The sequence below is a fragment of the Sebastes fasciatus genome, chromosome 13 (genome assembly GCF_043250625.1).
Source record: "Sebastes fasciatus isolate fSebFas1 chromosome 13, fSebFas1.pri, whole genome shotgun sequence".
Lineage (NCBI taxonomy): Eukaryota > Metazoa > Chordata > Actinopteri > Perciformes > Sebastidae > Sebastes > Sebastes fasciatus.
This window is the reverse complement of record NC_133807.1, coordinates 26,187,174-26,303,262: the sequence shown is the minus strand read 5'-3', so window position 1 is coordinate 26,303,262 and position 116,089 is coordinate 26,187,174. Positions and strand designations below refer to the sequence as shown.

General features: G+C 43.8%; 1 protein-coding gene across 5 annotated transcripts; it reads left to right on the top strand.

Moving 5' to 3' along the window:
* Nucleotides 1–3,566: 3,566 nt before the first annotated feature.
* sdk2a (sidekick cell adhesion molecule 2a) lies at nt 3,567–115,402 on the top strand. Of its 5 annotated transcripts, none has more exons than XM_074656509.1 (45): nt 3,567–4,222; nt 61,061–61,223; nt 63,787–63,893; nt 64,137–64,284; nt 67,680–67,813; nt 72,814–72,925; nt 73,363–73,553; nt 74,901–74,984; nt 75,125–75,319; nt 75,786–75,902; nt 76,167–76,334; nt 77,700–77,802; nt 79,397–79,573; nt 79,858–79,994; nt 80,643–80,790; nt 82,591–82,731; nt 83,077–83,258; nt 87,204–87,319; nt 88,392–88,587; nt 88,688–88,786; nt 88,892–89,083; nt 89,259–89,380; nt 90,314–90,423; nt 91,255–91,405; nt 93,328–93,565; nt 94,182–94,297; nt 94,655–94,844; nt 96,111–96,209; nt 96,386–96,580; nt 96,669–96,870; nt 96,947–97,050; nt 97,325–97,395; nt 98,755–98,890; nt 99,102–99,158; nt 99,585–99,686; nt 99,799–99,914; nt 100,030–100,216; nt 103,574–103,711; nt 104,343–104,525; nt 104,642–104,767; nt 105,476–105,640; nt 105,730–105,870; nt 107,363–107,531; nt 111,900–112,029; nt 113,525–115,402. In XM_074656509.1, the coding sequence occupies exons 1-45, from the start codon at nt 4,063–4,065 to the stop codon at nt 113,933–113,935; spliced, it is 6,729 nt and encodes a 2,242-aa protein (XP_074512610.1). In that variant the 5' UTR covers nt 3,567–4,062; the 3' UTR covers nt 113,936–115,402. The 5 variants fall into 5 exon arrangements, with proteins under 5 accessions (XP_074512610.1, XP_074512611.1, XP_074512613.1 ...); XM_074656510.1 differs by having other exon boundaries at nt 3,661–4,222; nt 61,064–61,223; XM_074656512.1 differs by having other exon boundaries at nt 3,662–4,222; nt 107,387–107,531.
* Nucleotides 115,403–116,089: the final 687 nt, after the last annotated feature.

Here is a 116,089-nt window from a genome sequence, read left to right as displayed (position 1 = left end):
GCACTTGTTAGGGAACACATTTTTTTTTCTTCTGAGGAAAGCAAATCAACAACAGCAACATGTGTGACAAATAGCAGCAGCATCTGCAGAGAATGAGGAACAAAGCTGGAGCGAATGGCTGGACTGTTTTTTTTCTGTTTAAAACCGACAGACCATATACTGTTTGTAGCCACAGATGTGATAGGCAGAGAGACTGGCATTTCATGGCCACTTTGTTTGCCTTCGCCTGCATGCATAAGTGAGGCAGCAGCACAGGGCCAATCTCAAATGAAGCTCATTTCAATCAGGCCATTTCAAATCAGGCAAGCTGATGGGAAAGAGAGCAGCTTTCCAAAAGGGCCATGGTGCATTCCCCCATCTCCCAAACCAACACGGGTATTTATTTAGCCGCGATGCTACATGAGAGTGCATTATCGCCACAGTCCCGCTGCCACTGTCAGTGACCCTGACAAACATAAACGTGTTGGAACATTCTGATGTTAAAATTATATATAATTACTGATGTTATAAAATTATTTGGGTATTTGCTGACCCAAATAATGCAACACAGTCTCACGGCAGTTTGTGAAATAGTCAGAAAATTTAATCCATTTGATTCGTGTACATAGACACAAATTTCCCCTTTTTTTCGTGATGCTCAGCAAGACTTTCAACAACGTATTTTTCATGCGTTTTCCTACAAATGTCCAGCAACACATGAGGCATGTCTCAATTTCCGCTCCAGTCTTTTCAAAATAAAACTACTTAGTTAGGTTTAGGAATAGATTGACTTGGTTAGGTTTAGGCAACAAACTATTTAGCTAGATTTAGGAAAAGATCGTCTTGATATGGTTTCGGCAACAAACTACTTAGTTAGGTTTAGGAAAAGATCAACTTGGTTAAGTTTAGGCAACAAACTACTTAGTTTGGTTTAGGAAAAGATCAACTTGGTTAGGTTTAGGCAACACACTACTTAGCTAGGTTTAGGAAAAGATCGACTTGGTTTGGGTTCGGCAACAAAACTACTTAGTTAGGTTTAGGAAAAGATCGACTTGGTTTGGTTTAGGCAACAAACTACTTAGTTAGGTTTTGGAACATAATGACTTGGTTAGGTTTAGGAAAAGATTGACTTGGTTAGATTTAGGAAACAAACTACTTAGCTAGGTTTAGGAAAAGCTCGACTTGGTTTGGTTTAGGCAACAAAATTACTTAGTTAGGTTTAGGAAAGGATCAACTTGGTTTGGTTTAGGCAACAAAACTACTTATTTAGGTTTAGGAAAAGATCATAGTTTGGGTTAGAATAACTCCGAAAGTGCTGTAACTTAAGAACGGAAGTTATGTGATAAGTAAATCAACGTTGACTTGTGGTTTCACATGGGACACGGACACCGGTCTCCTGGGTGAAAGTTCTGTGTTTTTTGACCCACCCATCCACCCTGACCTCTTCCCTACGCAACGTTCACTGTTCTCTTAATTTACCATTTCACAATTACATGGATTACATAGGCTACGGATTGACTTCGTGCTGACCATCACAGAAAAAATGGTAAATTTGTGTCTATGTACACGAATCAAAACATTAAATGTCGTGACCATTTTACAAACTGCTGTGCGACTGGGCTGAATAATTACATGAGTGATGCCTCTAAGCTAAGATTGACAAGTTCTATTAGTGCCATTTAAGTAAGTGTCACATTGCAAAGTGCGTCTGTCTTAACAAGTCATCTGATCTCAGATTCAGCCTTCGAGGCCGTCAAGAAAAATACACTCAACTGGAGAAAATCTCTTAAAACATGTCGACTTCTTTTGTGCTTTTCATACAATGAGAAAAAGTGACCCTTTAAGAGGGAGACTTGTCTGGTGCAGAACATTTGTTCAAGGTTTTCCAAGGTTTCAATATGAAACATTTCTATTTGAAACATCCTTTTTTGTTTGTTCGTCAATGTCGCCAAAGCAATGCGGTCTGTGAATGTCTAATCATTTAGTCCATCAAGGACTGCTGCAATACCTTTTGAAAAACGCCATTACTTGATATCATTTTTTTCTCTCTCAACACTTATATGAAGAAGAAGCACTTTGATTAAACACATTATAACACATCTCTGGGTATGAAAGACGCCTGACGTTAGAAGACGAGTAAATGAGTTTTGTTTTTTTATATTCTTTACTCTGCAAGTAAAAGTAGCTATTCAAGTGTATGCGTAGCTGTCAGCTACACAATACCATATTGTTTGACAGCAGCCTGCGTGGTTTGTAGCATCAGCCAGCCTCTGTTTCCTCTGCTGCAGAACGGTTATATAGAGACGGAGACAGAGCACCTGCCCCGGTGCCTGAGCTCTGTTCCCAGCAGCTTGCTAATGTCAACCTGCCTGATACGCACAGCGGGGTGGGGGGGCTCCAAGGCAGCAGCAATTTTCCACTGCATGCGAATGAGACTGGAGAGCAATCTGCCGGCCTAAGAGCCTCATAATCAGCACATCATTATCAGGGGGCGGTGGTGGTGGGGGTGGGGGGAGGAAATAAAAGGGAGGGAGGAATGGATGACACCAAATGAGCTCCTGGTAGCGATGAGACTTTGTGAGACGTGGGGACAAAGGGGAGTTGGTTATTTGTGGAGCAAAGGACGGATTCACTGTGGGGACTATATAAAGCCAATGCAGAGAGAACCACCTCTGTTTACACTTTGCTCTTTGAAAAGCAGCGGCTTTACCTATAGATACAATAGCCTGGAGGTTCCCTTTTAGTCGATAGAACTCACCAAATCTAATGGCACACGTAGGGGGATGTCTTTTTAAGGCGGACGGCTCATACCTTGCATTTTTCAGCCAAGGACAACAAAGCTGATATCACAGGCCCATATGTACCCTCCTCTGTTCTCACTGTGTGCCTCAAACTCTCATTTTTATCCTCTGTGTGTGGTGATAGGAAAGCATTCACATAACAGGTTATTTCCAATATATATGCTATTTGTCTGTCTAATGGTTTCCGCTTTTAACCACACCAACAGAGCCAGGGTGAACCGAGGCCAGTGCGGAACAAATAGATCCAAACAGGACGGAAGTCTGTGACCCAGTTAATGCTTTATCCTCTGCAGTAGAAACATCCCAGAACAGCCATTTGGGAAGATTTACTTGTCATCAAGTAGCTTTTGAAAAGGCATTTCGGTTTGAATGTGTCAACAATCAATCACAGCTTGTCCAAATGGATGTTTTCCTACCACTTCCTGCCGCGTGGTGGCAGTAGCGTACAGAGCACTTTGTGCTGCCATTGTTTGGCTCAGGTTGTGCGCACTGATCTGGTTTATAATGGGATGGTCAATTCATAAAAAAAAATATGTATATATATATGTATAGACAGTAGCCACATAGAATGGCACAGTGGAGGTCGTTTTTACGCACAAGGAAAGCTTTTTTAAACCTCTGTGGGAAGTCTGTTTGCACTTTCAAACACACACACACACCTGGGAGCTCCAGTGCAGCCTCCTGCTGGGTGATGAAATGGAGCAGCTGGTTTTTGCTGAAGTGCCTTGCTCAAGGACAGCTGCAATAGGACAGTATTTAGAGAGCAAACACGCACATTTTTATTTATTTTAGAGGAGCCAAAAGCTCGAAAAGAATTTGGACATCACATGAACTTTTCCTTTTTTTATTCCTTTTTTTTTTTTTTATATTATAATTATTTCTCTCTGTGATCCATCCAGGGTTTTTATTCGGAGCAGTATAAGAAGATGATGTCAATATTCCGTCTCGCACACTTGACAGCCGAGCAAATTCAATTGGACTGACTCCGCCTCGCTCATGCGGGACTTTGTCCACAGGCTCCTCATCCTCACACTACCGCGTGCCCGTCTGCATGCCGGAGCGAGCTCTCCTCTCTCTCCACAATCCCCCCCACCTCCTCCACCAGCACCACCACCAACCTCCAGTCACTCACCCTCATCACCAGTGAGGAGCAGCAGTCTGACGCACAGGACGGACCAGCAGCAGACTGCGTTCAGCTTACAGCGGACAAGCCAGGACTCTTTTCTCCTGGAGAGTGTGTGAGTGAGTGAGTGTGTGTGTGTGTGGTGGACAACCGAGCAACATGTCCCCAGCGTGGAGACGGAGAAGAGGAGGAGGAGGAGGAGGAGGAAGGCGCACTGGAGACTCGACGAGGACCATGGTTACTGGACAGGTCGGACAGGTGTGGGTCTCCTGTTGGATTCTGCTGTCGGCGACTTGTTTCCTCAGCGCTCGAGCTCAAGGTAAGATTTACCTCCTCATAGTGCTGCTGTACTGTTGTTGTTGTTGTTGCTGGAAGAAGCGCACAAGAAAGTCTGTGTTGGCAAATTAGGTTATGGCACAACATAAAAAAACTGTTCCAAAAAATGTTTGCTTTTTACAAATCTGGTCACATTGCCAAATTTAGAATAGTTATTGCACAGTGTCTGACACACACTAAATGGGATTAAATGTGTTAAATGTGTGTGTAAACTGTCACCTTCACCACATCCCCCCCATTGGAACCACAAGGCCAGCTCCAAAAAGCTCAAGGAGCTCAGCTTGCCTCTGCAAAACTGAACACTTAATGTTTAATGTTGTGGTTTGGTTTGAATGAGCCTGCATGTGTGATTTTGTCATTGTGAGCTATTTAAAATGCATTACAATACAGTCCCAAAAAATGTTCTGTGTGTGTGACTTTAAATCTTCTAGATGTCATATTTGCATATTATTAGTTTTGCAACATTTAAAAAAAAAATCTCCAGTGAAATCTGTTTAGAAATGACCAGTATGAGGAGCCTCAAAGCAACTAGTTTGACTGCTCACAGCCCCTCCTGCCTGCCCGCCTATAGGCCACCTTTTAACAGCGGAGCATTAACTTGTATGAATATGACTACGGAACAATGAAGCAAGGCCATTATTTGGAGGCTGTCTGATGTCCAATTTTTGCTCTCTCACTCCGTGTGAATGTAATAGAGCAGAATGAATAAATCCCAACCTGATAGGCTTCTTTCTTTCACATTCAGCACAGTCAGTCGGAGATATGTGGCTTAAAGGCACGAACACGATCTACACTAATCATACAATTACTGTGAAATCGGTATGACTTGTCACTCGCCATCTGTCAGCGGGTGACATGTGCTTCTTGACCAGCGAGAAGGTAATGAGACAGTAGATGGTAGAGTGAGAGAGAAAAAAAAAAATCCTCCCTGCCTCCATATTTCAGAATTGGAAAAGCACAACTGCCACCAGAACTGAAGGTAAGTTGATGAAGGACAAAGTGTGGGCTCGCTGGGCTATGAATTTCACCGGCCGTCTTGACGTACATTCACATTAAATGGCGTTTAACCTTACGCTTCAGGTTCCAACCACAGGGTCGTGGTTTTTATTACAGAGGGTCACGCGGAACTGCAAAAGAAAGAGTCATGTTTGACATACAGATCCTTGAGGCGTTTACTTCAATAGGTCCCGAAGGAGGAGAAAAAAAAATTGTTGACTCATATGAGAAGTGGCTTCTCTTTGCACTCCCCATCTTATAATCACAATGCTCAGTGCACCAAAGTGCTAAAAGCAGCATAATCCCTTTGCTTGTTTGTCTTTGAACAGGTCGCATTGCTCTAAAGTGCTCCCAGCCTTATCTGAAAGGAGTCTCAGGCGTCTCTTATTATGCAGGGCACAGTTCCTCTAGCTGTTATTACCATCCTTTTTCTCCAGCTAACATGCCTGGAGTCTGTGAGGATCTGTTGAGCGCTTCAAGGCTACTTCACAGGGTTTTACCTTTCCTCCCAAAACAGACCTCTTTCTCATCTTGCAGTTGGTATTCAGGCCCCCTTGAATGTTCCCCGGCTGCGCATTAGCATTGGTGAGAGATTCACTCCTCTCTGTCTGCCTCCTCTTTCAATTGAGAAGGACCTCCTCTATGGCGCACCATCGCTGCTTTAGGTTGTTTCACTGAAGACGCAGTTGCAGTCTTTGCAGGGGGGGTCCTCTCACACGCCAGAGAGCTCTTGTTCCTCTGAAGCAGGGAGCCGGTCTCATCCTCGTGGGGCGTCCGTGTTTGCGAGTGACTGGCAGTGCGGCTGTGCCTGTGCATAAAGTTAGAGATGCTGAGAAGGGAGGACCTCTGAGGATGTCATAAATTAGGCGACATACAGGCCCCGGGGAACCGGAGATGGCGTGTTCTTGTTTTTCAACAGGTTCCTACTGAGGCTCCTGCTGCGTTTAATACTGCTGGCTGCTCCAGAGCACAAGAGGATACCTGATAGAGTCCACGGGGGGACCGCTCTCTTGCCACAGGCTGCTCTCAGCATGCCATTTTAAGACTCATTTAGACACCCTCATCGAAATAGCAAGTAAATAGACGTGAGGTTTTGTCTCTCTTCGCCTCTTAGCGGTATCTCCTCACCCCTCCTCAAAAGCCTCCACTGCTGAAATCTACCCGTGTGTCTTGTGCCGTGTGTTGGAGCTCACTGTATGCTCCTGTCTATTGAGCTTTAATCTAGATAGCCGCGTTGACATCCTGCCAACCGGCAGCTGCTATAATTTTCTGGACGTACGTTATTATGCAGCTTGACAGCTGTCAGGCATTTTCCAAATCTTTAAATCTTATGATAATCCGCCATGCTTACAAAAAAAAGCATTTGTTTAAAACACTCTGAATCCTTGTGTGATTAAAACTCCCCGCTCTAATGCGGGCACCAGATCATAATTCATCTACATCAGTGACACACCAATACACACACACACATACACGTGTGCATGCAAACACATCCACTGAAAGATAGAAAAATCAATGTGTATAAGATTACACGACTCCGTCAAGAGGAATAGAATACAGTTTTAATAGAATCAAAGGCATCTCCTCGTTCCAACAAAGACTGATGATCATCTGCGCCCACACGTACACCACTCCATCACAAATAACAGGAAGCTTAATCTGTTTTGCATGCGGCCCCACAAAAGTAGACCTACATACTGACATTGATGCACACTGGCCTCAGGCATCTGATTTCAGACATGATAATCCTGAGCCATGTGTGATGAAATCATTGCGCTTCTCCTCAACTTAAAGGGCAGGTCCAATATTTTTGAGTTTCTTGAGGTTTTATATCATTCTCTAGCTTCCCAGTGGTGTCCTTATACATCAAATCAAAGTTCATATGTTTTAGCATCAAAATGCTATTTTCCCAAGCCCTTCTAAAAACGTTTTCCCATGTGACCGGACGTACGTTTCTGTATGATGACGCTGCTACATGTACAGTATATACACATCCTTATAGTCAGTGTATTAATGTTACATACAGTAACTTAGATGGCGGTCGGCATGCTCTTAGTTTGGAGAAGCAGACAGGAGTACCGGCACAGAAGCTAAGCAATGTACTGCTGTGTGGACGCCACGTTAGTTCTGATCCGAAAGTCACACAATAACACAAACTAACCGATCGACGCAGCGGTAGACCAGCAACTCCTGTGTTCCTTGAGGTAAAATGTTTTTGTGAATGTAGTCTGGTCTGGTCTTGAAGACCACGAGGTCACAGCTTCAGTCCCCCGTCGGAAAGGGCTGTCTGATGGCAAAGTAAAGCGGTGAAAATGTTCTAAATATAGCATACACTTAAACTGATATTGATTTTTCTGAGGTGACTAAAACATGTTTTTCTGCTGCTCCCGTCCACAGACGCTTTACCTCGCCGTCAGACAGCCCTTTCCGACAGTAACTGAAGCCGTTATATCGCTCCCTAGACCAGACTCAACTCACAAAACAGTAATTTTACCTCGCAGAATGCGGTAGTATACATAACCCCACTTAAAAAAATCCAAACCAACCCTTTCACTTATTTCCAAACTTAGCACAGCTAACGTTACGTCAGCTAGTGCTAGCGTTCACATTAATCATAACCTTATTGATTAGCGTACTTTGGAAACCTACGTCACTGCTTTTTGCAACGGCTGAGTGGGCGTTTCCATTTGAAAAGAAAACGCAACAGAACACAGATGGACCCGCCCTTTAATTGATCACGTCGCAAGTCCCATATGGGGCACAGTGACGTGGGAGCGCTGTGACTTCTCAGCCGCTATACCATAATTACACACAGTGCATATTTATGACATGTTTGGTGAAATGTAGTTAATTAAACATGTTTACTTCTCCAGGGAGCTAACAGATGTCTGCTGAAATTTGGACTAAACGCTTGTTTTCTTTCGCGCCGTGGCTCGTGCCCAGAAAGACCAGCTAGTGGCTTTGTACAGCCTCAGGTGAAACGTGGTGGCAGCCTGGCTTCCAAATCGGGCTCCTTGTGTGTCTTCAGCGCCTGCCTTGCCTCCCATGTCTGGCCGGTTGGCTGCTTTTTCTTCGGCTGCCAAATGCTGTCTACACATGTTTATTCATGTTGTCACGGGATGCTTTATTCACCAAGATGGAACATATCACAGCTGAATTAGAAAAAGGAGAAGAAAAAAAATCTGTGCTCACTGGCAGCAACATTTGAAATAAATGAATAAAAAAGCCTTTTTTTAAAAATAATAATAATAATAATAATAATAATGCAAATGTTTCAGAAAAGAAAGAAAATGCAAGTGCCTCAAACCCATTTAAGGGTGACAAATGATCACGATCTACTGTATTGTTGAAGAACAATAGGGCCGCTGCGCTGTCAACGTCTTTTAGCTTCAGGAGGCCTTTAATTGGCTCAGTCGAGCAGCAAAACTGTGTTTATAGTTCATAATGGAAATGTAATCAAATTAACTTGTACCGCAGGGTTTTGGCATTCACCCCTTGCCCAGTAATTGCCATTTGCCCAAAAGGGTTATGGTAATGGCTATGTGCATGGGGCAAAGAGTCGTATCTCCCACCATGAGTCTGTCATACTGCCATATGAGAGTAGCTGGCTGAAATGATTACTTTATACAGGAGTTTAGTTATGCTGTGCTACCGTTAAGAACTTATCGCCATGATGTGGGTTTGTGTTGTGAATTTTATTGGCTAAAGAAGGCACGCAGTCAACCAAATCTGGGTCTTTTAAAGTGGCAGTAGGCAGAATATTTTTGGCATCATTGGGCAGACATTCCATAATAACCTTTCAGCATATTGTAATTCAAGTGTTCTGAGATAACTAGACTTCTGCACCTCCTCATGGCTCTGTTTTTAGGCTTTAAAAGATCTAGCCCGTGACGGGAGACTTTGGTCAATCACAGGTCATTTCAGAGAGAGAGCGATCCTATTGGCTGTTCAATCAATGGAGGCAGCTGTCAATCCCTTTCAAACTCTGATCAAACGGTCAAACTAGGCAGCGCTGCAAGTTTATTAACCGGTGGGAAAATGTCCTCATCGTCACATCCCTGCTGCTTTCATTGGAAAAGAGACGGCAATACTGGGCTCGGTTTTCGGTTGGATAGTTTTTTAAATCTCGTGTACTTGATAGTTTCTCAAAATTACCAACCCTAGATTTAATGATGAGAATAAAAGGTATGATGCAACCTGTGAGCTTCACCCCACACAATCATGTTATGCAGACTGATTTTCTTTACCCACAGACAGCCTTTCTTTACCCTACTGGGTGACAAATACAGTTTTGGAAAGGTATAGGCTTCTCAAATTAGATTTTCAGCAGCTTTGACTGAGGAGGCAAGTCCTTCTTTTGGGGCCAATTTTAATCACATAGCTGAGAGTGGTTTTGTTTCCATGTCTCCTTGTTTACTGATGAGACTGAGGGGAGAAGCGCTGCAAGGGGGGGGGGGAGACAAATTCTCCACGTATTAATTCTCCTGGCTAAAAGTCTAATCAATCTGACACAGGACCAGGAGGCAACTCTTCAACCATCAAGAACAAAAAGAAATGTCTCAGAACAGGCCCTGAGCTGGGACAGGAATTGAAAGGAAATGACCTTGGATGGGGAGAGGGATTCAAAGCGGCAATGTTCGTTTAATTTGTCTAATATCATTTTGACAGGGGAGCAGAGATGTTGTGCATGCCGCTTCATCAAAGCGTCATTCTGAGGAGCGATTTGAAAAGCCCTCAAAATGGTGTCATTACTTTCATCCAGGGAAAAGAGGGATTTTACTGAGGCACTTTTCTTGGACCATGCATCTGTCTTGAAGCCCCCAAGCTGTTCCATGTAAACATTTAAACAACACAAAGGCAACTCAAGGAAAACTGTGGTGAGAAACAATGCTTTTTACAGCATAATGTGCACACTGAATCTCTGCTCTCATTCAGCTTGCCCCTCCTGGGGACTGGTGAGTGTATTCTTGTGTTGTGAATAAAATGGCAAAAGAGGCAAAGAAATAGAGGAATGGAGGAGAAACTGTGGTGGGGGGGAGATGTTTTGTCTCCCTCGCCGAGTGAAAACAACTGGTGGTACCGATCCATTCTTCTTTGTACATTCACATGAATGAATTCACATCTTGATATTCTGCTCCGTTCTACTGCTGACCTCAAACCAAACCTTGGTTATGTTGCCCGACCACCAGCAGCAGGTTTCCCTGCAGTAACTGTGATGACGTGGATGGATATTGCTGTTTCACTCAATACAGAAGCATGGAAAAGGAAATACAAGTTAGTCAGATGAACAACGAGCCCCACAACATATGGAACTGGAGAATATAGGGAGAGAATATTTAGTTTCTTCTTTGCGACCTGCTTGTTTGACTATTAGACTTTATATAAGAAGTGGACGTACTCACTGTGACGTCACCCATTGGTTTGTGGACTGCCGTTTTGAAGCCTTCAGTCCGGCATTTTGGCCGACACCATCTTCGTTTTTTGGAACCAGAAGTGACACGAGAGGGTGGAGCTGTAAGTACAGCTGAATGCTAATGTTATAATTCACTTCCATGAACTGAAAACACACTATGAAAGGGTTAAAGTTGTAAGATGAAAACACGGACAACTTCCAGATCTGAGAACGCCGTGGTAGCGACTTGTCAATCACGAGGTAGCCACGCTCTAAAGCATCTCCTGCTTTATGGTCTATTTGACTCTAAATGGGACCATAATTTAATAAATGAACATCATGCTGTATTGAAGAATCTAGCGATTGAGACCATAAAGTCATGTTTACAATGTTTACTGAGGTAATAAATCAAGTGAGAAGTAGGCACCAGAGGAGTCGCCCCCTGCTGGCTATTAGAAAGCAAGCAAGTTTAAGGCAAGTTCAAAGCTGCATCTTCCTGCTGACACTGCCAACTTTTATGTGCACAGAGGTGGGGTCAGGGGTCAGCGGGTTGGCAGATGCTTGGCGAGCGGAGAAACTATTTCAGTTCATGGCGTGCTTCTTGTCCACGGGCAGGGTCTCGTCTGGAATCAGGGAGCCTCCATGCCCTCCATCTGCGGGGCTGCGTTTGCTGCTCAGGCTGCGCTTGGCAGCAGTCCTACCAGTCCCACTAGGGGGCCTGGCGAAATGCCTCAAGCTGCATCTCAATGCCGTGTGCTCAGTATTGATTAGGACCAGAGCTGACTCTCATCCCCCATTGTCCTGGTCTTGGCCACATGGGATTCCATATCATGTTTGATATCACTTTTGTTATCCAACACCTGCCTCCTTCCTCTTTCCAGAGATAGGCAGAGCTAAACACCAGACCCCTTCCCACTCCTGTCACGTTTTTACTCCACCCTCGCTGCAAACAAACGGCTCGCAACGGAGAGATACCAGCGAATGTCAGTGTGGATGTTAAAGCCCTGAACATGCAGAGGCATCCAGTAATATAAATCTTAAAAAATTCCTACCTACAATCTCATCCGGCGGTGCTTTTGTGTTAGCTGATAAGGAATTCCCCGCCTGGTATGCGTGGCATAGAGCAGAGCTGGTTGTCATTGTAGCATGGCAGCACTTTAATGTACACATATCTTTGATCACTGTCCTTGCCTCTAACATCAATAGTGTCAGTTGAGAAGTGTGATGGAGATGGGAGCTGACAGAGGTACCGGGGGCTTCTTGCTCTATGGCTCATGTCACATCTGGATCCCCTTTCCTTGGCCTCTCAGCAGTGAAAGCCATGAAAGTGCTTCAGGTGCAAGACTGGAACCATATGGTGGGATTCAAGTCAAAGCCCAGACAGTCAAAGCCCAGACAAAGCCTTTGTCCAACTCTATATGGAAGCCTGCTGTCTTGTAGAGATATATTTACAGGCCTGAAAAACAAACTGATGATTTCTGTGGTAAATGTTTTGTTTTTTTTTTACCTCGTAACAGGTTATACAACTACATTTCTTGAGAACACAATGAGTGATGACATTCTCGACTCCAATTTTCTTCTCTACCGACCGTTTTCATTTATGTGCTAAGGAAAAAATTGACTGGTAAGATTTAATCGAAATGTACGAAATGGCTCCAGAAAAAAAAGGGACGGTCTGAGAGCGTGACTGCTTGAATGATACAAATTATGTAGGTGTGCAGTACATACGTAAATCAATACGGCACAGCGGCTCCTATTGAAATCAGCAAATTGAGAAACTTGTTGTATTCACTCTTCCTCTACATGCTTGCAGGATTAATTGATGCAGGAGAGCCAGTGTTTGACAATGAGGCATGAATCTGCCAATACGCAAATCGAGTCCGTCATGTGTTTCTGCTTGGAATGATTTAGGATCAGTTTGGGAGGGCTCCTCTGAGGTTAAACGGGAAGTCTGTGCACCTCTGAAAGCAAGCAATACCGACAAGGACGCAAAAGACCCTGTGCAGATACAGCTGCATATTTATTTTAATTTCAAAGGCAGCTTGAAAGAGGGATCCAATAAAAGTGCCTTCATTGCTGTAATGCATGTTAGCAGATGCACAAACATGCGCATGGCAAAAGAGTGCATGCACGCTAATACGCCAACACGTTCTCCAACATCTGCGCACACGCGTGAGGATTGTTTCATTATCGCTAAATGGAGCCTTCTCAAAAGACCAAACCAGCATTTGAATGCTGTGTTTTTTTCCGGCGCAACTAATGAAAGTGGGGCACAGCCACGGTGTCTCGTGTGAATAGACAAAATCAGAATCAGCTTTTTCGCTGTGAAGCGTCATGCTCCGATGGCCCTCTGTGCAAAAAATACTTTCCAATTTAACCTGTCTCCATGCCATGTCGCAGTCGCTGCCAACTGCATGGAATGGATGGAGAAAAAAGGGGGAACAGAGAGAGAAATGAATATTGCTGTGGACGTTGTGAGGAGGCAATAGGTGGTGGTGGGGGGGGTCGGGTTGGGTATTGATGGAGGAAAGAAAGGAGAGCGCTGCATCAGTGGGGTAGAGATTGCTGTGGTATACAGTAGCACAAATCCCAAATTCTGTGCAGATCCGACGGTAGCTAGGAAACAGCTGACAGTAAAATGGGGGGATCAAAGGGATTAGTGTGCCCAGTTTGAGCCCAAACAGTAACCCTTCCACTTCTCCCCACTGCCAGCCTTTTTATACATTCACCCCTGCATTTCACTGATGTGTGCTCGGCCTGTTAGACACAACACATCTCTGGTTATCCTCCCCTGAGTCTACAGTAATTGTTTAATTTGGATTCAGCCTTTTTTTTTACTCACTCTTACATACTCTCACAGACAGGCAATATGTAGAAAAAGGTCACAGTTTCAATTTTTCAAAGAGAAGAGCAGAAATACACCCCCGCTGTAGCACACACACACACATATGGAAAGACAAAAAATACAAATGCCTACACACGAGTAATCCAGACGAAACAAAGACATTGCATCTGAGGGAAGAGGACGCACATGTCAGACGCGATCAGTGTTGCCGTCTGTGATCTGAGTGAGGTTTCCTGTCACCGGGGCTCGAGACGCAGCCTGTTTAATTCTGCAGGGGACTGCCATGTCCCAAATGCCTCGGTCACTGTCTCCTCTTGTCTCAGAGGAGCCAGAGAGACGTACCTAAAGGAACGTGCCCGAGCGTCCCCTGTTGGGGGCATATACTGTACAGACTTCTGACAATGTTCCCCCCCCACCCCACTGCCTCCACACTGGGAGATGCGGCAGACATGTGAACACACTCTAAGGCTGACACAGAGCTTCACCCGAGAGAGTAAAGCCAAATCAGATCTACATCACATGTGACGTACACATATGACGGCTCAAAACTGATTTGTGATGCCTGACTTATAAGCAAAAGCATAAGGACAAAAACAAAGACAGATTCTATATGATGGCAGCAGCTGCTGTCTGACTTGTGTTGCTGTTGCCGAGGCCTCGGGGCTAAATTTCCGTGTCACTGTCCTCAAAGCTTTCACAAATTGCTGGTCAAGCTATTTTCATTTGCAAGTGGGGGGCTTTGGAAAAGAGTAATTTCCTTGTTCTGTGAAGGGAGCTGTTTGAGCACATATCTTATTGTAGCGACGCTGGACATGTTCTGTTCTCCGCCTGTGGGGACGGCAGAAAGGAAAGGGAGAGTCAGTGGGATTATATCAGTTTAATGAAGTTTCTCCGGCCGATGTTTAATTTCACGAAATTCAATTAAAAAGCTTTATTTCCATTTTCTGTAATCACTCAAGGGGTCGCCGTCATGAGAAGAAATCCAAAAATGTGTTCTTCGAGCCCATGTTATGCTGATCCGCATGCTTCACAGTGAATATTGTGAGTCTATAAGAAGAACAAAAAAACATAACGGTGAAGGAACAGAGAGGAATAAGTGGGTAAATCAGGTTTGTACGTAATGCAAAGATAGGAAGAAGTACAGCTGTTAGGCCCGGACAATAGACGCAATCACTGTAGCACAGCAGCTTCCTTTCCACTTTTATCTTCCTCTGTGGACCTCCACTCCGATTTTATTGTCGAAGCTCCTGTTGTTGCTTTATATGTTAAAGTGGACTAAGCACTTTTCTTGCCCCCATTGCATTAGTGAGGAATAGCAAAGAGGAGAAAAAGAGACAGGGTAAACGGCAGAGACGGCGTGTACCACCACCAGCCTCGTTGCGAACACAGGCTGCAGAGCTGACATATGCAAACTCAAAGGGTGGCGGTGTTTTAAAAGCTTTAATCACGCCGCCGCTCGGAGCCCAATGTGGCGTTGCACTCTGCATCATTGAAAGCTTGTTTTATTAATGTTGTCCAGAGTGAAGTACGGTGGGGTAGCGGGGCTGGGGAGGGGACGCATTGTGCTCTTGATTTAAAGTGGGGTGGAGCAGAAACAATGGCCATGAAAAAAACATGGCAAGGAAGGCTGTGAGAAGAGGCGGCCCACTTCCATTACTTCAGAAGGCGCGGTGCCTAAAATGGTGCATGAGAAAGTGGATGCACAGTATAGAGAGAGGACCAGTCACACGTGACGGGTCTTAAAGATTCTATAAAAACTATATTTTAGGGCTGTCAATCGATTAAAGTAGTTAAGCACGATTAATCGCATGATTGTCAATAGTTAATCGCAAATTAATTACACATTTGTTTAAAATTAACCTTAAAGGGAGATTTTCAAGTATTTAATACTCTTACCCTACCCTATTTATGACTGGAAATCAATTAACAACACAAAAAAATTACAAATATTGTCCAGAAACCCTCACAGGTACTGCATTTAGCATAAAAATATGCTCAAATCAAACTCAAACTCAACAGGCGAAAACAGCTGTCAGTGTGCTGTCTTGACCATGAGTTGCCCAAAACTGCATGTGATTATCATAAAGTGGGCATATCTGTGAAGGGGAGACTCGTGGGTACCCATAGAACCCATTTTCATTCACATATCTTGAGGTCAGAGGTCAAGGGACCCATTTGAAAATGGCCATGACAGTTTTTCCTCGCCAATAACTTCGTAACGCTATTTAACCTCCTTCGCGACACCCTTGTATGAGTTGGTACCAATGGATTCCTGAGGTTTTCCAGTTTCATATGAATCCAGTATCTTCAACAACGTAAAAATCGCAAAATGCGTTAAAGAAATTGGTGGCGTTAAAACAAATTTGCATTAACGCGTTATTATCGTGTTAACTTTTGCAGCCCTTCTATATTTATATGTCAAAATAAGCAGTCTTAGCAGAGGAGTGGATTCTTCCCGGATATCAGTCAGAGAGTCTTGACTCTTGCTCTGGTTGACTGTGTGGAATAAGTTCATCATGCGCTTTATGTGACACATACGAGCCAATCAAGGCAAAGTGTGCTGCCTTTGAGTGAAATCTCGTGCGAGTGTGATGCCTAATTGCTCTCATTAGCCGCCGCCGTTCACACCAGTTATTCTGCACAATTAACCGGCTGCCACCAAGATGTTATGAGGCAGAATACGGCGGTGGGTCAAGGGAGAAAAAAAAAAGCCTTGTAATTAATTCTCACTTAAATTAATGATTTCATATTTCAAAGGCTGGCACAATGGCATTTTTTCTTTTTTTTTGAGATTCCCCTAGGGGAGACCACTGATGAGTGTTTTTTTTTGTGTGTCATGTGGAAAACGACGAGGTGCGCGGCGCATTTGATGGAAATCAGGAGCCATTGTTGTTTGACAGTAGGCACCTTTGCAGTGATTGCCTGTGTTATTAATTTGCGAGATGAGAGGAGGCAGGCTCCTCCAGCCTCTGATGGTTACGCGCCGCATTAAAGAACTCGCTGCTATGAATGACACTCAGGGCTAATGAATATGAATACATTTATAAAAATAGGCACGGGCTCCCCTCTCAGTGCAGATTGGGAGTGACAGTCACATTGGCTGAGCATGGTTGATGAGAGAGGGAACCGCTGGCCCTGGAGATGGAGGGATCAGACAAACAACACACACACACAGTCACACTCACATAAACGAATGCCCCAGCATGATGACATTCAAAAAGGCTCCAGCATTTAAGAGTGACAATCTTGTCATCTCGTGATACTATTTACCTCGCTGGACGCAAATGATCTGATGTTTCACAGCTTGCGTCTCCCTTCCCTGAAATAATAGTTACCCCAGTATCCAACATAACTAATTGCTTCATTTGTGCATGATGTCACAGCGAATACATCATTTAATATTATGCTTGAAATATCAAGCGGTGGGTGGGTGGCTTCCAAAGAGGATTTCTCTTACTTTTGAAAATCCACAGGTGTCATATTGTTAGCTGGTGATTCATGCCGCACAAACAACACATTTACATCGCCTGTCAACCAATTTATAGACTGCTTCCTGTGGAAACAAAGCGCGGTAATGTATTGTCATTATGCACAATTCATTACGTTCAGACTCACTTGGGAGGAAATGGAGATATGTCAATTTATCTCTCTGCGATTGTAGCGTGGCATTTAAACAATGTCATTACCTTACATGGACATCAATAACCAACCGATGTTAACTGAAAGGCATTTGTTCAAATTGTATAATATACGAGGAGGTACGCTTTTAGTTCTGCAGTTGTTGTTTTAGCAGAAATGCAAACTTTTCTCCTTCTTGACAAAAAAAAAGATCAGTGAGTAATCAATCACATTGTGCAGTTCATGCATAGACTGTATAAAAGAAGTGGATATAGTCACAGTGACGTCACCCATTGGTTTGTGGACGTTTTGAAGCTTTGAGTTCGGCATTTTGGCTGTCGCAATCTTGTTTTTTGAAGTGTTAAAGTTGAAAGCTGTGGACAACTCTGGGGTCTGAAAAGTGAAGCCACTGCTGAAGTGCCTTAAACTTGCATTCTCTCTAATAGCCAGCAGGGGGCGACTCCTCTGGTTGCAAAAAGAAGTCTGATTGTATAGAAGCCTATGGGAAAATGAGCCTACTTCTCACTTGATTTATTACCTCAGTAAACATTGTAAACATGAGTTTATGGTCTTAATCGCTAGTTTCAAGTCTTCTTTAATACAGCATGATGTTCATTTAGTAAATTATGGTCCCATTTAGAGTCAAATAGACCATAAAGCAGGGGATGCTTTAGGGCGGGGCTACCTTGTGATTGACATGTCGCTACCACGGCGTTGTCCAGTCTGGGAGTTGTCCGTGTTTTCGTCTTACAACTTTAACCCTTTCACAGTGTGTTTTCAGTTCATGAAAGTTAATTATAACCTTTTTGGTCGCCGAAAAATTTCTTATTCAGCGTTTAGTTGTACTTAGATCCACCCTCTTGTGTCACCTCTGGTTGCAAAAACCCAACATGGCGACGTCTAAAATGCAGAACTCGAGGCTTCAAAACGGTAGTCCACAAAACAATGGGTGACGTCGCGGTGACTACGTCCCCTTCTTATACACAGTCTATGATTGTAAGACGAAAACACCGACAACTCCCAGACCGGACAACGCCGTGGTAGCGACCTGTAAATTACAAGGTAGCCACGCCCTAAAGCATACCCTGCTTTATGGTCTATTTGACTCTAAATGGGACCATAATTTACTAAATGTAAATCATGCTGTATAAAAGAAGACTTTAAACTAGTGATTGAGACCATAAACTCATGTTTACAATGTTTACTGAGGTAATAAATCAAGTGAGAAGTAGGCTCATTTTCTCATAGACTTCTATACAATCAGACTTCTTTTTGCAACCAGAGGAGTCGCCCCCTGCTGGCAATTAGAAAGAATGCAAGCTTAAGGCACTCTCGCATTGGCTCCACTTCAGACATGGAGGTTTCCCACTGAGTCCATCGCACACAGGCTTGTTTCTCTAAAGACATGTTTCATTTTTCTATCAATCAACATCAAAAGCCCTGACCTAAAAAAAAAAAATACCCCAAATCATCCCCCTCCACGGCCATCAGAGAAATTTAGTATCAGTGTGTTCTTTCTTTAATAGAGACGAGAGTTATGACAAACAAGAATATGCAAATGTGTTCATCTGTTTCCCTCGGTAGGCGACGATTTTAATTGATTAATTGAGGATGTTTATTTGATTGGTTGCGGCTTAATAATCCAAGATGTTATTTGTCAAGCTGTTGAGTTTAGGTGCAACAGCCAGCGAGACTGTTTCCCTTCCATTTTCTTCCCCCCGAAAGTTAATGTCCTTATTTTTCCTCGAGTTTGAAGCACAGGCAGGACCAAATCCCTCAAAGATTTGTGAAGGACTTTGATTGAGATAAGTGGGATGCTCATTGGCGCCGACAGACGTAACCTTGGTGAGTGTTCTCTGGCAGCCACTTGAGGAGGATGGCAGACTGTGAGCGCCGGACATCGGGCATGACTGACACCATGGCGCTAACCTTGAGCCAGGTTCCCGTAGAGCAGCGGCGCAGTATTTAAGGCCCAGAGAAAACTCATTGAGCATCTGACTTAACTGGGTTAGACTGCACCCATGGATGCAAGCCATCAAACTAAACTAATTAACAGCTGAAACAACCTTGAAAGCTGCAGACAACAGTGTGTTAGCAGCGTTTGCCCCCCACCACCCACCACCACCACTCTCTTTCCCCACTACTTTCTGCTGTCTGTTTGCGCTATGTGCTATGCTACTCAATTCATTTATTTTGCACTTGAACAACTGTTACTTTATAATCTTTTCTCTCCAGCTGAAATTAGGTTAGAAGTACCTACCCATCAAACCGTTCTGTGGAAAATTGGAGAGGCATAAAAGACAGATAAAAGCACTACATGTTGCCCCTGAAAAACGTGTCGGTTTGTGGGGTTGGAGAAACAGAGAGAGAGAGAGAGAGAGAGAGAGAGAGAGAGAGAGAGAGAGAGAGAGAGAGAAAGAGCAGATGCAAGAGCTCAGAAAAAATGCGCATCACTTTCTAGGATGCTCATAAAGATTCTGCTTAATGGGATGACTCATTTATTTACTTGTTATTTCTATGTTGGCATGTCTGTTCACGGCGGTGCCCTAGAAAGTGAACGTCTGTGCTTTTTTGACTTATGTTCGCATGAATCAAAAACAGCAAAAAGGATTTACTCAAAGGGGAGACTCATCAAATTCTGTCAGATTCTGAGCTCTCATACCAGTGAGCCCCGGGGATTCTGTTTGATTTCCTCCTGATTCAGCACGGCTGCCATTTTTCTTCCGTGGGCAGTTTGGCCCGAGTTGCCGCGGGGGGTCAGGGGCCAATTCGACGTTATTGAATAATAAATAAATAGAAATGTGTTCCAACTGTCGCTGATCCTTGTTGTTTCTTCTCCCCTCACTTCCCCGGGCAGACTGACAGCAGCTGGGGCCTTGTATTCGCTGTAATGGCCTGTATATATGCAGGGTTTCATATTTCAATCACCGCTGCGGCGGCAGAAATTGGCGGTTTAAGATGAAGTTGAAATTGGAAAGTGGCTATCGTGTCTGCATGAGGAAACACATTTGAATCCCGGCGGAGAAGGTGCTTGGCAGCTGCATCTGGAACGCAGACTGACGAGTCCTTAGGAGTGGAGTTGAAGTTAGCGCCACAAGTGCTCCGGCGCCTTTCAAGCCTTAGCCAAATGATTTTTCCAGCAGAGGTCGCATCAGGGACACGAGATTTGAGGAAGTATTTCATAATAGCCCTATAATCAATGATTCATCACTGGCAATATTAATGAGCCATAAATGATGTATTGGACTCTGATGAGGTAAATCTACATTCACATCGTTAAATGTCACAGCCCGTTCGCGGTAATAAGATATTTGTAATAAGTAATGTTTTGTGTTATATCGCCTATATGGGAAATTATATATTAGCGCACATTGATTTGATTTTTGGACATAAGGCCCGCTGGAAAATCTGAGTTTCACCTTTCATTTCTCGCTGTCACTTATTTCTGTGACTCACACAATCTCTCCTCTCTGCTACATTAACTGAATATTCATTATGTGTCTAATAGTGGTGCCTTTGAAGGGGAATGATCATATTTAATTTTCTCGCCTGAGAAGGAACAAGTTAGTGAGGACTGGAGGGTGGAGGAGAGGAGCGTAGGGGGAAGATAAAGGGGAGGGGAGGGAAGGAATTAGATCAAGCGATGAATGGAGCGGCATGGAGTTTATGGACCGGCAGGCTTGGGAGTGGGGGAGGGAGGGGAAGGAGGTTTGTGGGAGGAGGTGAGTGTCCAGATTACATTATGATTATATCAGTCTATCTGCCTGATAGCATTGATTGACCTGCACCTGTGTCTCCACCACTCCTCCACCTCTCAGTGCCAGCACTCTCCCCCACGTTGTGCCTCTCCTGCTTGGGAGAATAAAGTCTTTCTACATTTTACTCTTGGCAAGAGAGAGGTGGTGGTTGTTGGGGGGGGATCAGATTATGATTATGATTATGAGAACTCAACCAGTGGCCACACAGCGGTATTTCTTCGCTCCAGCAGCTGCAGTCCCTGGCTGCGTTTATCGCTTTATCGATTACCATCACAAGGCAGTAATTTGCCGGGACTTGCAGGGACATGATTAAAGATCCGCAAGCAACGCACGTTGGCTCGAGTTGGTGTACGGGCGGGGGGGGGAGTGTCATGTTGATGAACACGCGCTGACACACGTACACAGACTCTTAACACTCCGGTAAGCAAGGGAGTGCTTCAAGGGAGGGGGTGCATTCCTGTCATAGACATCAATGGCTCTAAATCTCCTGAGCTAACCTTTTAATGCTCTCAGATCCTTATGGCTGGCTGGATAATTGATTGTGTTTGGTCTAATGGGATTAAGAGGCAGTAGTGGCCTTCGGCTGGACACAGTGGCTGTGATGGCGGCAGTAGTGGTGGATTGGAAGATGGAGAGGTAGATAGAAGAGTATGGATTGAATCGAGACATAGGTGTGTGAGAAAGAGTGACAGAGAAAAGCAGCAAAAAAGAAAGAGTGAGAGGAAAAGGAAAAACAGGGCGGATAGATAGCTGCAGGTCTGCTTCTCAGTCCATCCCTAATTAGCTGTATGAGAAAACCAGGGAGCTGCTGGTATCCCCAAGTGAAAAGCTTGTTAGCGTAAGAGATGCTATCCGCCGGCTATTGGTTTTGGTTGTGTTTTGCTCGCTGGGTGAGTCACTGGGTCTGCGGCGAGATGAAAGCGGCGGGAAAATGAGAGCCAAGGTGGCGAGGCCCACCCCTCCCTCCCCCCTTCTCATCACCCGGGATAAAGCCTGTCCCATCCGAACTTATCAACAGCCTCTGTGCTTCAGCTGCATCCCTCACACCAGAGCTTGTTTGAATGTGTCAGTCTGCTAGCCCCCCCTTTCTTCTCTGAATTATTTTTAACTCCCCTCCACACTTGGGAGGAGATAAAAGCAGAAGTTTGTGTGTGGGAGAGTAGCGGGAGAGGAGAGAGAGAGAGACGAGGCTGCGGTTAGTAATTCTTTGCCGGAGTTTTCAATGACTGCTTGTCGCCCTGTATATTGCAGCCGTAGTGTGTCTGGAATCCCCCGTCTCTTTGTGCGGCGCATGGCTCTATCATGAGCGCGTACACGCAGCGCAGAGCTGTCATCATCAGTGCCAGTTTTTTAGTTTTTATGTCTACCACCTCTCCAGTACTACCTCCCTCTCCATCTATGTTGTATACAGCGAGGCAAAGCCGCATAGTATAACGGCTAACAGGCTGTGTCGGTGCTGGATTGCTGGCTCTATTCATAAGTCCAGCCAGGCGAGATCATGCCACAGATCCAGGTTTTGTCTCTAGTGAATAGAGAGGCTGCCGCAGCCCACCGGCCCTTTATACTGGGCCACGTTTTCACTTGGGCTCACAATATGCCAGGTCAGGATAACTGTTGCCATTTTGGTGGGCGGCGGACGGCATTTCGCCAGCTTCCTGTGGCCAGTAGTGAAGCTGAAATGTGCATCTGTGACTGGTGAATGAGAGTAGAATAGAGGGGAGGGTGTGAGGAGATGATAAATCCTATGTGTGGTGTGGGAATATGAGACGGAGGGTGGGGGGGAGGGTGGGGCTGTGCGGCACATGTGTGTTTGCGAGTTAGAGAAAATGTGTCACTCTGACCTGGCTGGCTGCCTGTTCTTGTCGAGGAGACGACAGGTGAGGGGGTTGCCATGGTTACCCGGAGTTGGGGTTGGGTTGGAATGTTTTTGTGTGGCGGCCTCGCAATTTTGCAGTTATAACTTCTTTTTTTTACGCCTCGCATGTTCTAGTTTTGTTTAGGTGATGGGTGATATTGTAGTGCCATATGGGTGCAGCAGGTGTTACTAGTAGCCGAGCGCCAGTCTGTGCACATAGTGGGTGTTAGGAAAGAGCTATCAGTCAGCCCCTTTCTCGCTCCGTAGAGACTTTCCCGGAGAGCTGTGTTGTCCCTACAAGGGCCAGATGCTGCCTCGGTTTGCTCTGCTGCCCTCTTTCCTCTCTTCCCTCGTTCCCAGGCCCACATCAAACATGCGCAGCCCATTTCCCCCCACAGCTCTAAATCTCTTTAATTCCATCATCTGTTGCCCATTGAGGGCAGCAATTTAGTCTTTACGCAGCATTTTAGTGTGCCATTAAAAATTCTGTGAGGTTGGTGGCCAGGCCCCTGTAGCGGAGAGGTGGCCAGGCTTCAATCTGTGTCTCTGTGTCTAACCTCTGCAGCGCCGTGTCTCCCGGGACACATCCGACCATAAAGATGGTGTTTGAACAGCTCGGCCCGGACACATAGAGAATACATCACATATTCCCCACACGCCGGGCTCAGCCACTCCATCATCATGATTGTCTCTACATCATTCATATATTGTGATAACCACTGAGGCCACGCTACGGTGTAAGGGGCTGGCTGAGTAGTTATCAAGTAGTCATTTCTTTCTTTTTTTCTCTGCCGTTAACTTCACTCCAGGCAGAGGTAAAGTGCGGCTCACTGCAATGATTACATTTTTCTGATTTAAAGGAAAAATTCACATTAAAAACACCTTAACATGTGAGATTTTCGGTCCCATTTCGTCTTTTGTTGCCTTTTATTGTTATTCCTATGTACTAGAGCTGTCACAGTTAATGCGATAATAACGCAAATTGGTTTTAACGCCACTAATTTCTTTAACTCATTAATGCAATCAATCTTCGGAGGTTGTAGTGGGCTCAGTCCAGTCCATTGGTACCAATCATTTCATACTAGTTTATCACGAAGGAGGCTGAATAATGCTCCGAACTTCCGCTAAATTTTGACAAGGAAAAACTGGCATTGCCATTTTCAAAGGGATCCCTTGACCTCTGACCTCAAGATGTGTGAATGAAAATGGGTTCTATGAGTACCCACGAGTCTCCCCTTTACAGACATGCCCACTTTATGATAATCACATGCAGTTTGGGGCAAATCATAGTCAAGTCAGCACACTGACACACTGACAGCTGTTGTTGCCTGTTGAGCTGCAGTTTGCCATGTTATGATTTGGGCATATGCTTTATGCTAAATGCAGTACCTGTGAGGGTTTCTGCACAGTATTTGTAATTGTTTTGTGTTGTTAATTGATTTCCAATAATAAATATATACATACATTTGCATAAAGCAGCATATTTGCACACTCCCATGTTGATAAGAGTATTAAATACTTGACAAATTTAAGATACATTTTGAACATAAAAAATATGCAATTAATCACCATTAATCATGGACAATCATCAGAGGCCCCACGATACAATCTTATTGCAATTTTAAACATAAACATTTTGCCATATGCTATATATGAGTGGGATTGTTAAGAGGTTAGCAGCTCATATGATAAAAGAGCGATACTTGACGTCGCAAACTATCTCCATACTATGCTGTATTGATTTTTTTCCCCCACTTCTATTATACATGTAGAAGTTAGTTCAATATCTGGCAACCGTATGAGCTCTGTCCTTAACCAACATCTGGAGAGGAAGTGCTGCTGCACGGATTTTATAGACACCGGTTTTATGTAATTTCCAGCAATTTCACCATTACTATTTTACAGTGATTGGAAACTGGCTGGCTGCTCAGTTAATGACTTCCCTATATTCCAGATGGAGAGCAACACCCACACTCAAAACAATGACAGAACAATGACTTGCAAAATAATTCTGTCTCGCAGAATTCTACCGGTATGAATTGTTTACATCATTATGGCAACAACAGCACTCGAGACGAACCTGAAGCAGCTCGAGCTTACTGTAATAAGCAGTCGGTATTTGCCCCTGTAGTGAGTCAGGGGTCTGCCGAGGTTGGGTTTCACTGGTTCACTCCTGCTAATAGGGGGCTGGTTGAACCGGCGCTGGCCCTCTGCCACTCTGACCAGATACTCTCCTCCTCTACGCTGAGAGAGGAGCTACACACTGTATGTCCTTACTAGACCTGACATTGACTCTAAGAGTGATTGGCGAGTCTTAATAAGTGGAGTGCCTTGCAGCAGCAGCAGGGAGTCACTATGCTTGCTGCAGACCTGACCTCTCCTACCGCCCAGCTCTCCTTCTGACTCCCATCGAGTTGCAGGAAGATGTTTTTCTCACCAAGGTCTTTTCAATAAACTTTTATAGGGATAGTTTGGGTCTTTTGAAGTGGGGTTGTATGAGGTACTTATCCATAGCCAGTGTATGACCTAACAGTAGATGACGGTCAGCACGTCCCCAGCTTGGAGAAGCAGACAGGAGTTACCACAAGGAAGCAAAGCAATGTACTGCTGTGGACGGGGCCGGCAACAAAATGTATTTTAGACACCTAAAATAATCAATATCAGTTTAAGTGTACGCTATATTTATAATAGTTTTGCTGGTTGACCTTGCCGTCAGACAGCTCTACAGTCTGTGTTTCCAACTGGGAACTGAAACCGTTATCGATGCATTATCTAAGCCACCAGACTCCATTGAAAAAAACAGTAATTTCACCTAGTAGAACACGGAGTTGCTGGTCTACCGCTGCCTCGATCGATTAGTTTGTTTGTGTTGTTGTGTGACTTTTGTTAGTTCTGATTCACCAAAGTCACACAATAGCAGAAACTAACTAACCACTCGAGGCAGCGGTAGACCAGCAACTCCTCTGTTCTGTGAGGTAAAATTACTATTATTTTCAATGGAGTCTGGCGGCTTTGGCAAGAGCATAGATGGATACAATGGCTTCAGTTCCCCGTCGGAAAGGACTGTCTGATGGCAAGGTAAAGTGGTGAAAATATTCTAAATACAGTGTCGCTTAAACTGATATTGATTTTTTTAGGTGAGTCTTTCTTTTAGGTGGCTAAAATACATTTTGCTGCCGGTCCCGTCCACAGCAGTACATTGCTTTGCGTCTGTGTCAGTAACTCCTGTTTCTCCAAACTGGGGGCGTGCCGACCGTCATCTACTGTAGGTAATACACCTACTATTGAGAAGTACCTCAAACAACCCCACTTCAAAACACCCGAACTATCCCTTTAACTACAAGAAACACCTAAACAGACTAATCTACTAAAACATAATACATGTTTTGTCTTAAAGACTTGATACAGCTAGAACATTTTATTCCCCCAAACTAATTCTCCTCTATTTGCTGATGTCCGTTTAGAAAAGCCCTCTGGAAATCTGAAACAAAAAACATCTTCTTATCAGGACTTTCTTCTCTCAGTGGGGTCACAATGACCAAATGAGAGATCAGTGTCGAGTGTCCCTGAAAGGAGCAGCACAACCCATGCACACTCAGCGAGTGAGTCATAGCACACAAACCGGCACCACCATCAAATATATACTGAATCATTGTTACATCTGTAGCACCATGTGAATCATTCTCTCCTGCTTTATGTGTACATTTAAACAACAAATTTGTTTTATGCATGTTTATAGCGCCGCATTTACCAGGATAGATGCAGAAAATGTTATATATCACATCCTACAGGTCTGGCACAAGAGAGAAGATGTTTATTGTCGAGAAAAGAGAACCTCCATTCATCTGTTTGATGAGATTATTATCAGTAAATATTTCCTGTCTACCTATTTGCTCTGGTATCTCATTGGCAGCGGCCTGCTCCCATCTGGGAGTGTTTTTCATACGGTATCTCGCAGACAAAGATAAACAGCGGTGTTGTTTGCTGGTGAGCCGATGTCAACACCAGTGATGTCACGGATACCCGTTGCAACAGACAAAACCATGAAACAATGATACGGGATTAACCGCCCCGCCGATCAGGGACGGCCCAAGGGTAGCGGAGAGATACGGGGCCTGCACGGCGCTTTGGTTTAGCACATCTTGCTGACAGCTGTCTGTCCACATGTCAGCCAGTGGTACACACATAATCCAAGACTGCATGATTGCGCCCTCCGACATACAGCGACAGTAAGGAGAGCAACAACAACCTCTCACCGTGGAAATGCTAGGTGCTGGATTATTCGTGGTGTGGCGGATCATCCGCAGCCCTCTCACCCACCCAGGCAGCCTCAGAGGTGGATTAGAGGCCTGGTAATCTGACTGTGTGCTGTGACACATGTCAACCACGGGATGTCTAGAGCGAGAGGAGATGGGGCGAATTAGAAATGGCGAGGTAATCCAGGCTATACGGTCTTTCACTTCATTCCCACACCAACCCCCCCAAGTCACACAGAAACCCACACATGTACGAGGCGCTTATTGCACACAGGCGTCCCCGTACACGGGCCTGTGGGCTTCCTTGACATTACCTCCCTGACATTACCTCCTCAGCACAAGCCCGGCCTGGGATTGCTGTCACATCCTTCCATGGGCAAGATTCACATTTTCATTACGGTGGTGCCAGTGGCGCCGCACAACCTTTTTCCCTCCTCCCTTCCTCTCCTCTTCTCCTCTTCATCACCGTGTCAATCATCACAATGCTGTCACTCCGGATCTGTCTCTGAACTAAGCTGTCTCAGAGCTAAGATCCAGACGCACTTGAGAGACCGCGGCAGACTACTCACCCAGACGCTCCTCTCTCTTGAAGTTGTACCAGCGTTTCTCTCCTTTCTGCCTCTCGACACTTCCCTACGTTTTTTTTTTTTTCTTTCTTTTTTTTTTTTTTACTGATCTAATTTGCAATATTTCCACACATTAGATGAAGCCTGTACATGCGGAACAGAGTACACATGGCCAGGGAATTGAGAACCTCAAATAATTCCCTCATGTGGAAAGGCTGCAATTAACTGGGGATGTCAGCCTTTGTAAAATATAATTGAGTTCAGGACGAAATGAACGTCTCTAATCCGGCCGACAGAGCACTGTCAATCAGCGTTCCTCGCATCCCCCAAAAAACCAACTGTCATGCTTGTTTATGTCTGTCTCTCAGCTGAGTTTTTGGACACTAATGCTCTGGCAGCTGCCTCCCTTTAATGCGTGGGTGACTGGGTGACTTTGTGCGCCGCCTCGGTGGGAGCGGGATGCCGCACTAAAGGCTGGACATCTGTTTTTTTGTTTTTTTTCTGGTTGCGCTGGAGATAGCATTGTGCGCTCAGCCATGGTGTCAAACACCTGTGCGACTGAAGAAACATTTTCTCCGTTACTGAGCATAAATCGCCTCTTGTGACGTGCGGAATGATATCAACTGGGAGTGCGGCTATTAGCATAGCGAGGCTTCACCTCAATTCAAAGGGTCAAATAACAGTGCTGGCTCTCTAGTGAATAGGCTCCTCCCGTAGACACTGTATGTGAATTACCTTTCCCATCATCGCTGAGCTGTGCAAGGCATCTTCCAAGACAGCCTCCCTGGAAATGTCAACCATTCACAACGCTCAAATATTGCCTGTCATGGCAAAAAAGAAAGACAAATGTTGACCTTAAAGAGGATGGATAAATGAGTGCACTTAGAGAACAATCTTTTTTTGTCCTCTTTATTTCCTCTCCACCTGTCTCTCCCACGGTGGCGGCTCTGATCTATGGCCTTTCTCTAATCAACCCTCTCACTGAGAGGTAAAAGGGCCGGGAACACATCAGATACCTCGGTGTCACTCAAAACAGGCCTCCTCTTGTGTCTTGTGCGTGTCACACAGTTCAGTTTTTGTGTGCGTAATGATTGCCTTTCAAGGGCCTCCTCAGTGACTCCCAACAGGCTCCCATGGAAATGGATTAATTACAGGGCGCCTGACAAATGGCTGCCCACAGTTGCGGCAGCTTTGTAAACTCTCTTGACTAATCAGCTGAAGACAGAGCCCCGGTCACTCAGCGCGACCTCATCACCAGCCTGACACTGTAGCCGTGGCTGAGGGGGCCTCTAGTCAGAGATTAATTGTGTTGAACTCTCAGTGCTGTTGCTAACTGACGCTGTCATCTCAGTCCCGTCAACGAATGTTGTTCCTCACCTCAGACACCCGTTGACCCGGCGTGATTGAGAAAAATCTCTCCGCTCCTCTTCAAACCCTTTATCTCTGAGAGTTTTTGATCTCTCGGGGAAATAGATTTGGGATTGATTGTCTGCACCCTGTGCTTGGTTGACTATGAATTTCTCTGTTTGTTGTGTGCACTGTGTCTCAGTGCTCTCTGTTTTCTCTGGGATCGCTGAGCAGGTGAATGCACTGTTTGTTTTGCCTTCTCTGACTGATTAAGATGGAATTTAAGTCGATGTTGCTCCTAGTTGCAGACCCGTGAAGTAGGGCTTTCATTGTCGATCTGTTGATTATTTTCTCGACTAATCGATTAGTTGTTTGGTCTATAAAATGGTGAAAAATGGCGATCAGTGTTTCCCAAAGCCCAAGATGACATCCTCAAATGTCTTGTTTTGTCCACAATTCAAACATATTCAGTTTACTGTCATAGAGGAGTAAAGAAACCAGAAAATATTCACATTTAAGAAACCTTATTTTTTAGGGGTTTCAATTATTCAAATATTTAATCGCGATTAATCACAAATTAATCACACAAAATGTACCTTAAAGGGAGATTTGTCAACTATTTAATACTCTTATCAACACGAGAGTGGACAAATATGCTGCTTTATGCAAATGTATGTATATATTTATTATTGGAAATCAATTAACAACACAAAACAATAACAAAATATTGTCCAGAAACCCTCACAGGTACTGCATTTAGCATAACAAATATGCTCAAATCATAACATGGCAAACTCAAACCCAACAGACAACAACAGCTGTCAGTGTGTCGGTGTGCTGACTTGACTATAACTTGCCCCAAAACTGCATGTGATTATCATAAAGTGGGCATGTCTGTAAAGGTGAGACTCGTGGGTACCCAAAGAACCCATTTTCATTCACATATCTTAAGGTCAGAGGTCAAGGGACCCTTATGAAAATGACAGCCCTACCTTTTTTTTCTTAAAATATGACTCAAACGGATTAATCAATTGTCAGAAAAGTTGACGAATATTGTAATAGTTGACAATTAATCTTTTAATTGTTGCAGCTCTATTCTGAAGCCTTGTGCCAAATGCCCAATCTGTAAAATAGATACTGAAATGAGTCTCATTACAAACAAGTGATGTGCAAATATCCAACATGATTCCACTAAAATCCTTAATAACCAGAGTTAAAGCTACTCTTAAGCACCTCTCAGTCTGTAACCTGTTTTCTCAGCTGCTTACCAACCATGTGTTGCTTTTCAAGCTATAGTTTCTTATCCAATGCTTCAAAATTAGAAGCTCAAGTCGAAATATTAATTTAATATATTCAGTCGGCTTTTTCTGAAATACAGAGAAGTGCCTGCAGCGTTGTTTATGAATTTGAATAACCCCCTAAAATCATAGAATACAGCAGGAATACAGAGTAATGCCCCGGTGTACCTCTAAGAACACCTTTGTAAGTGACTAAATGTGTGTTTGTGTGTGTGTGTGTGTATGTGTGTGGAGGGGAGGTGGATGCGAAAAGGTTGGTGAGGGTGTTGGGCATGCGTGATCCCCCTGACTGGGATCCAGATCCACAGGCGAAGAGCGCTGAGCCCTCCGTCGGCACATCACATAAAAGCACCCGGCTTTGCAGGATTGCAAACCGAGAGTTTATTTTCCCCTCATTTGTTTTCCTTCCTCTCGGTGAGGACAGGTTTCTCTGCTATTGTGAGGAGCGCACAAGAGAGTCTACCATTATCACAGCCGTAATCGACCATTACAGTTTCCCCTCTCATCAGAGTGCTCGTTAACTGCAGGACAAAAAAGCCTCCAAAACAGACAGAGTGTCCTGGTGCAAACAACACGGTGGTTCGCCGTGCCAGCTTAAACCAACAGCTTGTAAATTGAATCCTGTGGCATACAGTCAAATTTACAGTGTTCAGTGGAGCTTCGCCACCATCAACCAGCCAGCAGAGCCCCGAACTGACCCGGAGGCTCAACAACACCTGGCTCTTCCTTTGTTAATCACGGGCGAGAATCCAATCTAAACAACAGTGTCTGTGTAGCTATTGCGTTTCATGTCAGATGTGAACTGGGCTCATACATCACGGTATTTTTAGACTTCAAAAACAATGCTTTTGTTTCATGTCTGTTCGTGTCAGCCGTGCTGCATTGCGCCTGTTTCGGGGTTAGAGTAATTCACTGTGCCTCTCGCCGTGTCTGCATCCATTTGCAAGTTTTTGTTCCCTTTGTCAAAGCGTATTATTGATGCTAATGGGCTTAGATGTCATTCGTGATTGGATCTGTCAGCATAAAAAAATAATAATAATAAAGGTCGGTTGAAGATGGAGTATGTGTATCCGTGTGTGTATTTGGGGGGACAAACTGTTACCTGTGTGTGCATGCAACTTTACCTACGCTTCGGGTGGTTCGTTCAGGAGGCGCGCTCGCCACAAATATCCAGTCGCTTCAGAGAAATTATGTGCGACAGCAATCACTTTACATTCCCATAACTGAGCAGATGGAGCGTGTTGTACAGTGAAATAAACACACTGGTGAGCGTAGCACTGGTAGATAGGAGGCAGCTCTGGAAGGGGTGGAGAATGAAAAAAAAACATGGAGAAAACAACATTTGGCAGGGGGCTTTGTTCAAGCTGCGTTGATGGACTTAAGGTGGAGGATTAATCTGTTGATCGAAGTAACATTTGTCCTTAACACAGCATCATCCGTTTATTTCAAACACGTCTTTCAATCCCTCAATCTGGCCTTCACTCATCAGATGTCTTCCACTTTAGGTGTGGTCAAATGGGATTATGAGGGACAGGACCACATATGGCCTGTGCTGGTCACCATCCCTGTTGGGGGATGTAATCCCACCCCCACCACCCTTCTGCCATGCCTCATTATCAGATACCAGCATGTGTAGCAGCCACATACCAGCACTATCTCTCACAGACAACTTAGTACTTCCTAAAGTTTCTTCCTTTGTCTCCCCCCCAAATTGTGGCTGACCGAGATGTGTGATATGCTATATTTGGTGGACTGGTGGGGGGGGGACAGAATGGACTTGCAAGGAGATTACAGTGAGGGAAGTAGAACAACAACAATGTACGGATTACAGGCAGGATTTGTGTGAGGAACACATGATATCCTCTCTCATCCCTTTATCAGATTGGCCGTGATGGAGAGGCAGTAGTGGCTGGGACCGGAGAGAGAGAGAGAGAGTGGGTTTGGATTCATTAGGACGGAGCCAGATCAGGACAGAGAGTGATGATAGCGGCTCATAATTCAATAGAAAAATCATCTCGCAGTCAGATGACGTGGCTGCCCGCAAAGTCCATTTTCACAAGTAATGTAGGAATCAGCTATTTCCTAAAGCGAGAGAATACATTTGCCAGTTGGATTGGATAATTGCAGCAATCCACAATTCGACTTGTTTTGATTCATTAATTTCTATAATTAAGTCATGTCACTGTATTTCAGACCAAGTGCAGTTATTGCACGGAAATGACACTTGTTCCTGCCTGAACCAAAGAAAACAGCATACAAACAATATGTTCATATGTTCTAGAAACCAAGACTTTAAAGGACAACAAACTGTGTTTTTTTTGCCAGATTTGGGCCACATTTCCAGACTGTCCACTATAGTAATTGAGACTTACCCCTCGGTAGCAGAGGAGGAAGTCAGGTGAACTGTTGAAGGAAAACAATAACGTGGGACTTAGCCACGGGAGACTGCTGTTCTTTTCCTGTTCCCTAGCAGTAGTTATTATTGTAATCATGACTACAACGGTCCCCTGACCTCAAAGGTGATCTATATGATATCCAGAGCATTAATATAGAAGCAAACAACTATTCGCTATAAGGCCGTGTGTGCACAAAAAGGCATATGAATGACACGACAATGCCCAATGCAAAATCATGCAATAAGAACACAGTTCTTGCTTTTGGTGTGTCATTTGTACGCCATGTAGTCTGTACTGACTGCAATGTCAATGCACCCACGTAAATCTGCTACACTCAGAGCTACTGTTCTGACGTAGAATGAAAAAGTGAGAGACTGCTTATGGCAGGCGGGAGGAGAGGTAGATGAAACAAAGAATTTTCAACCAGATGATCTGAGTTTGGTATTTTGTTTTTTAGTAACTTTCGTGACGTGTTTTCCGTACTTATGTTACGTTGTTTCCATGCGTATTGTACTTAGTTTACGTACTTATTTTAAGCCCAACCACGACGTTTTTCCTAAACCTAAGTGTTTAGTTTTGTTGCCTAAACCTAAGTGACCAGACTACCATATGACCAGACATTACCATATTCTTGTTGCATGGCGTATTCATACGCCTTCCCGTGAGATCGGCTTGGTTTGTTTGATCTACTCCGACCTCCTCCTTGAACAGATTTTTCGCTCTTTGTACTACGTCTCCTGACTTTGCTCCTTTGCTCCTGTCATATTTACTGCAGCCACTAGAAGTCGCCGCCTAACAATAACTGTAAATATGGGTTGTAATAAGCTGCTTGCACAGACAGTCTATTTTGGAGGAGAGGGCAGTCTCACTGAAAATGTCCTGCATCGAAAACTGTCGGCTGCTGAAAGCCATTTAAAAACGCTAGTAATGTGAAGCTCAGTTTACTAAAAGTGCACAAAACAACCAGGATGGGCTTTTAAGAGAACACAAGACGGGCATTTTTCTGCAGTGATGTCGGCCATAGTTAATGGGAGCCTCTCGAATCTCGGCAGTGAGGGAATTGTAATTTAACCTATACAGACAGAAAATCTATTCTTTTCCTCCCATGAAGCTGTACGCAAACACAGAGCAATCAACAACATGCCCTTTACCTATAGTTATCTGTACTGACCAAGGGGGGAAATGAATGCACAGCTCCCACATGGTCTGTGTTCTCCAGAACCCGACTCTGACAGCATCAAACAGACAAGGCTGGATCCATCACTAGTCAAGCTGACACACCTTCTCACAGCGCTGTCCTCCCACACCTTTCTCCACTTGTCTCCTCTAAATAGCCACAGTACAGGCTCGCTCTGCATGCAATCACTGAGAAACGACAAAACTGGCCGCGGTTGACTTTCTGCTAGCGTAGTTCCACCGTTATGCCAGACAGTCGGGGGAAAGTGATAGAATAATGAAAGAGCAAAGAAATGAAATAGCTAGAGAAAGAGAGAAAGTAAAGAAAGGCAAAGAGCCGAAGGAATAATAGACTGAGAGGCACAGGGAAGGAAACTGATCGAACAAGAGGATGCCATGACAATTATAGGCAACAGAGCCCCCAACGTCAAAGTGGAACCCTATTTCTGGGAGCTGTCTATTCTTCCGCATGTGAGACAGTAAATACCTTGTTTCTATCTTCCCCAGACGTCATTGTGACCACCAGGGTGACAATGGAAACCCTGATGAGGAGCACATGCAATTGCTCTCTCTTAATAAAATCTCACAGTTCCCATTACACCCCGGCACAATGGGCCTCTCGCCTGGCCGCTGATTGAGTTCCTACTCTCCTTGGAGCTATAATAGCAGCCAAGCCACTCCTTCCCACCACCTCCACCACCACCCTCACCCATTTCACCCCGCTCCCCTCCTCTAGCCTCCCGCCTTCACCAGCCCTCGTCCGACTCCCTCCCTTGGAATTTTTGTCACAAGTGAGATCTTTTCACCCAATATTCACATCCCCTCCTCCTCCTCCTCTTCTCTCTCGAAAGGGCGTGAGATACCCAATATCGACCTGATCGATGAGTGGATGCTTTTTAGAGTGTTACCCCATCTTACTCATGTGAGGCACACCTTTATCAGGACGGCCTTAGTAGCCCCGCAGACAGGCTGTCAAGGAGCAGTGCTGATTATGAGGGATTTCGAGGAGGTTTGCTGCAAGAGTCACGAGGTGGCTTGGATTCCTTTGCCGGGGAAAAGGGCAAGTTAGTTCTCAGAAGTGTGTTAGCTGGTGGGAAAGGGGATTTTTTTTGTGTGTGTAATTGCACTTTCTTCTCCAGCAGTACTTTGGCCTCAAGCGTAAATTCACCTTGAAGGAGAATTCACTCCAAAGTGGAACTCACAGTGAATGTAGAAACAGTAAATATTTATCAGTTTAACTTGGTCAAAAACAGGCAGAAACTTCTGGTTTTGAAAAGTGAAGCTAATGTAGAAGTGCCTTAAACTTACATTCTTTCTAATAGCCAGCACTACTCTGGTTGCAAAAAGAAGTCTAATTGTATAGAAGTCTATGAGAAAATGAGCCTACTTGTCATTTGATTTATTACCTCAGTAAACACTGTAAACATGAGTTTATGGTCTCAATCACTAGTTTCAAGTCTTCTTCAATACAGCATGATGATCATTTAGTAAATTATGGTCCTGTTTAGAGTCAAAACGGCAGTTCACAAACCAATGGGGGACGTCACGATGACCACGTCCACTTCCTATGTACAGTCTATGATTAAAAGCAGTAAAACTTCTGCTAAATATTCAAGCTCATTCAAATTCTTGCAGACAGTTTAATGCCAATACTCCATAAATATTAAATTCCCATAATGAAAGAATAGCATGAATAGCATTGGCCTTGAGATGCATTTTTAATCCAACAGAGGAATTTAGTCAGCGGTGGCCAGACCATGACCTCATTTAACTTTCGTAACTTTTTTAAGGTGTGGTTTTGGCATTGAAAGGCAGCGGAGGTTGGAACGGCCGTGCGGTTGCTCCAAATTAAAGGATGAGCATGAAACTCGGATTTGATTTATTAAATTCATCTGACTTTCTTCCCACTTTGAGGGCCTTCACAGCACAGCCCGCATCCACTTTGTAGTGGGTCAAAGAAGCAATTTTCTTTTCCTTGTTGACTTGTAACGATATGATCAAAACATTATATGAGCATATGTACACAAACATCCTGACCCAGTGCAAAGATACACACATCAGTAAACAGACAAACACACACACACACACACAGCTCCTCACAGGTGGTAAGCCATTAGAGACCTTTTGATTAGCTGTTTTCAAGATGTGAGTCAGGTAAACCGGGGCACTCCCTGCTGCTGTGTGATGCCAGTAAAGGTCAGCAGCTGGTGGCTTCGCTCCCGTCTGCACCGCACTTACTCCCAGAGTACAGCTCAGACACCCTGGGAGTGATGGGGGGGAAAAAATGCTTGTATTCACTAGCTGGCTTCATGTGGAGGCCACACATGTATGCTCCAGAGAAGACATACACAACTGTAAGCAGAAAAAAAAAAAAAACATAAAAGGGATGTGCAATTTTGTGCTTTACACCACCTTTTTTTAGATAAGAGTATGGCTTCCAGATATCACTTTTTCTCTGGCAGGGATGATTTCAGATTTCTAAACTTGGCAGTGTGCGTGAAAGCGAGCAGGAGAGATGTAGAAAAAAATTCTGGCACTGTCCAGTCTACTGTTTAACGTCAGTGAAGCTGTTTGTTGGAGGTCGGAGCTCTTGATGCAGGCGTTCTCTCACTCTGATACTCCCTGGGCTTGGCATCGGATGCTTATGTCATATTAATTTCATATGGACTAGTAGATGGGCAGCCTCTGATGTGCTTTGTATTGATTTTTGTTGTGCGTTACTTACATTTGATCCAGTTGGCTGACTTGCGGATGTGTGAGGGGACTGATACCATGAAGATAAGGGCGTCAGATCAGTCGGGGTGCCATGCTTTATTTCCCCCTCGACAAATCCGCCGAAGTTTTCTCATCTCATCCCCGCGCCACGGTGACAGCCCGACAGGAGGGGTCCGGCCCGACACACTGCAACGATAGACAGCTCACGCTGACAATAACGCCACCGTTGCTCATGCTGACAAGAGCCCATCCCTTCTCATTTCATTGAGAACGGGAGCAGAGAGAAAGAGAGAGAGAGAGATGGAGGAAGAGAGAGAGAGAGAGATGGAGGAAGGGGGAGTGGAGGGGTTGGGAAAAAAAGAGGGAGGTTGACTGGCATCCAGTCAAGGAAAAAACACAGATTTTTGAGCTGCAGACAGACTGCCACTGCGATGGTAATCCTTCAGTGACACCCTTCTTCTGCAGTGTAGGTAGACTGTCAAACTGATAAACACATGCACACGCACAAACATGGATTATATAAACCTGGCCTGTATATTTGTAAGCAACTTGTATGCCTGGTAACTTTGAGGTAGAAATCACTGTCACACTTCCAGCATTGGAAATGATTACCAATACCAAGTAATCACTACACTTGTCTAAAAAATAAATTTAGTTGAATCTAAAGTCTATGTCACCTCACATGAAAACAAGACCAAAACGTCTATTTGTGCCATAAAGTGTATATAAAGATGGAGCTCCCCAAAAGGGAAGCCAAAACATCTGGATCGCCCCCTGGTGGCTGGCTGCAGTATAGATCATAAGTCCCGCCTCCTCCATGTTAGCAGAGGAGACATGGGTCAAACTAAAAAGTCAAACTTCAAGTCAAACTAATTTTTCCCAAAAATGGTTTCTGTCATTTTAGGTAGTTCTCATCACGCTGATGTATGTTTAAGTGTTAATTTTTCTGATATGTTTGGTTTTAATTAGTTATTTGGTGCTATAAAAAGGGGATGACACATCATGATTGACAGCTGTGATTGACAGCTGCTCTGAGTGAAGTAGTCGCGCAGCTGGAAGCTCTGGAATTGTACAAGAGAGGAGATGTAACTTTAACTTTCCATAACGTCACGAGTCTGTATAATAGTGTCAAGTGATTATAAATATTAGTAGTTATAGAGATACTATGGTTAGCTGTTGTGTCTTTCTAGCCAAACGGCTACCGTGGTACTAACATAGCAGCTAGGTTTCTCACGCTAATGAGCTGCGGCTGGGCTCGGTTTGTGATTGGCTCGGGCGGATGTGTGGGCGGGACCTCGATACCGCGGCTCCAGCCCCCCCGATCACTACTGTGCAGACTCTGGCTCCAAATTACGTCAAAATCTCAAGATGGCAGCTTCCGTATTCAGGATATTTTGGCTTCACTTTTGTATGATGGGAGGAATTGGAGACGCGTCGTCCACCTATATATACAGTGTATGATTAGTACATGTTAACACTGATCAACTGAGGAGCTAAAAGTTGACTTTATTTACTGAAATATTGCAGTATTAATATGTATTCAAACCCTTCTGCAATGTTTCCTTTTGCTCTTTAACTATCAGAAACAATTTACATCAGCATATGCTAGTAGGAAATTTTTGTTTTGTATTGAACCCTGACTCTGACCTCCTGTTTAAAATGAGCCTGCACATCTCATTTGCACTTGTGTATATGCACAGTAATGAAGCCACAGTTCGGCAACACAACCTTAGCCGTCTTCAAAAGTCTTAACATTGGTCAGTGTTGAGCGTCTCGGCGCAGCTGCTTGTTTTCACCGACGTTCTAAAATCATATGTGCTTTCATGCCCGGCATGATGTGTGCAGAAAATATGTCAAACTCCCTCCGGTGAGAAGCTGCCAAAATCATGAGTGATTTCATTCTACGCTGAAAAGCAATCAGTCATTAGCTGTTTTAAAATGTGGGTGTGTGGCTCTTTGAGACTAATGTGATTAAGCGCTGCACAAATAAGTTCGACTTGACTTGTCTTATTAGGGGTTGGACCTGCTAATCCAATTTTAAATGTGAGCTTACATCTGTGATTTAAGTATGATTACTTTCAGCCTGAATACAAGACAATTTTTCAAATTAAAATGCCAAAGAGAGTTTTGAAAATTCTCTTTACTTTGCTTGACTTGGACGTCAGAACTGTGAATATAAAAAAACAACTTGTCCAGCCTGCCTCACACTGCTGGGATGTTAAAAGAAGAAGCACTCATGCATGCAGTAATTTTGTGGCTGTACAAAAAGAAGACTATTCATATAGTAAATGAGGAATGACATTCAAAATATGTAGTAGCTCGTAATGACTTTTACTTTGTGAGGAATTCCAACAGTGTTAAACAGTGATTCAATCACACACTTGTTACTTGCAATTTGACACTTGTTACGTAACGTTGTTTTAGGTAACGTTGTTTTAGGTAACGTTGTTTTTGTTTTAGGTTACGTTGTTTTAGGTAACGTTGTTTTTCGTAATGTTGTTTTAGGTAACGTTGTTTTTGTAAAGTTTTTTTGTAAAGTTTTTTTGTAACATTGTTTTTGTAACGTTTTTTTGTAACATTTTACTTAATGCCGTTTTACGTAACATTGTTTTGGTAACGTTTTGGTAACGTCGTTTTTGTTACGTTGTTTTTGTAACGTCGCTTTACGTAACATCGCTTTACATATTGTCACTTTACGTAACGTCGCTTTACGTAACGTCTTTTTTATGTTGTTTTTTGTAACATTTTTTGTTGGTTTGCGGAAATGTACAATGCCAACATTTTTTTCTGACAACTGGGTTGGAATAGTTCATAGATTACGCTCTAATCTAACAAATCTATAACTCTTAAAATCTGCAAATATGTTTAACTCTAATATCTTTCTAATACATTTCTCTTGTGTTGTTCTTTCACATAATTAAGACTATAGAAGGGTAAAAAAAAATAGGCTACGTCAAATTATTCCAAGGGACATACATGCGGGGGTCCCCGGTATATTCTCTATCTTGTAAGATGTCCTCGGCTGAAAAAAGATTGAGAACCTCTGGTGTTAAACACACATAGGACAGCACAGCAGAACCCAAGTACTCAATATATAAACATGGCATTCTCTGGCTGATATGCGTTGGATTAGATCAGAAAGGATTAGAGGAATGTGGAGGCAGGTTGGTGAGAACAGATCACCTAGATTGAAGAGGGATTTCTAACACTTCTAAATGAGATATGGGCACGCATTCAGAGATAAGAAGCTGCATATGAAAATGGGTCAATTGTTCTGCAGGTTTAGCTCGTGATTAAGAAGATTACGTTCCACCAGTGAACAACAATGGTAGAGTCAGACAGCAGCCCAGTTGTACTTAGCCACTCCGTCAGCCTGGCTGATCCCTATTCTGTCCTTTCACCAGCGTTCAGACTTTCATGTTTTGAGCGATGGGACTTAAGTACTGAGGCGGTGCTTGTCAGGCAGCAGATTTTTTGCTGGAACACAACATAACAAAGCGCAGTATAATTTGACTCATTCCCAGACCAAAGACTTGTTTTGATGAAAGTTTGTGCGGGAGTGTGTTTTTGGGTCCCACCACATCATCCTCCATTTTTCAGAGGAGAGTGATTACAGCAGGAGCACTTAGGCCAGAGCTAGTAGACCGCTATTGATTGATCAAACCTGGCCGCTCAGTCTTGAAGAACACGGAGGGTTTCCATGCCGTCTTCTATCCCTCCCTAATGAAAGGGAGGCAAAGCTGGCTGCCTCCTTTGATCCAGAAGGGATTAAAACAGTGTTGCTTATGGAAGTAGAAAGATCGGGGCTGCCTGTTTCTCTGTCTGTCTGATGTACTGCTGGGAAAGAGTCTGAGCCTGGGTCAGTTCATGATGGGGCCAGGAGGTCCGATTCACAATGTGGTCAACTAGCAAGACCACCTGCCGCTACCGTGCTTTGATCATCGGCATCATCACCATCACCAGCGTTGCCAGATGGGAAATGTTAAACTATCGTACCGGCGGCTTGAAATGATCGTATTTTGAGTAAAATTATCTGTGCCGACCCTGACCAATTTGGTGCCCTAGGAAAGATTTTAGCTGGTGCACCTCCTCTTCTTTTTTTTTTATGCACTCGCAAAGCGCGCCCTGCCGGGAGGTCCTCGAACAGAGTTATTTTTATGCATATATAGCCTCTTAACCTGCTTATATAGCTATCATATCGATCTTGATTATGAGACAAAAAAAAGAATTAAATCTGACCAGAATGCACCAGTAACATATGAAAAAAAACAAGCTGGTATATATTTTTTAAATGGGCCCCAGAGGGCTTTAATTAGACTCTGCCCATCTCATTGATCACCATGATTTTAAAATAGGAATAACTCTCCTCCTCAGTTCTTGGTTTACTACTAACCTTCTGAAAGTGATGGTGGGTTATCTGACTGGCTTTAACATTACTTCCTTTTGAAGGCCGTTGCAGGTTTTTAAGATAGTGGACAAACAGTGATATCATATGAATCTTGAGATTGCGATGAATCCGTTGATACCAAACATGTCATGCTATCTTACCAGGAAAGGGGCTAAATGTGGCTCCAAAGTTGATCTGTCTTTACCGCGAGGTCCATGACTCCTCAGTGGCAAACTGCAGTGTTATGACCAGACTGTGTGTGCCCCCTCCGGCACTCGGTGCCCTATACGCACAGCGTACGAGCCTAGCGGTGGCGCTGAAAATGATCGTCCACGAGTCATAACCATAAGAATAAATAGCCGCAAATGTGTCATTTTTCAAAACACATATTTAAACAACTTTTTGACAGTAGTTACCTTCCACCATTGCTCATCTTTATTTGTTTTCAACCCCTGATTTTACAAGATATGAGCCGTGCCTCTTGTTTCTGTTTGTTTCTCATTTCCTTCCAGACTGATATCTGTGTTTTCTGCTATTACATGTTTCCTCTCGTGTCTGCAAACAGTCGTCTTTGTGATGCATCAAACTGACGGCTACAGATCTGAGGTTTTTGACAGTCTCTATTTGCAACAAGGAAAAGCAAGGTTAGAATCAATAAGATCAGTTTTTTTGATATGCACAGCGGCGCCTTGGACAGCTATTTGATGGAAGTCCTAAAAAACACTAATAAACTTGAAGCCACGCTCTCAATAATTAAAGCTGATTTCTTTTTTTTCCTTTTTTTCTCTGGGAGAAAATATTTTTTTCGAGGGGAGAGCTGGTGATGAGGTTGAAGGCTTTGATACAGCCCAGAAGCCTTCATAAAAGTTTTAGATGTGGAGAGAGTAATTGACATTTTTCGAGTGTTGGCAGTCAGAACCACATATGCTTTGCCAAGTGGGCCCTCAAGTTTGTGCGGTCAGTCTCGCTCGCTCCCTCCATTTCTTTTCTCTCTCTCTTATACACACACACACTTTCTGTCTGGTGCATTTTCAGTTTGATCTGTTTTATGGATTTCTCTCACAACTCAGTTGAGGAATTCAATTAATTGAGCAGCCGCGCTGTGAAATATCTATCAGATCAGGATACAGTCGTTTTTCAGAGTGTGGACACATGCAGTATTCATATCTGCATGATGCATAGAGTGCAAAACAGTTGATTTATACACATATCTGCCTGATTTATCTGTAGCGTTACAGACACACACACACACATTGATGCAAGCACTTTAGGTGATGAAGCCGTCGACCAGGTACTTAGGACTTGGAGCCCTGGGGCAGTTGGATGCACTGTGATATGTGCGGTGACATGTGGCTCCACTATTATCCGTACACTTGTTGTACGCCCTTGTTTGTGTAGCCTTCAAGCTGTTTCCAATGGTCTGTTTATGCTAAAGCTGCCCACCAGAGGGTTTTTGTGTGGCTATTTAACACACACACACAGTTCTTTTTCCCCCACATGCATGTTCCCACAGAGGGAAGGTGGAGTTGTTAAAGAGACACTGATAGCCGCTGGCAGAAGCTGTAGCTCCGTCTGATCGTTCTCTCTAGGATCGCTGTGCATGAGAGAGCGAAAACACAGCGAGTGGCATCAGAGTGCGAAAGAGAGAGAGAGAAGCCCGTTCATCCTCTCCCGACTACCTGCTCATTAGGCTGGAGACCGGGGAGCTGCGTGAGGCCTGCTAACTGCGTGCCTGCCGAAGAAAAAGCCCGACATTACCGCCTATTTATCAGAAGTTGCTGAACTCGTCGATGCACTAGCAGGCATCAATGCATCAATAAATCAGCGATCACTCTGGGCGGTCTTGACTTCTATCGCTTCCTGCCACCCTGACACACTTTTATATACTCTGTTTTATTCACTTTTTATGTGCTGGGTTGATGTATTTTATCGAGCTAGTTACAACAGAACATAAACTAGGGATTACAACCTTGTGCATAAAAAAAAAAAAATCTGCCCCCAGAGAGACGTGGAAGCAATCTGTTTTTAATACACTCCACTTCTTATTCTCTGCACCGCTTCCACGCTTCGCTTTCCGTCACTCATAGCCTGCCGTCCTTGTTGCCTCTCGAATGCATGCAGGAGCCGAGCGGCATTGTTTTTAGATCCTATTATCCTGAGAATTCGCCTGGCCCTTCTCACCCCGCCGTTTCCCCCCTCTACTTTACCTTTCTACCTGTTAAGACTTCCAGAAGCAGATGCTGTTATCTCCCAGGCTTTCAACAGCCTGTCACATCCACTAGCTTCTGCCTTCTTCAAAAGCTGTCTCCCACTACCTTCGCTGGATGCACTCCCTGCGGTTGCCGATACCTGCTGGGAGGCGCAGTCGGAGATGTCAAACTTGGACGAATGCGGGGGGAAAAATAGGAGGAACCAAAGCAAGGGTCAGGATGATAGAAGGAAGGAGAGTGTATGAGTGAAGAGACTGAGGGTTGCCACTGCAATATGGTTGTTACTTATGTTTTTTTTCCTTCTCTTTTCAAAGCTGACGTTATTGATTTCTCTAACCTGAAACACAGCCACAGTAGAACCTTCCATCGTCCTATGGATTGGAATTGATTGCCGCGAGGCTCTCTTGTCCTGTAAATATTTGCAAGGCATTATTGATTCCATTAGCGGCTGGCTGCTATTTGTGACAATGGTATGGATGGTTGCTGTTGGTAAGAGTAAGCCAGTGCTGGAAGGCCAGTCTTTTTTTTCACCGCACATTAAGGTCTTGTTTCACACGTGTACAGTTGTATACGACCTGTCCTTGCTGCCATTACGAGGGGAATGGTCACCCACTTGATTTGTGTGGCACCTTTTAAAAGCGAGCTATTCAGGTGGATGATATACTATCTCACAGCCATTCTCATTAGTCTGTTTATTCATCTTCAAAGAAGGCATCAGTACTCGCTTGCTGCCAGATGTTTTCTTGTATGAAGCCACAGAGGATGACAGTAACGGTACGTGTCCACATGGGCGTTTTTTGGATGCAAGGGATCGCCTCGCTTCCCAGCATTGGACGCTTGATGGGCTGCCACTAAACTCTAGGGTTGTGTATTGGAAAGAATCTGGCGATGCGATATATATCATGATACAGATGTAACGATTCATTATATTGCGATATATTGCGATTTTTTCAAATCTGATTTGAGGAAAACTGTCATAGTATAAAGACACACCACCAGTATATGATCTGAGTAACCATGTGAAACTGCTACTGTGGGGACTAACATCATTACACATGAATATAATTGGACTAATTGGATCCACAAGAGTCTCAGCCTTCCAGTGATACCCAATTTATGCAATTCTAAGACTGATTAGGGACCCCAGTATGCAGAAATATTCAACTACACCATTTCAGAATAGGTGAAAATAACACATTTGTACTGCATGCAAAAAACTGCCTGGTTTTTACCCACGACTGCATGGGATTATCATAACATGTGCATGTCTGTAAAGGGGAGACTCGTGGGTACCCATAGAACCCGTTTTCAAAGGACCCCTTTGAAAATGGCCGTGCTAGTTTTTCATCACCAAAATTTTTAGCGTTATTTAACCTCCTTCTCGACAAGCTGGCATGACAATGTACCAATGGATTCCTTACCTTTTCTAGTTTTATATTATACCAGTATCTTCACTCTATCTCTCAATCTGAGCCCGCTACAAACAGCCGAAAACAGAATAGCGTCCGTGTCCACTGTTGGATTTTTAAGAGGTTAATTAAAAATCTGCATTTTGGAGAATCAATACAGTATCGCAAAACATAATATCGTGATACTCCTGTTTGTATCGATATTTTCTTACACCCCTACTAAGCACTAGTCACCTGATTGGAGGAAGGCTTTCAATCGTGGGCTGCTGCTCCCAGCTTTCAAACCGGGACCAACACAGCGACTCGTTTGGAAACTTTCTTCTCTTATATTACGAATTTATTTCACCGAAATTAAAATTAGGCGAGGAAAAAGCCATGCAGTTGCTGAATCTGTCTTCATTTTAAATCGACAACAGTTAGTTTAAAAGTTTTCAGGAGTTTCCCGAGGCAGAGAGTCACGCTGGATGCCCCCTGATTTGAATAAAATAGCTTAGTCTTAGCTTAGTCTACTAGAATGCATTGTACGGCTGCTTACATGGACAATGCATGGGAAGCAAGGAAAGGATGGATCCTGTGGACACGTACCATAAAGTGTTTTTTCTGTAAGGTGTAAAGAGCATGGCCTTGGATGTGACCCTCGCTAGCCCAAGCTGATTTCGGCATGATGGAAAGGAAGGGAGGCAGACTTTAAAAAGAGCTGCTCGTAAAGCCTGGACACAATGCTCATATAGGGGCCAATGATGTACAGTCCGTGTGTATAGACTGTGGGTGTTTCATCTAATCTGAGGAAGCGAGGGGCCGGGAGAGTGCTGCTTAAGAGCACAGGGGAGAGCGAGGTGGCCCACGCACTGCTGCTCTGTTAACCCGCATCTCTTCACACATACCCCCCCTCCTCCTGCATATTCTACTGTTGTCTCAGGAACACAAAGACTATTTTCAGGCAGCCAATCCACAGAGGAGTGGGAAACTGCAGCCCTGCATGCCCCTAAAAGCCTTCATGACTTTTTAATCGGTGGCTCAGGGCTGTGTGCGTCCGGCGGTTAGAGAGTGGACCCCACTGCCATAGCTCCACTCCACGGAGGGATCAAATCCCCCCTCGCTTGAATCTCGGGCCTGTCAAAGCAGTCAGGCATGGAGGCGGTGGATGGGTGGCATCTGAAGGTGAGGGAGGGAGGGAGAGAGACAGAGAGTTGGCAGTGGAAAAGAGCAGTTTGCGGTTGAGAAGGGTGGATGGTAGAAGGCAGCCAGGAGGGGAATGTTTGTAAAGGGTGAAAGAATTTATGTGAAACTGCTGAGAGAAGGAATAGCCCTGCACCAAAATAGCAATTTCTAAGGTGAGAAAGAGTTTGTTCAGTGGAGTTGTAAGAGAAAAGTGATGTGTGTGTGTGTGTGTGTGTGTGTGTGTGTGCATGTGTGTGTTTGTGTGTGCATGGTACGTTCGGTAGGGGCAACACAGCATTTGGAGGTGATGGATTGTTACAGCATACCAAACAGAGTGGAAAAGGTGGGTGGTGGATTTTATTGGAGAGCTGGAAAGGTTTTGTGATGAATAATAGTCATGAGTGAATTGGTCATTGTCAGAACCCTCCAGAGCCTATTGAATCAGCAAGGCTAGGGTTTTACAATGAGCTCCAGCCCATGAAGATCGGCCTGTTGGGTCGTAATAGATGGAAAGTGAGTTGATGGAGGCAGGAGGTACAATAGATGAGGCCAGCTCTCACCGCTGGAGCGGCGTTTGTCGGTGGGGAAATGGGCCACAGGAGAGACCTGTGTTCCTCCCACACACTGTGCAGAGATCAGAGAGCAACGCGGATGCATTTGATGATCACGTACAGGCAAGAGTGCACCCACACACACACACGCGCAGGTGCGCGCACGCACACAATGAGGCTCTGAGAAGAGTAAACATGCTGCAGGGGTAGCATGCTGGCTAATGATGCCCCGTTGACCCATCGCTAATGATCCCCCCTCAACGCAGCCAGGAACATGATGGGCTTTGATCTGTCTGTCATTAAGGGACTGTGGAGTACATGCACGTCTCTTTAATCTGATGAAGAATTCAAATATACATGGATCGACTGGAGAGACGCACACACATTTACAGTACAAGCATGTATCCTCATGAATAGTTACATATGCCTACTTACACGTGAAGACAGTCTCTGTACACCCACAAACATCTGCGTTTACTGTATGTTAGCGGTGTAAGAACATTCTCAATAACACTGTATGGAATGTTAAATAAAAGTACAAGTGCAGTGCCTGCTCAAAGCGTATGTCCGTATGGAACGGGCCGATTGCTTGGCCCCCAGAAGTTCTGCTTGCAGCGTTGTCAAGAACCACGGTATGGCTGCTTGCATCCGCCAAGCGTGGCGTTGATTGGATGAATGGTTCACGAGAAATACGAAGGACAGTCATACGTACATACACAGACAAACATACAGAGAATACTTCCATCATAGTTGATGGTTATGATGCTGCTGCAGCGCCATCTATTGGCCAAATGATACCAAATTTGTCATGGTCACTCAAACGTCATATGTACATATGTCCACCAAATGTGGTTGCAATAGCACAAAGCCTTCAGGAGATATGACATTTTTTGTAATATAAGCCCTCCCCACAGCATTTGAGATAACTTTTAGGGTCAGCTATAGCAAAACTGTACTTTTTCCGGCTTGGTCCAGAGATGTTTTGTACCAAATTTGGTGATGTTTGTTCAAAATTTGTAGGATGAGTAGCAAAAAAATCTGATTTGGACAAAATTCAAAATGGTGGGAAATTGGTCAGTGGATAGTTTTGTCTTGCGGTTCAAAAGTTACAGGCCAAAATGTAAAGTTTGTTGTTATAGCACCACCATCTGGCCAAATTGCACCACATCCGACACTGCACTCCCTTGGGTCCTGAGCAATACACCAGCCAAGTGTGAAGTCGATCAGATGAGCGAATCTCAAGATATGTTGAGGACAAACAGAGGGACAGACCGACAGAGATTCTTTGCTTTATACTGTAGTTAGACAGATACAAAGATTCGTGGCTCAGATTGCACAAAAAGTAGTGCTATGATGTTGGATGGTACGGGGACTGTGATAAATGCAAAAGCAGATCCCACTGTTCTGATTGCATTAAGAAAAGCAAACTTTTTTTTACTCTCTTTTTTTATACTACGACAGTTTTTCTATTAGATTTTTAAAAAATCATAATATATCGCCTCGCTTACAGTATCGCAATATATCACAATATATTGAATCGTAACCCTGTATCATGATACGTATCGTATCGCCAGACTCTTGCCAATACACAGCCCTAATGTATATAAAGGTCAGGTATGAAGACGCTTGCATTTTACACACAAACACATACAAACACACATATGCAGGAAAACACAAAAAGCCCTTGAATCCATGACAGAGATTAAACATGTCATTTACTCTCCATGGTAAAAGAGAAGTAATAAATAAAACAGATAATTTATTAATATACCAAGTTGTAATCCACTGCATTATATGTGTATTAAAGCACATTACTTACCATGGCATGGTGAGCGTTAAAGTGCTTCTAATAAAATTCCTAAGTGCCTACAGGCGTTTCAAAGCAGCGGCGGATCTCTGAGCAGTATCTCCTCAGTGTCTCGCTAATGGGACTGATGTAAATATGTTCATTTGTGAATCTTCCCTCCAATTTAGAGCTGCTCACATTGTAGATGAAGATTATCCAGGGATTATGAGGCTTGGAAAAAAAAAAAAAAACTCTATTTGATGTGTATTTATGCACGGCTTATAGATGTAGTAATATGGAATTAGGTCCCATCATGGTTGGAAAATACAAACATGAAAAAAAAGTGTCACTCCTACCTTCCCCCCCCCATCTGGCTCCCCGTCAGGTTGTCATTTAGTGATATTCGCTTGCAAAAGTGGAAATTTAGCAGACGTTTATGATGCAAATCACCGGCTATAACTCTACGTGGCGTGGAGGGCCGCATTAAGCCTTCAAATCACTCATCCCGTTGCTTGGGCGCCAGTTACATTATGCCATATCCGCTTGATCGTTCGCATATTGCAGCTAACAACAGTCGATGCCTCCGCTTTGTAGGTCCTTAGAGGCGGAGAAAGTTCAGTTCAACATGATTTTTTATTTTTTTTTTTTTCACAATGGTGCGTTAAGAGCAGTGATGGGAACATTTCAAGAACACAGCGGCGAGAAAAAACTGCTCTCTGAATACATTAACCTGATGGAAGATGGTGTTTCTATTTAAATTTATGTAATTTCTAACGATAACCTCCAGGATATATGTGACATTGTGTGAAGACTAAAATTGCTGTGGTTGTAATTCCTTTTTTTTTTAACATAAAGAGCTCTTGCATATGTATAAGACCGTCAAAAAAATAGAGCTAACCTTGGTTTTTACTTTCACAAATTCACTCTATACTTCTTGCATATCTAGTGGACACGTTGGGGTGCAGAGAGTTGAAAGTTTGAATCCAGGATGGGCCAGGGCTGGATTTTCCCTTCAGCAAGTTTCTTAATCTTTACCCGTAACCCAAATGTAAGAAAACAACCCTTGCAAACATTGCTGCAGCAACACTGGAAGGAATGTAAGCTTGAGTGCAAGCTCACGAATATAATTATAAAAACATCATAAAGCTCATATATTAGATAGCCTTGTTGGCACAGGGCTCCAAGCTGTACTCTGAGCCAATGTTGTGGTAACTACCAAGGGGTATGATTTGGTTTCTCTTGTAAGACAGCTTGCAATTTTAAGATGGAAAAGTGGGCTTGTGACATTTATCATTAGGTGGACAGATGACGGGTGATTACTGAGAGTTGGATTCTACGTATATAACAACTAGTTGGCCACTTTGTTCTCCTGAGTTGCGGACTTAATCAAGAGAAACATACACATCTTTAATGTTCTGGTGTCAGGATTAGCGTCTAATCATTATTCATTATTTCCACTCTCATGCATAATTCCAAAGTATTCACATAGGATGTTATTAAGCGCACCCGATTTTAACAAGTCGTGTTCCTCTCGCGCTAAACCATCCTAAAGGATCGTGTGGAGAGAGTACAACAATTAGTATCTCTGACTGTGAATTTCTCCCTGCTTTGTTCGAGTTGCATGCTTCTCACTCGGCGCCCGTTACTGTATCTGATAATTGAGATGAGCAATGTGGTGTGAAGTCATGTAAGAACCAGCCAAACGCTTCCATTAGCATAATGTCAGGGCGTTCAGATCTGCTGTCTGCCTGCTGGCGTATACTGCTGGCTGCCTGTCTTCCGCACAATGCCACGGAGCCGTGTTCGTCCTCTTTCTTTCCTCCTGCTTGGAGCCACTTCAGAGACAAGAACCGGCAAAAGAGGATTCCGACGCCTCAGAGGTCAGAGATGTGGCCTGGTGGGATGTCGCATAGGAGGCCGGCAGCTTTGAGGTTCCATCTGAAGGAAGTGATTTTTAGGGGGCGATGGGGGAGCTCTCACGCCATCACAGAGCTCGACTTGGTGCTCTAGCATGGGTGATGGGAGAGAATAGTGGTCAGAGGGTTTCTGTAATGCGGTGGAGAGAGAAGCAGTGATGTGACAAGCTCCACTCTGTCGGCTCTCACACTCCAGAGGTCTCAATTAGGAGCAGGGACTCTGTCCTCCCTCAGGCTGCCCTGCTCACAAAGGTGATAATCCTGCTACACATCATCCAAAATTAGATAAAATGAAATACACATCCATACACTCTTTAAATCTACTCATCTCCAGGCGATTACACTGCCATCAGGCCATTAAATAGGCGTTATCTGTGGTTGTAAGCCCCATAGATGTGGGTCAGTAGGGCCCTGCTATACCCAATTTTAGGTTTTATCATCCGTTCACATGGTCGAGCACTGAAAGATTAGGGGTTAGAATCACCAGATCACGATAGATCAGATTGTCACAATACTTAAGTCACGATACGATCTTATTGCGATTTTAAACATTTTATGATATGCTGAGTTTTGCGATAAGATATATTGCGATTTATTACCTTTTTTCAACTGCAAATTATGCAGCTTGTCAACATCTGTTTTATCTAATAAGATACAGTTTTCATTCATCAAGATATAAAAGACAGGAGCAGAGGCAGATCATGGAGTGATGTATAGACAGCCTGAAACTCCATATGAGGTGGAGGTTTGGGGGGCGATTGATGGGACACAAAACACAGGGTTTTCACCCAGGAAGTTCACATCCCATATGAAACAAACAACGTGTAGTGGTCTTTGGGTTCACAAGCTTTAAATTTCACTTTCACTTTTGAAATGTAGTTATTTTAAGTCGAAATACAATGTTTTTCCCTAAACCCTAAACAAAGTTTTGTTGCCGAAACCTAAAAAAGTTGTAGTTTTGTTGCATAAACCCAAAGACGCCTTTTTGTTTGTGTTCAAAATGTAACATTTCATGCAGTTTTACGTGTTAGAACGTGTTTCACTTTCACTTTTACGACGTAGTAGGCGTAGTAGGCCCCTATTGACCCACATCTACGCCGCTAATAGCGACAGATAACGCCTATTTAATGGCCTGATAACCGTCAAATCAGACCCGATGTTGCTGACATGTAATCTGTGTGACATATTGTAAATATGAGAAACTCCTCACATCCCAATCCCATTGTAGATGATGCATTGACACAAAAAGAAGGTGTCTGTCTCCTGCAAAACATGTAAATATAGCATTGCCAACACTGATTGCTGTTCACGTCTGGGCTCAGAGGAAGGAAGTGAGACAGACAGGCAGGTTGTGTAAATGTAATGAAGGGAGGGAGATAATAATTCTTCTCTCCGTCAGCTGCTCTCTGCCATTAGCATTTACTGCCAGCCCCTGCCACTCACGGCTTGGCGCCCGTGCACTCTGCCACACTGATAAGAATCACAATCACCCGCCATTCCACGCGCATATATTACAATGGCAAGCGCCCCCGATACGTCGCACCTAAGCAAAACACTATTAGCATGCCGGTCGGTATCTCTCCAATTCAGAGATTCAAAGGGTTCGGCTGGGGAGAAAAGCGCGGATGGGACATGGCAGTTTGAGTCCATGCATTTTGCCTGATAATATTCTGGTGTCTGTATCTTAAAGACACACAGTCACACAAGGATTCGCGTACGTTTTCGCACACACACATATAGTATGAGGGATAAAGGGGAACAAGGAGCAGACAGGTTGTCATAATGTCAAGAGCAAAGATGACTCTCTCCTCCAAAAAAAAGTACAACTCTATCTATATGTTAATGGTGGGAAGGGAGAGATCCAGATTCTGTCTGGTGCATCAGGCAATTAAATCAAGACCTGTCTGATATCTGACGATACCCACAGCGGTCCCAGGATGGACAGGCAGCGCCGTGTTGCAGGTGCATCTGATCATCTCCACCTCAATGCGTGTGAAGTAATGTTTCCCCCACCATACCATCCACTAATTAGGATCTAATTATCCAGGCTAGTGTAAACAATCGCGGCAGATGGCACAGCGTGCCGTATTAACTCTAATGACCCGGGGCCCTGTGGAATTCACATTTCAGCGCGTTTGTTTATTTTCCTCCATTAGTCTTTGCCCTACTTTCTAAATTCACTTAGGCCTATTTCCAACCTTCTCATGCCTTGAGAAAAGCTGCCCGCCTCCTATTCCCGATGCAGCTCTCCTTGTTGTTTTTTTCTGTTATTATTGCTATTTCTTCCACTTACTGTCGTTTATGTGTTTTGTGTTGCTTTCTCTTGTTTTTTTTTTAAACAATGTCAATTAGCTCTCACGAAGATCAAGTGAGAATTTGTACCTATTTTTCTCTCTCCCACCCGCTACCGTCTCCCCTTCTCCCTGGTGAAAAGAGGAAGAGTCGGAGAGAGGCGCGTATGTGATCTGGCGCACAAAAAACCTTTACTTCCTCTTCCAAATCGTAGAAGCCGTCAGTCTCACCTGGGAAATAATACTGTGATGTCAGTCACAAACGCACTACGAGCATGGATTATTTGTGTTTCTACCCCGTAAGAGCTCTCCAAACCTCACTTCCTTAAGGAAAAACAATTTCATATATCTTGTCCTTCGCAAGAAAGAAATTGCCATATAGTGTATGGCTAAGTTGATACATCCGTTGGATCCAAGAATGTGTTCACAGCTCGCTGCTACGACACATAAATCTTCTCTGAGTGCCACAAAGTCAGACAAGAACCCCTGCTTTGTCTTTTACAAAGCTAGGACTATCCCTTGATGATTACAGACACAACTTTCCTACATCAAGCTACAGTTGTTCATTTGTGGTTTTCCCCCACTGTTCGCCGGACAAGGCTGAGCTGACTAGAGACTGGATGCTGCAGAGGGCGTGTAATGGCGGCTGTGGGTGTGCGAGGTCTCATTAATTGACGCCGGGCCTTGTGCCTGTGCTCCTCTGCGTGCCGTGTTCCCTGCCAGGAGCTGGACTTGCTAATTAGGCTCCTGGATATCACAGACACGTCCCTCGCTGTACGCCGCACAATATAGTGACTCAGAAAAAAGTGCTAAAGAAGAAGAGAGCCGGGGCGAGAGGATGGAGGGAGATAGAGAGTGCGGAATGACATCTCGACAGAGAGCTCAGGAGGAAGGGACGTGGGGAGAGAGCGAGGGAGATGACAACTGATGAGAGGGCAAGGAGAGAGAGTACGAAAACGACTGTATTGGGAGAGATCAAGGCCACCAAGAAAGAGAAGCTGCCACAACACATAGGGAGGAAACTGATATTGTGGCAGGGAAAAGAGAAGAGAAAAAAAGAAGAGGGAATCAAAAAGAAAAAGCTAGTTGGAGACAGGCAGAGCATAGCAGAGAGGTAGAGGGAGACACTCAGCGGAGCAGCGAGGCAAACAGGGAAGAATTCCAAACAGAAAGTGTGTGCGTGTGTGTGAGTATGTGTGTGTGACTGTGAATTTGTCTGCGCTGCCCGCCGGAGTGTGTGTCCAGATAATTCAATCTGCTGCCCATTGACTGGCCTCCCGCTCCGTCTTCGCTCCTAATTAAATCTCCATTTGTTGGCTGGATGCTGGTGCTTCTAATTGTGATGCTGCAGCATCAGATAGACACACTTAGACACACCTAGAGACACACACACACACACACACACACATAGGCCCGGACACGTCACCACCGCGCTACATTACACCTCAATTAATCACATCAATTACGCATCAATTAACCCGTGGCGATCCACTTAACGCGGCCGGGGATGCGGGGCGGTTTTTTTTCGGCGGCGACCTGAGGACTTTTTCTGCAACATCAAAGCAGACGCATCATCAGAAAGAAGAAAACAGCTTAACATGAAAATCCATATTCTTACTTTCCTCCGAGCGGTGAGCATGACTGGATGAGCTTTTAAAAGCTGTCACTTGGGCCATGAAACCTTTTATCTTTACAACATAGATACCAAAGAGATCTTAGTCCGACTGAATGGTGCACAAACTTGTTCTAGGGTGCTATAATTTAGAGGTGGGACAAAAAATCGATTCACCTATTTAACGTGATTTTTTTTACGATTTTGAAATCAATTTTTTAATGCCAGAATCGATATATTTGCTTCATTTGAGTCTATGCGGAGGAAGAAGGAAGTTACCGCTTTTATTGTTGTAGTCTGAGCAATGTGACGTCATATCCGTTCCGTATCCGTCAACCGAAACAAACCGCAACGAGCCGAAAAGACAAAGTAGAAAACGGCAGAGGGTCTGCGTGGATACGACCCGTACCCTCACATTTTACATCCAAAGTGGTAGACACTACACATGCAGTAACATATGGAAACACTTTGAGGTTCACACATTGCCATAGCCGTCACTCGCATCTCCGTGGTCAAATCCGCCGACACTACAACTGTAGAGCACCCTTATACTGACATTTATGTTAAATGCATTCAAACTGCCCCTATGGAGCTGACCATGGATGTATAAAGAGAACAAAGCTAACGGTAAAGGAAGTATACACAAAGTATACACGTGTGACTACGTCCAGTTCTCAGAATAAGTTGTTAACAAAGGGAACTGTAAAATACATATATGGAAATAAGATTGATTGGATCATATTCATTATTCACATTATTCATATTCATAAAACATTACATGTCTCTAAAATACCACTTATTTGTGAAGGAAATGTCTTTGATTTTTGGGTTGCTGGAAAAAAAAATCAATAATATATTTCTGACAGTATATTTGACTTCAGGACATCTCTGACAACATACTTGCTGAAAATCAAACATTGTTACTCTATCAATTCAGATATTTAACTTTTTCCCATAGTCTAGTGTTAAAAAAAGTTAACAAAAATTGCAATAAATCGTAATATCGAATCGCAATATTTGAAATATGGTTATAATATTGAATTGGGAGATAGGTGTATCATCCCGGCCCTACTATAAACCCAAAGGGGGTTGGGAGACATGGAGCTGTGATGGACTGGCACTCACATGCAGATGCTGATCCGTAAGCCATTTCTCTAAATGAGTGTAGGGTTAGATGGAGGCTCTCCATCTCCCCTCCCCGTCTTCCAGGCCTGGTCTGCTTGTTTGGCTTCGGCTGTAATGGGTCGCTTCACCTTGCAGCCTAGCGTTGGAGGACACACTCTTTTCATTTCTCCACCCCTTCTCAATCCCTCACCTCATCCCGCCTCTACATCACCTCCCGATATCTCTCTTTTATCATTAAGCCCCGCGTTTCTCTCGCCATCTGTTTTCACCGTCGCCCTCTCTGTCTTTTCTCGTTCGCTGTCTTTCTTAATCCCTCCCTGCGTGTCCGCCTGTTTTCTGACTCACCTAAGTGATGGAGTGTAAATCGGTGGGGTGCCTGTTGTCACGGTGACAGCGGCTGGTGACGGAGTGACAGTTCGGGCTGACCTTCAGGATGGATGGTGTTTTCGCGGGGGAGGAGGTGTGGATAGTTGTGTATTTATGTGTTTGTTAAAAGAGCCCAAACATGCACATCTCAACTTGTAAAGCAAATCGTGTGTGTGTGTGTGTGTTTGTGTGTGTGTTTGTGTTTGTGTGTGTGTGTGTGTGTGTGTGTGTGTGTGTGTGTGTGTGTGTGTGTGTGTATGTGTGTGTGTGTGTGCTTGATGCACATGTGTATATCTATATGGGAGGTGTTTCATCAGCTTTTAAGATGCTTTTAACCCCCCGCCACCAACCCCACAACCCACACCCTTTCACCAAGCCATTACTAGGCCAAGGTTGCTGCCATGACTGTTGCATAACCCCCATCAGAGAGGCTAACCATGACCCATCTCACATGTTAAAGTCCAATTGGAGAGGCTAAATGACGGCTCTAAATTTTCCTGGATGACATGATGCACCATGAGGTGGACTGGGGGTGCTCGAAGGAGCGGGGAAGTTATGTGCATATATGTATGTGTGCGTGTCTGGGAAGAGAAAGAGAGGTGGAGAGAGTGAGATAGCGAGGTGGAGAAAGAGTGAGCAGATAACAAGACCTCCAAATGTTTCAGCAGGCGGGGGCTCCACTTTATTGCTGCATCTCAGTGATACAGTTGTGCCGAGAGCCAGCGAGGATGTGGTTACATAGGCTCAAACACAGGTGCAGAGGGCAGAAAGAGCTCCCTGCTGCTGCTGGAGTGGAGCGGGGGTAAGGAGGTGAGGCACAAAAATAAGCAAGAGAAAGAATACAAGACAAAAGCCGAATGTGAACACCGTCTGTGTGATTGCATGCCAGCCGCGGCGCGATGGGGAGCACAATGGGCCTTGGTTTATAAAGCTGCCCCGGTGCCTGTGGTCTTTGTCTCACGGCCATTAAAATTCTGTGTCTGCAGCAGGGGACCCGGCTGGAGACATGCCACCATTCAACCTCAGCTGTCAGGTTAGAATAAGGTGTTTTCATATCTTTGGTGAATGGGCTGGTGGTGCAGCGTGACTGTCGGGGGCAGCTGCTCTGCACAGCAGCCACATTAAAGCCCTCCTGGTCCCGCCATGCCAGGTTTTGGTCTTCCCTGGATCTGTCGACCCGTTTCGACTGGCTTTTATCTGTGCTCATAGTGCTGCAGGAATTCATAGTCCAGAAGGACTGCCCTCTAGCTTTCCATCTGGAAAGCCTGCAGCAGGCACTGCCTCGCACCTGCCAAGCCCACCGCTGTCCCTTCGTTCATCATTGGAAAGGCAAAGGCCACAGTTCTTCCTTTTCTTCCTCGCGTCTCTTCCAGAAAAGATGTCAGCTTTACTACTTGACACAGTGAAGCCAGTCAGCCGCAGTCAGGTGAACTAATGTCCTCCAGTCAAATAAAGGGATAGTTCGGGTGTTTTGAAGTGGGGTTGTATGAGGTACTTATCCATAGCCAGTGTATTACCTACAGTAGATGACGGTCGGCACGCCTCCAGTTTGGAGAAACAGACAGGAGTATCAACACAGAAGCACAGCAATGTACTGCTGTGGATGGGGTTGGCAGCAAAATGTATTTTAGCCTCTATATTTAGATTATTTTCGCCACTATACCTTGCCGTGAGACAGCTATACAGTCAATGTGTCCGATGTGGAACTGAAGCCGTTTTCGATGCTCTTGCCAAAGCCACCAGACTCCATTGAAAAAAACTGTAATTTTACATCGCAGAACACGGAAGTTGCTGGTCTACTGCAGTCAACAAAACATGATCAGATTAGGTGTGTGTATTAGTTCATTATTTAGAATATTTTCACTGCTTCACCTTGCCGTCAGACAGCCCTTTCCAACTGGGACCTGAAGCTTTTGTATCCATCTTTACTCTTGCCAAAGCCACCAGACTCCATTGAAAAAAACTGTAATTTAATCTGCCGCGATCGGTCGTGTTCTGGGATGTAAAATCACATGTTTTTTCAATGGAGTCTGGTGGCTTTGGCGAGAGCATCAAAAGCGGCTTCAGTTCCATGTCGGAAACGTAGACTGTATAGCTGTCTCATGGCAAGGTAAAGTGGCGAAAATATTCTAAATATAGCGTATACTTAATACCAATTTTTTTCGGTGGACCTCTCTTTTAGGTGTCTAAAATAAATTTTGCTGCCGGCCTCGTCCACAGCAGTACATTGCCTTGCTTCCGTGCTGGTACTCCTGTCTGTTTCCCCAAACCGGGGGCGTGCCGACCGTCATCTACTGTAGGTAATACACTGACTATGGATAAATACCTCATACAACCCCAGTTGATTCTCTAGTCCCCTATTTGTGCATTCATGTGTGCTCGTGTCCACAGACATGTTTCTGTAAAAATGAGACATGCATATTTATATTATATCACACTTCTGTTCCATGAAGTCACAGTGGTTTTAAACAAGATGACACCTGAGACGATTTATAGATCAGCTCAGCGGCGATGACACCCCAGCGTAGGCAAAAACATCCACCTGACACATTAGTGACAGCAGCATCAACAGCGAGCCGTCTCTAGTTTACTGTATATTAACAGAGCTTTGTGCTACTGCATGTGCACACATGTGAAAGTTCACATCTGCGTGAGCATAAATAGACACATCTGTTTCCATGTTGACACGCACATGTTCAAACAGACGCATTGCATATTTACAGTGTTTATCTGCAAACATAAAACAGAAGAAACAGATACGCTTTAAAACACATGCGGTGTCCACCACAGGCGCTTTTTGACCTCAGCGGTTCACTGCGAAGATCAAAAGCACAGTGATGAAGAGGAAGAGGAGAATGAGGGTCAGACGAGAGGTTCTCTGTCGGAAACTCATTAGATCCCAGAGCCCAGCGTGCAGAGGAATTGGTTCTATCTCCCTTCAGCAGCGAGAAACTGTTAGCGGTCAGCGGCCATTTAAGTTCTCCCCGAGTCTCGAGGAGAAGATCACTTAACATGGCGAGCAATCTTTTCTTGGATGTCGGTTCTGCGCTGTATCTTAAACAGTGACTTTTCCTCTCTCGCTTTGTTCCTGAAAATACACTCTTTACTCTAAATGAGAAATTGCCGCAGATAGCCGGTGATTAGAAATTCATAAAAAGGGGCTCAAGTGATCCGGTAATTTGAGGTAGAAACGGATGTGATCACAGGAATGGCACTAAAACAGGAAACCACAGTGGTGATTACCGTGCACTCAATTCTGCAATTTCACATCAGTAACTTGGTATTACGCATATTCCTTGCCTCAATGTGTGCCCAAACGGGTTTGCCGCGTGCAGGTCTCTAATGGTGGCTTGTTGATGGAGCCGCATTGCTAAGTGCATGTAGCCACCGAGCCCCTGAACCAGCTGGAAATGGTTGGGTGTTGCCTGTGTGCGTTTGTTCAGGCATAAGTGAATGTTTTGGGTTGTGTGTGTGTGTGTGTGTGTGTGTCAAGTACAAATGCATTTACTGGTGGGTAGAATTACAGCACAGCCGCCACTCCACCGGCTATACTGCCTGGGGAAAATAAGGATGGTTCTTTAGTTTGGGCTCAGACGGGGATCAGTTTCAAGGGTCTGTTGGTTTTGTTTTAGAGACGTTCATGAAGGTGGTAGAAAGAACAGATTAGCCAGGTAGTAGTGGAGTATTGTTGTAACCAAACGGGAGAAATGTAAGGACTGGTTTATGAAACAGAAAGGTGGTTTTGTTTGCCTCCTTTTTATGAGTGCTGTTTTTTTGTTGTTGAGGGTAATAGAAAGGGGAGTAAGCTGCAGCTTCCAGAGGGGTATTGTGCTGGTGTGTGTGTGTCCGGTTATCTGCGTACCTACAGTGTGAGACACAGAGGTGCACAGTCATTCCTTTTATTTACAGTTTCAATCAGGTTCAATTTTCTGTATCCCCCTTCCCTGCTCGGCGAGGCTGCCCTCACATTCACCCGCTTCCGCCACGCCATCCACTGCATTCGCCGCCATAAATCTTGGGCGTGAACCTGCTGGTGGATGTGGAGAGGGAGAGAGAGAGAGAGGGAGAGAGAGAGAGAGGGAGAGAGAAAGAGGCTCCAGCGATGTGCCATTAGAATGAGTCAGCCAGTGTGTGGTAGACCCAGAACCAGGCGTGCTCCGGGCTCATGGCGGCTTACTGCAACTATTAATACAGACTTTAATTAGCCCGCCACAAACACTGGCACAATCGGCTCAGTGTCGCCCGTGGCTGGCGAGGCAGACAGATCAATAGGTCTGATCATGCCTTTTTCATCAGCTCAAATGAAAGCACTTTGTCTCCGAGCTCAGCCCCGGACCCTTAGCGTATCACCTTAAAGGCTTTCCGCGGCTGCGCTGGCTGTGTGCAGCGTTGCGGATGGGGCCTGTATAATCTGGCTGCATTAGGGAACTATAAAGATAAATGAAGGGAGGCACAGAGCATAACTCATCCTGTCAGAGAAGGGGGTTTAAGGCTGGGAAACTTTGTGTTTTCTAAAGCAGCCCCTGCCACCCTCCACCCATGGCTTCCTAGTTTCGCACTCTCTCTTCCTCCTACTAGCTTTCTTTTTTTTTGTGCACAATCTCTGCCGTATTTTTCTCCATCTGCTTTCTGTCTACTCCCCCTTCCCTCCTCTCTCCATCTCCATCTCCTTCTCCCTCCCGCATCCTCTTTTACTGATCTGGAGTTATGGAAGAGTTCATTTACAATTCCTCTGCTGCACAAATTGCTCCTCTACCTCTTTGCCAACGCATTTCGGTTTGAAATAAAAGAGTAAGCTGCTTTTTGCGGTAACAACTTTATTTCATGTGCTTTTTTTGGCAGGCTTTTCCGTTGACCTTCAAGTTCCCAATCAGTACAGAAGAAAAATGTAAATAGCTTGTTCCGAGTCCTCGTTTCCTGTGAAATTGCTGAAATTGTGTTGTGTGTCTGCACACAGGGGTCACTGAATCACCAAATCAATGCATTTTTTTACCAGCTACCCCCTCTGACGGCTTCACTTCCTTTGTCTAATATGTCATTTTCAGGTCTGTCAATGGAGTCAAATATTTAATTGCGATTAATCGCACATTTTTTATCTGTTCAAAATGTACCTTAAAGGGAGATTTGTCTTAATACTCTCATCAACATGGGAGTGGGCAAATATGCTGCTTTATGCAAATGTATGTATATATTTATTACTGGAATTTAATTAACAACACAAAACGCTGCCAAATATGGTCCAGAAACCCTCACAGGTACTGCAATTAGCATAAAAAATATGCTCAAATCATAACATGTCAAACTGCAGCCCAACAGGCAACAACAGCTGTCAGTGTGTCAGTGTGCTGACTTGACTATGACTTGCCCCAAACTGCATGTGATTATAATAAAATGGGCATGCCTGTAAAGGGGAGACTCGTGGGTACCCATAGAACCCATTTTCATTCACATATCTTGAAGAGGTCAAGGGACCACTTTGAAAATGGCCATGCCAATATATCCTCGCCAAAATTTAGCGTAAGTTTGGAGCGTTATTTAACCTCCTTTGCTACAAGCTACTATGACATGGTTGGTACCAATGGATTCCTTAGATTTTCTAGTTTATATGATGCCAGTATCTTCACTCTAACCTGTTACAAACTAAATTCGCAAGTTGCTTTAATGCGTTAAAGAACTTAGTGGTGTTAAAACGAATTTGCGCTAACACGTTATTATCGAGTTTATTTGACAGCCGTCTTTTTTAAATCATTCTCACTTTTTCCCCTCTATCTCTCTTTTCTTGTTTCCAGTAGATGATGTCCCACCTTATTTTAAGATGGAGCCTCCTCAGACGCAGGTTCACCTGGAAGGGAACCGCCTGGTCCTGACCTGCATGGCCGAGGGCAGCTGGCCCCTTGAATTCAAATGGATCTACAACGGCAGCGAGCTCACACGTTTCTCCTTGGAATACAGGTGAGGAATACAACCTTGCCTGCCTGAGCTCATTCTATTACCTTCTTTTTTTTCATTATTATTCATCATCTATAATTAGCTTACTACATGAGGACATTTTAGCGGCATTTAATTGTAACTAATAGCTCAATTGCTCATTTTTATTCATATTGGAGACTCATTTTCATGGATTTATTCAGGACTGATTTGGCTGCATGTCTCCCCTGAGACATAACATCCTGCGTTCAGGGGATTGTCAGATTTATCCCGATTTGTATCTCGCACTGTGTTCAGCGTGCAGAGATGGGGCGAGCAGATAACTCCTCTCTTTTCTCTCTCTTTCGCTGTTTGTTGAAACTGCGACGGAATCTAACAATGCATATTTTTTCATCAGATTGTGCAGTGAGTGTGGGTGGGCTAGTTTGCTTTGTCAGCAGTAAGATGCTGTTTCACTGACCGTGGACTTTTATTACACTTCAGCCTCTATCACAATGCTGGAGGATTGTACTAAGGGCACAGAGTAGTGTGGCAAGAGAGAGCCTCAGCCTGTGCTAACAAGGCCTCTCTGTGTGTGAATGCATCGAGCCCATTTGTCCATGTACTGTAGGCTTGTGTGTGTGTGTGTGTGTGTGTGTGTGTGTGTGTGTGTTCGCAAGTCACAGTCCACACAGTGAAAGTCAGTTTCTATCTAATTCTAGCCCTGTTTTCTTCACTCTCTACTCAGTCTGCCCAGTCCCCTAGACATGGACAGACTCTCTCAGGTGGCATTGTCTGATTGCTATCGCTGGCTACACCCCCCGCCTCCCTCCCTCCCTCTCTCCCTCTCCCCACACTCACACTTTCCCTTCCCCGTCTCACATCCTCTTCTCCCCATCGTCTTCTTCTTTCCCTGTCTTTTTCCTCAGTATTTGGCTGTGCTCTCACGTGGCTTAGTCTCTGGGTCTGCTCTGCGGGCCAGCCCTCTGCTTGTTATTCTTCACCAGCCCTGATCAAAGAGGAGAACTTGAATCCATTTAATCAGACCCCCCCGCTCCACACACACCACCTCACCCACCCTCCCCTACTGTGAATTGCAGTGCAGGGGCGGACTCCACACTCCTAAGTGGCTGTAGCAAACCAATTAAAGGGGACTCAGATCTGGGGGTTATCTACCTATATTTCACACACACACACACACACACAACATTTAACATTAATGCACATCGGGGGAGAGACGGATTTACGGCTGCCAGGGAAGAACAGGTGAGAAGCGCTCGTATGATTTGATTCAACTGACTGAAGATACAAGATAACAATGGGGTCTTTTGTGAGTCCTGCCAGTCAGTCAGAAACTCTCCGCTCTTCGCTCCACAGCTGGCCTTAGAGGGACTCAATGTAAGAATCAGAAATTGCTTGTTAAAGCTTCAGCAGGCAGAATGGTTTTGGCATCATTGGGAAAAAATGTCATAATAACTTTTCAGCATATTGTAATTCAGAGAAAACTAGACTTCTGCAACTCCTCATGGCTCTATTTTCAGGCTTTACAAAATCTATATCTATCTATATTATATCTACTTTGGCTAATCACAGGTCATTTCAGAGAGAGAGCGTTCCTATTGGCTGTTCTCCTGCTGGTGGGCGGTGCTTGGTATTCCTTCAACTGATGTCAACATGGCTGCCGGGTCGCAAACTTTCATTTTACATCCAAACAGTACACTACTTTTCCTGCTTCAACCTCCCGACCGACAGTGGTCAGGAGGCACAGGGGACACATACCATAGTTTTGGTCTCCTGGGAACTTCACTGAAACAAGACACGGGAAACCTCTGTTGGTCTTGAGGAGCTGCAGCATTTATTTCTGCACAAACTGCAACTTCCACTGTACGTTCACTTGATATTCTCAGAGTTAAACTAAGTCTCTTCTGCTCCGCTGCTCGCTCGTTTCGCCGCCACTCGCTCTCTCTTGCTTCACCACTCACTTCCCACATGTGCACACACACTCCCACAATACTAGTTTTCCCCCTGACGTCGGTCACGTTCCCGTTTTGCAAGACGGGCTTCACTAGATATAACTTTTGTGCTTCCGTGGAGTTTGTATCGGAGTCTAAGTTGTGGTGGGGGCTGGTCGTTTGTTGGAGTTAGCGGACTCCACTTCTAACCGAACGTTAGCTGTCATTGCATACTGTTATCCCTGAAGCGGAGCTGAAAAAAGTAAAGGCACTCGCGAACTCGCATGACGTCACATAAGCACATAAAGTCGCGGAAGGTGTTATTTTTTAGGTTAAATTACAACCTGTTCACACATTGGCAATAAAAAAAGTTAAAAAAGTAACATACAGTCCCTTTAAGATTACTGTCCGTCTGCACATCAGCGCTGAATCATACTTCAAGGCCGCTCTAGTATATTCCTAATTTAGAACCTCCATGTCTCATGGCTAAGTGGAACGCCATTTAAGCTGGAGCCCAGTGAAACATCTCGATTCATTTAGCATCTCGAGTGTGTAGCGGCGGGGGGGATAAAAGCTCCGAGATGATAAAATGTCGCCGTCTGTCACGCTCATGATGACGACTAATGGCACTTTGTGTTTGTGTGTGTGCCCATTAGGTACCTGATCCCCTCGCTGGACCGGTCGCACGCCGGCCGCTACCGCTGCATCGTGAGGAACCGAGTGGGCGCTATAATGCAGTGCAGCACTGAAGTGCAGGTCGCCTGTAAGTGCGGGTTTCTTTTCCACACGTGTGACAAAGTAAGGGGAGGGCGCTGGGTTTTGTTAAAGGCTTGTCAGGCACAGTATGTGGATGAGTCACTGAGTAAAGGAGCTTAGCTTTTGAAAAAAGTACATAATAATGACAATTCTTCTTTTTTTCATCTCCCAACATGTTTCTCTTCTAGTATTAATTTTCCTCTTTTGCTCACTTTCCTTGTCTACACTTCTTCTCTTTAATGCCTGCTAGATATGGGTGGTTTTGTGGAGGGCGAAAGGTCTCAAACTGTCTCCCAGGGTGACGGCGCTCTCATCCACGCGCCGCGGATACACAGCTTCCCCAGGCCACAGATCACCTGGTTCAGAGACGGGCGTAAGATTCCCTCCAGCAGCCGCATGTAAGTCTACCCTGCGTGGTGTGTTCGGCGTGTGTGCACGTGTGTTTCTGCGCGTGTCTGAGCGCTCGTATATGTTGCTGGAGCAGAATATCTTTCACTTCAGAGAACTCCGAGAAGTTCAATACTGCTCGCAGATTTTCTCACACACACACACACACACACGCCATGAGTGAAGTTGAGCAGAGTGGTTGATGATGTTGGCGCGGGCCCTGTGTTCATCACTGAATCACCTCTCAATGATAAAGCGGGTTATTATATCGCCCCTATTGACTTTGCAGGCGGAATGATTGAAGGGTAGAGATAGAGCAGGCAGCAGGGGAACCAATTAGACAAAATTGGACAAAAGGCCTCAATTGACGATGTGTTTGACTGACAGCTCTCACCCCTGGGTGGATTTGTATGTGGGAGGGTGTGTGTGTGTGTGTGTGTGTGTGCATGTGGTGAGAGTCTGTGTGAGGCCGCGTGTGCATAGTGGGAGTTCGGCGGGTGACTGTATATCTGTCTATGAGCTATGCTGCGAGCGCGAGTGTAGCTTTTTTTTGGTTCACCGGATTCCTGCCTGTTCAGATATGCAATTTTCCTGAAGAGACACTGTGAAGGTAATCACCTGAGATTAATTTCGCCATCCAGACAAATAGAGGAAGGCAGTCCACAGCTCCTCGGAAACCGTCTCCTCGTGTATTATTCAGCAGCGAGCTCTACCATGTCGTAGCTGACATGAAGACCCAGAGTTGCATGGTCTCCCTTGAAGAGTGGATCGGCGCGAGTACCATCTGCCTGCAGGGCTCCAAGTAAAAAAAACACAGCACAAGTAACACAGTAAGAAAAAATCCCCAACCCCTTCCATGAATGTTCCAGACCAATTCCAGAGTCGGTTACTGTGCCGCTGACTCTTATCAGAAGCGAAGCGGTGAAGCTTTTGCTCCCTGACAATGAGAGCCACTGACAGGACACTCTGCATTTACCGCTTGTTTGCTTGCTTTGTGTCAGGCCCCATTGATATTCACAGGCATGTGTGTATATCGGTGTTTGTGTGTTTGTGTAGGTGTCTGTTGGCTCGATGAGAGCCACGCAGCTCCTAATTGTCCAGGAGTGTGTCTGTTTATCCTGCACCGATCAGGCAGATGCTGGCAGATATACGGAGAGCCTAATCTGGCCGCGTGCTTAACGTCAGCCCTCATTTAATGGGACCATCTCAGACGTTTGAGCCCATCAGCCCAAACCAACGCTCAGCCATTCTCCAGGCACAAAAAGGGATTTTAAAGGAACGGCTCGTTATTTGTCAAGCTAGTGTGTAGTTTTTACAGTCATCCATCCATTTTCTTGTATTCTGCATAGCTCGTCATAATGACTGTAAATGCAATTAATGTGGGACAAATCAGAAATCCATCTTAAGCTCAAAAAAACACTCAGACACTCAGACACACAGATCATCCAAACTAACGTGATGCTTATACAGCACGTTATATTGAGTTTACAGCATTTAAAGAAATTTGTGTTTATTAGCGTCTGTCTGTTGCACTTACTCGTCTCTACACACCGGGGCAGGTTGCGCAAAGGTTGGTGTTGACTGTTAAGCAGCACGAAACCTGCCAAAATAAAATATAAATAACTAAGTTACTCAATAAATAAATAAATACACCATTAAATGAACCAAAAATAATATTAAAAATAAATGTAGGCTTTAAATAATTGATGAAATGTGACATAAATGGATATTTCTGTTTTAATTTGCTTCTTTATTTCTTAATCTTTGTATTACTTCCGCCTTGTATTTATTTATTTATTTGTTTATTAACATAAATGTATTTATTTTTGCATTTACTTTTATTTATTTAATATTTATTTTTAATTTATTTAATCATTATTAAATTGTATTTATTATGTATTTATTCATTTATTTATTTCTGCATGATTATGTACTGTGGTTTCGTCTTACAATAAATATATAGACGTCTAACTTCATCAGTTGCTCAAAGCTGTTGTTGTAGGACCAATTCATTTGTGTGGATATATTAAGTATATCACAAGACCAGCCTTACTTATCTTAACCCGCTGTGTTGAATACAGCGATTGATATTACAGTTACTTTGTATTAATACACTAGTACCGCAGTAACAGTGAGTATAAAATAACGAGACACATTCTGTACTATTCATTTAAGACACTGCAGTGCCTTGTAGATGGAAGTGCTCATAAAAATGGTGTGCTTCTTTTTCAGACATAATTTATGAGCGTGTGTGTGTGTGTCAGTTTACCCTCAGGATTTATTGACTGTGAGAAACAACTTCTCACTGGTTTAATGATATGAGTGTGTCTGTGAGTGGTTTGGTTGTGTTTGGGGACAAATGTTGTAATGCAAACCAGTTAAGTGGGAATGTATGATTAATTGAGAACCAAATTGGTGACTCCACTTTGATTTGACTACATTCAACGTTACCTAAAGCAGTTTGTGTCTCTATTGGGTAGCCGCAACCTTACCCAATAAAGACACAAACGGCTTTAGGTAACGTTGAAAATGGGATAGTTTGGGTGTTTGAAGTGGGGTTGTATGAGGTACTTATCCAGAGCCAGTGTTTTACCTACAGTAGATGACGGTCGGCACGCGCCCAGTTTGAAGAAACAGACAGGAGTTACCGCGTTGAAGCAAAGCAATGTACTGCTGTGGACGGGGTCGGCAGCAAAATGTATTTTAGCCACCTAAAAGAAAGGCTCACCTAAAAAAATCAATATCAGTTTAAGTGTACGCTATATTTAGAATAATGTCGCTGGTTTACCTTGCTGTGAGACCGCCCTTTCCGACGGGGAACTGAAGCCGTTGTATCCATTTATGCTCTCGCCAAAAGCCACCAGACCCCATTGAATACAGCAGTTAGTTTATTTGTGTTATTGTGTGACTTTGGTTAATTCGGATTCACCAAAGTTACACAATAGCACAAACAAACTAAATGATCGAGGCAGCGGTAGACCAGCAACCCACATGTTTTGCGAGGTAAAATTGCTGTTTTTTACGATGGAGTCTGGTTGGAACATAACGGCTTCAGTTCCCCGTCAGAAACATAGACTACACAGTCGTCTCACGCCAAGGTAAAGCAGGGAATATATTCTAAATATAGCGTACACTTCAACTGATATTTATATTTTTAGGTGGGCCTTTCTTTTAGGTGGCTAAAATCATCGACGCCAGTACATTGCTTTGCTCCCATGCGGTAACTCTTGTCTGCTTCTCCAAACTGGGGGAGTGCCAACCGTCATCTACTGTAGGTAACATGCTGACTATGGATAAGTACCTCATACAACCGCACTTCAAAACACCCGAACTATCCCTTCAAGTGAGTGTCACGCCCTTAAAAGTAATGCTAAACTAATATGCGTGTGCATGAACATTTCCTCAGTGCCATCACCCTGGACAACACGTTGGTCATCCTGTCCACCGTGGCCCCCGACGCAGGACGTTACTACGCCCAGGCGGTCAACGACAAGAACGGGGAGAACAAAACCAGTCAGCCCATCACGCTCACAGTGGAGAGTAAGTACACGCGCATCCACACAACACATTTAAGCAACAGCGATACACCTCACTAACAGATTGTTTGTGTCACCAGCAGATTGCATTAACAGGTTGTTGCAAATGAAAATGGAGTTTAAAAAAAAAAAGTTCATTATTTTTTTCTCACACATTCACTGAACACAGCAGCTACACAACAGGTGGCTCAGTCAAAGGCAATAGAAACAGAGATAACGCCCTCTACTGGAGCGACCTTTCATCATAGAACCCCTTTCTTCTTCTATCTCTCTCCAACTAATCATACCCATTATCTACAACAGTTGTTCTGCAGTCCTTCTCTAACCTCTGGCTCCGGCAGTGAGATATATGGTCATGAGGTGTGTGTTAGGCAGCAGCAGCAGCAGCAGCTCTCTGACTGGCTGGATGTACGGGCCCCATAAAGTGGACCTTCGGTTTAATCGCCGCTCGCAAAAAAACGCAGATTTATGAAAATGACACTGAGCAAACGGGGAATGATTAAGGTCGGCCTCACTTATAAACGCTCACAACTTCAAATAAAGTTTGGCATCGCTCGTGCGAGCATGGTTACATGTCAGATCATTAGCTGAACCTTCCCCATCCTCCCACCTGCTTCCACCTTCTTTCATCTGAACGAAGTCAAATTCTCCCACTTACTTTCATCTCGGAAAAATCTTTCTTTGCGTTCTACGACCAATTTAAGCAGCCACTAAATGTATTCTCTAACTGGCTCTGAGGATATTTATGATACTATTTTATACAGCATGTAATACAGCCTTTGATAGAAGATATCACAGGAACCCTTGTTTGATTTGTATTATTCATCTAACGGGGAGGATTTTTAACCTGCTGCGCATTTGTAATATCAGCGTCTCTCCCCGCTCCAGCATATGCTCGTCATATTGTTAATACAGTGTTTGTAATTCAGTGCTCAATACGCATGACACTGCAATCTGCGGGGACCAGATATCACTGAATATCACCAAATCTGACCTTGCGGATCACACGACTGTAGTTTTCATCTGAAAGTCAATAAGGGTTTTTTAACATTTGTTCATTTTAGCATTTCTGTGGAGAAAAAGACAAAAAGTATGCGGTGGAGGGAGCGTGCTGTTCCTGAGGGAGCATACAGATGAGACGGAGCTGAGTCAAAAAGCAAACTGACATCGGCTAACACTCATTCTGGGCAGACACATTTTGCTCTTTGTTCTCTTCTTCAGAGTGTGAAATTCCCCACAGTTGACTCGGGTTTACAGTTGTTTGTTTGTACACAGACGGATGTAAACAATATGGTGACATTAGTTGCAGGAGTTTGCTATGCAGGTCACCACGTTGTTTACTTTTCCCGTTTAATTAGAAGATTACACACTTGAGGTATTCTCAACACTGAGAGTTTATGAACTGCAATACATTAATTAGTCGCTGCCAAGGAACCAATCATGTCTTCTGGAAAATAAAATGAGTTATTTGACTAGTCTAATGGATTCCCAGTTTTCATCAAACTCTCAGCCAAATATTATGGAGTTTAACTTCATTTAACACGTTTAGTTCAGATATTCACACAAATATTTAACACATTTTGATAAACATTTAATAGATATTAAAGTGTAACATCAGCACTCTGTTTGAAGGGGACTATTACACACAAGAGCTTCAACACGACCGCATCAATAATTACAATCAATGAATCATGCATAGACCTCCTCCTCCTCCTCCTCCTCCCCCTCCTCCACCTCCACCTCCTCCTCCGTCTCCTCCTCCTCCTTATCTTCTTCCTCCTCCTCCTCCTCCTCCTCCTCTTCCTTCTTCTTCTTCTTCTTCTCCTCCTCCTCCTCCTCCTCCTCCTCCTCCTCCTCCTCCACCTCCACCTCCTCCTCCGTCTCCTCCTCCTCCTTATCTTCCTCCTCCTCCTCCTCCTCCTCCTTCTTCTTCTCTCCTCCTCCTCCTCCTCCTCCTCCTCCTCCTCCTCCTCCTCCTCCTCCTTCTTCTTCTCCTCCTCCTCCTCCTCCTCCTCCTTCTTCTTCCTCCTCCTCCTCCTCCTTCTTCTTCTTCTCCTCCTCCTCCTCCTCCCCCTCCTCCTCCTCCTCCTCATCATCCTCCTCCTCCTCCTCCTCCTCCTCCTCCTCCTCCTTCTTCTTCTTCTTCTCCTCCTCCTCCTTCTTCTTCTTCTTCTTCTTCTCCTCCTCCTCCTCCTCCTCCTCCTCCTCCTCCTCCTTCTTGCTTTTGGTAGAAGATGAATATTCATGCTGATAAAATTCTTCCTCTTCCTCCTCTCCATCAGTCACTTCTTGTCCTCTTCCTCCTCTCCATCAATCACTTCTTCTCCTCTTCCTCCTCTCTCTCTTCGTCTATTTCTTCTCCACTACTACGTTATATTGTATGAGGAGCTCAGAGACCGTCGGACCCACACCAATCAAACTTTCCACATAATCTCACCCGTTAATTAAGAAACAAAAAAAATTCCACAGATCAGCCAAATGCCTGTAATCTTCAGATTTATCCTCATAAATCCTGTGGACTTTGGTAAATCATTGCAGCCTGTTTCATTTCTTCTTTTTCAATGTTTTGACTCTTCTAATGACTTGACAACAAGCTGTTCTACGTGGATTGATTGGCCTTCACTGTGCAAATTAATGATAGCGTCAATAATGCCCTCAAGATGATGCTTGTAGCACCATGATGAAATAGTAGAGTCACAGTATCGCAAAATTGATCTGTTTGCTTATCAATCAATGGGTTAATCATCTGCCTCCTTTCTTTTGAATGAAACACGTCACCTTTCTTTAAAAGGACACATTCTGCTGTTCTTCACCTTTCAGTTAGAGTTTTTTGTCAACCAGACATCATGACAATGCATTTTAGGGTCACGGTCCACCATTTACCTGTTTTATACGCTCTACGCTGCTTTTGAAATGTTAAGTGCAGTCTCTTAAATGTGCCAGAAAAATGTCAGCAGCAGCTAAGTTTCACTTTCTTCCTCTTTTCCTTCGTTGCTGCTTGAAGCTGTATAATCATAGTTAATAGTCTGGATCAGCTAAAATCACTACTTTTAAAGTCGAGATGAAATGAAAAAGGCCTTTTCAACCCTTTTAGATCACATCCCCGCTCATATTGTGTAACTATTTAACAATATATGCAAAAAAAAATAATACAAAAAATCTATTTCCTCGTATTTTATATCAAAATCCAATCATCTTTTCTTCCTGTAAAACTAAATATGACCGGTACCAACCAATTTCAACAAATAATATCATGAAATCCATCCATCAATCAGTCTGCAACTTTTAGCAACAAAGGAGGTGTGTGTGGAGCCCGTAGACTGTATATAAAGATGGACGACGCATCGCCACTTCCTCTTGCTGTACAGAAGTGAAGCCAAAATATCCTGGCTACGGGAGCTCACATCTTGAGATTTTTACGTCATTTGGAGCCAGAGTCTGCGCAGTAGTGATCGGACGATGGAGCCACGGTATCGAGGTTACCCACCCGAACCAATTGCAAGCCGAGCACGGCTGCAGCTCGTCAGCGAGAGAGACTCACAGCTGTCAATCAAGACGTCTCACCCCCCTTTTTATAGCATAAAAAAAACTAATTAAACCAGACTTATCAGAAAAATGAACACTTGAACATACATCAACGTAATAAGACCTACCTAAAATGACAGAAACCATCTTTGGGAGAAATTTATTTAACATGACTTTTTAGTTTGGCCCATCTGCTTACATGGAGGAGGTGGGATTTATGACCTATACTGCAGCCAGCCACCAGGGGGCGATCCAGATGTTTTGGCTTCACTTTTAGGGAGCCGTCATGGAGCCACAGTCCCCTGTCGCTACATATCGCGCTACATTTCAAGCCCGCTTTTTAGCGGCCCAATCAAATGCGAAGGATTTGATCTAAATCCCTCTTGTAACTGAACACCGCTCAAATATTCAGTTTCACCGGGCACTCACAGTATAGAACCTAAATACGCTCTAACTTTAGTTTCACTGGGACTTTAAATACAGTTTGCATCTTATTGTCTACTGTGAACATTTTTACTCAAGGCCACACTTTATAATCATGTTAAAACTTAAGCCTCTAAAGTTTTACAGTATGTGGCGTAAACAAGAATTTATGCAACTGGAGCCAAACAAACAATCTAATTTCACCTTGTAAATTGTATTTTTATAGCACCTCATTCACTATACTAAATTAAACTGGGTTTATAAAATTGTAACGCGACCGAAATGATGATTTCAAACTGTACAGCTGAAGAGCCGGAGACTTGAACGAAGCAATCAAATGGGGGAGCAGAGCCAAACAGCAATAACCCGCCAGGAGGGGCTGCGCCTGCATCCAGGCAGTGTTTGTAGAGGAAGCTTTGTCATTACACTGCTGAGATTCCACATAAATGGGCCTTGAAAGGGTGTGATTTACACTGAGGTGGCACAAAATAACAATAATGATAATAAAAACTTGATTAGGGGCCCTATTAACCTGGGGTAGCCCTGAAAAAGAACTTGCGTGTGCACACAGTACACACGCAGTAAACACGCTGTAAACTCGCAATCACTCAAACACATACGGGCGCACAGGCCCAACAGCCGTACTCTGGGGAGGTGGGGGGAAAATGAGATCAGATTCAGAGAGAGATCACTGATTGAGGGCAGTGAATCGATGGTTGGCTGGAGGCTCCGTGAAACCCGTGAGTGATGGTGCTGCATTTAATCGCCTTTTGTGTTTGTCTCAATTATGCTACATAATGGCTTCTAACACCTGGGCTAACACCGAGCTCAGGAAATGCTGTGTGCACTGGAAAAAAGGATCTAAAGTAAAGACAGGGGTGTTAATAGTTGGTGAGAGCATGCTGGCTACCTGCTGGTGATAGTGACAGACTGTCAGTCTCTATGTGCGGATCTAGCCGCGCTCAGTTGGCTATATCAGACAGATGCACAGCTCTGCATATAGTTTATAGATTTGTTTCACTTTTGTCTGTGTTTCTGTGTGTGTGTGTGTGATAGATGTGGGAGGACCTGCAGACCCCATCGCCCCCGCTATCATTATACCCCCCAAGAACACCAGCGTAACCATGGGGAGGAACGAAGCCATCATGGAGTGCGTTGCAAACGCGAGGTACATTTCAACACACACACGGATAACTGAAGAAAAAGACGAATACAAGTACACACAAGGCAGACACGCGCACATTAGCAAAAACACCTACACCTCGTCTCACCCCCACATCTGATATTTTTTGTGATTCAAATGAATCTCGAAACCTTTTGTTTGAACATGATAGAAAAGTATTTTGTACGTCTCTCATTTTGTACCTCTCCATTCTTCCCTTTGATTCAAGGCTTCGCTCTGTTCTCGCTATCTCGCGCAATCTCAGCCCTGAATTCTGACTATTATCTCCAATTCAAAGACTTAATCAGAATGACAGATGCATCCCATTGCTCCCTCAATGCTCTGTAACCTTGAAACAGAATATAAATCTGTATTAAAAACCAAAACTCCCTCTCTCTTGCTCTTTTTTTTCTTTATCCTTTTCATCTTTTTCTCTCCGCCAGACCCCTCGTCAAAATGAGTATTACTTGGAGGAAAGACGGGGTAGTGGTCAATACTGGCATCCGAGATTTCGGCCGTAGATTGGTCATCAGTTTGCCCGCAATCAGCGACAGCGGCTACTATGAGTGTGAGGCGTCGCTCCGCAGCAGCAGCGTCCCCTCAGCCACTGCTGGGGCCTTCCTGCACGTTCTAGGTAAATTACCCACAACTTACATTTTAACCCTGCACCCAGCAGCTGAGCCTGAAGTATCCAAATATTGCATCAGCACGCCAACCCCCATGTTGAGAGAACATTTTGTTGCCGTTTTATACTTCAGTAATTGAGTTGATGCTGTTATCTAAAGGGTTGCAAATGCTAGTTCACCAAAGGAGGGTCAAGATAAAAAAGCACAGATGATTTACGAATCGTTATTAAAGGGATAGTTTGGATGTTTTGAAGTAGGCTTGTATGAGGTACTTATCCATAGACAGTAGATGACGGTCGGCATGCCCCAGTTTGGAAAAGCAGACAGGAGTTACCACATGGAAGCAAAGTAATGTACTGCTGTGGACGGGACTGGTAGCAAAACATATTTTAACCACCTAAAAGAAAGGTTATAATGTTTAAGTGTACGCTATATTTGGAATATTTTCATCAGACAGCCCTTTCTGACGGGGAACTGAAACTGTTGTATCCATCTATGCTTTCACCAAAGCCACCAGACTCCATTGAAAAAAACTGAAATTTTACCTCGCAGAACACAGGAGCTGCTGGTCGGTTAGTTTTGTTTGTGCTATTGTGTGACTCTGAACTGTGGACAAGGAAAAACGACCTTAAAGAAAGGCCAACCTGAAAAAAATCAATATCAGTTTAAGTGTACGCTATATTTAGAATATTTTCACCACTTTACCTTGCTGTCAGACAGCTATACAGTCTATGTTTCCGAAGGGGAACTGAAGCAGTTCGCCAAGGCCACCAGACTCTATTGAAAAAAACAGTAATTTCACCTCGCAGAACAGAGGAGTTGCTGGTCTACCGCTGCCTCGATCGGTTAGTTTGTTTGTGTTATTGTGTGACTTTGGATAGTTCCGAGTCACACAATAGCACAAACAAACTATCCGACCAGTTTGTTCGTTGTTCCATGTTCTGTGAGGTTAAATTACAGTTTTTTTCAGTGGAGTCTGGTTGCTTTGGCGAGAGCATAGATGATACAACAGCTTCAGTTCCCCGTCGGAAACTCGGACTGCATAGCTCTCTGACGGCATGTAAACCGGTGAAAATATTCTAAATATAGCGTATACTCAAACTGATATTTTTTTTTTTTTAGATGGCTAAAATACGTTTAGTTGCCGGCCCTGCCCACAACAGTACATTGCTTTGGTTTCTGTGCCATAACTCTTGTCTGCTTCTTCAAACTGGGGCGTGCCGACCGTCATCTACTGTAGAGAATACACTGACTATAGATGAGTACCTCATACAACCCCACTTAAAAAACACCCAAACTATCCCTTTACAGGATTTAATGCGGCAATGTTTTATGCTTTTTCTCCTTTGAAACAGAATACCCTCTGTTTGTAAAAGAGCCGCCGACTCACATCAGTGCAGAGATGGAGAAGGTGGTGGATATCCCCTGTCAGGCACGAGGTCAGTGGTGTTTGTTTTGTCTGTGTGCTCTTGCATGTGGGAAAGAGCAAGCAAGTATGACAAAGAAAAACAGAATAAAAAGAACAAAAGGGTCACAGTGACAAGGAAAAAAAAAAACTAATCCTCTCCTTCCTCTGCAGGCACGCCGCAGACAGACATAGTGTGGTATAAAGATGCAGTGCCCATCAGCCCGGTAAAGATCCCCAGGTACAGGGTGCTGGTGGGAGGCAGTCTACAGATCAACGGTCTCCTGCCGGATGACACGGGGATGTTTCAGTGCTTTGCTCGCAATCTCGCAGGGGAGATCCAGACAAACACCTACCTAGCTGTTACTAGTATGTCCCCTTGAAATACATTTCAAAGCTATCTGCACGTCTGCTGCTTAATTCTGCTCATCTTCCGCTCTCTGTTCCCCCCCTTTCTTACTCTTAAATCCGCTCCTCTGTTCTCGTCTCTAATCCTCTTTTCTCCCTCGCTCTGTCTCGCCTCCTACACCCATCTATCTATATATCTCTTCACATTGACAGACTTGTCACCTTGGATGCTCGGGCAATTATTGGCTATTTTTGAATCAGAGCAGGAGAAGCAGAGAGATGGCGGCGCCTTGTCAGATTCTCAGGGCTGTCCCCGAGAATGAGACCCGACAGCCGCCCTTTTTGTCAAGTCTATTAAGCTCTCAGCTGGCGTCTGCTTTATTAGGGAGAAAGCTGTTTATGTCTCTCATTATCACCTCTGTCTTACCTGATTTGTGTGTGTGTGTGTGTGTGTGTGTGTGTGTGTGGCTGACCCCTCCTCTCTCAGGTATCGCTCCCAACATCACCGCCGGCCCCTCTGACAGCGCCGTGATTGACAGCATGTCAGTCATTCTGCATTGCGAGACCTCGGGAGCCCCACGGCCAGCCATCACCTGGCAGAAAGGTGCGTGGGCTAACAGCATGAGGTCTGGAGGTGGGGGGGTTCATTATGCCGCATTTGGATGTGTCAAAGTAGACGAGAGCCATGGAAAAGGGTTCAAATATGCATTTTCTCCAGACAAGCTTCACTTTTGCTGCACTGCTTTTCCTTCCTGTTTGTTTTTCCTGACATTTTTCCAATACCCTAATCTCTCTTTCTCCCTGTTCCCCCGTTTTTTTCCCCTGTTCTTTATCCCACACCATCAATCACTTCCACCCTCCCCTGCAGGTGAACGTGTCTTGGCCAGTGGCTCGGTCCAGCTGCCCAGGTTCACCCTGCTGGAGTCGGGCAGCCTGCTAATCAGTCCCTCTCACCTGTCTGATGCCGGTACCTACACCTGCATGGCCAGTAACTCCAGGGGGATTGACGAGGCTTCGTCCGACCTGGTGGTCTGGGGTAAGCAGAACAGAAGCTCTCCGCACATCATTGTTATAGCTTGCATCGTAGTGATGTGCAGAAATGAACAAACAAATCTTTTTAACGACTCTTATTAGTGTCGGCTTGTCGAACGGACCGAAAGCTCATGAATCCCTTACTATTCCCACTCGCTGTTATCGTAGGGTACTGCTCATGCTGTTTGCTATGGTTGTCCATTCACTCAAAACACAGGAAGCGGCGTACACGGACCAAACGGCACTGAATGAACAAGGGAGGACCAATTGAATCGCTCACAGAGTGTCACAGAGAAACTGGCGCTGTATTTTTACAATTAAAACTCGAAAGGTTTGAAATAGGGCTGTTATTTTAATCGCAAATTAATCACACATTGTTGATCTGTTCAAAATGTACCTTAAAGGGAGATTTGTCAAGTATTTAATACTCTTGTCAACATGAGAGTGGGCAAATATGCTGCTTTATGCAAATGTATGTGCATATTTAGTATTGGAAATCAATTAACAACACAAAACAGTGACAAATATTGTCCAGAAACGCTCACAGGTACTGCATTTAGCATAAAAAATATGCTCCAATCATAACTAGGCAAACTCAAGCCCAACACGCAACAACAGCTGTCAGTGTGCTGATTTGACTATGACTTGCCCCAAACTGCATGTGATTATCATAAAGTGGGCATGTCTGTAAAGGGGAGACTCGTGGGTACCCATAGAACCCATTTTGGAGCGTTATATAGCCTCCTTCGCAACAAGCATATAGTAGTAGTATGAAGTATGAACTGGTTGGTATTCCTTAGGTTTTCTTGTTTCATATGATACCAGTATATTGTCTCTAGCTTTAAAACTGAGCCTGCTACAACCTAAAAACCACAAATTGCAAAGAAAAAAATTAGTGGCGTTAAAGCGTTATTATCTTTGACAGCCCTAGTTTGAAAGCTTTGATATATTTATATGTATCAACTCGACTATTGCATCGTCTGAAAACCCCTGTGTCCTCATTTTCTACCTTGAAAAATACTGCAAAGTCCAAGATAGACCTCTGCAAAATAATAAAATAAAAAGAAACATTCTTCCTTTTTTTAATCCAAGTCTTATTTACTTGTACATGCAGTACGTACCTGGTTGCTGGAGGTCATTGCCAAGATACTCTGAATATATATGTAGTCTAATGACTCACGCGTGCATAAATTCACATTATCAGTCCTTGAAAGCTTCGCAAAAATACCCCACCCATTGGAAATGCGGTGTGATTCACCCAGATTCAGAAAGACAGTGAGTGAAAGATGAGACCGAGTCCAGTAAGCTCTGTTCAATCCGCTGTTCAAACACAGTCTCCGAATAACAACCTCTCTCTGTGTGTTCACAGCACGTACCCGCATCACTAAACCGCCACAAGACCAGAGTGTCATCAAAGGGACCAAGGCTGTAATGACCTGCGGCGTGACCCACGATCCAAGTGTCACTGTGAGGTAATGATGCAGTATCTGTTGGAGTTTTGTCACATCTCTTTGTAACATTTCCACATTAAAATGTCTACTTGTGTTATATTTTTTTTTTAGTAGTGTGCTTACATTATCCCAAATGTTTCCAACAATGTTCAAACCCAGAGAAATCCTAAATTTTATTAATGGTAATTCATTCATTTTGTCGCCTGTCAATGACAACATATCCACGTTGCCCCTTCTAGCTCCTATTATTTCCATGGAAACACCGGATGATACATCAGAGAGCGAGGAAGGAAGCCGGCGATCCAGCTACCTAGCAAGCCGCTCTATTAACAAGCAAATTAACGTTACGTTACTTGTGGCTATTTCATTAGAATGAAATGACATAACGTGAATAAACTAGGGCTGTCAATCGATTAACATAGTTAATCATATGATTGTCCATTTTTTACCTGTTCAAAATGTACCTTAAAGGGGGAAGAGTCAAGTATTTAATACTCTTATCAACATGGGAGTGGACAAATATGCTTGCTTTATGCAAATGTATGTATATCTTTATTATTGGAAATCAATTAACAATTGATTTGGTTGGTTGGTACCAATGGATTCCTTAGGTTTTCTAGTTTCATATGATGCCAGTTTCTTCACTGTAGCTTTAAAACTGAGCCCGCTACAATTAAAATTGCAAGTTGCGTTAAAGAAATTAGTGGCGTTAAAACAAATTTGCTTTAACATGTTATTATCGTGTTAACTTTGATAGCCCTAGAATAAACGTGACTGAATGTAACATGAATAGATCTTTTTTGATTGAGAGCCCCCTAACGGCAGAAATTACATATTTATCACAGATAATTGTAATAAATGTCTGACATCACATCCTTTTTTTGCAGCTGTTTCTTGATGCAACACCAAGTCTAGAAAACAAGCTCTGGTATCAGTGTTGTACTTAATTAGTTTATGAAATCGGCGAGAGCTCTTGTCGTGTTTATCCACCCTTATACGACCTCCTATGGGAAGATTTTCAAACTCTTAGAGTCTGATTGAGGAATTAGTCCGTCGCTTCTCCTCCACTCCTCAGACAGTCTTGATCATGATCGAGTGTGTGCACATGCATCTGTCTCGGAGGGAGCGAAACGACGTCTGCGGAGCCCAGTGATTAGAGTGCCTGTCACCTGTGGGCCCGCGGCATTGATCAGATCGCGGGGTAAACAGATGAATATGTAAACAGAGTAATAACTTCAGACAGCGCCTTTAATTAAACGCAACACAGAGGAGATTAGCTGGAAAGCCCGAACAGTCGCAATTAATCACAGCAGCTCCTGGTGTGTGCATGTGTATGTGAGTGTAAGGGGGCCATATGTGCGGTTGGGTATATGACAGGGAGAGAAATGCATGTAGGAGAGCTGCTGTGCTGTATGTGTGACAGAGAGAGATGGTTTTAAGATTCAAATCCCTTTCCCATCAGCCTCGCAAGGCTTTTCATCGGTGTCAGCGCCTTCTGTGTTTTTCTGTATGAACTGACGCAAGCAAACGGATTTACTGTCACAACACTCAGAGATATAGAAAAGTGTGTGTGTGTGTGTGTGTCTCTCACGCATACGTATGTGCACACCTCCAGGCACGTGTGGGAGAAGAGCGGCTCTGCGATTGACGTGACCACGACCCCCCGCCTGCGGCTCGACCCCGACGGGACCCTGCACATCTCCCAAACGTGGTCGGGCGACATCGGAACATACACCTGCAGGGTGACCTCCGTGGGTGGCAACGACTCCCGCAATGCTCACCTCAGAGTCAGGTCTGCATATCTCTCTTTCCCCTGTCTTATCTTGCTGTCTGTGTTTTATTTTTATTTTTTTTTCCTCCTCTTATTTATGTCTGACCGGGACATGATGGATGAATGTTTTCCCCACTGTCGTGCTTTATCGCCGCTCTCCTCTCTAATCCATCAAATCCTCTAATATTTACAATGCGAGGCTCTCGGTTTTGGCTGTTTAATGCTGTTATTTGCTGCCTCTCTTGTCTGATTGTATTTCTCTTTATCACTTTGTTTTTATCACTCTCACACACACACACATACAGGCAACTGCCCCACGCTCCAGAAAACCCAATAGCAGTTCTGAGTACATCGGAGAAAAGGGCCATCAACCTCACATACGCCCAGGCTTTCGACGGCAACAGCCCCCTGATCCGCTACATCCTGGAGGTCTCGGAAAACAGTGAGTGGTTCTTGCACCAGTGTCACCGTTAACAATGCATGTGTTGTTTCTTGTTAGTCAATATTTTTTACTTAACATTCCCTGGAAGCACTCATTTGCTGCCTCTTATTATATTACGTCTCCATTGTGTCCCTAAAATTGGCGGTTGCATCGTCTCCTCTACAATCACTATAACTCAATCGCCTCACCTGTACGCTTCCTTTGCGAGCGATCAGGGGAACCAAATTGCGTTGATGCCCGATGCTCTCGTCTTCCTCACGCTCGACGAAAATCAAAGAAGTGGGAATGCTCTGCTCTCACCCAGAGAGAGTAAATCGTTCAGCCATTTCTCACCGGAGCTCAGGCTCACTGAGAGGATGACAACTCATTAAGAGGAAAATGAATCCGAGGATGCAGATGGGATCCGCTTTTTGGATAATTGAATTTCAATCTGATATTTAGAGGGAGTGTACACAAAATAAATGACTTGCTTTTTTATCGGCAGCTGCAATATTATTGCTGAAAATGAAACAATGTGCAATAATAGTCGGGAATAACATTGAATTTAAATGTGTGCTGAAGAGAATAATGTTCTCGCAAGGTCATTTACCGTTCACTCGCTGTATTGCTCACAGCTCTCGTCTAATTTGTGCGTCTTCTCTGCCGCAGATGCTCCTTGGACAGTGCTTCTGGCCAATATTGAACCGGAGTCCACCGGGGTCACCGTTGGGGGGCTCATCCCGGCGCGCTCCTACCAGTTCCGCCTGTGTGCCGTCAACGACGTGGGCCGAGGCCAGTTCAGCAAAGAGACTGACCGGTGGGTACTGCGCTTAGCTCGCTCTGCATCTACTGAATATTAAAAAGATGTTGCTTGTGGTGGTCTGTGTAACTTAATGTGTGTACGCTGGTGAGAACAGCGTTTGGGGAACAACTCGTTCCTCTGCCTCGTCTTCAATAGGAATGATTATTTCCTCTAAGTTTTGCTGTTCGCTCCCGTGGGAGTGCCGGCTTCAGGGACGGGGGCCCTTTTCAAGATAAAAACTGTGAATGAGCTGAAATTGCGCTTTGTGAAGACTTGATGGGTGCGCTGACCCATCTTCATCTCTCTCCCTCCCATTAGCGGTCTTCGCCGTGCTGCATAGTAAAACACAAGAGAGGCTTGAAAGAGGCAGAGCTTAACACAGATTTAGATCTCAAGTGAATTCTCTTGACGTGTAAATGGTCATCATCTTACAGCCCCCCCACACACACCAGACACACACATATATATCTCATCGAGATTAACCTGTACACACTATATGTCTGACCATGTCAACACAACCCAAGTGCTGCTTTAAGGCTGTCAAAGTTATTGCGATAATAAGACGTTAACGCAAATTCATTTTAACTCCACTAATTTCTTTAATGCACACGTTTTAAAGCTAGAGGGAACAGACTGGCATCACATGAATCTAAAAGACCTAAAGAATCCATTGGTCATGCTAGATTGTTGCGAAGGAGGCTAAATAACGCTCTAAAGTTAGGCTAAATGTTGGCGAGGAAAAACTGTCATGGCCATTTTCAAAGGGGTCCCTTGACCTCTGACCTCAAAATATGTGAATGAAAATGGATTCTATGGGTACCCACGAGTCTCCCCTTTACAGACATGCCCACTTTATGATAATCACATGCAGTTTGGGGCAAGTCATAGTCAAATCAGCACACTGACAGCTGTTGTTGCCTGTTGGGCTGCAGTTTGCCATGTTATGATTTGAGCATATTTTGTATGCTAAATGCAGTACCTGTGAGGGTTTCTGGACAATATTTGTCATTGTTTTGTGTTGTTAATTGATTTCCAATAATAAATATATACCTACATTTACATAAAGCAAACATATTTGCCCACTCCCATGTTGATAAGAGTATTGAATACTTGACAGAACTCCCGTTTAATTTACATTTTGAACATAAAAAATGTGCGATTAATCGCGATTCAATATTTGAATCGATTGACAGCCCCTAGCTGCTTTTACACCGGCAGCAAGGAAGTCCCTTCAAAGCCGCCACTACCCATCACACACCGTCTGCACCGTACACTCATTCACACTTCCTGTGTGAATGTACCCCAGACAAGAGCACACCACAGGAGGGTGACTGAACGCCAGCGAGAGTGCAGGGCTTTTCTGAGGCATCTCCCGGGCACCCCTCTTTGATCCTAAACACTCTGCTTCATGTCCTCCCGAGCAGCGCTCCGGTGCGCTGGGAAGAAATCAAGATGTCATCTTAAATTGGCTTAAGGGAAAGTCTGCCTGGATCTCTCTTTTCTTGTTCTTTTATATCTTCCTCTCACACTGTCTCTCCATTGTGCTGCTCCATTTTCACCAAGGCCTCTTTGATCCTTGTCATGCCATAGCGAGATGTCCCTCCGCGGACAGTATTATAGAGAATATGTTTCGGACAAAGACACACTCATCCCAACTTTTCCTTTATGGTGCTCTGAAAAAAAATTAAAAAAAGCTGGCTTTATTATGATTTGACTTCTATGATGAAATGGGATGGAAATATGCAGAAACTCCCGATAATTAATGCATGGTTTCACTCTTTGTCTCCTCTTTCACCTCTCTTTTTCTCCCCTCAGACTAACTCTCCCCGAAGAGCCGCCCAGCGCCCCCCCTCAGACCGTCATTGCGAGCGGCCGCACCAATCAGTCCATCATGATCCAATGGCAGCCGCCCCCGGAGAGCCATCAGAATGGGCCACTCCAGGGCTACATCATCAGGTAAGAAGACCATGACAGCCCGTATTATTCCTTTCCCAGGGATAGGTGCCTGTCAGCTAATGCCATTCAGATGGTGATAATAACTGTTATGTCAGCTCCTTTTCTTCCTCTCCATTTCGCTTCATTCTCGCTCACCGCTGCAATGGAATAATTGGTGCCAATTAAATACCTTCCCCTCCATTCATCTGGTGTCACCTCTCTTTTTGTAACCATTTTCTAAAAAACTGTTCTGCATGGCTTCTCCTCCATCTCTCTCTGTCTCCTCTTTTTTTGGGGAGAATCTAATATATTTATATTTATGTCTTGTCTCTCCCTCTGTCTATCGATTCCTCCCTCTGCTGCCAGGTACTGTCTGTCGGGGCTTCCTGTGGACTGCCAGATGAAAAACATCACCAACCAAGACCAGAATAGTCTGCTCCTGGAGGACCTCATCATCTGGACCAACTATGAGATCGAGGTGGCGGCCTATAATGGAGCGGGCCGGGGCACCTACAGCCACAAAGTCACTGAATGGACGCTGCAAGGGGGTGAGGCACAATATCACATATGCCCAAGGAATACAAGCAGCCAAGTCTGCAAGTATGAATTAAAAAAATGTCCTGCAGCTTAGTCGCTGTAAGTACCAGAGGCTTTATTTAGTCCCACAAATTCCATTCATTACCTGCAGCCTCATCATATTAGTCCCTCGGCTCGTGTTGAGCCCGCGGCCTAAAACTTGTGACTGACGCTCAATCCAATCATCTGTTTTTAACGATCAAATTAAAAGCAAAGACGGCCGTGTTTTTTCTCCGCAGCACGCTTTTTAAAAAAAAAAAAGCCTTCGCTAACCTTGAAAAGGTGATTCACACGCATTGCTAACAGCCCTTCTCCCTAACACTCCTGTCGCAATCAGCAGTCAGCAGTCAGCACTTAGCACCGACAGCAGCAGCGAGGCTTTTTAAATGTATGAATGTAAAAGACATGGCCGTGTAAGTGCAAATTTTCCTCTCAGCACCACTTATTTGTTTTTGTCTGTTTTTTTTATGTCGGTAATTTCTCAATAAGTGCTGCAGCACCGTAGGACAAATTGTACGCAGCCATGAGCCGATGGCTTCATTAGAGCTTTTATTTTTTAATTCAAGTCAATCTTTTAAGTCGGTTTAGATCACTTTCATCTTGTAGATTTTAATTTTTTTATAATCTTAGTATAAATGTAATTTGTTCCACTGTATGAATACTTCTTATAATTGTTAACCACTCAGCATAGGTGAGGGTGATGCTTTTTAAAGCGGCAGTAGGGATTATATTTTTGGCATCATTGGGCAAAAATCCATCATAACCTTTCAGCATATTGTAATTCAAGTGTTCTTAGATGTTTCTGAAAACATTTGAGGAGAGAAATAGGCATTATAGTGACAGAATATTGATTCATATTGGATCAGCGCTGCCTAGTTTCTCCACGAACGATCCAGACAGATTTTTGGATTATCAAAAATTGAGCCCACAGTGCATCAAAACATTTGATGCTAGTGCAAATTCTCGCTAAATAAAGTGTTAAAATAAATAAAAATAAAATAAATAAAATGTTCATGAAAATAAATGCCAACATTTTGAGGTCATGGTAGATGTAGTGTGGTAAAATTCAGAAATGTATCTCAAAAACATCATTTTTGACAGTAGTTTGAATTCTATCCTCATGTGAACCATTACAGTCAATGGAAATCAAGCATATTTAAACATCAGTTTGTCACTTATGGAGCAGTCAATCTTTATATAAATAAATTACAGACATCTCTGTGTTGTCCAGATGAAGTACGCAAATTCTCAGAATGTTGTCTCAAAAACTGAATTTTTAATACTAGTTTGAAATCTGCCTTTACGTGCCACACTGGCGATTGTCTCAGTCATAGTGTGAAGTGGTAGTTTCCCTCGGGCAGTAAGCTCACCAACGTAGTGACTTTCCCTTGGTGTCAGAGGTTGTAAGTTCGAGACCCAATCGAGGCAGAACGAACATGCTAATGCCTTAAAGGATTAATGATGACTGACCGTCCTGTACTTTGTCTTCCTGCTTCTAATTCTTCCTCCTCAAAATTAGGGGCGGGCAATACCGCAAAATTTGGTTTCAATCCGATACCAAGTAATACAGGGCCAGAATCACCGATATCGATACTGATACGATACCGCGTTTGTTGTTTGAATGCACACAACGTCACACAGCAGTGAGAAGCAAACGGTACAACAGATCATCATTTGCACAGACAGTTCTACTCTTTGATAAAATATGAATGGGTGTAGAAGAGAGAAACGGATCCCTTTTTTGTATCAATCCTTTTGACGCAAAAAATCGATCTTCAAATCGAGACATAGGTATTGGTAGTATCGATATTTTCCGATCGATCCGCCCACCCCTACTCAAAAGGCTCGCCCCGACCCACAGCTGGACAACAGCTGTAACTTCCTGTCTAGCTCTCTATCCCACTTTTCTTTCACCTTGTAGATTATTATTGCATCACGGTGTCAAAAAAGAAAAATGTTCCCATTGACCACCTGGAGACATTTAATTGATTCTGCACATAGATTACCAGGTGATGATGTACGTCAGGCTTGTGACACACTTTTGGAAGTCGCTAAAGGAAGCTGCCTCGCTTGACTTCTCTCATTCTACATGCTGAGTAGTATAATTAGAACACACACTGTGAACTTTTCCACGGTGTCGTACAGCTACATATTTCCGTCACGCCCCGGTGATTCCAGCACCTTATGTTCCTGTCTATTCAAAAATCATCACAAGATGAAAGTCACATTTTGTCACTGTAAATTTGCACCGAGCCAAATCTGAGATTATTTCTGGCACCGAATCTTAAGGCTTTTTTTGTCTGGAAACATAGCCAAAGTAGGCTCCAGCTAATGCATCAGCGTGTTGAAAGGTTAATCCATGTTTTCATTACAAGAAGATTGAATAATACTCTCTTTACTGGCTTTCCTCAAAAGTCAATTCATAGATTACGCCGAGTTCAAATTGCTGCTGCTCCGAGACTTTAACAAACACGAGAGAGAGAGGATATCGCTGCTGGTTTAGATATGCTGCGCTGGCTTCCAGTTTGATTTTAAATTCCTTTAACTTGTATATAAAGCTTTGGAAGGCTTAACACAACCACATATCTCTGAATCCCTGTCATGTTAAATCCACTCCATGGACACCACACGCACTAAATATTCTCTAGAGCACTCATAAGAAAATTGGGAGTGTTTCCTATTTCCTATTCTGTTCCACTCCCTGCTCACATGCATTTATTACAGAGGGTGAATCAGCAGATATTTTGATTTCATTAGGTTTTACATGCGTTTGCGGTGCTGTATATCACACTGGTTTCAAATTAATTATTTGTATATCTTTTTGTCATTTTCTCCTGTTTCTCCTGCTTACCTGAACGCAGCATGTTTCTCAACCACTCATTAAAACACACAGACTTATTCTCTCTGTCCAGCTTGTTATTATAATTGCGCTGCACACTTATTATTTTTTCTCTCTTTTAACAATCGTTGCTTTTGATTTGCTCTCACCGGTCTTCTCTCACCGTTTCATCTTTACATCCTGCCGTATAAAAGAATTGTTTTCTCATTTATATTATGAGTGCTGTGCAGGTGTGTGTTTGTGGGAATGGAAAGATGGCGTCTATTTATGTCTGTTTCTTTTTGGCTGGATGATTAAAAAATACTTCAAATGCTTCAGAAATGATGGATTCTACCTGGCACACATTGTTGTTAAAGAAACTACTTTTGAGTGATGCCTGATCAATCAATCAATTAATGAGCCGCTCTGATGCACCTGCAAGTAAACAAATGTGCTGCATTTGTAGAGAAACACAAAATCGTTATGTTTAATTAGCAAAACTTTGAAAACCTGGAAGGTTGTTTTTTTTATTTTATTTTATACCCATGCGTCTCTCCCGGTGCACAAAATAAATAATAATTTCATCATCCAAGTCGCTGTCAGTGAATAGCGACAGTGAACAAGGCACTCATGTTGTTTAGCTCAGCTCTCATTAATTGTATGTTTCCGTCACTCACTCCATTAAAGGCTCAAGAGCAGATCATGATGTGCATTTAAATACGCTCAAAGGGAATGGAGGATAGCGTGTGGATGCGAGGACCAACGCCGGCCAATCAGCTTCATTAATGCGTGACTCCTCGACTGTTTTTCCGGTGTTACATCAGGATCGCATGCTCGCTTCAAACAAACTGCTGCAGGGTTCACCTGGAAGACGCCTTAGGCAAGCGCTCTCACACCCGGTTTGATTGGCGTGTTCTTTCCTCCCCCAAATGAGCAAAAATAAAAAATGCTTCAGCCGGATTCTCACGCTCTAAACGAGGCTGGTCTGAAAGTGCCTCTTGTACATCTTCGAGTATTTTCCTTCCCTGTCTCATCACTATTCGCTCTTTTCCCCTCCCCCCTCCCTCCTCTTCTTCTATCTCTCCCTCCTCTGGATCAGTGCCCACTGTGCCACCAGGAAATGTACAAGCCGAGGCTGTCAACTCCACCACGGTGCGTTTTACATGGAGTGCCCCGAGCCCGCAGTTTATCAATGGAATCAACCAGGGATATAAGGTGAGCATAGCAGAACTGGTGCCCCCTAGTGGTCGGAGCTAGAGGAGCAACATCTCATTACGAAGTCTGAAAGCCTCATTTCCTCAATTATTCATGATTTTAACACAGAGCAACAGTTTTTATTTTACATTTTACTTTTTAAATTAAAAGAAATCTCATCCAAAATTGGCTACGGCAACTCAATATTTATTTTACGTTTACACCTTTAAACATAATGTTGGGGGTTCTGGATGAAAACGGTCCCCAGATAATGAATGCAATTATTCTGTTGGGTGAAATATTCATATTTGAAGCTCAATCAAGAGCTAATCTGAATATAAGTTTCTTAAAAAATGAATTGCAAAGCCAATTTTTGGGGGAAAAATAATTTCTACAAACCACCAAAATGTAGCACACCACAACATGAAATGGAAAAAAAGAGGTCATGGGACCCCTTTGAAAATGGCCATAACAGTTTTTCCTCGCCAAAATTTAGCGTAACTTTGGAGCGTTATTTAGCCTCCTTCACAACGAGCTAGTATGACATGATTGGTACCACTGGATTCATTAGGTTTTCTAGTCACACATGATACTAGTGATCTTCACTCCAGCTTTAAAACTGAACGACAACCTGAAAACAGCAAGTTGCGTTAATGCGTTAAAGAAACTAGTGGCGTTAAAACAAATTTGTGTTAATGCGTTAATATCGCGTTAACTTTGACAGCCCTATATTAAATATAAAATATTAAATACAAAACTGTCATATGTATATTTTAGTTTTTAAATGTACAGTACTGTCAACCTAATTATCTGAAATACTGAAGGGATCCTATTCATTTTATTGTTATCTTTTGGTATTTATTTATTTGTTTGTTTGTTTGTTTGTTTGTTTGTTTGTTTGTTTGTTTGTTTGTTTGTTTATTTATTTATTTATTATTTTCCTTTTGTCAAAGTATTTTCTTAATTTTTATTTTTTTTATGAGGTTATCTTGTCATGTTATCATATTGTCGTGTTTATTATGTGTATTTTCCCCGTATTAAAGAAATCTTGATGTTACCATTGATACCCTGTCCCTTGTCACATCATGTCCAGCTGTTGGCGTGGGAACAAACTCGTTCAAACGAGGTCCAAGTGATGACGGTGCGTCCCAACTTCCAGGACAGCGTCCATGTTGGTTACATCTCTGGCCTGAAAAAATACACCGAGTACTACTCGTCGGTATTGTGCTTCACGACACCCGGAGACGGCCCGCGCAGCCCGCCTCAGCGACTACGCACCCACGAGGATAGTAAGTTTGCCCATTCCGGATATTATATGGTATTTGCAGATAATTACATGTCAGGCTGTTGTTCACTTCGTTTACTGCCTGTTTTATTATTTTTTTACAGCCCCTGGTGCCGTGGGACACCTCAGCTTCACTGATATCTTGGACACCTCACTAAAAGTCAGCTGGAAGGAGCCCCAAGAGAAAAACGGCGTCCTCACAGGTAACCATTAAAGATAATTATGTAACGTTAACATGTCGTCTCTGCTTCGCTCAGTTTACGAGTCACTGAGCTGTGTTTACTGTGAACATTCGTCTCTTCTTCCAGGCTACCGTATCTCCTGGGAGGAGTTCAACAGGACCAATACTCGAGTGACCCATTATTTGCCCAACCTGACTCAAGAGTACAAGGTGACGGGGCTCACTGCCCTCACCACTTACACCATCCAGGTCGCAGCCATGACTGCCAAGGGCCAGGGCCAGCTCTCCGCCTCCACCATTTCCTCTGGCGTACCACCAGGTGAATGTTCAATCTAATAGATGAACTTATACAGTAATTATGAATTATAATATGAATTCATAAGTACCTCAAGTGTCCACTGAAAGGGCTACAACCACTTACCCATGACTGAACTGATTTCTACTCAGCTATTTCTAAAAGCAGTGAAATTAATTTCCCCCGCTCTCCTCCGCAGAGTTGCCCGGTCCTCCAACCAATTTAGCCATCTCCAACATCGGCCCTCGCTCTGTCGCCCTGCAGTTCAAACCTGGTTATGATGGCAAGACATCCATTTCCCGTTGGCACGTTGAAGCCCAGGTATGGATCTATTTCAAAGAGGACCTATTATGCTCATTTTCAGGTGCATACTTGTATTTTGGGTTTCTACTAGAACATGTTTACATGCTTTCATGTTCAAAAATAGGCTTTGCTTTCCTCATGCTGGCTGTGCAGCAGCACCTCTTTTCACCCTCTGTCTGAAACGCTCTGTTTGCCTGTGAAGCAAATATTCGTAGTGGCCAAACGGCATTACTACAACTTCCATGTCCATCACGTGATGCCATTGGGCCCCAAAATACTTTTTCCCATAGACTTACATTGCGAAAGAGATGTCCCTAACTCAGCGATTAATTTATTTTGAGGTGAATCAACTTCTCAGTATGAACACTTGAATAACCCTTATTTAAATCACTAGGTCCTAAAAGTTGTAAAATGCACTAATAGCCGAACCCAGGGTTATTTCCCTTCTTCCGTTCATGTGAATGAGACGTGGAGTTATCACTCGGCAGTCGAGTCGACTGAGCAACTCTCATTGGAATGAACGGGAGCCCGCCTCCAACACTGTATCCAGTTTTCTTTATACATCCATAGTTTGAGGGAGTGCCAAACTAGCCGCTAGGCAGGTATTTATGCAAATGTGTTACTTGGTGACATCACCACTTTACGGAAGAAAAGGCGGGACTTCAAGTGAGGCGTTTCAGGCAGTTCCGGAGCAGTGTTTCTGTGGGGGAGAGTAACTCCATTTGGCGTGGACTTTGTAACTTTGCAGACCTTATACATGCACAAAACACTATATAACACACTAAAGGAAAGGGAAAAAGCATAATAGGTCCTCTTCAACACAATGAGAGCAGTCTGGATTTTTTTACAAGTTGTTTGATGTCTTTATATCAGTGCAGGTTTTACGATACCAGCTAATTTCTTTAATTTGTTCTCGTGCTGATAGCACCTAATTCTCTCTGTGCATTTCAGATTGGCATAGTAGGAGACAATGAAGAGTGGCTGGTGGTTCATCAGCTGACTAATGAACCTGATGCCAGATCACTGGAGGTCCAGGACCTGAACCCCTATACGTTCTACAGGTGAGCACACACACACAAACACACAAATGTATACAGGTGGCCAAAATCTTCTATCACAATATAAGTCATTGCATATCGCGATAACAACATATATCACACATTTTTTCCGGTAAGTCAAAAATAAATAGTCTATAACCACATAGTAAAGCCTATTTTATATACTCCTGTTTGAATTAAATACTTAACAAATAAAAAGTACTGAGCATTTTCTCATTTCATTAAGAAATTTAGTGTAAAATGAACATAAACAGTTGAAATTATAGAGAAAAAAAACTAATTTTTCCATATAAACACTATTTGTTAATCACATTGAACAAAACCCCCAATCTTCAAATATTCCCTCAAAATATTTCACATCAGATTTTCTGAGAAATTTAAGTTAGTACGTGCTCGTTATTATCAATTTAGACGAGGTAATTGTGTATCACGATATCTCGATTTATGATTTCATCACGATACGGTTCCATTGAAAGACGATAAATTATCATATTGAATTATTCCCTAGCTGTATATGAAATAAAACCTTACCCAACCGTCTTATAAAAAGTACATTATGAAAATGTTGCAAAGTGAAAAATCAGCCAACCTAATAAACTGGTTATCTTTTATCTTGATTTACTTTGTTGGAATTATTTATTATTTCTCTACTCATAAATAGATCCTCTTCTCTGCAACTACAATGACCTACTTTCCTTTTGGGCATCATTCAAATTCCATCTAATCTTAAATAATCTAATCTAATCCTTTCCCCGTATCACCAGCAGCAGATCTTGACTAAACACCCACCTTTATGATGATTTATCCACCATCCGCTGGTTTCCTTTGCTCCAGGTTCCGGATGCATCAGGTGAACATCGTGGGCACCAGTCCTCCCAGTCAGCCGTCCAGGAAGATCGAGACCCTGCAGGCCCCTCCGGACATCTCCCCCGCCAATGTCACCCTTCGCACCGCCAGCGAGACCAGCCTGTGGCTCCGCTGGGTGGTAAGTTGTCACAAATCGTTGCACGTTGGTTCCTATGTGTGAAGTTAGTGGAGTTTTATTTGATTATTATTATTATTGGAGCACGTCTGGGTTGTTCCTGTTCAGACTAGGCTGGATTAGATATGCCTTTGCATGCGCATAAGCTATCTTTTGTCCTTCTCGTTGATGGAAAATCATGTTGGGACTGAATTGGCAAAATGCCCTTGGGATATTAATTGGATACAACATTGATAAGATAAGCGTTGTCAAATCAGATTTAGGCAATTTCATTTTGCCCATCCAAATAACAAAAATCAATTTTTTTCATATATTAAAAAGTCTGATGACTTTCTCTACGACAGCTGGCTTCAACTCAACTGACTCACAAGCATCCCCCTTGTCACAAAACTTAAGTTTAGAATCTGGCACACTTCATTAGGTCTTTTTTGTTTCGTTCATGAGATGTTGCCTTTTCCTTCTTCTATAAGTTTGTCCTTGTACTCTCGCACACACACTCTGTACTTGATAATTGCGGCTTCCTGCGTCAGCACTTGGCCAATGTATTCTTCGCTACATCTGCCCATTATCATCGCCGTGCCAGTGCCTGGTCGGTGCCAGGCAGACAGAGAGACAGAGGCGAGATACTCCTGCAGCTCCTGCGGGGTTATGAAGAGTGCGTGTCACCTGGATTTAACAACACAGCGGTGTCAGCGGTGTGATATGACCCTTCAAACAAATGACAAAGCTCAGTGATTGCGACCCTTTTCAAAGCTGTAGTAGAAGTTTGAGTAACACTTAATTTGGTAATTAGGTGATAATTAGCAAGTGATCTTTTTATTAAATTATTAATTACCCCAATATTTACCTCAAAATGTATGGAAAATTACTTTATTGTAAACATTATTTAATAATTATATGTTAAAAAGGCATATAATAATTAAAATAGGTGCCTGAGGCTGTGCGCTGCTCTTCATCGGAGGTGGAAAACTAATAGACGACACGTCTGATCAGGCACAAATCTCACCATTGTGTGACTTATTGGCTACACAAATGTAACCCGGTAGCTAATGTAATGATTCAGGGAGTTTTTTAAGTTATTTGCTAATTATTATCTATTTATCAGCAGATATGGAAATAAAGCATATCAATTAACTTTGTATTCTTTTCCTGGAAATATATTAAATAAATTATCAGCTATTGGGAGATAGCAGAATATAATTAAAATAATTTTGGATACATTTTGAGGTAAATTTTGGGGTTAATTTGGCTGTAATTCCAAAGAAATTTCAAATAAGTTACTTGCTAATTATCACCTAACTGCCATGAAATTTATGGACCTGTAAAATGAAGTGTTCCCGAACTTTGTGGTCCGCATCGTGGCCGTAGAGGTCTTAGTCAAGGCCACATTAATTTCAAGAACACTAGCACTTTAATAGAAATAAGCCCAGCACATAGGGCAGGTGCTTTCACTTATCACGCTCAATTATGTCCATGTGTCAGTGCTAGATACACTGCATACTAGAAAACAAGATTTTAAGATCACCGTATTTGGCTGAGTGACATTTAGAGTGATTGCAAACACCCTGAAAACACACTTTAAGTTGTAGTTAATTTCAATATTAATGAATCACTCAAACCTGTTGCACCTATGCCTCTCAAGATCTATATTGCCTGCTACATATTAGGATTATATAGTATTATTGATTTAACAGATGAATGTGCAATTATTTAAAGACAATGGAGTATTACCACATTTTGTTAAAACCACTAAGTGCAGTGCTAAGTGCTGAGAGCTTCTCTTCCCGACACCTCTTAGCTGTTGTAATGTCACCGTGAAGTACGGCCTCTCGCGGCTTATTGCTTCGTTATGCACTCCGTTATGATGTCATTTGTATTGATCCTGCTCCAACTGGTGGAATAAAAAACAAAACAAATCCTCTTAGCCTCTTCCAGAGTGGGAGTACAACGGGAACCCAGATCTCGTCGGCTACCGGGTCCAGTACTCCAAAGCCGGGTCCAAAGGGGGGGTCCTCTCCCACGTCATCATGGACCGGCTGGAGAGGGAGTTCACCATCGAGGACCTGGAGGAGTGGATGGAATACGAGGTCAGAGTTCAGGCCATCAACGGTATCGGCTCCGGGCCCTGGAGCCAGCCGGTCCACGGCAGGACCAGGGAGTCTGGTGAGGAAGGACATATATGCATACATGTGTCTTACACATAGGCTGCGTCCGAAATTCCACAGTAAAATTCTATTTAGTATTCTAAAACAGTATGTGAGATCGTTTTAGTACGTCCAAAACCTTAGTATCAGACCAATAGTACGCAATATATTACAGTATGCAAACGCTAAAGACTACGGTGGCATAAATATCCCACAATGCATTGCGGTAGTGACGACAACGTTCATAACAGACGTTGACGGACAGCTCTGTAACATCAATAACACTTCAATTTAAGTGTAAGTATAAGATTTCACTTTGCTAGACGTAATATGTTTATAAAATTAATTCAGACTTTGATTCTCGCAAACTGTCGTTTTGGTCACATGAGGTTGGTACGGGTTACCATGGTTACACGTCTCCAACCGGCAAGGATGCTCTCAGGAAGTGACGATGTAACTTACTTCTCAGTGCGTCTGAAAAGATACATTCTGCTGTTTATTCACACAAAAGTATGTTGAACGATAGTACACATATTGGGTATGTAGTGCATAGTATGTGAGTTCGGACGCAGCCATATATGTAATAAGATGTGCTTGAAGTGTGCTAAGCTCCGTCCTTTACCTCTTTACTGTAGTACCCTCCAGCGGCCCAACCAACGTGTCAGCCTTCGCCACCACCTCCAGCAGCATCCTGGTGCGGTGGGGGGAAGTCCCAGAGGCTGACCGCAATGGACTCATCCTGGGGTACAAGGTCAGCAGCCAACAGTCCCATTCATCTGAGAATTATCTCTATTTCAGAATAATAGAATGGTGGAGGGATGATGTATTTTTGTAGGCCAACCAGGAAGTTAGCATCGCCATGGTTCCTTCGATAAAAAGCCAATGGGATAGCTCCAAAAAAAACATTGATTTCCAGATGAGGGAACCAGAAGTGCTAAAATGCTAACTCATCTCTGGGTTTTGGGATTCATTCCTGCAGCACTATGTGTACAAAGGTCAATCAATATTTTGCAGATTGTTAAATCAATTTGAAAGTTACAACAAAAACATAAAAACATCTTCCTGTTACTTATTTCCTCATCACATCATCATTCACTGTGTATTTCAGGTGGTGTATAAGGAGAAGGACTCAGACACAGCACCCAACTTCTGGGAGGTGGAGGGCAACACCACCCACACCGTCCAGCTGACCGGTCTGGGCAAGTACGTCCTGTATGAGATCCAGGTCCTCGCCTTCACACGTATAGGAGACGGAAGGAGCAGCTCGCCGCCCATTTTAGAGAGGACCCTGGATGATGGTAAACATTTTACCGGCCTATTTGAACTTGTTGCTATCTATTGAAATTGTATAATTCTCTAAACAAACACAAATGTCACTGTGCTGGGATCATTTCACTTGTTACTAATCAATTTATCAAGATTGTTTCAGCAAATGATTGAAATGTTCTGACTGATCACACCTTGTATAAAGAAACGTGTTATAGAAAGTGTTTCTTTTTAACCTTGTTTTAAAATGGATTTATTTCCTTGGTCCATTTTGTTTTATCTGTGATATATGTCACATTCAATACCAGAGGTTTGGACTCGAGTCAGACTTAAATCATGAATTTGATGGCTTTAGACTTGACTTGACAAAATCAAAAAAGACTTGCAACTCAACACCAATCTTGTGACTTCACTTGGATTTGAGCCTATTAGGGCTGTCCCAAATACCATTTTTTTGGGCTTTGAAGCTTCGGTGAGAAATAATTGAAGGTATCGAAGCTTTGCGGAGCTGCAGGCTGACATGTTCTTCTGTCTGTCTCCGTCTCCACCATTTCACTACTGTACACACACGCACCTCTACACACAACAAACAGCGACATCCGTCTGAGAATAACTAATAATATTGAATGTTGAATATGAATAATGTTGTGGGATTATTCCTTATTTCATGGGTTATTTTGGAATGTATACATTATTATTACATATTTATATATAAAAAATAAAAAACAAAGCCTTCAAAAAGTGATTTTGAGGTGGAATACCATGGCAACGGTCAAAGCGTCGAAGCATTCGGGTCAGCCCTAGAACCTATTGACTTTACTTCATATCTTCCCTCGAGCCCAAAGGTTAAAAAGTATGTTAATTAAAAAGTGGGCCACAAATCAATTTCCTTTCATTTCCTGAAACAATTAATGCTATTCATTCCCAGCACTTAATTCCCCAGATCCACTTTGTTTGAACCAATCCAACAGCATCCAATCACGTTGCAGGAGAAAACCATGAAGAGCTACCGTTGCATGACTGCGCGCCACTTGAAAAAAATGACACCAAAGATATTTTTGTTTGTGTACAAAAACTACGCAGTGGTCAACAAAAAACAATTGCAGTTTGCAAAATGTGCGGTTTGAAAATTACAGACGGAGACGAGACGTAAATGAGAGCGCATTATGACTGGTTTAGGACCCGAAACTCAAAGTTTAGGTCTTGGTACTTGAGTGCAAAGACTTGAGACTTACTTGTGATTTGGTCGCACCTCTGTCTAATACTCTTGCCTGATTTGTTTATTTGATGTATTCTAGTACCAGGCCCTCCAGTCGGCATCCTCTTCCCAGAAGTCAGAACCACCTCAGTCCGTCTCATCTGGCAGCCTCCTGCACAGCCCAACGGCATCATCCTGGGTCAGTTTGCAAAATACAGACTTTCCTCTACAACATTAAATATTCTCATGAGACAAAGTTTTGTGGTCTAAAAAAAAGAAATGTCCCTCAATATTGTTTGATTTTGTAGTGCAGCCAAATTGTTCTCTTTGCTCAACTTCTTTCCTGCATGGCTTCATATTGATATGTCCTTTTAGCCTATCAGATCACGTACAGAAGAAACTCCTCAAACAGCAACGCCGCCACCGTAGACGTGCTGAGCCCCAGCGCGCGACAGTACACGGCGTCCGGACTGAAACCGGAGATGGTTTACGTGTACCGCCTCACCGCTCAGACACGAAAGGGTTGGGGCGAGGCTGCCGAGGCTCTCGTGGTCACAACAGAAAAAAGAGGTAAAATACCGCAGCTGTTTAAATTATTCACCTCTAAAATATTAAGTTTGAGAGTATCCTTGAATGTGTGTATGTGTGTGCCCTTCAGCCCGACCCCAACCAACGAGCCGTCCCGTAGTGCCTCAAGAGGAAGTCCAGGCTCGCAAAGTGCTGTTGTCATGGGAACCAGGCAGCGACGGCCTATCCCCAGTTCGTTACTATACAGTCCAGTACAGAGAGCTGCCGGACAGCAACTGGACGGTCCACTCTGCATCAGTCAGCCACGAGACGCACTCCTACATAGTGGATAGGTAAATGTGAACGTCCGCTTTCATTCCCCCTAAACGTCAGCAGTTTTCATTCTGACTTTTTTTCTCCTCTTTAAAGGTTAAAGCCTTTCACTTCGTACCAGTTCCGTATAAAAGCCACCAATGACATTGGAGACAGCGAGTACAGCCAGGAGAGTGAGGCCATCACGACACTACAGGATGGTAAGACTGCAGTAGTTAGACATGTCCCCCTGTCGTCACTATCCGCTGAATTTCCTGTTCACTTGTACAACAACACTTTTGTAATCGAATGCCTTTACATTCATGTTTTGACTTTGGATTTTCACAGCGAATGCTCTACGTCAACAGTGCGTGTGTTTACTCTCAAGCTGTTCCCCAGCAGACTGTTTGAATTATATATCACTCTGCTCAGCTGGGTTGGTTTCGCTAACACCAAAATTCTCGTTTGTTTTTTTTCTCCCCTTATCTCCTCCAGCCCCAGACAAAGCCCCGACCATTCTGTCCGTTACACCTCACACCACCACATCTGTGCTGGTCCGCTGGCAGGTACGCCGTTGAATTACTTGGCGCTGTGTTTTGTGAATGGAAGGATGAATTCATGTTTGTTAAGTGTTGGGCATTAAAGGGATAGTTTGGGTGTTTTGATGTGGGGTTGTATGAGGTATTTATTCACAGTCAGTGTATTACCTACAGTAGATGACGGTCGGCACGCCCCCAGTACAGAGAAACAGACAGGAGTTACCGCACGGAAGCAAAGCAAGCTGTAGACAGGGCCGACAGCAACAAAAAAATCAATATCAGTTCAAGTGTGCTCTATATTTAGAATATTTTCACTGGTTTACCTTCCTGTGAGACAGCTATAGAGTCTATGTTTCCAACGGGGAATTGAAACCGTTATCTATGCTCTTGCCGATGCAACCAGACTCTATTGAAAAAAACACTGTTATACCCGATCAGAGAAATCAGTTTTTACAGTTCGCTGCGTCTTTTGTATTGTATATGTTGCTAGGCAACCACCAAATGAGTGCTAATGTTACCATATTACAAACCATGAACTGTACGCCGCCCAAATAGTTAATAGTACAGTTTAAAATAATGATAACAATTTACATGAAATCTCAAGTACCGCACTAATTTGCCTGTTTTCTTTTCAGATTATGGTAACTATGGTTAGTAAACTCATGTAGCTCCGGGTATCCAGCAAAAGGCACAACAATGAGAAAAAAACGATAATGACATCGGGCGCTTTTCTGCTCTAAGTTGAATTTTTTTAAACTCGAGGCTTTCAGGGTGCTCCTGTAAAAACACGAGGGCGAGGCGCTCAGCAACACAAAAGCAGTGCGCAAAACGCTTTACTCTCATTGAAAACATTACAAAAAGCCGCCCCAGGCTGCTAAATCGCGCTCTGTCTGATGAGTCGGGCCTACGTTTGTTTGTGTTATTGTATTTGATTAGTTCGGATTCACCAGAGTCACACTATAGCACAAACAAACTAACCGATCGAGACAGCGATAGACCAGCAACCCCTGTGTTCTGCGAGGTAAAATTACTGTTTTTCCCAATGGAGTCTGGTGGCTTTGGCGAGAGCATAGATGGATACAACGGCTTCGGTTCCCCGTTGGAAAGGGCTGTCTGACTGCACGGTATAGCAATGAAAATATTATAAATAGATTGTACACTTAGACTGATATTGATTTTTTGGCTGAAATATGTTTTGCTGCCGGCCCCGTCCACAGCAGTACATTGCTTTGATTCTGTGAAGTAACTCCTGTCTGCTTCTCCAAGCTGGGGGCGTGCCAACTGTCATCTACTGTAGGTGATACACTGAATATGGATAAGAACCTCATACAACTCCACTTCAAAACACCCGAACCATCCCTTTAAGCAGACCTCTTCTCTTCGCAGCCTCCCTCTGAGGATCACATAAATGGAGTCCTGTTGGGGTTCAGGGTCCGGTACCGGGAGTTACACTACGACCGGCTTCGCAGCTTCACTGTCCGCACAATTAACAGCCCCTCTGCCAACTGGGCTGATCTCACTGGTGAGTTTACTTTTTCACTGCTTACCCATCAACTACTCCACAGAAAGCGATGCTACTCGGAGTCTTAACTGTACTTACTTTTACATCAAAGTGTTGCTTTTGATGCTATCAGTAAGGCCTGTGGTGTGTTTTATTAAATAGCAGCTAATATTGCAGCTCTTTTCCCAATCCTTGTTTCCCCAATCCTGCCCATCCTCTATCCAAACTCCAGCTCCTTACAGCGTCAGGAACTTGAGTGAGTCCTCGCTCACCCAGTATGAACTGGATAGTAAGTCCCTTTATGCCTCTCTTCCGTCACTCTCCATCTGTTTGCATGTCATCTGTTGCATGCCATTTGTATAAAATTTACAGCATCTGCGCCTGTGCGTCGTCCTCTCACTCAGCCGTACCCGCTGAGGGGCCGCCGCCTGATTCTTAAGATGTGTATATGACTTAATTCTCTCCAAGCCGCCCTATCATTATTTCAGTGTCTTCTTTCTTTTTAATCGCTGACAAATCTTCCCCGTGTCCCCACAACAACCCCATCTTTTCATCACTTTGCCTTTACAATTCCACCCTCTCTGTCTTTTTTGTTCAATTCATGATGTTGTCTTGCCACGAGCATCACTATGACTGTGTGTCTCTCTGGAGGAACTTTTCTTTTTTTGATCTTAACTGTTCCATTATAATGCTGCTGTGGGTTCTCTCCTCGCAGATTTGAGTAAACACAAACGCTACGAGATCCGTCTCAGTGTGTATAACGCTGTGGGGGAAGGTCCCAGCAGTGCACCACAGGAAGTGTTTGTTGGAGAAGCGGGTAGGTTTATTCTCTCGCTGTGCAGCGCGTGTGCTACTCTACCTTTAATCTTCGTTTCTTAGATGTTAAGCAAGGCCTATAGAAAAAGTGATTACACTCTGCTCCATTTTAGTACCAACATCCCCTCCCCAAACTGTGGTGGTCCAGTCCTCTACAGCCACACAGCTGGACGTCACATGGGACCCTCCTCCTCTGGATGCTCAGAACGGGGACATACAGGGTTATAAGGTATCAATAATCTCTCTTTTTTTTTCCTGTGTTGCAGCAAATCAGCCAAACTTACATCATTCCTTTCTTATTTTTTATCTTTTTAATGATTTTTTTTCCTTGTCTCTGTTCACAGATCTATTTCTGGGAGTTTCAGCTCCAGAATGAGACAGAGCGCCTTCGTACTCTGTTCCTGCCGGAACTCGGGGTGAAGCTCAAAAACCTGACAGGCTACACCACCTACATGATCAGCGTGGCAGCCTTCAATGCTGCAGGGGACGGGCCCCGCTCCCTGCCCACCAGAGGGCGCACTCAGCAAGCAGGTGAGCTGCGGCGAATCCAGATGTGGTAGCGTTTCTTCAAAAAAGACCAGCGGCATTCATCTCGCAGCTCAGATCTTCTATAGCATTTCACAGTTCTGTATTTCTTTATACCCACCTGTCTGTCTCCCTCTGTCGTCAGCACAATGATACTCCTCCTCACTATTTTACGGTGCTCAAGGGTGCTTGTGTGGAGTAGTATCTCAAAGTTGGCCTTCTATTCAGTCACAAATGGTGCCTTACAAAAGAATAGATGATGAGCACTTTCATTTTTTAGTCACTGTGTTGCACAAAACTGCTGCAGCTTTAAGAGAAATACTGTAAGCCTCGCTCCTCGTATTCACCAAGAAATAGAACATTTTCACTAAAGAGTTTGGTCCTGTGAGATGTAGCATAAGAGATCAGAGTGTTTTTGGCCGCTTCATCCAGGACAAGCCACAAGGGTGGAAGCCTAATGACAGCGGAGGAGCAGTGAATACAGAGTGCGGGGGACACATGTAGATTAGTTTTTTTGGCCACAACTGCACAAAGACGCCTGTGTTTACCAGCGAGCGAGAGTCCCTCCACTGCGGTTTCAGCACAAAAACAGTTTCCAGTATAAATTTCTCTTGTCTTTTTTCGCCCCCTTGAAGGCTGTGACATTGGCGAGGGGTACAAAGTGCTGAGAACTTAAAAAACACAGGCAGGAATTTTGGCTCTCTGCACCGCAGGGTACTGGGAAGCCAGCCAACACAAGCTTTTGTGAATTCTATGCAGAATTGTGGCAAAATCCCGACACTTAGCTGGATCTGGGCTAGGTCAGTTCTCACAGCTCTCAATCAAGGTCACACAGTGATTCTGCACTCTGGTGTCCACTTCCAGTTTGCTTTTCAGTGACTCATTTCTTCAAACAATGATTTCATTTTCGCATTGATCTGAGCTGTACACCGCGGTACCTGTTTGTACACGCACACAAAACATTTTGTTATTCATGCTCTGATAAAGAACAATGAACAATGAAACCGCTCTCACTTTTAATCTCCGAGTATTTCTGTTTCCTGCCATCTAGCATAACTGGACTTTGTCTCAGACTATGAGCATACTGCCTCTGGATTTCCCTCTGTCGTACTGGCCCAAATCTACTTTTGTTGCCGGTGTAATTCTCCCAAATGTCTTGAGAGTTTGGAGCAAATAGGGGAAAGTAACTGCTGTTGATGATGTGCTAAATTAGTATTGTGACATATGGAAGCTCAGATATCTACTGACGACTGCTGAACTTCAAATTGCTTGTAGCAAGTAAAACATTAGGTTATTTATTTGTTCTCTTCATTTCTCATTTGGTCGGTTGGTTGCTGTCACAGTTATATGTTATGTTGTGTATTCCTTTTCAAATAAATGCCACGCATCAGTTCATTGAAGGTTAGGCAAATTTCATTCTAATGTTCAGAAATCAGTCACAGACTCACAGTTAAGCAATAAAAGCAATACCAGTTATGTTAAGAATTTATAGTCGTCTCGTCTTTTCACCAAATAATAGAAAAGTATCAATAAAGACTCAGCTCGTTAAGCAGTTCAGAAAATGGTATCAATAAAAATGATCGATCCCCATCCCTATTAATTACAGAATTTTACCACTGAGTATTCTGCCTCTGTCGTTCTGGCCCAAAGTAGGATTGCGACCAAGGTTATAATAATTTAGAATTTTCAATTCGTTTTTAATTTAGTTTTGACATTTCAATTACATTTAAGTTTAGTTTTAGTTGGTGTTTAGAGTGTGGTTGCTACTTTTAGTTTAATTTCAGTTTTTCAGAAATGGTTAGGGTTAGGGTAGGGCTTACAGTACAGGCTGTTTTACAGTAGTTGTAGTTTGTTTTTGTTAGGGCCAAGTATAATGTCTCAGAAGTATGTAGCTATGTATATATATATATGTACATTATTATAACGATAGTTTAGAGCAGGAAAAAGCCGATAGACGATTAATCGGTCGATATCTTCTTTACTTCTGCAGCAGCCACTTTTGCATATGCTGTTTTTGATAAATCAGTTTTTGCCATTCTGAATTCAATCTTTCGTAAAAGAATATCCTGACGTGTGATTTCATGGATTACATCGTTGGAATATGTTCTATTTATTTGCAATGGGCTGTTCTGTGGTTTACATTATGACTGGCCAGGATTACGTCTGCTGCGCGCCCCGTTACGTTGTTAAATGCCACTCTTACAAACCATTCACGTTGGTGCATATTCCCGGGATAAGGAGGATCCTAAAGTGTGTAGTTTCATTTCATGAATGGATGGTTACATGGCTGGATTACCTAGAAGAGAGAATGCCAAATTGGTAAGCAAATTAAAGTAGGCAGTTGAATGATTAATTTCCCTCCCTGTCTTGTATCGTGGACAAAGAGCTGATAGGGTTGCATTTTATATTCAAGAGAAATAAACTCCCCCTCTCCACCTTGACCTTGTGTATGGAGCCTGGAGGCTGCACAGCCATCGGCCACTATCGGAGCCCAGTTCCACCGATAACGATAGTTTGTAAAACGTTCTGTCGGCCAAGCCAATTAATCGGTCTGCCTCTAGTAGGAATGGCTATAATGTTTAATCTTCGCGCTACTTTAGTGTCCGATGTGAAGCAATTGCGGCGTAGTGCCATCTCCTGGAAGGTCAAGTCCGTTCAATTTCTGTGGTTCAATGTTAAGAGTTGACGGAAATTCATGCCTTCTCCTTTTTTCGGTAGCGATATATTATATCCAAAAAAAAGTAAAACGGAAATTAATTTACATTCAATTTTACTTTTAATAGTTTTTTGCCATGGCAATATTGTTAGTTTAGTTTTAGGATATGTTTTTTTATCAACTTTCAGTTTACTGGGTCGGCACGGTGGAGCAGTGGTTAACACCTTCGCCTCACAGCAAGAAGGTTGCAGGTTGGAGTTTGCATGTTCTCCCTGTGTTTGCGTGGGTTTCCTCCGGGGTTCTCCCACCACCAAAACAAGTTGCGTCAGGCAGGGCATCTGGCATAAAACCTGTGCCGAATCAATGTGCAGATCAATAATCTAATGACCCCTAACGGGAGCAGCCGAAAGACGAACAACAACATGTTGTTTAAGTTTTCTACGAATATTTTTCACTGCTTATTTTTGTTTTCGTTTCAGTTTTCGTTTATTATAATAACCCTGGTTCCGACTTATGAAAGACTTCTGAATTTCAAATTGCTTGCTGTACAGCGTTATAAATATTTATTTGTTCTTATTCATTTGTGTCAAAGTTTGTACATTAATTACACAATTTTAACACAGAAAATGTACAAATGAGTGTTTTGTCTCCATCCTCTGAAGAGATTCAACTCTCATCACCTCTTTTCTCTCTTTCTTCGCCAAAAGCGCCGACTGCTCCGAGCTTCATCCACTTCAGCGAGTTGACCACCACGTCTGTCAACGTGTCCTGGGGAGAGCCCAAGCAGGCCAACGGCATCATCGAGGGCTACCGCCTGGTTTACGAGCCCTGCACTCCAGTCGATGGTGAGAAGCTCCGCCTGGAGCCTAACAACTCTGTTGTATCTCTTGACATTCCTCAGCTGGCTTTTCCCAGACTGTGATTTACAACCTCTCTCCTAGTTACCATATTCTGTTTTAACTCGCGCTGCTTAAGCTCGTGCACTAATCTGTCACAGGTGAGCGTAGGCCCCGCAGTAACGTATATGGCACGTCTGATAAAATATGTTGGAATGCTCTGGTGAGACTTTGCACAGCTTCCTCTCTTGCTGAGAGAAACATGGCTAATAGCTGGTTAAGTGTGGTTGCCTGGACCAGATTGTCAAGTAATTGGGAGCAGAGGTGGAATGCTGAGCCGAGGCATGCTGCGATCCCTCGGCTATCCGCTAATGGACCCAGAGCAAAGCCGAACAGAGCAGTTAAGACAGGGAATATCAATTGGTCTATTATAAAAAGGTCCTGGTGTCTCTTCCTATCTGGATATCGAGAAGGCTTGCTGGATAATAGACCCTTTCTGTTATATATGCAAAGATATGCCTGTCTGTGTAGTCGTCTAACTCGTTGTGTGACTGCGTGTCTGTTCATATGCAAAAAAGCTTTGTTGCTATGTGTCGCTTGTAGGAAGCAGCATTCTAGAGTCTTAGTGTTTCCTGTACAGACTCCTCTCCTCGCACTCCAGGTGTCAGTAAGATAGTGACAGTAGATGTGAAGGGCAGCGCTCCCCTGTGGATGAAGATCAAAGACCTGGCGGATGCCGTCACCTATAACTATCGCATCCGGGCCAAGACGCTGACATATGGCCCCGAGGTGGAGGCCAACATCACCACTGGGCCTGGAGAAGGTGGGACTCTCTAATTCTGGGATGCATTTCTGATATTTATGCCAATAGTATCATCTTTTAGACTCATAGGAAGCCATTTTTTTTTTCTAACTATCCACCATTTTTGTCTTCCCAAGGAGCCCCAGGCCCTCCCGGAGAACCCTTTATTTCTCGGTATGGCACTGCCCTCACGCTGCATTGGACCAGCGGCGACCAAGGCCGTGCGCCCATCACACGATACGTCATCGAGGCCAGACCCTCTGGTGAGCCCCTCATACAATACATGAACAGTTTTGGGGGATTTTTAGGTTGTAGCGGACTCAGTTTTAAAGCTAAATTGAATATACTGGTATCATATAAAACTAGAAAAACCTAATGAATCCCAAGTCATACTAGTTTGTCGAGAAGGAGGTTAAATAACGCTCCAAACTTACGCTACATTTTGTTGAGGAAAAACTAGCATGGCCATTTTCAAAGGGGTCCCTTGACCTCTGACCTCCAGATATGTGAATGTAAATGGGTACCCACGAGTCTCCCCTTTACAGACATGACCACTTTATGATAATCACATGCAGTTTGGGGCAAGTCATAGTCAAGTCAGCACACTGACACACTGACAGCTGTTGTTGCCTGTTGGGCTGCAGTTTACCATGTTATGATTGAGCATAATTTTTGAATGCTAAATGCAGTACCTGTGAGGGTTTCTGGACAATATTTGTCATTGTTTTGTGTTGTTAATTGATTTCCAATAATAAATATGTACATACATTTGCATAAAGCAGCATATTTGCACACTCCCATGTTGATAAGAGTATTAAATACTTGACAAATTCCCTATAAGGTACATTTTGAACAGATAAAAAATGTGCGGTTAATTTGCGATTAATCATGATTCAATATTTGTATTGATTGACAGCCCTAGTTCCAATTCCTCAACAAGTGTTTCTTATTCATTCTCATCTTGCCTTTAGATGAAGGATTGTGGGATATCCTTATCAAAGACATCCCTAAAGAAGTGACGTCCTACACACTTAACCTGGAAATGCTGCGAGAGGGGGTCACCTATGACTTTCGAGTGATTGCAGTCAACGACTACGGCTACGGATCCCCCAGCGCTCCCTCCCCCTCTATATCAGGTACTTTAATCTGAACAATAATGTTTCAACAAAAACAATGCTTGTTTTTTGTTTTTTGTTTATTAATGTGTATCATTTGTTGTGTTCAGCCCAGAAAGTGTCCCCGTTCTACGAGGAGTGGTGGTTCCTGGTGGTGATCGCCCTGGTGGGCCTCATCTTCATCCTCCTCCTCGTGTTCATCCTCATCATCCGGGGGCAGAGTAAAAAATACACCAAAAAAACAGACTCAGGTACGACCGCCTGCTAACGTCTCAGTTTCTCCGTTTGCATCTGCAACTTAAGCTATCGACTGGTATTTGTCTTCCTCGTGGACAGCTCTGCTGAGAATTGCATTTTAACGATTGCACATCCAAAGTCTATTTTCAGAAAATGGGATTGTGAAGGCTCACACAATTAGACAAATTACCCTGGTTTTTCTGAACATTGTTTGGCTGACAGGGGAAAGATGAGAGTAAAGGCTACCGGTGAAACAGCTGACACAGGCAGGTGAATAAACATTATTGTTCATGTTTAACTGCAGCGAGGATCAATACGGGGATAAATGGCTTGGCAGTGGTTTAATGCTCAGGTCATTAGTCAGACTGAGAGTAATTATATAACTACAGCACTAGCGGCGCTCGCACCACTGTATCAAGAAGCCGATTTTCATGATTGTGAATTATCCCAGGTGACATTGCTGCTTCGAGAAACTCTTTATCAGAGTTCAAATCCCAAAACATAAGTTAATCAATGTTAGGAGACTTAATATTTCACAGTATGGTTGGCTAGTATTCACAGTGAGGGCATCTGGGGCTAATCTTTTAGACGTGGTCGAGTCGCCCAGCAGCATGGAGGAGATGGGCAGAGTGGTGAGGGGCAAGTGAAGGGTCAGGTCAAGCCTTCCTAAAAGCCTCGTACCAGTGACTTTTTAGCTGATTCAGCATTTAGCATGGTGCCAGTGGTTACCAGGGTCAGTAAACAGGGCTTGGTGAGACAAGTTCAGACAAGCGCTGTGTTTGTGCGGGGACACAAAGAGGACTTCTTAGCCTCCTCTCAACCCCTCAGCCATGAAGCTGATCTGTCTGTTTGTTTTGCTGGAGGCCGTGACCGAACCGTGGGCCTGACTGACTGTCAAAAAGCAGCATTTCTGTTTGTTTTGTAAACTGAGGAGGATGTGATCAATAGAATACCTTTTTTTTTTGTTTTTCTGTTTAGAAAAAAAATCAAGTTAAAGGATCAGTGTGTAACATTTCGGGGGATCTGTTAGCAGAACTGGAATATAATATTCAGAACTATGTTTTTATTAATGTATAATCACCTGAAACTAAGAATTTTTTGTTGTGTTTTGAAACTGCGGTAACGTGAGCCGCAGAGTGCAAAACCGTGGTACCACCAGCTGCCGTCTGACTTCCGTCACTCCTATATCAGTGTTATTATGGTAAGGATGGCATCTGAGCGAGACGAACGGCGTTACCACGGTTTTGCACTCGTCAGCTCACGTTACCGAAATCTTGGAAAGGGAGGACTGAGTGGAGGGGTACTCAGTTGGTTTCAATCTGCAACCACACCACTAGATGCCGCCAAATCCTACACACTGCACCTTTAACTATTAAAAAAAGAACTAAATTCAAGCCTCATACTTTAGTTTTATTGTGTTGTGTTCAACTCATCCTTGAGACTGAAATGGATTCTAGATTTGACTGAAGATCACAAATCACTTGTTTCATCCCACGACCCACACAGTGTCGTCCTCATACCCCTGTCCAGGCAACCACTCCAACTGCACGGCGCTGCCTCTGACCCACGGGGAGATGGTGCGCCTGGACGAGGGACGCTTCCCCTCACTGGAGCTCAACAACAGGCGCCTCTCCGTGAAGAACTCCTTTTGCCGCAAGAACGGCATCTACACACGGTCAGTGACCAACAATCAATCAGTTCAGCTGACTGTTGCATCCGTTTCCTGCATGCACAGAATCCATTTCTCAAACATATTAACCTTTTCCACTCCACCTCTCTTTATCATAGACCCATTTCTGTCTTTTTCAAGGGGGGGCGCAGAGTGTCTTTAGGGGGAGATGGCAGGCCAACAGTAGATGTCACATAGAAGTGGTGTACATCATCTGAAAGCTGGGAACCTGAAGATTAATTTGAGAGGCAGCTCAGCACTGTGTCAAGTTTAAATACATATTTAAAGTGTATAATGCTTAGAACATTATGATAGAAGTATATGATGATCATTCCCATGCTCACTTGTGTCTCATAAGTCATAAGTTACACAGATTTGGTGCTAGATTTAACCATTTCTTACCACTCATGAATTGATCAAAAGTATCAATAATCCCTCCAAAATACCACATTAAGACAGCAAGGCCTTGAGGAACACCATAGAAAAAGCCATGCTGTGATTTGGTATCAAAAACCTTTGACATTTGGAGATTTCTGTAAGAATTGCATTTTTCGGCGATTGGATAGCGAGCACTTCTGTTGTGTAAATTGCTCAGAAACCTCCTTATTGTCAATCTACCTAGGAAAGCCATCCATTCTGTGAATGCTCTAGGTCTCTAGTTTGTGGCTGTAGAGTTTCATGAGGTTGTGATTATCCTAGAGGTCACCACAGGTCATTTTATACAGTGAGGTCAAGTTTGGAAAAAATGGTCTCACTACAAGGAAAGGGCTACTATGGGGACTAACATCATCACACATGAATACAGCTGGGCTCATTGGATCCACAAGAGTCTCAGCTTTACAGTGATACCCAATTTATGTAATTACAAGACTGTTTAGGGACCCCAGTATGCAGAAATATACAAATAACACATTTATACTGCATTCAAAAAACTGCATGAGTTTTTCCCCAAACTGCATGTGATTATCATAAAGTGAGCATGTCTGTAAAGGGGAGACTCATGGGTAGCCATAGAAACCATTTTCATTAGCATTTCTTGAGGTCAGAGGTCAAGGGACCCTTTTGAAAAGTTTTTCCCAAAATGTAGCTTAACTTCGGAGCGTTATTTAGCTTCCTTCCCAACATGCTAGTATGACATGGTTGGTACCAGTGGGTTTCCGAGGTCATCTAGTTTCATACCAGTTCCTTAACTCTAGCACTAAAACTGAGCCCATTACAGCCTCTAAAAGATGGTAAAGTCGACAGAGGGCGCCGGCACCCTCAAGGAGTGGAATAGGTTAACTCGGTTTCAGTTTTGTCTTCCAGTTCAGTGTTACATAAGTGTTACTTCTGATACAGACAAGAATTAATAGTGTAGTAGTGCGTTGTTCCCTCACAATAGTCTGTCAGTCTAGAGAGAACGAACCGGGCCTCGAGGAGCCCAGATGCTGATTTGAGCCTCCTTCCGCTGCCCTCGTTGATATTCAGTGTTTGTGTCGAGCCACAATCTATACAAGGGGGCAGCACAATACCAGCTAATTAGCATTCATGAGCTTCTGCATCGCTCTTTGTCTGTCCATCACCGCGTTAGACAAAGGGTGTCTATGGGTCAGAGCCGGCCATTTTTTCTATTGGCCACCGGCCCGGAGTATCTCTCGAGTGCGGCGCTGTGAGAGCTCGTCTCGACATAAAGTGCGACACCGTCGGGTATGAGAACATGTCCTTCGGCTCGTCAAAGCAGGACTTTGACAGTGCTGGCTCTGTGGTAATGTTTAGGCAAACATTAGATAAGAGGGATTTCACAAACACAAGAAGTGTGGAGACATGGGTCACACATAATCGGTGACTAGATGGATGGTTCACGTGGTTGTGCTTGGGGGGGTTGAGTCCAGAGTCTGCTTCTTGTCACAGCAAAAGATGTTGTTTTTAGCACATTATGGAGGAATGTGCTAGAAGGGCTGTGTTAAGGGCAGTGGAATCTGTGCTGTTTTCTCCTTGACCAAGGAGGCCAAATAGGGGGATCAAAGGGCCTCGAGTTGCTCCGTCTCTTTTGAAGAGCTCCAATCTGGTGTTGTACTCTCTGCTAATGATCTGTAGACTGAGGAGGAAGAGTGGGAGGGCCCCTACGGGATATTTGAAGGCGTGAGGGAGAGAGGGATGTATTACACGGATAAGGCAATGGGAGAAAATACAGTGCTCCTAAATAATTCAAAGCTCACTGGCAGCATTTTGGAGTAGTAGGATCCATCGCCCCTCCCCTACGCTCACGTCGCCCCGTCCTTTTAATGTCTGACTCAACCTTGTCTGAAGTACATGGTTGTTTTCTTTTTTTTTTCACAGTCCGCCCCCTCACGTCATCCCCTTTAACCCAGAGGAGATGTCTCTTTGTTGTGTCAACCCTTTCATGGCCGTTGTCATGTCGTGTCTTCTAAGCTTCCTGTTCTTGGCATTCCCCGTGATTTAGCTCCCGCATATATCTCAGAACATATTAATTTTTATTTGAGAAGCCCGTCAAGGTTGTCTGCTTTATTCCTTAATATTGCACTTGACATCGCAGCGTTTTATGCTTGTCTATTCTGCCCCCACATACAACGTTTTCCATTTCAGATCATTTAAACATTTACTTTCATGCCATTCCTACTTTATATAAATCTTTTTTTCTGAAAACCAACCGAGCAGACTCTTCTCTTAATGCTGTGTTAGCCCGAGTTGCATACTGAGCCCACTGATGTAGCTCAGTGATGTGAGGGGTGGTGGGCCAGTTTTTTGCCCTCTGACCGTCCAATTCAATCCCAGCAGACCTTGAATGCAGCAGCAGTCATTACTGCAGAAGGAGAATAATAATTGTCTGCACAGATGTTTCTCTCTGCTTCACTTTATGGACTTAATGAGTGGAGATAAAAGAAGCTATGGAGACTTTTACTTGACCCGCGTTCATAAAGAGCTACGGGGCAATGCTTTGTTACGCAGCTTTACTGCAGGAGGTCTAAATCTCTGACTGACTCAATCTGTACAGCCATTCAGCTCTAATCACCACAAAGAAGCCTTTCATGAAGATGCTCATAATGTTTTCATACAGGAGCCTGTTTGTGCAGCGCATGACGGTTGAGGTCAGCTGAACTTTGGCAGACCTCGGCCCCCAGCTGCCAAACTGACACTTTGCAAAGACCAGAGGGAAATAACAAAACAATATGACGAAAGACCAAAACGCTTTGTGTAATAGCGACCCGATCTCACCCCCAACTCATCATACCGACACACGGAGGTACCTTTTAGCAACCATTTGTGACGAGCCAGGCTTTCAACTAACTGCAATGTAAACCCACCTGCTGCATAATTAGACGGTCGGAGCAAGTGGCGTATTACTAGCGTGAAAGTCCGCTAAGGTAGGGCAGGAGTGGTGGTGGATGGGTCAAAGAAACACATGACTTTCAACCAGGAGACCGGTGTTCACGTCCAGCGTGAAACTGGAATTAATGTTGACTTATTTTGTCACGTAAGTCAAGTCAGTGAAGTTAACGTCAACCATGTCCGTTTCCTAACCCTACCTTAGTGGTTGTGTTGCCTAAACCTAACTTCCTGTGAAGACGGGAGTTTATTTTGAAAAGGACACTATGCATGTAAGAAGCTTATATTGACATGCCGTCCCCGGGCCGTCCAAAAGTAACGCAAAAGGTGTTAATAGTAGGTTTTATCATCTATTCACATGGTAGATCACTGAAAGAAGGTATAAAAGAAGACGACAGCTACCTTTTACACCTGGAGACCAGGTTTCACATCCCATGTGAAACCAACAAGGTGTAAGTTTCACTTTGACTTATTTTAAGCCATAACATGATGTTTTTCCCTAAACTTAACTAAGTGCTTTTGTTGCCTAAACCTAAAGAAGTTTTGTTTGCGTTAAAAACGTGACATTTCATTCAGTTTTACATCATGTTAGAACGTGTTGCTTTTAAGTTTCGCTTCACTTTTACAACGTAGTAGTAGTAAAAGTAGTAGGCCCCTAATGACCCATATCTATGGTGCTTATAGCGAGCAATAAGGTGCATTTAATGGCCGGCTAACAGTGGAATCGAATCCTTGTCTGAACTAAGATATCACTTTCATTTTCATAATAAATGACACTCCGCTGAATCTGTGCATATTGATCCCACTGACTGTTGGATGTGAAGCTTTTTCATTTTTAAAAGTATTTTGCAGCCGAGCGGTGTCAGTCACACAAATAAAGAGGCATTTTATGTTCTCAAAAGAAGAGAAAACTGTTTCCCAAAGTGAACAATGATGATGATCAAATGAAACGCTTTTCTTATATAACCATTAGCTCCATCTCTCTTTCTCTCACAGTTTTGCTTTCTATCTCTCACAGACACTCTGTCTCTGTCTCCATCTGTCCAGGTCTCCACCCAGACCCAGTCCTGGAAGCCTGCACTACTCCGATGAGGACGTCAGCACTAAGTACAATGACCTGATCCCGGCAGAGAGCAGCAGTCTGACCGAGAAACCCTCTGAGATATCCGACTCTCAGGTGAGCTCTGACCCTGGCCTGTGGCTCCATGTCCACTCCACGTCTGGAATCGGCAATGAGCTTGAATTAGAAAGTAAAATTCAACTGTTTGAATTTGTCAAACTGACAAAGTCCTCCAGGACCGAGTCATAACCTTTCCAATACTTTTGTCACATTTGCCGTCTCTCTGCTTGATAACCTCCAATCTTTTTTGTCATAATCACTGCTTTTCTACATGCAACAACTCGATGGCTGTCTAATAATGAAACGGAATATCTGAAAATGACAGTCAGCAAGACATTTGCCTCGAGTGGATAACCTCGAAAATTAAATATCCTCTGTTAGTCATGGCTGACATCTCTGGATCTGACTTTTAATACTGATTTGTCCCATGGGAAGGAAGTACGGGGCCAATTCTCATGTCTCGTGTGACTTGAAATGTCTTCGCAACTAATTAATTTTCCTCAAACAGGAAATGCTGTATTAATCTGGGCTGCTGGGTCTTCGCTCAGTGTGTGTGTGTGTGTTGGAGTAAGGAGGTCCGGTTTAGGGACAGGGAATGTTAGAAGTGATGATGGATGCTAAAGGCAGAGGAGCTGATTGTAGCAGATCGCGAACATGTGTCTTCCCACACTCGCGCCGGGTCTCCCCGGCCAATTTATCTGGTACCTGCACAGTCAAAACATTGTTCAACCCGCCTCGAGCAAACAGCGCTCTCGTGGGAGACACAAACCGGTGTTATTCTTTTTCCTCTGCATAGCCTCCCACTGTTTACCTGCCACTTGAGCAAATAAATGGCGCTTCAACATCTGTTCAGCTGTAGTGCCTCAATAGAGCAGTAGATGTGCAGGCACTTGGCAGGCACACAAATGAGCCAAGTCTGTAATGTTGTCTGTGAGAGCAATTTGCTCTTTTTGTTTGTGTTTCTCAGCCAGTTCAATGTGCTGGAATGGCGACAGCATTCACCCACACAAACGTTTGTAACGTGCAAGACTGATGCTTTAAAGCAGTGATTCTCAAAGTGGGGTCCGGGGACCCGCAGGGGTCCATGGCACTCTGTCAGAGGGTCCGGGGGAGCCAATAGAAACTTCAAATGCAACTTGTCTGCCAAGACAAAGGCGATGTAGTTCTTTGACGTCGACTTGGTGTGTCTGGGCCTTTATATGGCAACAAAAAGCAAATGAATCCTGTAAATGTTGTTTCTGTCCAATTCTAGGACACTTATGTGTACGGGTATCACTTCTGTGCTCCGCAGAGGTATGGGTGAGCTGTATGTGTGAAAGATGCTCAATAGAAGTGATTGTCTGCCCCGTAGAGTTGCTTAGGATTCATAGATTTCCAGTTTGTCTCTCAGTAGATACATCCTGCTGTGTTATGACCCAGTATTGTGCAGCTTGACAGTGAGGGTGCTGTATTAGAATTAGCCTTGATTTGAGAGCATGTTAATGTTGCTGTCTGTGTAGTAAACATATGTCTGATTGGTAATCTCACAGTCTTTTAACTGATTGGCTCCCAGGGCAGCGACAGCGAATATGAGATGGATCAGAGCCGTCAGAAGACCCACTCCTTCGTCAACCACTACATCAGCGACCCCACCTACTACAACTCCTGGCGGCGGCAGCAGAAGGGCGTCTCTCGCCCGCCGGCGTACGGCTACTCCCAGCCCGAGCCCCTGGTCGAGCAGGAGTCACGGCCGCACCCGCCGCCCGTGCCCCCTCTGCCGCCCCTCCTCCCCCAGAGCGCCCCGTCCCCTCAGCCCCAGTGCCAGGGCCAGGGCACTCTGTTCAGGTCTAAGGGAAGCCGGACTCCCACCCCCTCCCTGCTGTCCTCCGAACCCCCCAGCCAGCACGGCACCCTCTACCGGCCCCCAAGCAGCCTGGGCTGTGCCGCTCAGGCACCTACCGCGGGCTTCTCCTCTTTTGTTTGACACACGGCTCTCCTTCCAATAACAACAGGACCCTGAGGACGAGCCTTTGATTTCGTTGTTGTTGGTTTATTTGTATTTTGCTCTTCTTTTTTTTTCTGTCTATTTGACAGAGTTGTTGCTCAATATTAAGCATTGCAGGCATCTTGAATAGCGTTTTCTCCTCTGTGAAGAGTGCGTGTGTATGACTGTGTGTAGCGCGTATGATTGGTTATTCCATGTGATATGTATTTTATGAAAAGACAATCATTTGAAAGTTTTTATGCGTTGCTTAAGTGAATTTATTTGAAGGTACAAACGCAAACAAGGGAGTGCAGAACCCGAGGTTCTGAAAAAAGAAAACCTTGTTTTAAAAAAACTGTATTATTGTTTAATATGAGAGCTTTATGGATAAACAACCACCTAGAACCATATAGAGTACGGACCACTTGGCTTGCTGAGGCTGGACAATGGACAAACCCAACTCTGATGGAATAATGTGATGTTTGAACAACTGATAAAGAGAAATGGACTCTGACTTTGGAGAGAGGCACCAGCGGTCGCCGTGGCCCTCGGCTGCCTTTGACTTCCTCACTCTGCCTAATCATTGTTGCATTATGTGTTTACTATATGTACTCGTCTCATATTGTTTACCAGATATTTATATCAAATCAAGCTTCAAGCTCAACATCTTCAGAACATCACTAGTGACAATGTTATGAATCACATTAAAGCATTGTGGCACCTTTATAGTAGTCTGGGGAATGTGTTGATTGTCAGTAGATATACAAGCTAAGACAACTTTATTAATGTGCATCCGTTTGCTTTTTACGTTACCACAGAATATGACTGAGGACCAAAAGCACAAATCTTCTTGGTTCAAATGATTTTATCACACCAAAATATATGCTATTAATAGCTGTCAAAGAAGAACCGGTTTACTGACACATAAAGAACAGTGACCAAATTTTAATTTTAAAGAAAAAATAAGACAACATGAAACTTACAGAAATTTAAAATAAGAAATATTATGTATTTGTTCATGAGGCTGGAGAAGAGATCAGCCTGATGGTGTATCTATGTTTATTTAATAAACTTAATTTAACGATTGACAGCAACAGGACACAAGTATTGTACATGAAATGCATCACCGAGGATCGTCATGTGACATTATGTGTGTTCAACGTGTTACAGTGTAACATGGCATTGATATGATGACTGAAAATGTGTTTTATGCTCACCGTGCAAACGTATACATACATGTTATGATGAGATGTTTTCTACGACTCTTTTGAATATGCTGGTTCTTTACTAAAGTTGAATGGGACATTGCTGTGCTGGAGGTGGACCCGTAGTGTATAAACTTAGACAGTCGGAACTCCAAAATATCATCTGTCAAATTTCCAATGTGAACATCACTGTATGCATCATGAAGGACACATTATGGACCTATTCATGGTAGCGCTCTACAATAAATTATTCTATTTTGTAGTGGCTTTTTCTTCGTACCTCATCTGAATATTTTAGATTATGACTAATAATTCTGACATATAAAGGAGAGAGTGGTAAAAACAAAGGATTTTAAAGGAATTAGAAACCATATCAGACCCGGCAGACAATTATTTTACACGGACGGTCCTAAGCATACCTATTTGCATGGTCTGAGAGACAAAGCGATTATAGGTGACACTTGATCCTACAGTGCAGGAATGACCCGATTCTCTCAAGCACAACGGAGACATAATTGGGATGCATAAGAGCATGAGTTACAGGGAAGAATTTGAAGAAGAACCTGATCCGGTGCAAGCATGCTGAAAAGCTGGGGGAGGGTTGGGAGAGTGTGCCTGGCTAATCTCCTTATTTCAGGCCGGAAAACATTGATCTTCAGCAAGGCAAAGGGGGGGAGGAACAGAGGGATCCTGCTGGAAGGTTTTTAAGGGGAAAGTCGAGTCAAGGGGAGTCAAGAACATTTTTATTTACCCCTTATTTTTACAAAAAGACCCCAAAAAAGAGACAAATGGCAGAATATAAATCACATTGATAGATTGTTAACTTTGCAAAAGTGGATAGATAATTGATCGTTATGCAAATTCAGCGGGCAACTCCGGAATCTGAAAAGTGAAGCCAATGTTGAAGTGTCTTAAACGTGTATTCTTTCTAATATCCAGCAGGGGGCGA

What these genes read in the sequence shown, in the direction of transcription:
- sdk2a (XM_074656509.1), top strand. Translation starts at nt 4,063, where the DNA reads ATGTCCCCAGCGTGGAGACGGAGAAGAGGAGGAGGAGGAGGAGGAGGA. An exon ending in CACTGAAGTGCAGGTCGCCT is followed by an intron (nt 63,894 to 64,136) that starts GTAAGTGCGGGT and finishes AATGCCTGCTAG; the next exon opens with ATATGGGTGGTTTTGTGGAG. An exon ending in ACTACGCACCCACGAGGATA is followed by an intron (nt 88,588 to 88,687) that starts GTAAGTTTGCCC and finishes ATTTTTTTACAG; the next exon opens with CCCCTGGTGCCGTGGGACAC.